The sequence below is a fragment of the Lepidochelys olivacea genome (genome assembly GCF_965140295.1).
Source record: "Lepidochelys olivacea isolate rLepOli2 genome assembly, chromosome: 5".
NCBI classification, from domain to species: Eukaryota; Metazoa; Chordata; order Testudines; family Cheloniidae; genus Lepidochelys; species Lepidochelys olivacea.
This window is the reverse complement of record NC_140415.1, coordinates 41,065,950-41,187,881: the sequence shown is the minus strand read 5'-3', so window position 1 is coordinate 41,187,881 and position 121,932 is coordinate 41,065,950. Positions and strand designations below refer to the sequence as shown.

Here is a 121,932-nt window from a genome sequence, read left to right as displayed (position 1 = left end):
TAAGTAATCACTCTGATTGGAGAGAATTTAAGTGGTGCTTAGAAGAAAATAGTTGTCATATGAACACAGATTCCAAAGACCCTTTGTGGATGGATTTATGCTCTCCATAATCCTGATTATCAAATTATTTTTAAAAAAAGAGTAGCATTAGGCAGCTTTCCATAAATAATGACTAATCCTGCAGCCCTTATGAATTCAAAATGCATGTTAAAGTCAGTGGGGATTTTTCCTGAGCAAAGACTGTATGACTTGTCCCTAATTTATGATTAATTGATATTTTTCTATTGAGAATTAAGATATAAATTGGGACACTTGTCTGATACATACGAGGTGGATCATGCATCTAATATCATCAGAGAAGGAAGAAACTAAAGCAGATCCATCCTCAGTGAACAAAGATAAGCAATTGAATTGAAAATGTAAAAAAAAAAAAAAAAGTTAGCAAAAGTAATATGTACAAATTGAAACTGCTCCTAGGCAGCCGTTATTTATACAACAGTCACTCATGCAGGAGACAACTCAAGTTCCCATAGAAAACAGAGCTAATACAAGGATACTGTGATGGTAAGAGTGAACTGTTTGGGAACAATTTGTGAACTGATGCAACAAAAACTGTCTGTCATCCAAATCAAGCATGCAGCCCTGGAGGTTGTACCTCCTGAAGTGGTGATCAGTGTTGTGAGAGGCTCGCTGTCATGATGCAGTGTGGCAAATATTCCAGTGACTGTCCCACTTATCAGCTGTCAAATATTTTCATGTTCATAGATACACGTATTTTCACAATTGTCCACACACCTTAGCATAATCATGGATTTCAATTCACTTTCCTGTGTCTCATGAAGCTTTCTTCATCCCCATCCCTATAAAAATAGGGCAGAGAATGTCCAGGTTCCGATGAAGTGAGCTGTAGCTCACGAAAGCTTATGCTCAAATAAATTTGTTAGTCTCTAAAGTGCCACAAGTACTCCTTTTCTTTTTGCGAATACAGACTAACACGGCTGCTACTCTGAAACCAGGTTTAAAACGTTATTACCATTGCTTTAGTAAGCGCTAAAGAATAACTGAGAGGCAACTGCATACTAGAGAGACCCTGCAGGGTGCCTTTCTGTCAACTGATTTTTCAACCTCTTCTTCTTACCTCCACACAGCTAACACAGAAGCCTGGACAATATCCAAGTGAGCCAGATCCTCAGCTGATGTAAACTGACATAACTCAGTGGAAATCAGTGTTAATTTTCTACCCTTTCTTATGTAACAGAGGATATTCTTGTTATTTATAGACATGTTTAATTCCTTTTTGAATCCCAGTAAGCCTTTGAATCTTGGTCTCTGTTATAGCTTGTGGCAATGAGTTCCACAGGTTAATTATGTGTTTGACTTCAGTGGGGCAGTGCTGATTTACATCAGCTGAGGATCTGGTCCCATACATTTAAAGGGTTAACTCTAACCATTTCTCAAGCTCCTTAATTCAGTCTTTAGGATTTGCTGTTAGAACCCTGCTATTTCATCTGAAAGTTAACAATTAATCAGATAATGTATTCAGAGTTAGTAAGATGGTCAGCATTATCACCAATAAGAAATGGTTAGGAAGCCTGCTGTGTATTTAAAAGTTGGAGAGAAATGTGTTGGAGAAACTGAAAGTTGCACATAACCTAGTAAGGATTAAAACTTGACTACACATGCCTTGGGTAGCCTACTGCAAGGAGCGAGAAACCTTGCCTACAGAAGCATCTGCCAACATAGTTCTGAAAAGCCAGAACATAATATCAAGTAAATTAGCTGCCCAGATGTCATGCACAGGTATATGAAAATTTCACACTTATTCCTGTTTATCGTCAAAAGGGAAGGACTTAACCCTGTAGCCTTATTCACAAATTTACTGCTTCTGGGGATGGAACTTTTGAGCATTGCAACAAAAAACATGGCAGCAAGTGGGATGTTCAGAAGAAGAGCTTGGAAGGATGGAAAGATTTCCATGTGAAGACAGAGTGAAAAGACTGGGATTATTTAATTTAGAGAGGAGATGAACAAAAAGGGGCATGAGAGAGATATATAAAATTATCGTTATTGTATAGAAGATCATTCCGATAGGATAAATAGGAGTTTCTCATAGGAGAAGAACAAGAAGCTATCCAATTAAATTTAAGATGTAACAAATTTAAAACTCATAGAGGAAATAACTTTTTAAATTATTTTTTACACAACACATAATTAATCTGTGGAACTCACTGACAAATCTAGCACTGATGGCAAGAGCACAGGAGGGTTCCAAAAAGAGTAAGAGATTTATATCACTAAGAAGAACGCTCTCAGTTGTATTAGCTAGAATAAGAAAGTATATAAGGGATCTCAATCTAAACCCTCCTGCTTCAAAACATACATCAATCTCAGATTGCCCGGAATTAGGATATAGCCCATAGATATTTTAGTACATACTTGTCTGTTACACCTTTCTCTGAAACTTCTGGTGCTGGCCATTGTCATATAAAGATGGACCATTGGTTTTAACTGGTAGGGCATTTCCTAAGTGCAGATAGAAAACCCCCTGTGTGCTTGTGAGCCTCTGAATAGCCATTGGGCCAAATCCTTCTGTCAGTTACACAGGCGCAACCCTCTTGATTTCAAGAATTTCAAGCCAATTGATTTGCCTCATTGTAGTTGAGAGGAAAATTTGGCTCAGTGTTTGGAGGCTGCTGGTGTGATGCCCTTGCCACATTCCACTCAGAGCAGAGTTTTTTGGTTAACTTCAGTGGGGCCAGGATTTCACCCCTGATATTTTTCAGAACCTGCTTTATCTAACTGTCATTCTAACTAATTTGTGATTAGACTGAACAAAGGTATTTTAACCACTGTTTAGAGGCTATAAATCCCAAAGTCAACAGAAAATTCCTCTAGCCTTTGAGCTATACAAGCAAGATCATAGATTCTGTTTTTCCAGAACCCAGTTCTATGTGGTTTGATTATTTTCCTTGGATCATATTATCACCAGAATAGTGACCTATAAATATCTTCTTCCTTATCCCTCCTTGTCCAGTAATAATTGGATGCAACATAATTTATCCCTAAAATGGCAATTTTGCTTTGACATTGAGGTAAACAAAACCAGATTTATTTGGGTGTTTGTGCAAAAAACACCATCTCACTCCTAATCTTTTTTCCCCAAGAAGCCTTAGCTGGCATATTAACTTATAAATTGTACCAGAAAGGTCCACAGAAACAGAAAATGGAAAGCAAATAAAATGTAGCTGCAAAGAGCCTGAATTCAAAGACACACTATTGACCTCTTCCTAAAAAGGAAGAGGAACTGGAACAGGAGTGATAGAAGTGGATAGACATGCAAAATTTCTATATGGTTGTAGCATTAATTCCAACTAACTGTATTTAGAAAAGTCCATGAAGAATTTTTGTTAAGTTTTTGGTTAAACTGAATTCAGATTGTGGTCTGATTTACGTGGTTAAATGGGGACTAATGGGGAATAAGCTGGTCTTTATGCCCCTGCATGGCTTCCATTCATATCTGCTGCAGGGCTTGGGAGGAAAGCAGGGGCTGCATGCCTGGTACTTCTCCCCCCTGAAGGGCAGTAGTGGAAAGAGATTCTGTGTCCACCCGCATTGTGGTGACCAGCATAGTGGAGCTAATCCTAGGGTGGAAGGTAATTAATCAACTACTGGTAAAGGCTAGTAGCTTACTACTATTCCCTGAAAGCAGGGAAGGGATTGTTCCCCTTAGATGCACAATTCCTTCCTTCCCTGGGCGGTTCTGAGGCCATACAGTTATGTGCCACCCCTTACCCTGGGGTAGAGGGAAAAAGGACTGGCTAGCCCCAAATGATTAACATGAAACATACATTAGCTAGAAAAACAGTTTGTTTGAAATGAAAATGGAAGATCTTGAAATGAGTAGATTGTGTACACTCCATTTTGATGATCTAATATGAATGGCCACAAACTATGACTTCTAAAAATATTGAGTGAAGACCTGGCTAACGGGCTATTTCAAACCCTAGTTGTTCAGAACGTTCTCACCAGCACGTTTGAAATGCTTTTATTTTGTGAACAGATTAAAAGTGCAGGCTCTTTTTATAGGAGGCATCAAGCAAGACCAAGAAGTGCATACAGTTGCTTTGTACTAATTCCCAGGACATATTATGTTGCACAAAGCAATTACATGGCATTCACGACATAGCTACTTCCAGCAGTTTCAAGTGATCTCAGGGATTCAACCAGCTGTTTGTGTCCCATGAGAGAAATACAAAGGGTTCACTGAAAAGATGAAGATAGACACACAAATATTTGATTTTACAAACCTAAGCATGATTTTGTTTTAATTTCATAACTGTGTTGCACTTGTAAGTATGGAAAGAGTGAGCATTAACCTCTACTGTAAAGAGCAGTAAGTGAAATAAGAATTCCCTGGGCTGTTTTAATTGCTTGAGTTGTCATTTCTTGGAGCTAAAAGAGAATCATGGACATAAGACTTGATGGATAATTGAAGGGAAAATTGCTTTCTAACTATTTTTTTCAATAATGTAGGTACTTTTAATTTATAAGTACCTCAAGTGTGAGGTTTCTGACAGTATGAACGTATGAACCGTTGGACTAGAACAACTTTTAGAGTAATACCATTTGATGGTCTTGCCAGATGTCATCAGAAAAGTAATTTTCCCTATATTTGCAGTAAGTTTTGGAATTTCACCCATGTCCTCACTGTAATTAGACATTAATGACATTTGGACATAAAATAAATGATTTGTTTTATATACACTTGCAAGAACTTTATTCAATTAACAGGATAAATTCAGTCAGTAGAGCTCATTCCTTTCTAAAATTTAAATTATATATACTTTTCTTCTAATAGGCTTTTCTACCATTACACATTCAGTATAGTCTGTGATTGTTTTAGTAGACTATACACAGATTTGGTTTAAAATAGTATTTCTATTTGTAGCTAAGTAAGATATTGCACAGCAAAGTTTCACAAACTGACACAAACCTTTGTTTGGGGAAAAAAGCCACACACTTGACTTACTAAGTCATTGAACTCCTTTGGGAAAATCCTATGTGACACATGGAATAATACAGTCTCTTTCCCGCAAAAACAATGCTGCAGAACACTGGAACAGACATTTTTATTTATTAAGGAGAGAAAAGATCCTACATAACTCATCTTTAATCTTCCATGTTGCATAAAGCCCTGACATGACAGCAGCTGGACGCCACCAGTAACATCTAACCTTGGGTGATTTAACTCAAGAACATTAATTTTTTTAATTTCTGATAAAATGATAAACAGGTTTACTGTTTTATTACATCCCTAAAGCTGAGACCTATAAAAACATAGCCAGGGAAATGATGAACTGTCATTGCACTCTGAAACACTTACACTTCTTTTTCTATTACTTTCGCTCCTTTGAATGCTGCTATACATCTCCTACTTTCAGCAATGGCAATTCCTATTGACTTCTTCACAAATCATTATCTAGAAGCCAATATTTATTCAAAGTCCTTTTCATGTCATTTGAATAAAGGTCCCACTTGCATAGAGTACAGGCTATTCTATTTTTTAGGAGGGAAATAAGTCTCTTGCAATTTATCCAAAAAAGTGGGAGGGGGAGTGGAAAGCTGAAAAATTAAAAGTGAAGTGAATAAAAATAAAAATAAATATACATTTAAGGCTGAGAACATCCTTATAAACCCTGGAATGAATTGTTAATACTCATTTTAGCAATTGTCCAGCTACAGGTTAATTGCCAAATTACTGGAATCTGAGGTATACATTCAACTATAGAAAAATGAATAATTTTAATAATAAACCGGTTTTATGGCTTGCTCTTAAAAGATGAACGTAAATGTTTACTGAGAAGTAGATGCAATCATCTTAATTAGCAGCTAGTAAAAGACTGATTCAACCAAGCAGTTGTGTTATTGTCGTCAGCCATTCCAGAATTATGTAACAGTAAGCTCTTATTATAAAGATTTATTTGGTTAATGTCAGATGAGAAAAATGACCTGGAAGAGTATTTTTGTCTAAGGCAATTACAAGCATAACACTGTATCTTTTAAAATCAGTGGGTTACATTCTGGCCCTTTAAGGCTGCCTCAGACCATTCAGGTGGTACAAAGCTCCCATGCTGTTGGTTTCACCGACTGCATGGGTATTTCCCCGACAAAGGGAAAAGGAGTACTTGTGGCAGCTTAGCGACTAACAAATTTATCTGAGCATAAGCTTTCGTGAGCTACAGATCACTTCATCGGATGCATTCAGTGCATTCCCACTGAATGCATCCGATGAAGTGAGCTGGAGCTCACGAAAGCTTATGCTCAGATAAATTGGTTAGTCTCTAAGGTGCCACAAGTACTCCTTTTCTTTTTGTGAATACAGACTAACATGGCTGCTGCTCTGATCCCCGACAAAGGGTAATCCCAGAATACCAGATCCTAAACCCAGGCACAGGTGGTGTGATTAGGAAAACAGGCATGTGGCTAGAACTCTGCAGCACTCTGATGATCTCTGGTTTCCACAATGCTCGTCTGAATATCATTGCAGTTGACACAACTAAGGCTTTTCTTGCTCTGTGATACCAGACCTATGCTCAACAGTGTGAAGATGAGGAAAGTGTAGGGATGGTTTATGACACTTTTGTAGCCCTTTTCCCCACCAGAGCTGCATCAGGTGCAGAAGGGCTGGTCCTGAGGATCTGGCCTAATGTTTATCATGCAATTTTCAATCACTAAAGTGAGAGACCCAGATCCAGTGCAAGGAGGCGTAAATTGACCTCACTCAGGGTTAAGCTATAACTTTAGTTTCTCCTGAGAGCTCCTGACATAAAGGAAACTCACCCTATGGCCTATGAACACTGACAACATTTTTGATTGTGCACCAATAATAATTTAGGACTGCAAGTGAAAAAAAAAGTAGCTAACTGCAACCTGCTAGTATTCAAGTACAAAATTCAAATCAATGTGTGACACCATCATCAGTAGCATAATAACCAGGAATGGTGCAACTAGAGACAGTCTGTTCCCTTCTCTATATTGAGCAACTGAAATCAATTTTCTGAAGTACAGAATAATCTTTGAAATGAAATAAATAATCACATTCATGCTCATCCAGGGCACCAGTCCCCAACATTCAAGGGCTAAGCAAGAAATGCCTTTGGTAGTGTTCTGTGGGAGCTGGAGTGGCTGAAGGGGGAAGGAAGCAGCATCTCTGCAGGGTTGTTACTCTGAGGGTGGGGAAGTGGCATGTCAGGAGTAGGGCAGGGACAGATCTGGGGAGCATGCTATGTGACATGCTTCTCTTAGGACCTGATGGAAGCCTGAGTGGAAATCCATGTGGGATAATGTACTAGTAACTGAATTAACTCTCACTGTACCCTGTGCCCTCCCTCCAGAGCAGGGATTATGGTTCAGGTGGAGACTGCCATGGGCAGCAGAGTCCTTTAAGGACTCATCTTGCCAAGGTTGGGGGGAACAGTAGAGGAGCTAGGCCTGGGGAGCCCTCATTTGGACTGTTCAGTCATTTACATGCTTAGTAATATTTGAGACTTAATATTTAATATGTTAAAGTGCTTAGGCCATCACACCACTAAGGAGTGCTTAGGCCATCACACCCTTTGCCTGCACCACTTCTCCCTCTCATGGAGGTGGCTCCCTCTACTGGCCACGATTTAGCTCAGCTCCCTCCCTCCCACCCCAACACACCCATTTTACAGATGTAACTGTAAGACAGATGAAGACTAGAGCTGACTGAAAAGTTTCAAATTTAAAAAAGAGGTTGTGTAAAAATGTTCCCATTGTTTGACCTGCTCTAGATAAGACACCCATTTTCAGAAACGGCCATTGCTTTTGCTACCCCCTCCCACAACAATCAATTGGAGTCTGCAGGCCTCTGAAAAAACAAACCCTAATTGCCTCATTGTGGGGCAGCCCAGAACTGAAGCACCCAGGATCAGAGGACACTTGGCAGTTCTGGCCTATGTTATCTTCCCAAGGCCACACAAGGAGCCTGTGGCAGAATCTGCACTCAAACTCCTGGCTTCTTGCTTCCCAGTTTTGTGCTCCACTCATTTGCCCAGGCTGGCTCAAAATTACCTCTTAGCCAGAGGCACTGGGTTGTTGTTGTTGTTGTTGTTTTAAACTATATCTAATCCCTTGAAAGCCATTACTGTGCTGTGAATTTCACCTGGTATTAGCAGGGAAATAATGTCTGAGCCGTGTTGTGTTCAGGAGTAAGACATACCTGAGTATCAATCATTGACATGTCCTATTTCCCCTCACCTTGCATACAAGGGAGCATAGAGTATGCCCGTGCATTTAATCAGAAAGCATTGCAGGCTCCTGCTATGCCTGTCCATCAGCTCAAGGGGTTTCAAGCAGGAAAGCTTGAAAGCCTGAAAGTGAAGTTCTGCAGTAGCATCACCTCTCTTCTAAGTAATAAGTCACACCCGAACTAAAGAGTTTATCCAAACCTGATGAAGTTCTGGACCCAGCGGTATCTTTGGGGTCCACTCCTAAGTACAGATTAACAAGTATGAGTGTGTGTACCTGGGTCATTGGGCCTAATTATAAATGTAGTTTATTTGGAAATTGTCAGAAATCTTGCTGTCAAGACATTTGCAGGGCAGCAACGCAAAATAATTGGAAAGATCCTTTCAGGTCATTCAGGGTGACAAGAGGATAAAAACCATACCAAGTAATCGTCCCAGTAATGTCACCTTCCAAGTAAAGCAGAAGTTAAACCTGTCATTCATGAAACTTTGTATGTGATCCCTGATCAGAAGCCGCCTCCTACTCTTCTGACTGTTTGGAATGTTTACTGTATATTAATCTATTTATTTGTGATACCTCAACCTGATACTATCTTCATTTAAGATTGTTCCCAGCGATATTTTTCTCATTTCATTCTCTCTTTCAGACCCAGCCTTCCCCACTTTTATCAAGCGCAACTGTATGTTATTTTTTTATCTTCTGAGGCTCCTGATTGCAATAGGTTGTTGCATTGTAATTTCCTGTGATGCAACTTGAAGAAAGCTAGCTCGGCGCTGCTGTGTTTGGAGGGAAACAGCACGTGGCCCTCAGATTTCAGAGCCACCAAGGCTCCGGGGACACAGACTCGCCTCTTGGTTTCAGGGCATTAGCTGAAATGACAGGAATCACCAGGAATGTTTTTTTTTTCTTTTTTCCCCATTACTACAGAGCTTTGAAATGATTGAGTGGGAACCGTGCCCGGCACTGCATTGTAAAACAATACATCTCAGGACACCCACACCACACTACTGGATAGCGACCTATCTTGATTTTTTTTTTAAGTTGCTTTATTGATTGCTCTGCTACCCAGCTAACAGCCCAGGAGTTTCATGATCACGGATGACAGAACTATCATTTGACACAGTGTAAGAGGAATTACCGGTAGCGTGTGTCTGTACCTACCTATACACACTTCATGGCTATTTAGGTCCCATACTTGGTAGTATGGGACATACTTTGCATTTACTTTGATTTTAAAACACACTACTCAATAAAATGAGAGCGTTACTTGTATTTTGAAGATTCAAGGCATGCATATTTCCCCACGCCACTCACCATATTGGCATACATTTGTTTTCGTTTGTAATTCAGACAGCTACTCCTTTGTTCCTTTCATCCAAGCAATTATAAAAACCCATTGCCATCTAACAGAGGAGCCAAATAATTGTAACCTCATTTCGGAGTGATAAACTGCAATGTGGGGATTTTTTAAATGGATTGTGATCTCTGGGTGGCATGCTAATAAAGCGCAGAATTTCCCCAAGTATATGATACAAAAAGTACGTGTTTGGGCTGGTTCTGCTTAGCTCCCAACGAACCGCCTGGGCATCGCTTGCTGCGCGGCTTGCAAGGGTCCCGGGGAAGGGCCGCTGGATGTAAAGCTTTCCCCCGGAGAAGCGAAGCCGCGCGCCCCAGCCACTGAAGTGCTGTCGAGAGAGAATGACTTCTGCGGAGAAGTCACCTCCAGCTGCCTTGGGTGAGCTCTTCCCCGAGGGTGTGCCGGACCCCTGTCAGCCTCAGGTATGGGAGAGCCGCGATCCCTGGCACGCCGTGTACCTGCAGGTGGCGACAAACGCCCTTGGAGTTCGGAGCTGTCCCGGGCGCTGCAGGCGGACACAGCCGGCCCACGGCAGCGGCCGAAGAGTTTCACCGGAGTTGAGTCTCGGGAAAAGCGTCTGCACCGCCGGCTGCTCTCGCTACGGCCGGGGATCGCTCCCAAGCGCTTCCACACGGCTCACAGAGCGACTCCCGCCGGGGCAGGAGTTTGCATTGAAAAGCGAACCGCGAAGGAAAGGGCCGAAGCTGCGCGGGGAGGGGAACAGGAGGCAGCCACGCACTCCGTGAGGTGCATCATCCACTTCAGCCTGCACATGTCCCCCCGATTCCCCAGCCCTGGCATGTGGCCACAGCGAGCATCGCTCCGGGCATGGCACCGCAGAACCACGCCGCGCCCCGCTCCCCCCGCCAGCCTGCCGGGCTGCTGGCCACAGGGCAGGGGAGGATGCAAGCCCACGACACCGCCCGGGCACCCAAGCTCGGGTCCTCGGGGCTGACTGGTGTATTGACTGGGAGACGCTGGAGGTAGTTTGGAAGCCGCACAGAGTGGCGGCACCAGGTAGCTCCAAACGGGTTGCCGGGGCTTTCCTCGGTGAGGGAGGGGGCGGATCGCGTCGCTGGATGTTGCCCCAGCGGGTGCAGAGGATGCTCCGCCCGCGCGGTTGATGAAAGGGGCCGGAGTACAATGGCAGCCCGGCAGCCAGAGCCACCCCAGAGGAGAGGGGGCGGGGGAAGAGAGCGAAAGCAGGGACAGGGGCGGGGGGAGAGGGAGAGCAGATCAAACAGGGAGCGAGCGGGAGGGGAGCGGAGGGGGAGCAGGAGCAGCCAGGGGCACAGCGCGAGACAGAGGGAGTGAAGGGGAGAAGCCGCCAGCGCCAGCGAGGCTGCTCCGCGCCAGCCCCTCGGAGCCCGGCGGGTTCCTGCGGGGAGAGGAGGGCCGGGGCCGCCGGGCGCTCAGCCGCACTTCGCCCCGGAGATCGGCCCGGACAGGCACCGCCACTCCGCGCCGCCTGACGTCGTGTGAACCGCGCGCTCCTGGATGCCCGCAGCCGCTCCCGCCCATGGCTCTCCGGCGTGGCCAGGCGCACTGGCGGCGCGGCGCGCCCGGGGGCCCGAGGCGATGACTCGCGGCAGGAGAGCGGAGCACTCGCCACCGGCCCGCCGGAGCGCGGAGGAGTGACCGCGCCGCGCTCTGCCCATGAGCTCCTAGCTGCCCCGGCATGGATGTGGCCAACAACACTACCTCCCCCACCGACCAGTCCTCCGCGAGGGGCGCGGGCGCCGCGGTGACCCTCAGCTACCAGCTCCTCACCTCCCTCTTCCTGGGCGCCCTCATCCTCTGCGCCCTGCTGGGCAACGCCTGCGTGATCGCGGCCATAGCCCTGGAGCGCTCCCTGCAGAACGTGGCCAACTATCTCATCGGCTCCCTAGCCGTCACCGATCTGATGGTCTCGGTGCTGGTGCTCCCCATGGCCGCCCTCTACCAGGTGCTGAACAAGTGGACGCTGGGGCAGGTCACCTGCGATATCTTCATCTCCCTGGACGTGCTGTGCTGCACCTCCTCCATCCTCCACCTGTGCGCCATCGCCCTGGACAGGTACTGGGCCATCACCGACCCCATCGACTATGTCAACAAGCGGACTCCCAGGCGAGCGGCTGTGCTCATCAGCCTGACCTGGCTCATCGGCTTCTTGATCTCCATCCCGCCCATGCTGGGCTGGCGGACGCCGGAGGACAGGTCGGACCCCGACGCCTGCACCATCAGCAAGGATCACGGCTACACCATCTACTCCACCTTCGGCGCCTTCTACATCCCCCTGCTGCTGATGCTGGTGCTCTACGGGCGGATCTTCAGGGCGGCCCGGTTCCGGATCCGCAAGACCGTCAAGAAAGCGGAGAAGAAGAAGATCGCGGACACCTGCCTGACGGTCTCCCCGGCCACCCTGCAGAAGAAAAGCAACGGGGAGCCCAGCAAGAGCTGGAAGCGGACGGTGGAGCCCAAGCCCAGCGCGTGTGTCAACGGGGCCGTGAGACACGGGGAGGAGGGAGCCGCTCTGGAGGTCATCGAGGTCCAGCATTATCACAACTCCTCCAGAACTCACCTGCCCCTGCCCAGCGAGCCCTGCAGCACCCCGCTGGCCCCATCCTTCGAGAAGAAGAACGAGAGGAGCACCGAGGCCAAGAGGAAGATGGCTCTGGCCAGGGAAAGGAAAACGGTCAAAACCCTGGGCATCATCATGGGCACGTTCATCCTCTGCTGGCTGCCCTTCTTCATCGTGGCCCTGGTCTTGCCCTTTTGTGACAGTGAGTGCAACATGCCGGACTGGCTGGGGGCAGTCATCAACTGGCTGGGCTATTCCAACTCCCTCCTCAACCCCGTCATCTACGCCTATTTCAACAAAGATTTCCAAAGTGCTTTTAAGAAAATTATCAAGTGCAAGTTTTGCAGGCAGTGAAGGACACTCCCTTCTCGGGAGCTCCCTGCGGTTGCTTCATCAAACTCCACATCTCTTCTCCTACTACATTGTCTGCTTGTTGCCCCTTGTACACCCCCACCGGTGACCACTCTCCCCAGGACTGCGGCAGGGGCAGCTCCACTTTACCGCGCAGCACCGGAGTGTCTCCTCATCGTTACAACGCTCAGCGTGCTGCAAATCCAATAGTTCAGACTCCGGTGCAGCGTCTGCCATTGTTCCACGGGGAGACAATGCCGCTCCGGATTCCAATCCCTCGCCTCCCAAAGCGTCACAAACTGAGTCAGCCCCTTTCTGAACTACTGCAAATTTAGCACTTGCAATTCAGCGCTTTGGAAAACGGACTGGCACGTGTTCCCCAGCTAACCGGAGCGCCGTCTGCTCCTCTGAGTTTACACAGTACTCAGACCGTTTAATAAAAAGAAAAGGAGTACTTGTGGCACCTTAGAGACTAACAAATTTAATGACCGTTTAATGACACCCTATTTCGCCACTTGTATTTATTTTGGGTAGACCTTGGGTTTGCAGATCGTTGCTTGTGGTCCCTGTTAACCACCTTGTCTGCTCGAGTAGCATCGGTTAAATAAACCATCCTATGCATAAAACCTTCTTGTCTTTCTTTCTTGGATTAAAAGAAGATTGCAGAGCGCTCTGAGTCTAACCTAGATCTGGTCGAATAAGTACGAGTTTGAAGCAGTTCTTTCCACAGTGGAGGAAGGGGCTTAAAAAGTTACGTCGCTGGCAGCGAGATGGAAAAGTGAATTTCGTTTTGGGGGGAAAATATAATTTTATAACCTTTCAAGGTACTTCTGATCTCATTACTAACTGCTATGTCTGTATCATGTATTTATAATAGCCCGCTACCTTTCAGTGCATGGGAGTTACGTTGTTTACATGAGAGAGATTTTGCTAAACATGAAGTCATTACAATTCACCTAATTATAAACAGATTTTTAAAAAACAGCCTAATCGAACGAGGATTTCTCATTAAGAAAGCACACGGAACCCATCTGCGTGACTACCAAGCGCAAATACATATATTGTTTAAAAATTCTTGAAAATAAGACGCAAGTTTTCATTTTGAAAAGCACCCTAAAAGTATGACTAGGAATCACACTGCTCGTTTGGGAAACAAGTAGCCTTTTACTGAAGTTTGAAACGATTTGCTAGGTGCTGCTTTCTCTCTCTTGCCCTCTCTCTCCTCCTCCCCAGCTAAACCAGGGTAATCACATTTTGATGCTGTGCGGTGAAAAGGGCAATAAATCAATGAGTCTCTCTCCCGGCACAGGTGATTAGCTACGGTATTGTTGCTGAACAAACACTCACCCTATAGCAAGGAATAAAGAGAGTGTAGTACTAGTCACACTTCACTTGCAAAGTGTGGAAAAGTAAACAAATACTGTCAGCTCTGACTTCTTGGCAGTTCAACAAAACTTTCCTGAATACTTCGCCCAATGCCAATTTCCTCCTTTGAAACAAAACCCCCCACCTTTGACTCAAGAAAGTTGCAGAGGTGGGTTTTTTTTAAATAATACTTTGCTTTTGATGAGAGTGAAGAAATAACCTGATTTGTATTGAAAGGTATCACTAACAGCTCTTTCTAAAGTCAGAAATTGGGGTAGCTTAAACTGTGATTTCAACTGAATTGCCAGAATGTCTATTTTGTATAGTGCCTCTTAGTTTCACACAGGGTATGCATCGTGATCTGTTATTCCGTTCAGATCTGACAGGGTTGCATATTATTTTGCACTATTAAACGGATTGAATTCTTTGTATTTGGGAAGGTAGTTAGAGATCGAATGCTTGAGCCAAAAATACATATTTCTCTTCTTTAGTTTGTCATAATCTGTACTACCTATAGGTAAATGGGAATGTTAATTCTGTGCTTCACGTGAATGTAAATGTCAAGTCGTTTATGAATTTAAACAGCTTCCAAAGTTAAATGATAGCAATGCTTTGAATATGTTCAGATAGTCTAATTTCTGATAAGAAAATTTATTTGACCTCATTTTCTCAATTAAAGTGAACTTTGATCTTATTTTCCCCTTTCTCTCTGATCACTCCTAACTCCGTGTATATTCTGGATTTTCTTTATTTTAAAACGAAGTTGTATTTTTAAGTGCACAAGATTCCAAGGAAAATTAATGTACAGTCATTTATGAAGGAGTTGAAAATTTAGCCTACCACTTAAGTTGAAGATCTTGTGACTTGAGTTCAAAGAACCAGCAAGTGCGTTTTAAGTGAATGGTTTTAATTTTGTTGAACCTATAGGAATCTATCTATCATCTATTTATCTGTCTCCACATACACGTATCCAGTAGGCGGGCATGCGTTTGAAACAATGATACAATCACACGTGCGTTTGTGTAGGTGTGAGAGTGAGTGGGTTGATGGTTTTATGTACATCTCGTTTATATTTCAAATTTAAACCTGCTTAAATTTCATCTGAACGGTGCATTTTAGCCCCCCTCCCCGTTTTTTACTTGCACTGAATCTCCAAGACATTTCAGAAACATTTAAAAAAACTTGCTAAAGCTGGAAACTTTTATCGCAGCCAACCGATGGATGCTTCCCTTTCATCCCCCCCCCCCCCTTCAAAGAGAAGCGATAGCCCCAGCGTAGGTGGTCCTCCTGTCCCAACGCCTACACGCTTTGCACTAGGGATGGAAGGACAGAAGCCGAGGAAGTGTTTGCAGGAGGGAGCCATCTCTCAGGTCACTCGCCTGATCTGGCCAGCGGGTCGGGGTCGAGAGTGGAAGGGCTGGACCTGCCATCAGCGCAGCTTGCCCTAGTGTAATTCCATTCTCCGCTTCGCTAGAGCCCGGCTGCACGGAGACCCAGGTCTTAATTAAAGGGCCTCCCCCGTGCGCGCTGGGCCCCAGAGCAGGAGGCCGGCGGAGGCCGCCAGTGGCCAGCTGACAGAAAACACCCCTCATTAGCATTGGCTCACGAGCGCTGACTTGTTTTGCTTGTGACAGCTTAGGCATGACGTCAGCCAAAGGGACAGCAAGGGGCTCTAACGACTGGCCCAGACCAAGCCCTAGCCCAGAGGAACTGGTTTTAAAGGGAGAGTAGCACGTTTCAGCCCGGAATCTATTTCCCCTCCCTAGCCCCTCTTTTTGTAGTCACCAGGGTGCCTCACCTGCCCCTGGGAGGGGCCTTTCGCGTGGGGGAGGGGGTATATTTCCCCTGTCTCTCGGGTACTTACAGAGCAGCTCCAAGGCGCAGTAGCAAGGCGCGGATTGCAGCCCGCTGCTAAAACCATGAGTGTCTGTCATTGGCCCCTCATCTGCCGCCCCCGCAATCTCCACTTCAAAGAGAGGGGCCGCAGCTGGCGGAGGGGAAGGGAGCAGCCTCACCTCTCCCACTAATGGCAGGCTCAGCGCACTGGCGTAGGGCTGGAGCGGTTTCCTTTTCCTTCTGGGTCGGGAAACTTATTTCCAGGCTGATCACTGGAGTTGAAGCCCCAGCACCTCTCACTCGAGACTTACCCCGGTGGGATTCTGCTCTCTTGCACCCAGACTCCGGAGAGTCCCTGCAAGCAAAACTCTGTGCCTCGCTCGAAAACCTCCCCCAGGAGAACTAGTGAGAGAAATCCAGTTTAATGCAGATGCTGTGATTTGTCTATGAGATGGTAGCTACCAGCTTGACAGCGCTCTGGCCTCTTTAGCAGTCTGTCCACGCTAATTGACCATGGTAACTGGGTGCTCTAAAGGAGGATTAAAATGCTAAAAGAAAGGAGCACTCGTTCCTAGTAAAGCCTGTATTAGCACTACAGGGAGAGGTAATAATACTCACTCCAATATGTATGTTAAAGAAACTGGGTGTAACTGCTGTGGTAGATATATAATGTGGGGAGGGGGTTTCTAATGTAAGACCAGAGCACGTTAGTGTAGATTTTTCCACTGGTTTCACAAAAAGGTGAAAAAAATACTCTCAGCAATCCACTTTTGCTTATTCTATCCCTGTGAATTTTTTTTAACTTAAAGTGTGCATGTATAACTGCTCTCCCCCTCTTCCACATCATCAACAATGGTGACACTAATCCCAGGGCCGGGTTGGAAAAAGAGTTCTGAGAGTATTAACTACATTTAAAAACACATAGGCATAAAGTACTGACATTTTATTTCCAAGTTTCCAGGCTGTTCCTAAAAACTATCAACTTAATTTTCTTTTGCGTGGCAAAAAGTAGTGAACACACTAGAAATACAGAAAAGAGCAGATTAACCCCCCATCAATAAAATAAAAGAGGAGCAGGGGAAAGTCACATGTAGGTGAAGGAGACAAACAGTCATTTTGCTGAAAAAACTCAGTTGGTGGGATCTGTACCTGTGAAGTGAATAAATGCTGCTGGGGAATGTTAAAACTTGGATCACAGCAGGAAAACACAAAATCAGGGTTGGGTTTTGTTGTCAGCTGAGACAAGGGACTGTCATAGTCACTAAGCATGGAGCAAAGCAGAGTGCCTGTTTATGGAAAGGCTTCTAGAAAGATGGTATTATCTACACCGAGTCACTTTTGAACTTAGTATGATAATTCAGAGAAATCCAAGATCTCAAAGTCAGAGGCACAGGGCAAAACCAAGTTCTGAAAAGCTCCCCAGGGCATAATGCCAAAGAAATAATAGGGCCTAAAGAAGAAATAAGTAGCACCTTTATGCAGCAACAGGGCACTGGTATTGGGGGAGAAGATAAACCACCTGGAAATAAAACCCATATAATTTAGAGAAGTTTCCTTCCCACTCTAGAATAAAAAGATTCAGTGATGCAAGCTACTGTTTATAGAATCATGGAATTATAGGACTGGAAGGGACCTCTAGAGGTCATCTAGTACAGTCCCCTGCACTCATGGCAGGACTGAGTATTATCTAGACTATTCCTGACAAGTGTTTGTGTAACCTGCTCTTAAAAATCTCCAATGATGGAGATTCCACAACCTCCTTAGGCATAACAATGAAGGATGGAAACAAAATATATGGGAAAGGAGGGTTTTCACACACAAGCCCCTGACACAAGAACTCACTTGAAAACGTATCATGCTCCAGTGGGAGAGAAGGAGCTGTACAGTGTACAGCCAATCAGCAGGCCGATTGCAGTAGGAAGGGAGTGGAGAAATGATGGATACAGGAGAAAAAAAAAATCACAGTCCACAACGGGCCCCTCTTTGAGCGATATCACTTCCGTTATCCCTCACTTGCTTTGGCGGGGTGAGCAACAGGATACACAAGAGTATTCAGACCAAACAGCCTGATGCTGATGCCTTCAGATGTGTTGAATACTACCTCACTCTGAAAATAGTCCCACTGAAATCAGCAGGAGAACTCACAGAGTTCGGCACTACTCAGCACATGCAGGGACATCAGGATCTACCCTAAAGACTAATTAGCTGCCAGGCAGTATGCTCAGCCCTTAAATAAAAAACTCTAGAGAGAGCAAGTAGAAAAAAAGGCAGAAATCCCAAGGAGAATCTACCTTTCTGCTAAGCAACAACGGTTTGAGAGAATTTGAGGTGAAGACTATTGGTCTGACTTCTAATCAGCTCTCTTACCACATATGTATAGCAGCTGGTGGGGAACTTTCTTTTTCAGTATCTTGATGTTATACAATTAGAATTAATTTGAGTAAACCTTAAGAGACAATGTTGTGCAGACAAATGGGTCAGCTATGTGCTTTCACCAACTGATGTAATTTCCTGAATTATATTTAGCTTTATTAGAATTCAACTTCTGATCAACTGTCAGCCTTTGCCCTGCTGCAAGTGACGTTCTTTATAGGTGGTTTTGAAAAATGTCACTATGCAGAAAATGTTGCATAGAAGTGGTATATAATAAACATGAAGGCTGATATCCTGGCACCATTGAAGTCAATGGCAAAATTCCCATTCTCTTGCCTTGAGTTTATCATTTCTGATACAGAATAAATAGCCTGCTTTCGAGGATGGGACATCTTAGTGTGAAAACTACAGCACACAAACATCTTAATTTGATTTCCCAATACGATTAAAAAAAGGACTTTCTGTTTTCAAAAGAAGAATCAAATCAATATTTGTGCTTGGTTGCAGTATTAGATTTGCTTCACTAACAAGCAACTTCCTCACAGTTCAGAAAGCGTTATTTTCTTTTTAAGATGGTTGTTTAAGCCCAGGCAATGAATACAGAGACATTCTAAATGGAAAGCAAAAACTTTTAAGTCTGAAATTAGGCTGGAGGGAAGTGATCCTCAACAAATGTAGTCAATTACAAGTGATTCCCTATAGCAGCTATTGAGGCTGTAAGTTATTTTTCATTTTAATATGTTTCTTTGGGGTTCTGCAAAACTAAAGGAAAGATTGTAAAAAGTCAACAATGGCAGAAGGAATTTTTTGTACTGTGTGGGATCGATCCAATTTCCACTCAAGTTAATGAGAACCTTTCTACTGATTTCAATGGTGTTGAGCCAGGGCCTGAGACCTAGTCTACAGTAGAAAAGGCTTGCTGGCATAGCTATGCTGGCAAAACCCTCCTGGTGTAGAGGCAGGTTATACCAGCAAATGAGTGCTTTTGCCAGTATAGATTGCACCAGTTCTCCAAACAAAATGAGGGACAGCAGCAAAAGCACTTTTATGCTTGTGTAACTGCATCCACTGCACTATGGTTTTGGTCAGTACAAAAAGGTTATATTAAAAAAAGAATCTCAATCCTAACCAAGGTTACTATACTGGGAAAAGTTTCTAGCGTAGACCCGGCTGAGAAAGGAGTCCTAATAGTCAAGTTTCAAGCTTGAAAACTGAGTTTCAAAATGCTTCTCCAAACATTGCTCCAAGAAACATCCTGAAACTCACCTTTAGAACTGAGCTCACCAGGGAACCACTTTTCATAGGGAAGATGGTGACCGGGAGAGAGATTTTGCAGCCCCTTATGCTTGCTCAGAGAAACATTTTTAACAATTCAAGTGAACTTTTTAAAGCTTCAAATATGTCTGTGGGAAAATCCAAAATGGTTGTGCTGCTGCAGAGTGCTGGAATGGGCAAAAATCTTGTCATTATCCGGCTAGCAGCATGCTGTCTAAGTGAAAGTGTTATGTGTAAACCTTCTGTGCTCTGAACTGTCACTTTGGGACGGGCTTTTAGATTTGTATGTGGTGGAAGTGGCAAAAGCCAATGCAATTCCAAAGAAGCCAATTATTCCTACATCACAACTAATGTTGCCTAATTATAGGAGAGTTGGTAACAAAATGGTGGTATCCTAAATGCAGGAACAGAAGAGGGCTACCAAACATGACTGCAATGGATTGTCTTAGGTGCCCATTCCCAAATGTACACTCTCTGTGATTTCTTACTGTTAGTAACTGAAGAATTGGTCTTTCTACACCAAGAATGGTAAAGGGGTAATGGTCCATTAAATTAACACCTTTTCTCTATGGGCTATACTTTGAACATGTAGTTTAAACACTAATCAAAGTCAGTCACAGATGCAGAAAGAGGGCTGGACACTCACCCCTTTCCAGAGCCAATCTTTCAGGATGGTAAGGCTCCTGGCCATGTTTCCTACCCCCAGTTTGGTAGACCTAGAAATACCTTAACTTTCTCTAAAATACCTGAAAAGTTCCTAACCCTTTTTCTGGCAAAAATATTCTAGAGCATTAATTGCAAGACCTGAAAGTTTGTCACCGTTTTTCCCCCTACAATACCCAGAGCCTTTGGGATCAGGAAACCCAAACAGTTCCCTGTTTTGGGGAGGATCCTAGACCAGTCCATAGTTATGGGGTACAAGATTGCTCAGCTTGCTACAAATGGTACTTGGGCTGGTGCAACCTCCTTTCTAGCCAGCCACCTCCAGCTGAACTAATTTCCTGACTGAGCGGTCAGAGTTACCTCTGACCACAAGGAGAGGCTACCATGAGATGTATTGTGGCTTGCTGGGAGCAAGGGACTCCTCCCACATTCTATCGAGCTCTCACAACGACTTCATCTCTGGCTAGTTGGTAAATGATTTACAAACCCTCTGTGTAAAATGGGCAGAGTTCACCTACCTTACAAGGTGGTTGTGTGGAGTATCTTTAAACCTCTCTATGAAGTGCTCTATTCACCAGAACAAACACTAAATGCCCACGCAGATGGAGGCCTTGTGGCTTCCAACTCTCTTGCAAAACATTATTCATGCTGGTGGCTGCACACAGACCCCAGTGTGAGCAGCAGGAGGCTGCTGGTGAAAATTTCCAACCACTAAAATGTGACAAAGTTTGGGACAGATGCCCTAAATCATCTACTAGTTAATCCCCCTTCCACCCACCTGCTCAGTAGTCAAGCTGTCCCACTAAATACCAGTGTGAGGATTGCTAAAAGGAGCCGGTTACACATTCAGGGACTTGAGAATGAAAAATTGTTTCATAGATTCTGAACCTGCCTTATGGGGCTGTTTTTGGCAACTTAAATAGACTTGCTCGCACTATATATAACTTGTCTACACCCCTTTACATGTGGAGCTATCATGCAGGGATAATTATCACAGAGCTGCCTCTGTAATGGTGGAGCCTGGATGGAAGCCTAGCAGCAGCATCTAAACTAAGAGAAAGAAGCTGGGTATTAGAGACTTATTGAAGACAGCATGTGAAATCAGAGGGAAAATTTCACCCCAAACTAGCTGTGCAATACTGACATTCCTTAAAAAGAAAAAGGAAACTAACAAGATGCACAAACTGCACCTTCGGACATGAATGCATTGAGGACTCAGAACCATAATCACATGGCTTGTGGCCTCTGTCCTTCTGGTTAGTTAACAATGCACTTTTGAGTGTAAGGTAGGAGACTCCCAGGTTCAAAGTCTTGAACATTATAGGCATATGCCTAGTGCAGATACACCTTGAGGATCAAATTGTTTGGCATGTCTTGCTCTCAGACTAATGGATATTTCCATCTGAAGTGGGCGGTAAAATACCTTTATGTATGCAGTGATATACCCAAATTGGGCTAAAACCGCTCCCCAGAAATTTGGTTGGCTTTTATGAATAAAAGTAAAATGACTAGTGCCTTGTGATTTTTCTGTGGGTTTGGGTAATTATTTCTGTATTATTTTTCTTAGTACTCGTGTGTGATGCATTTTAGAAATCATTAATTCATGCTCCCTGTGAAGTATTGGTGATATGTACTCATCCCCATTTTATAGATGGGGAAACTGAGGCAGAGAAGTGACAATACTTGCCCAATACAAAAGATGTCAGTGGCAAAAGCAGGCTTAGAACTCAGGAGTCCCTGGATCTTGAGCCTGTGCTCAAACCATGTTTCTTTCACAGGCAATTCCATAGCCTTACTGTTTTCTCAATATAACAATATCTTTCACCAATACATGTCAATAATACAGGTAAATCGGTTCACAGTATTGCCACCTTGAAAACCATATTCAAATTGGCTAAAGATGGTGTGTGAGAGGTGATTGGAGAGTTGAGAGAGGGCTACTAGCTTAAGCACTTAGCTAAGAAAGGAAAGGTTAGCACTTTGATTTGGCAAATGCTAACCCTATGAAATCATTTCTTAACCTCTCATAATTTAGAATAGTTTTGTTAATAGTATTGTATAAGTGACATACTATGGTACATTCAAATGCATCAAGTTACCTATTGCAGGATGTAGTTTTCATTCAAAATTGAAGACAATGGAACGTCTTCTGTAAGGATTGCTAGATCTGGTCAGTAAAAAGCTAAACAACTTCAACCAAAGTTTAAATTAACATGAACACTATAGGCAATTTACTGTCCAATTACATTACCATTGTTTTGTTGGATTATAGATGCTTGTACAAGCAAACAGTATTCCTGAGCAATGTACTCTACCTTAGATGTGTTGGACTTTTTTTGAAGTGGCTGAAAGTGTGTATGGGGGTGGGGGGGATGTGAGAACCTGGATTTATGCAGGAAATAGCCCAGCTTGATTGTCATGCACATTGTGTAAAGAGTTGTCACTTTGGATGGGCTATCACCAGCAGGAGAGTGAATTTGTGTGGGGGGGTGGAGGGTGAGAAAACCTGGATTTGTGCTGGAAATCACTTTAGATAAGCTATTACCAGCAGGACAGTGGGGTGGGAATAGGTATTGTTTCATATTCTCTGTGTATATATAAAGCCTGCTGCAGTTTCCACGATATGCATCTGAGGAAGTGAGCTGTAGCTCACGAAAGCTTATGCTCTTAATAAATTGGTTAGTCTCTAAGGTGCCACAAGTCCTCCTTTTCTTTTTGCGAATACAGACTAACACGGCTGCTACTCTGAAACAATGTATTATCTGTATCATAAAAGTTAGTATCTACACGATCATGCACATTTGCTTAGTGAAAGAGCTTGTCATTTGATCTGGTCAATTCATTCAAAACTTGGTGTAACTTCGTTCACGCTACATGTAGGGTGACCAGACAGCAAGTGTGAAAAATTGGGACGGGGGTGGTGGGTAGTAGGAGCCTATACAAGAAAAAGGCCCAAATATTGGGACTGTCCCTATAAAATCAGGACATCTGGTCAACCTATCTACACTGTTCCTCCTTGTGGCCTGTAGGCTCCCAGTGGTTGGGGGCTGCCCCTCACAAGTCTTGTGTGGTGGTGCCTTAGCCCTGCAACTTCCCAGGCCTTCTAAATCCTGGTGAGGGAGGACCTGAGTGACATTTTTCAGGATGTTGACTCCCCTAGCTCTGGTCCCAGGGGATCTCTTTCTGGATGTTGCTGCAGTTGTCCTAGCTGCCATATAGTTCTCCATTAACTGGATAGCTTCAGCCATTGTCTCAGGCTGGTGGCATAATACCCAATCCCTTCCCCTAGTGGGGAATATCTGAGTAAATTGTTCAAGCAGAATTGTTTCTGCTACTTGAATTCCTGTCCTTGCCATAGGTCTGAGCCATCACCAAACACCAGTCTCAGTGTTTCTGTGCCATCATGTGGGAACAGGTACCTGGAGGAAATCGTTCATCCCCAAATCACTGGCAGAACGTGTCCTCTGAGATGTCCAACAAATCCAAAATGGCTGCCTTCACCATGCATAATCCCGTGCTGTTGTTGGGTCTTACCCATGATAGGTAGCTTCCACCATCCATTAAGATGAGGCCAGACTGCCTATTGGTACATTGCCCACTTTACTGCTGCTGCCACCTGATCAAATGTGTCAAGACAGGCCTCTGGACCATCTTCAAGTCCCACCTTTGTCAGCCTGATGGGTACTGGGGACCTGCTGGGTACATGCCAGATGGCACAGTTGTTGCAGGAAGCTGCAATGTGGTCATGAGCAGCTGTACCAGCTGTTGTTTTTGCTGTGGCTGCTGAGTAGCTAAATCTCAGATCAGCGGCTGCTGCTGGGTGGCCATCTCTGCAAGAGTTGCTGGTATCAGGAGTCAATCTGTTCTGCCATCTATTTCAATAGTTGTTCCATGTTCATGCTACTGGGGAGGTTTAAGTCCTGACTTGCTCCCTTCCACAGGGACTAGATCCATGCCTACAAATTTGCAAGTTGCCTAGGTGGTGCCCTCTTAGTGTCCCATCAGGGCAAGACTCACCCAGCTGTGAGTCCTCCAGGATTGGGTGCCACCCCTCATGGGTCCAGTGTCATGGTGCCTTAGCCCTCTGGCTGTAGCACACTTGAATCCCACCCTTTCCAGGGTATGAGAGTCCAAAATAAAAGGAAAACAGTGAACTCAAAATCAGGGTTGTCCAAAGATTCATCAGCAGAACCTTGCTCTTCGATTCAGGCCTTGTCTCCATGTGGCCAAGACTTCTTTTCAGTTTTCCTCGGCCCAGTTGTCTATCCCCCAGGAGGTTCATGCAGAGCAAGCTGCCTCAGACTTTTGGCTGGAAGCAGGCTTCCCTTGTTGACGAAGAAGCGGAGCTCTGCTTTCTTGCATGGTCAGTCCTTAACTGAGCTGGGCCTCTTCTTCCTAAGTCATTTCTGCACTCTTGAGATCTACTGCTGATGTATCAGAGGGGGGCAATTGTGTCCACAGGCCCTCATTAACCCCCTCTCTGCCAGTATGGGGCCTATCTGACCCATCAAAGCTTGTTTTTCTGCATTTATAGCTCAAAGAATGTTTATCCTTCCATGGGATTACTCAAGCGAAGGTTGCAGGACTGAACCCTATATTTGTATGGTTAACCTGGGATCGCCAAAGAAGCCCAAATGAGGCAGAGGTTCTAATCTCATTGTGTAACTCTCTTAGGACCTTTTGAAAATCCCAAACTTTGTTTTTTTTTTCTGTATTTCAATTCTAAGACCATTAAAAAAACAAAAACCAATGACAAATTAGGATCTGGGAGATTTTGACAAAGTCCTAATCCTGCAAGTATGCTTTACCCAGCTCCCACTGAAGCCAACAGGAATTTGGAGCGGAAGCACTTTCAGGATTAGACCCCTTAGAAGAAATGAGATGTGTTGCAAATGGGCAGAGAATTAGTTATGTGCATTAAATGTCTATGGCTTTCAGCCTTTAAATTGTTTTAAGCTGAGGCCCAACCCTGCAGGTCCCTCAGTGTGGCGCTGTCATGCTGAGTTCCTGTGTGGGTAAGAGCCATTTACAAATACAGAGTATTTACATGTTTCAACATATAAGTGTAACATTATCAACACAAACATTTATACAAATTAGGGGTAGGTTTTGCTTAGCCTTAATGTGGGAGAATGGGCGGGGGGGGAGGGGCAGGAGCCTTCCTTTTTCTTGCCCTCTTTCACAAGGGCTTGGGTCAAGTTCAGGCCCTGCAAGTGCTCCCAGGAATATCAGACACTCACAAAGTGTGTAATTAATTTGCAGTGGCCATGACCCAGGCATCCAGCTATAGTGCAGAAGGCAGAATCCCTCCATGTACCAGGGAGCTCCAAAAGGGGCCTGCCTTCTAAGGCACACTATCTCCTGGAGTTTCCTGGGGACCATGAGTTTCTGCACTGCCTCTTACTCAGTGCTTTGCCTCAATGGGCAGGATGGAGCACTTAGAAAAAAAATTGAGAAAAGGGCACCATTCTCACTTAAAAGGAAAAGTCTTACAGAGATGACATGTCTAGTCATGTATGTAAAGAAAGTGTGTGAGAGGTAGCACCTGTCAATCATATACAAGGCAACAACCAATCTAACCTACAAATGCTAAAAAGTGAAGAAAATCTGAGTCTAAAAAGGTGTGATTCTTAATGGCTCAAGTGCAGTGCACTGCATCAGTAACAGTGACCACAATAATACACACTGGCATGGAACAGCTCCAAGTTTAATAAAGATTCACTTAAATACGTATTGCTTTTGCACGGACATAAGAGATTTGGAGCAAGTCTGTGACAGGAAATTCAATTTGAAGTTGTAGCCTCATTTCTTTTTTTTCCAAAGACACTGGCCATAATCATTATTTTCATCTCACAAGCAGCTACTTTGCGTCAGTCGATTACTAAGAGTATTGGTAATATAAGCTGCCAATGTAAAGAACTGGTGGGTGGCGCAGACAAGTGATTACATAGTAGATCTGAACAGCAGCAACCAGAGAAAAAGAACTTTTGTGGCATCATAATACAGCACATATGCATCCTACTACTTTGTTTAGATACTGAAAGCCTTAATCATGATACATTACTCCAACTTTCATTTTCCAAACTGGAGAGAATATTTTCACTTTCAGTAGCTATACTTTGTTAATAATAAGAGTTAATGAAATATATTCCAGAGAGAGAAAATATCATATTTCATCCAGAGGATTTACTTCAGACTCCAGTAAATAAAGAAACAAAAAGGAATGAAGTAATTTCACTCAGAACATAAAGAACTCTTCTTGCACTACATTAACAAGAAAGAATTTGATGATCAGAGCTCAGTTTATGAAAAGCTTACTTTTCACTGAGCAGTTGGAATTCTCCTTTTCCTTCCTTGGCAGATAAATATTTGTTTTGTATGTAAAAGGTAACAGCAGTAATACAGTAGTATTTGTCTTCATGAACTTACTAGAAACCACCTATTACTATGTGGGTGTAGTGATATTTTTCTGTCATTTGTCCAGGAAATAGCTTTGTTTATTACAAGAGCAGGTTATGGCAGATTGCAAACCATTCCACATATGGCAGCTGTGAGGGAAGCCTTTTTCAACTGGTATAAAAGGTATGTATGTGGGTGTGTTTTTTTCTTTTGTAGATTTGTGAGATTTTAACATTTCAGTCTTAGCGCACAGTTTATACTGTTGTCAATTTCCACATGACATCCACTTCTGTGTTGTGGTAATAGTAGCCCTAGTTACTTGTTGAAAATATGTCTCAAAAGCAAGCTATTGTAATTATTATTCTGGAGGGTTGTCAGTTTTGGCATGGAATCCATATCTTCTTATGAATAGAAACAGTAGTAATAGTGAAAAAAGATATGACAGCAAAATTATATGGTGGCTCCATACTGAAAATGTGTTGGTCCCTTGCCGGATGTCGTATCAGATCTGTTTGAGGGTGTTTGAACATATCTGCCTCTACTGACTGACATTCCAACAGGATGTAACCAAACCCTAGTCCTATTGCAGCCAAGAGAGAGAATGTTAATTCAAGTGGTCTGTGTTTTGACGCTAAATCCCCTGGGTTCTATCCCACATACCATACATGGACAATACAGCAGATCAGCATTAGCCAGATATGTAATCCTGCTCCTGTGGACGTCATTGGCAAAATGCTTATTGAGTTCAACGACAGCAGGCTGTCACTTTCCTGTAAAGCTGATTTTTCAGGCATTGTGACAAATGCCGTACTGAAGGCCATTCTGATTGGAACACTGTCTGGGTGATGATGGTTTAAACTTTTGACTGGGAAAGGCTAAATTCTACTATAATAGAGACAAGCCAATGTGTGAGAGAGATGGGGGAACAAAAAAATAAAACCTGTTCTCCTCCCCCACTCTCTTTCTCTTCTAGGTCTTTCTCCCCTTGTCCAGTGGAAAAAAGGGGGAGGGGTAAAAGAGGAAAAGGGAACGCTGCCCCCAAAAGTGAAACTTGAAAACAAAAATTTTATTCTGTTTTTGAATCCTGAAACAAAAACAAAAATTTCAAATTGAATTAGAACAAAAAATTTCCACTTAATTTGACTTTTTTGTTGGAAAAAACCCGCAAAAGTTGTAGAAACACAGTTTTGATTTTCCAACCAATTCTAATTGCCGTGGTGCTCCAGAGTGTTGCTAGCCTCATTCCTGTCAAATGTACTTGGCTGTGCTGAGGGGTTGAGATTAGAAACTAGTATAGAAGACAGCCAGAAGGGGTGAGGAATTAGGCCACAAGGCAATTACAATGGAAAGCAACAGCTAATTTAAAGCTCAAGTGGAAACCTAAAGGATCGGTGTAAATGGCTTTGCTCCTCATGCTCAGCAATCCACCAAAACTAACTAATAAACCATGTCAGATTACTAGTCTATGAGATTCTCCTTCTCTTTCCACTGCCCTTGGAACCAAAAGCATGAGCCATAGTAAACACACTATTTTTAGTCCATTTATTGCCAACAATGGCAATAGCAGGCCACATAGAATTTTTTTTTTTAAAATGAAAGGGGCAAATTAAAAAGGAGCCATGTTCCTGCCGTACTTAGATTACTTGCAGCAAGGGCAGTTGCAGGGCAATATCACCACTTACAAAATCCCCCAAAACATGAGCCTTGATTTAGCATCCTGCCTTTACCCACTGGGCAAAGTTGCAGTCTGTGGAGGAAGGAAGGGAATAGGGCCCATGCACTGTGTGCAGTACTAGCAATTAGATAAAGTTATTAGGCTTGCATTAAGCACCAAACATGCAGCATTTTTCTGTTCAGGTAGGAGCCAGATTAGCTTCAGTGTTTTAATTTTTGGCTTTTGACAGTCTCCTTCATCCACCCAGTATTGTAATATGTTAAAAGGTGGATTTTTCAAAAAGAAGATATTACAATAGCTACCACCATGTGCATTAGCACTGTACTATAATATAGCTAGAGATGATACAGCCAGCAAATATCCGCTCCTCATTGGAACAAGTATTTGTATACAGGTCTCTCTGGTTATCAGGCTGGGAACAGGGCTCAGTGAAACACTGGGGAAAAAAAAATTAGAAATCCCTTCCCTTGAGAAGAAAGTTTTCCCAGCTACTGTTTACTGGCTAATGTTAGCACCAGAAAAACGAAAAAACTATTCATTAGAATGGCTCTTACTAGGTCTCTCGCAGTTACTAGAATATTATTAATACAAAATTTCCAGCCCAATTTTTCAGATGGCAGAGATTCAGATAGCTTAATTAAGCTTTGGATAATATCCAAACTTTTGAATGTTCCTCTGAAGTGAGCCAGGACTCTGCAGCTACTGAGCTTCACCTGTCTCTAACTGTTACATCATCCTGTGATCTCAGAGTTCAGATACTGTTTTTACAGATACTGCTGGGCCATTTCTAGAAGCACTATGTTTTGAGGGGGATATTGTAATGAATGGTGGTAACCAGTAGATATAATGGACTAGAGAACCATTTAACTCTAAGTGATTGGTTCAGATCTGGTCTATTTAATTCGTGATCAGAAGTTTGGTGGTCCATGTGAAATGATTTGGTGGTCTCAGTTTAGCTGCTAGCAGACAAGTGTCTACATACATAACCTACCGTCATGCACTGTTCACCAGCTGTAGTTATTACTATGGATGAAAGCCGACCACACTAATGAGCAGACAGACAGTAAAACCACATAAAATCAAATACGCTCAATATAGCGATGGCTAGACTGGGTGGCTATCTCATAAAGGTTGTCAGACCTGGTGGGCGTAATGAATGTACTATACTGGCCAGTGCTGGAACACTAGGTTATTAGTATCTGTTGCTATAAATCTAAATGGTATGAGTTAGAGCACCAGTCCTAATAAAATCCTGAAGAAGGGCCAACTAAGAGGAACAACTTCCATTGATTATATTGGCCAGAGCACAAGACTCATCCACCTATATTTTAATTATCTGTTGTCTAGTAACTAGCAGGACATTGTTAGAATTATCACTATTATCATTATTGTGCCCGGATTAATATTGATGCATTCATGGCAGCATGTTTTAGAAGTTTAACATTAGTTTAAAATTTTAGTTCCCTTAAATTAAATCTGAAAGCTGGTTAATAATGTGTCATATTTCTACTCTGGGGATTTGTAATGCCATATAATTGAGAACTATTTGTGACTTATAAAAAGGGGATTTGTGAAAGCCAGGTAGCAGCTGGCTACAGGAACTTTTAGTCACATCCACACTCTGTTTAGGAGGCTGCAGTTTTGCAAACAGTTCTGCAAACAAAATTCCAAGGAGGGGACAGTTAAAGGGACTGGCCTCCAGTCATTAAGTTGGCCAGAGCACAGGACTCACTAAGCTGTGTTTTATTTCTTGCAAGCTTTGCAGGATGATGTTCAGAACAGGGTGTTCCATCTGTACATAGACAGCGAGAGTGATGGTAGCTGGGGACCCAGATGAGTTATTGGAGCAGTTACATGCTTCCGTACTTTCACTGTAGACTCAGAGGATAATTCTGGCTGTGTTGCAAAAATTATTGTTTTACTGGGTAGAGCCAGTTGAATGATTAATCGTGAAAACATTACCATACTGAAAATTTTAGCTCTTTTTTCTATTCACAAGCTATTCATCAAGTTACTTGAAATTTACAAATTTAGTGCAAAGGAATCCTAGTGTAAACATAAACATAAGTGTTTGCTGAATATGGGCAAAAGTTTTATCCTATTGGGTGCTCACAAATATCAGCATTGACTCTCGGCTATTCCCTCTTTGTGACGTGTGACTGATCACGCAAGATACATTATATTACTTCTGCTCCCAGATTAGATGAGACGCTTTTCAAATAGCAAAATAAATTGTCCATAGCAAATAAATACCAAGTAACAGTGAAAAACACTTACTTAGTTCTGAATACTCTCCTTGCTCACATGCAATATTGATGTTTGTATGTAGAACCATCATTTCCCAAACAGTCATGCAAAGGTCCTCATTGATACAGATGTTCACAAATAGCTAATTAAAAAGAGCACATGGCTGCAATGAACAGGCATTTGGAATTCATATGGATGTCTGCAAACTCTGTTTTGTTCCCCCCCCCACTGTATTTGACCAGCTCTAGTTCTGTGTTTATGAGGACTGGGATTATGAGTTATTTTAAATATTGTGACAAAACTCTGTCCTTGCCTCCGTGGGTCCTGCGTTTCCTGGCGGATTTCGCTAGCCTCAGAGGCTCACTGTGACCCTCCACATAACCCTGCTCTCTCTAGAGACAAGGGTCACAGTCTACCGAGCCATTTTCATCATAAGCCAGAGAGGGAGGTGAGGAGAAATTATCCTTCTTTGCATAGTCTCTGTTGTCTCCCAGTCTCAGTGATTAATCAGGGGGCAAAAGTGTGTGTGTGTGTGGGGGGGGGGGGCCTGGGCCCACCCTCTACTCCAGGCTCCAGCCCAGGGACCCTAATAGTATCAGCTATGGTAGCTGACCTATTAGAAACATGACATGTACAATTCCCTGGGCTACTTCCCCCCACAGCAGCCCTCACTTCCTCAAGCTCCACTTCACCCTTACCTCAGGGCCTCTTTCCTTATGCCTAATATTGTGCATACTACTCAGCCTCTCCACCAGCACAACATCCTCCCACAGCTCCTGACATACACACCCACCTGACTAACTGGGAGGCTTTTAACTCGTTTCAGCCAGCCCCTGATTGCCTTCAGGTGTCCCAATCAACCCAGCATTCTCCCTGCCTTCTGGAAAGTTCTGAATTGGCCCCAGGTATCTTAATTGACCTGGAGCAGCTGCCATTTCACTTATCCTGGTACCAGGGATTTGTTTAGCCTGGAACTTATATATCTATCTCCCACTACTTTTCCTTAGCCATCTGGCCTTGCCCCGTCACATTACGTTCACTATACATATTAGATATATGCTTAAAATGAATTAAGACTGTCCATGGAAAAACAGCCAGGAAGAGGAAAGTGAAAGAGCTATCAAGATGGCAGCATGAGCTCTGCTGATGACACAGATATAAACTTGTACAAAAATCCATGGCACATTTGCTTTCTATGAACACTCTCACAAATAAAATCTCAATTTGTCAAGTATTAATAAAAGAGTGAATGAAGAGAGCCATGACTCTTGGTCAAGTGAATTAGCAGGTTTTATGCACAGGAAAATATTTTGTATGTCTATTTGCCCAGTGTAACACCGATATCTTTTCTGTTACATTCACTGTTATCGCTCACTGTTTCAATGAATGATTGAGCAGGGGTTTGTTTACAGCATTTCAGTCTACAAAAATAAATTGGAAGATGATACCCTAGGTACAGGTACTGAGTAAACTAAGCAAATTTTTCTTAATCATCTGCATCTTTACTATCTCCACCTCACACTACCAACAACCATACCTGGCATCCTTGTTGGCAGTCTTAACAGAGACACCACAAACTGAATGGCCATGGAGACAAAGTTACCCTTCTGCGCCTGTGGGTGGTCTGCCCAGGTCAGGGAAGTGAGCTAGTGCCAGGAACTTGCAGTGTTTCTCTGCAGTACTATTGCACATGAGCAGTGTGTGAACCTCCCGTTCGGGGAGGCTAACCCCTGGCCCCATGCCTTCTGCCCAAGGCCCCCCTTCCCTCTTCAGCCCCCACCCTGCCGGAGCCCCAAGTCCCCACCACAGCTGGAGAAGCCCCGCCTCAGTTGCCCCGAGTCCAGCCGACTCACCCTGCACAGTGACCTGCCCATCCCAGTCACCCTGAGTACCGGCCCACCAGCCCACCCACCCTAGCCTGCTTCAGAGGAGAGGCTGAGCAAGGGCAGGAGGAGGAGCAGGATGGGAAGGGCCACAGGGAAGAGCGGGATGTGGGAGCGGGGCTTCGGGGCAGAGTGTGGGCGGTGCCACACCTGGGGCGGAATGTGGGAGGCTGGTTGGAAAGGCTTAGCCTCCCTGGCCTATGATACCCACCACCCACGCTATTGTGGTGGTTAGATGATGTCAATCTTCAGGAATGGGCATTTCACCAGAATTAAATTTATTAAAACACCCCCTATCCTGCTCTATCCATAGATTTCTGAATCCTCCCCCCCCAGCACCATATTCAGATGAACATGGCTTTTCCTGAAGAAATTCAGCTTGTTTCTGTCATAATCACTTATTGACACAATGCAATAATTTCTTCTCTATAAAAGAGCAAGGAATGAGAATCTATGGAACTAATGGCAGGGTCGAGTCTAATCTAGCAGTAGAGCCATTCTCAAATGAGAGACAAGAGATCAACATCAGTAGAAGAACGATGAGGCTCAGTTACTGAGCCTGCTCAAGTATTGTTTTATTGGAGGAGGGTTGTGCACTGTGTTAAGGCTGACTGGCTAATTTAAATACAATAATCTATAAAATCAGCAACAAAAAAGGAGAAAAAAACTTCAAGTACAGTGCACAGCCCTGTGCCAAGGCAGTACATTTAATACACCAGCTGCAGTGGGTATCAAACAGCTGGTTCTAAACTTCCTATTGGTTATGAGTAAAAGATTATTTAAAAGTTGTTCAACACAATTAACCTTTTCCCTCCCTTCCATTTTTAGGAAAACCCTATGCTAGAACAACATCATACTGGCTAGGTACATGTGACCGTATCTTCCTCCACTGGCTGAACCAGAGAAGCCTGCGACTATAACCAGCTAGAGGCTATACCTCTAGCTAGAGAGGTAGGTGTGTGTGCTTTCGGTGCTCAAGGTGACATGTGTGGGGCATGGGTCACTTGCAGGTTTAAACTAGTGTAAATGGAGGATTCTCTGGAACTTGAAGTCTTTGACTCATGATTTGAGGACTTCAGTAACTCAGCCAGAGTTTAGGGGTTTATTACTGGAGTGGGTGGGTGAGGTTCTGTGGCCTGCAACATGCAGGAGGTCAAACTAGATCAGCGGTCCCCAAACTTTTGAGGAATGCGCCTCCCACCCCCAAAGCTGGAGCTGGGCATGGGGTCACAGCTCCTGGGGAGGGATACATGGATGGAGTACAGGGGCCTCAGCTGGAGGGGTCTGGGGCCAGGGACTGAGGCTGGGGGTGGGAGCGGAGCAGCAGCAGGGCTGCGGTGGGAGCCAGTAGCTGGGCCCACAGTCAGGTGCAGCTCCATTCCCAACCTTGTCCCCAGGCTGGGAATGGAGCCATAGCTAGTGGCCAAAGCTGGGGGCTGGTGTAGGGCCAAGAGCAGAGCCATGCCAAGGCAGGGGATAGGGCCAGGCATGGGGTCGGAAGCCGGGGACGTGGCTGGGGGCAGGACTGGAGCAAAGCTGCAGGCGGGGAGGGGCTGGGTAGTGCTCCTTCCCTTCCCCTGTGGGGGCTGGCCTGGGCCCCGCTGCACCTCCCAAACATTCCTCCATGTCCCCCTTTGGCGACCTCTGGACTAGATGATCATGATGGTCCCTTCTGGCCTTAAAGTCTATGAGTCTATGCTCTATCCCACCTAATGACCTGTTGTGGGTTAATTGTACTTGATATTGTCAGTCATAGTGAGATGTACAAACTGGATTTCATCATCATGACTTGACAGCTTCACAAAAGCACCATAAATTGAAAAACAAATTAAAAAATGGGAATTTTCTTTTGTTGTGCTTGAAGTAGTTTGTTTTTTTAAAATGAAAAAATGAAATGTGATTGGCTATTACCATGAGAAATTTGGCTTGTCTTTTTTTTCCTCTCTTTTTTTTTGGTAGACAATTAGCTGGTTAGATTGCTGCTCTGAGCTCCATATTCGTCTGCTTGCAGCAAACCAATGTTGTTAATGGGCATTTCAATCCTAGCATAGTGCTTAGTCCTGGCATTTACACTCTTTGAGCCTTGATTCAGCCAACAACCTATCAAGTTTTTGCACTTGCTGCGGAAGTTTAAAAAATAAGATTGGCTTGCATGGCTTTTTGCAGGCTTGTGTGATCCAGACAAGGGACAGATTTTCCTCTCTAGTTTTTGTACTAGTAATTTTTCAGGGAAGATGCTGAACACAACACACTGAACAAATGAACACACCATGTTAGGAGGATCTGCCCAAACTTTGAAATTTAAAGGGACATCACTTAATATTTTTAAAATGTTTTCCTGGCAGTATTTTGTCCCTGTCTCCTGCAATAGTTTCCTTTCTATATAAGAATAAACTTCATCTACTCACCTCATCCCTATTCCCTTTCCTGCTGTCTGAATCTGTGCCCATTTCCCATTGATCTCCTTCTGGCCAAGAGGCCAGGCAAGCATCCAACTCATACTGTGATACATATCATTGCAAAAGCAATCAGTGCCTCTTTTCCCAACTGGAATCCAAGAGTATAGCTTCTCAGAGTCCCAAGTCTCATCCCAATCATGCATTCTGTGCACAGCCAAAATACCCACTGAACTCAATGAGAGCTCTGTATGTGCAAGGAAGGCTGGATCGTGCCATAAATATGCATACCCCCATCTGCCAGTCTGGTAAGCAGAAGTCTAAGCTCCATCAAGATTGCAGATATCTCCCTTAATTTACAATATGTGAGGCTGCAGAGGTAGGAGGTCATATTTTTACCTCTGTCTATTGTGTTTCTTTTTAACAAGTTCCAGCTTTTTAAGAAGGAAGTTCTTAAAATGTTTCCCTCTGAATCTGTACAAATATTTAACTTGTTGAAACATTGTTGTTTAAGCAGCTATGATGCTATGACAACATCTACTGTATTAGCCTTCTGGCAAAGCAGGGATAAAATGTAATTGCAAAGTACAACTAGATAGGAGCAAGTCTTACAATAGGAGTCAAATGCAGGTTGCCCTTGTAAGCGTCTTTGATAAGTTTGATATGCATGTAATTATATGACCATGACTGACACTTCAAATTACATCAGAATCTTGAACACCCACTCATTGTTTTGTATCTTTATATCCATTGAGAAGAGATCTTGACAAACTGCAAACTGTGCAAAAGTCACACAAGGGTTATGAACATAAAAACATGTTACCCAACACAAGCTTCTGATCTCTCCCATTTACAAGACTGAATGACTTCAAGGGAGGAAAGAGTCAGCCAAAAGGGGAAGAAACCAAACAGACATTCCAACACTCTAACATACCGTAGAAATCAGTACAATGCTTTATGAAAATTTGGGACAATTTATGGTTAAAAAAGCCACAATTCCTAAAGGATTAAAGGCACTGATAATTTATGTACACTAGCTTCTGTGCTAAGATTTTAAAAAATTGAAGCACAATGAACATTTCTATATGACCTTTCTTTAAAAAAATCTTGTTCTTAGCAATATACAGTACAGCACATTGCAGATTTAGCATAGACAAGACTATTTTATTGATGCTAAATAAAGTGCAGCTCAGAAGACCAGGGCTAGCTAAGCTGTCAATTCAAGTCCTTCTGCATAAATTAAAGTTATGCATGAAAGAAAAACCTGAAGCCAATTAGGAAAAAATGATAAAATATTTGTAAGTGTGATGAGTATAGATGCAAGAATATTAGACTAACACCACGTTCACACAAAGTGATCCCAACGAAACATGAATTTTTTTTTTTGGCATTTGGAAAAGAGCTAACTTGGTCTAATTTTCATGCATGTATGCATTTCTCAAATCCAGGCAGAGTTCTGATCTGGATGTGAATTCTCAGATCCAACCTGATTCTGCTGCTCCCAGGGAAGTCAGTGGAAAGGCATGGCATTAATTCAGTGAGCCCATAAGCTGCATATAAATGACAAAAAGGTGATGTCATTTGCTAGAATTCAGGGTGGAGATGGTGTCAGTATATATATATATCTATATATATATATATATATGGTGTCAGCAGACAGACAGACATTCTTACCTACAACCCACTGGAGACAGAGCCACAAATTCAGATACCTCCCCCTAGCTATCAGCATCATCTTTTTGCTGCTTAAGAAGCTGTGATGATGCCCTGCATGAAGGGACTGGTTCCAGGAATCTCTCCTAGCACTTATCCAGCATGCTGCAAAGGCAGCTCAGGGAACTCTGTAGTTAATGCCAGTGAAGAAGACATGTCTCCCAAGTGACACCTTTCTGGTTCATCTTTCTGGGCCTCTCCATTTATCTCTATGCTGGTCTCTCTCAGGATTTCCTCAAGCTCTAAATTAGGTCAAATTCCATTTGGAGTTGACTGAGCATTTATGTGATACCATGGGGTATATGGAATTAGGTTCCTTTCCTTCACTATTAAATTCTTTGACCGTTCCATGTTTTCACTGGTGAAATCAAAACCCTGGAACAAATCCTGAGATTTAGGCAGTAGTGCACAAGGATGTACTATCTAACATTTACCATTTTTTCCAGGTAAATCTAGGTGTGACCCACAGACCTCTTGGGGCCAATCGGTAGACGGGACAGTGGATGCACACAGCTTTATAAGGACCCTCCTCAGTCAGGTATATGCATAATAATTCACCAAAGGGTGGCATGTGAGGTCTCCACTGAGAGCCCATTGGTCATCAATCATTTGGAAAAGTATGTATGGATAATATTTAAGGAGTTATGTCTCTATACTGGAAATTATGCTCTCAAAGCCTTGGAGTGAAGACAGGTAAACAGGGGGTGATATGCCTCAGACTGGTTCCTTCCAGACAGGCAGCAATAGATGCATCTCTCTCTGTCTGCGCACTGCTCATCAAGAGAGGAAATGTACAGGAAGAAATAAAACAGCAGGAGGGGATCCTGTTTATGAGTAAAGACAGTATATTGGTGGTGTTTACCTAGGGTCCAGAGGTACCTCCCTGCATTCTTCACTGAGGAGACTGCATGAAGTCTCCTGAAACATGACATTTCTTGAATTAAACACCATATTAATTTTTTTCCTCCTTCACCTACTGTTGTAGTGATAATTTCTGCCACCTCCCAGTGAGAAGGACCTTAGTCATTCTACTTGTAATGGCATAGATTCATTCCTCCAATCACAGGCTATGAAGTACACTTCAGTAGGAAGTTTAAAGTTGCTATGCTTTCTGCAGGTGTTAAGTGCTGCACAGCTAAGAAACCATCTTGCAATGTGACAACAACTTTATTCTGCGCACAAAAATCTTATCAGCACAAAAATCTTATCAACAATACCCTAAACTTATCTGCTCGTAGATGGTGCTCTTTATATCTTGTAACTGTATATGCAGATGTATAACTCTCTAAGACACATAGTAAGTGGTAGTGCTGGAAAAACACAAACTTCAAAAGGCCTATTTTTTATTTCACAAGGCTCAAAATGGACCAATTTCCCCCCGTTTTTTGGGAAAACATGTTTGATATAGTTTTCATTTGGAAACCAAATAATTTTTCTGTATTTTTAAAATTATTTTAAAAAGGCTATTTTCAATTAACCTTTTAATTGAAAATTCCATCCTGGTCTAGTCAGATGCAGAGAGAGAGAGAATACAGTCACGCTAGATTACAGCAGCATCAGTGTTGTGCTTACTAAGTAAAGCTACTCAAAAATTGGAATTTCCCTCCTTTAGGAAAATCCAATATTTCAACATTTGTTTTTGTCCCAAATTGGGAAAAAAGGTGATTTTTTTCCACAGAGTGAAATATTCTGAGAAATTCACAGTACATTTTCAATTGAAACAAAACATTTCTGTGCTTCCCAAATAGAAACATTTCGTTTCAGTTTGTTGATCTGACTCAGTATGCTTAATTAAAAATCACTTTTCATTTCCCTGTTGTGGTGCACTGCCTCAGGGGAGTTGTAGTTTGGGAGCTTGATGCCCCATTCTCTTCTATGTGCCAGGCTCCCAGGCCAGACTACCTCCTTCACAATACTTCCACAATTATGTGACTCCCATGATGCACTGTGCAGCTTGGTCAGAGAGGAGTCTGCATGTCATCATGGGAGATGTAGTCTTCTGGGGAGTCCAGCCCATGAAGAGAACAGGCACTTCAATGACAACTGTGAGGCATTGTGCCACAATAGGGAAATGCAGCTGAATGTTGAACTGAGTTGAAACAAAATGTTTAAGGTCAGTTCAGCAAAGGTCAAATTGACCTCAAACTAAATATTGAATTTAGATTTTTCCTGATGGAAATTTGAAAATTTTCAACAAAATTGTTATTTCTCCTCAGTAAATTTTGATTTTGCGAAAACTACATTTTTCATAGGAAAAATCATCCCAACAGAAAATTCTCAACCAGCTCAATTAATAAATTATTTCTTGTGTTAGTTAAGTTATTTTAAAAGCTGCTTCCATTATTGAAAGACTCCACTGTCTTGTGACTATGCTCATGACTGGCAGAAAGAGACACTGTAATGGAATGACCAAAACAAGGAATTTCATTAGATTAAGACAAACAGGTTTATCCATGAAGTTATTTGGTCTCCCTGATTCACTGTAGACCTTCTGCCCAGAATCTTCCCTAGCCCTGTGGCAGATTTAAAGAAACTGTTCACATCCAAACCACCACCTGCTTTGAGGAATTCGCCTAAGTGGGTAACAAATGAACTATGATAGTTTTTGGATGTAAAGTTGCCCATTATTAAGCAGCAAGAAATTTGCAGGCTACTCAGCTTGTGAGAGCAGTGGGTCTGTTAGCTTGAACACCTTGGCTGATAGCAAAGGTAGAATCACACAGAGAAAGAGGTAGGTTCCGAGTACCTCTTAGGCTAAAACTAATTGCAATAATCTAATATGGCTGTGACAAAAGAATTAATTACTGTGGTGAAATACACAGCTGAATGGAAATGTTCCAACCACCAAGCTAGGCAGAGGCAAGAGACAGCATTTCTGTAAATTTCTGCTAATTCTCCAGAAGCAGGTGTGGATCCAATGCAACCCATAGGTAGCACGTGCCCATCGGATAATGGCACACAGAAATGTTAAGTTAATGCATCTAAATGGCCATTAGCAGGTTAGACAAACACCTGTCAGGGATAGTCTAGATAATACTTAGTCCTGCCGTGAGTGCAGGAGACTGGACTAGATGACCTCTCAAGGCCCCTTCCAGTCTTACGATTTGTATGTGTCAATACATCATTTGCATATGCAATCACAACAATTGTGCATGCAAATTTGACATAATAATTGTATGTACTTTTTAATGTATGCACATTTTGAAAAACAAGGCCTTATCTTTTTGTCTATCTACAGACCAGAAAGGAATGTTTATTTGTTTTGTTTGGTTTTATTTGGGGGGAGGGGGCGGGGGGAGTGCAAGGCATTTGAGTGACTTGGGGGGAAGACAACATGCCTGGTTTGAGAACCATGATGTTGGACTGAAATCATACTAAAAAAGGAGCCTGGTTTTGCTATATTTTCTGAACATTGGGTGGAATAGTAAGTAGACACACTTCCTTTAGAATTTATACAAGCTATTCACACAAGGAGTCATGCATTCTATACAAATCTCCAATCTGGATACAGGTTTTTACAAAGGAAATCCCAGAATCAACAAGGAACAAAAGTTTATTTAAGCACAAACTGGTCCAACAATCTTTTTCAATGCTATTAAATCTAAGATCACTAAATGCTGTATTTTATGAGATGATCATGTAACTGCATTCATAACTTTCTAGTTTCTCTCAAGTGATTGCTTGTTGCACTTCTCTTCAAATTAAATTGCTGACAAGTTGGTTCAATGCTCTTACCAACAATTTGCAGAGAATAGGAGCCTGTCAGAAAGACTTAATTGGCGATTTAAGGGATTGCTTTCTGGAGTCATTCTGAAATGACAGTTAATGTACAGATAGCTTTCCTTGAAAACTCTCCCACAAAATGAAAAGCACTTGATAGCTACATCAAAAGTAAGTTGTAAGTTAACAAAATCTACAACACTGTTCTAAGTATATGAAAATATATATTATATATACATATATATTTCATTTAATTTATTTGCACTCACATGTGCACATCCAGTTAATATGCACAACATATTTTCTTTTAGAAGCCACAACTTCTATTGACTATTGTTACTTGCCAACCTACAGTTACCTTGCATGGTAAAGGAGCATAGAAAAGATATCTACAAATCAAAGAGATTAGTACGGAATATATTACAGGAACAGGAAAAATGTTCAAATAAGCAAAGGGTCTAACTTATACTGATTAAAACAAAGTAAATCAAAGAAAAATCTGAAATGCTACCCTTAATTCATGACATTGCATCCATGTCTTGCAGCAGTCTGAACATAAGATATGAAAGCTTGACCATTAGTTGTAGATCAGTTCAAAACCTAGGCAAAACAGGATGAAATATAATAGAATTAATGCCAAACACTTGACAGCTAAGTCACCTAAATCTTAACCCTGACCTCCTTTATATGGGTATGCACTCACCTGGCTACCAGGTGCTACTTTCTATTTTTATTTAGATAGAGTGAAATTAGTAAATCTATATAGTGAATGTGCCGTTAGAGTGGTTGCTAACAAAACTCCATTTTTTTCCTGCTTTCACAACATCAACCACACCTCAAAAAGCCCTCTAGAAGTCCTACACCAAGCACAGTTTCTATACGTGAAAAAAAGAAGAGCTAGAAACACCAAGAAGTCCAGTAGGGACTTTAGCAATAGCAATCTGTTTTATGTGGAAGGCACTGGAAATAATTATGTGCACCACTACAAAACCACAACATGAAGGGTATAAGATAATAGAATGGCATTGGGGGGAGCGATAGCTCAGTGGTTTGAGCATTGGCCTGCTAAACGCAGGGTTGTGAGTTCAATCCTTGAGGGGGCTGTTTAGGGATCTGGGGCAAAAATTGGGGATTGGTCCTGCTTTGAGCAGGGGATTGGACTAGATGACCTCCTGAGGTCCCTTCCAACCCTGATATTCTATGATTCTACCTTTGATAAAGTGGTGCTGTTTGGTTATGATGAACTTGACTGTACAAGTGGGAAAAGACAGGGGGATCAGGACAGCCTTGTAGGCAAAGGGCAGTCACCCACCAAGGAGACAGCTAAATTAGAACACAAATTTATTCCTTAATAATGCAAAACCAAGTAAGCATCTTAAGCAGCAAGGATCCATAACTTTTTGTATTTGAACATAGTATGCACAAGTCATTTTTAGGAATGGTAAATAAGATTGAATTCCTGGAGTGAAATTTATTCACAGGGCTAAATGCTGCTCTACAGAGGGAAAAGCACTGGAGACCAAATGAAACCAGGGGAGTTTTGACTGAGTAGGGACTGCAGGATTGGGCTGTAGGTGGAAACACTATTCAAATAATACATGCTCTTCGCAGGGACTACATGATGTACTGTATTTACTGCGATTTTGAGATTTAAATTGATGTTTTTATTTGATATCTTGCCTAGAAAGAAGGGGTGCTTTTTAATCTTGTTTTGTTGTTGGCATAGAGAATTTACAGTTAATTAGAGTGTCTTGTTTTCTATGTCATACTCTGTGCTGTTTTAGAGGGTAGTCTGGTTGAGCATTATGCATGTGTGTGTTTGTTTTGGTTTCCCCCACCTTTTGTGGTGGCTAGATATTTCTAACTTCTCTATTAATCTCTCCTCATATTTCTTACCTTACATATTAAGAAGTGTCAGTGTGTAACCTATCTACACGCAAACTTGCTTCCCAATACACATAGCCTAAGTTGCCTCACTTGCCCCTCTGAAGACTCTGTTGTATGGGTTTAAAGTAGAGCAGGTTACAACAGACCTGGCATGACAAACTTGTAAATCTCTGAATTGTCGTAACCCCTCTGAAGTAGGCAAGTACTATTCCCATTTCACAATGCGAGAACTGAGACACAGAGGGGTGAAAGTCAAAATGAAAGTTAAGGACCTGAAGCCACACCTCTGGATTTGTGTGTTTGAAAACGTTGGCCTACTAGTTAATAAATGCTAGAGGAGGATTTAGTGTCAGAGCTTGGATTTGCCCCTCTCTCTCTCAGGCCAGGTCTACACTACAGACCTATACTGGTATAGCTATGCCACTTGGGGTGGGAAAAAAAACACATCCCTGAGTGACGTAGTTAGGCCAACCTAACCCCCAATGTGGGCAGAACTACGTTGATGGAAAGCTGTCCCATTGGTGTAGCAGCATCTTCACTAAAGCGCTACAGCAGCATAGCTGCAGCGCTGTCCGTGACGACAAGCCCTCAGTCCCTTGTTCAGTCCACAGGACCACTCTGCATCTCATGCTACTGAGCTGCTCCTCCTTGTGACTAGAGCGCGTAGCAGAGGAACTGGCTCAACCACAGGCAGCTGGGTGGTAAGAGTGCAGCAGCCTTAAACTATACCCACATTCAGTTACAGACCTGTGGCTAGCCCCTGTCAGCTGACTCGGGCTCGTGGGGTTCAGGCTAAATGGCCGTTGAATTGCGGTGTAGATGTTCCGGCTCATGTTGCAGCCCAAACTCTGGGACCCTCCCATCTCATGGGGTCCTAGAGCCTCGGCGCGAACCTGAGCCGGAACATCTACATCCTAATTAAACAGCCCCTTAGCCTGAGCCCGAGTCAGCTGGCATGGGCCAATCACAGGTTTTTAATTGTAGTGTAGACATACCCTTAGTGCTGTCAGCAGTAACCTGGCCATCACTGCCAGATGTTCCCAAAGAATGGTTTTTCCAAAGCCTGGAGCCCAGCTCTGCCCCACTGTGAGGTAACGACGTGTGTAATCAGCACTCTTTGTGAGCCAGCTTGGAAAGATTAGCTTTTTAATCAGTAAATGTTGGTAATGTTGATTTCACTGTACACACACACTAACTGACAACAAAATATTTCCATCAGTGATCACTGAAATTTATGGATTGGCAAAGTAAGAAAACACCACTTGAGGACAGAGTGTGTTTTAAAGATATTTACAGTCGTGCATTTTGACATGTGACAATTTGTGTTTTAGTGGCTATAAAGCTTTAACTTTTTGAATCTCAACATCTACTGTCATTAAATAATTACTGTTTGACACAAATCCCCCGAATTCTCCACAACTGTGATCATTTAAATAAAAATGAAAAAAAATGCTTAAAAAACACAAACCTCAATATTATCCAAAGACATTTTTAAAAAAATAAATCAAATTCCGCCAAGCCCGTTTTTGAAGAATCAGTGAGGCGCTTTCAAACTTAGCGCTTGGTTTACATGTTCAAGGCTATCTTTGGTCTAAAAAAATGTCCTTTTTAATGAAACCCGAGAGTCTCCTTTATGTTTCTTATTTCCCCCAAATCAGGGAGGGAGCAAAGCCCAGCTCTGGACTTGATGCAATGTGCTCATATTTACTGCTTTTTTATTTTAGTTGCATTTGTAGGAGATGAAAATGTTGTCCTTTTTCTTCCAATATTGGCGCTCTTCAAACCAAAAGCAAAACAGAAAAAGGTGTGAAAGATCCTGCCTTTGCTAATGTTAGAGGATTTCTAGGATAGCCTTTGTGCGGAGGTTGGGGAAATAATCAAATATGCAGCACTGATTGCAAATTTCTATTTTAAATGCTCAATTTTAACTTTCAAATTGCTTCCATCATGTGCTGCATCCCATTTTGCTTAGTAAATGAGAAGTGCTTCAAGCTACAACTGAAGTGCTTTTTCTCAGCAAGCTAAATGCATTTTGCTGATGATTGAGAAGGTCTATTTCAACCTCTGACAGAAAATGACCAGGACTGTCAGGTCAGACTGGGAGAAAAGAATGAAAGCCTCCTCATATTCAATCAGCTCCCAATTACAGTTTATCAGCAGGAGAGCAGACCAGAAATGAGTTTCTTTTCAATTCAAACTCTCTGCATACAGCTTTGTGAGCCGGGATACTTCAAAACTAATAACTAACCCATTGTATTTAGTTCTCATTAAATAGTTTATCTATTTGATTTATCTGTTTCTTGATAGAATCACAGGGTTTTTAAATGTGAAAAATATCAAAATTTGCTGTCAATGAGAAATCTCTTTTTGTTGCTCAAAAATATAAACAATCATGGCCTTATTCTTTTACCATTATTTAAGGATTTGCCAGGCTTATTTCTCTTGACAGACCATAGTTTAGTTTCTGATGAACTCATCATATTGTGAAAGCTAAACTTATCTGGAGACTGCGAAAGCTATGAAACTTGACACAGCAAGTCTCTTCTCATGAATAAATTGCGATTCAGATCTTGTGAAATATCCACCATGCTGGATATTTGTGATAAAACATTGTTTACTAGACTTTACTATGGGTAAAGTTAAAGTAAATTTTCCAAAGGAATTTCAAGGGAAAGAGGTTCTATTGTATGAAAACAGTTTACCTCTTTATAGAATTTAGGCACTGCTCAGTCAGGGACTATATGGTTCTACACCACCATAGTAGGAGCCCCAGGATTAAAACAACTGCTTCCAGGCACACCCACTGGCTGCATGTCCACTGCTGCATTCTTTATTTAACGGTCTTACGATGGTAGGACCTAGAGGCCTTCACCTCTCTACTGAATCCCTTTTTGCGTGCAGCATACTACTTCCCACTGGCTGGCCAGCACATTTTTGGGGGGCAGAGCCCTTTCTCTATTTCCTATTCATGCCTCTTTGGGGCATCGTGCACCCCACAAAAGACATAAGAATTGCCTGGCCTTTATACAGACTTCACAGGGGAGGGGTAGCCTGCTAATATACTTTCTCCTTCACAGCATAGCAATGTAAAGGCCGTTCATATCCTGCTCTACAGTGATTTGCTGTAACACTGGGGGTGGGGGAGTGCTGTGTGTTTGCTTTTCTTGCTAAAGATGAAGCCAGCAGTGAGTACACATCCTATACACTGACATTCTGCTCTGGCAGTGTGGGTAAGTGGCTAGATGCTAGTCTCTGTGCTGACTCAGCACAAAGGGAATGGTTTAGTTCCTACCTTTGATATGTTGTGCAACCCTGAAGAAGGCAGAGTCAGCTGAAATGTTGGCCACTCATCTCTTTTTACCTTTTGATTTATTAACGTGGTGACGGACAAACATGAGTTGTTATTTTCACTGAAATACTCTGGGACAGCAGGACTCCTTTACAGATACTAAATCCTGACTTCAGCTAGCTTTGAGCACAAAAGAGGAAGAGTGAGTAATTCCTGTAAACTGTAAAGGGAATTGGGGCTATCAAAAGGTGCCCTTAATGGAATTGGGACATCTGAATCCTATAGGCATCTTTCAATATCTCAGCCTAACTGCTGAATTTTCGAGTGCTACGTTTCCCTCTTAAACTGTACATTTGTCTTTTGATCCATCACCGGTAATTAGCACCAGATTTGCTGGCATCCGTGATTTAATTTTGCTGTTTGTTTCTGTCCTAAATGACATCCTGCTTTTCAATTCGTCATGCATTTTAGTGCAAGGTTCCCAGGGCTTGAGAGCAGTAGAGAGCAGATTCACAGAGAACGGAGATTTTAGAGGGTTTCTCAGGTTTTTGCAACGCTAGTTAAATGAAAGCTGACCCTACACCACAATACTTCCCTTGTCCACAGTCCAACAGTAATATTTTGTTGATTTATTTTCAAAGAAGAATGACAAGGAACAGTTGGATAAGTTAGGCTTGATGCTTGTGGCATTATTGATTTAAGGAAACTGTTCACCAAAAGTATAGAACAGACTTGAAATTTCACAATTCCTCACCTGAGAAGACAAGAACGCATTCATACCTGTTGTTGCATGGACGGATAAAATGCACCTCCCTGAACCAGCCTGGGCAGCTGTGACCAGAGGATTCTCAGATGAGGGGGTGGACAGCTTCTCATACTGCTGCCTATGCTCTGGGAGTGGGAGATTCTGCAGAGGATTTTCAGAGGTGCTGAAAATCTCCCCCAGACTTCATCTGGAATTGCAGGTGCTCAGCACTTCTGAAAATCAGGCCCTTTGTCTCTGCTGAGAGCTCCATAGAAGCCCCACCAGCAGAGGCTTCTCAGTATACTAAATCACCACATCTCTGTGGCACCTTTTACCTTGCCCTATCCCCAGCCATTGTGCCCATGCTCTGGGCTCAGTGGATCAATTGCAAACACTCCCACCTGGAGAGAAGCTGGATAAGCTACAAATACCACAATTTGACAAGCTCAGCACAGCAGATTTTCTGCAAAAGGTAGTGTGAACCAGGGATGAATTTGTCCCACACCACAGTTTCCATATCAAAGTAATATAATAGATGAGCTTAACATTAATACTCCCAGCTAAACCCCAGTAACAAAAAAGGATCCCTTTTACTGTCAGGCTGCATTAATCCATTAATTTTTATCACTGTGGGACCCTGTAGTTTTACTTTGAAAATGTCCTATAGACTTTACATCTCCATATATTGAGCCATATTCTGTCTGACCCATTTACTCCAGTGTAAATCCAGAGTAACTCTATTCAAACTATTGAGTTTTTGAAGATTTACACTGAGGTAACTAAAGTCAGAATCTGGCCCATGACTTTGTGGGTGATTGGTTTCCCTCAAGCAACAACACAGTAGCACAAAAGACAATTGCCTAAATCCCCTGGTGCACAGTTCAGCTGTGCCTTTCACTGTGTTTCTGCTTCACCTGACATAAAATCTGTCCACTCTTGTTTCCCTTAGACTGAAAATATTAATTTGTGAAATGGCAAAAAAAAAGTCAGTCCAGAAAGTACAGAAATGCGAGTCTAATATGCAATTATTTAAGCTTAAGGTTTGTCATATGACTAGAGACACTCTGTTAAAATACAAAAATGCCAAATGAGCTTCTGGTCTGAGTCCAGTCACTAAACGACCCTCACAATTAGCATTAATCGGCAACCTTGTCAGCAGGCACTGTAGAGTGGCCAGGGATGAGCCTGAAGAGTGAAGTACCCTCGGGGGGCTGGCAGTACTTCATTTTTCAGTAGCACAATGTTGAATTATTTCATTTTTACAATTGTGTAAATTAGAACAAATATCAAGAAATATAAAACATTTCAAACTTATTTTTATTTTTGGAAATGGCACTAAACAATACCACCCTGGTGAGAGTGTTCCTATTGGGCCAGATCGTGATAGTTAAATACTCCCCCACATAGTGGGCTGTGCAGAGCTCACGGAGGTGTCATACATGAGGGAAGACGCACCTAGTGTGCCACTCCTTAGAAAGATTCAGAATCTATTCCTTTCCTCAGCCAGGCAGCTCTGCTTCTTGTCACAGAAAGGAGGCAGCTGCAGTATGGGCCATAGTGGGGTTATGTCACAGCCAAATAGTATATAAAGGGTGCATAATACTATGCCATACTTAAGATGGCCATTTCTAAATTAATAAGGTTTAGTCTTGTATACTAACAAGTATGCAAAACCTATGCAAACTGGCAATATGCATTTAATGCTGCCTGGAAGTTACAGTGACATATAAGCAGAAATGAGTGACCCTAAGAAGGTTCAGAGATTTGTTGGGTTTTGTTTACCACAACTTATTCAAACCCCTTGGTTGAGGAGCCAGGTAAGAGATCTCAGTAGCCCATAATCCCTCACAAAACTCTTTCATTTATTCTCTATTCACTTTGTTGCCCTCCCACTTTAAGGAGCTGCATGAAAGAGACACTAAACTGAGAACAGCCCCTCTTGCTCCTCCATTTCCTCTTTCAATACCCACTTCTTTCCTGCACCCTTCTAGCCCTCGTGCGACCATGCCGCACTGTGCTTGCCTGTCTGGTATCTGTGGTGATGGCTTGTTTTATATTGCATTACACCCAGTTATGTCTGAAGATTATAAGTTCTTCAGGGCCTGAACTCAATCTTTGGTCTGCTATATTTCACCTGCAATAAATGTATGGACACTAAGCATCATAAGATTTCAAGTATTCCAATTTCACCCTGGTCAGAAATACTGCAAGGGGAGCTTTTCTCTCAGATTTTTAGCTTTTGTTTTTTTAAATTTCAACTTCCAGTTCCAGACGAATAGCTGAAGTTTTGTGCGAGGCACCAAATACTCTAGTGCGATGCTTTCCGAAATTCCTGGGGCACCCAGGTTGGAAGGCACCTCACTCCCATCTGTCCTCAGCATGAGGAAGCCATGTCTGAACCTGATGTGGGTCAGCTTCCTGACTCCACCGGCCATGGGCAATGCAAGCACTTCGCAACCTCTGAAATCCCTCTGAACGTTTGTGATAGGCATGATCCAACCCTTGAGCGCTGTAAGCCTCTCTGGAGCATCCAGCCCCTGGTTCACTAGACACACATGATATTCACATTTGTTGCTCCTGAAGAAGCAGTTCTCCCCAGCTTACCAGTCCCACCTCTGCTCTCCACTCCTCTTCACATACAGCACTCAGATGTATTTATAGTGAACTCCAACAAAGTTTTATTTAACAAAGAGAATAGATTCAAATGATAGCACATAAAAATAGTGGAAACAAATGTTTACATATATAAGAAAATCATAACATGCATTCTAAAACCTAGACCTCACACCAAGGTCCTTCCAGAGTTTTTCAAACCAGGGCTGGCTGCGATCCTTTTTTCCTCAGGTGGCCACACTAGCAGCTTTAAACTTCCTGCTGAAGTGCACTTCATAGTCTGCGCTAGGAGAAATGAAGCTATGCCTTTACAAGTAGAATGACTAGGGTCCTTCTCACTGGGAGGTGGAGAAAATTATTACTACAACAATAGGTGAAGGAGGAAAAAAATTAATATGGTGTTTGCTTCAAAGAGCATTCTTAAGAGAATGCTTCAGAACTGGGTCTCCATCGGGGAAAAAAAAAAGTGACAAAAGAAGAAGAGGTAGCTACCATGTTTCACCCTGGGCCATAAATTCCTAATACTGCAGCTGACCAAAATAAACTCAGTTGTTGAAGAAACATCAGGCAGGTTTTCCTTAGAAAACAAGTGCTTACCCATATCTATATCTCATTGCTCCATAAAGTGTAAGGCACATTTTTCATAGGACTATGAAGTGTTCTATAAACATGCTCCTGCTATACAGTATATGCATATGTAGTTTGTTCTGAGGAAATATAATTTATTCCATGCTGAAAGCTAGCATGAGAAAGCTTAAAATGTCTTTATTTTCTGGATTTCCTGCACATAAATATTTTAGTTTTTGTTTCACCCTTTCTCCTACTTTTAAAATGAGTTTAATATTAATCAAGCTATACCAGATTGAAAACTTTTGATGTTAAAGCCCTCTCTAACTTTAGAACAGATGTTGCATGGATATTGTTGGTGCAAACTTCCTCACACTGTCGAGTGTGTATCAAACTGGAGTTGGCAGTACTACCTCTACAGCTGATAGCCTATTCCATTCTTGTTCTCTCTCCTGTGACCATGACCACTTGTGCCTGGTATGATGTCCATCAGAAACTGGATTCCAATCACCAATTCACTTAATATAGGCAACAAAAAGCCATCAGATAGTAGAAGCAACTGGCTACTGCTGACCTGGACCAGATGAGGACTGGCAAAGATCTAGTTTTGAAAGGCTCTGAAACTCACTGTCAATTCCTGGCACCATGTAGCAAAAAGAGAGGCTCTTAGACTGTGGTTAATGCATCTCTAGTGGTCTATGGGGAGCCAGTTGGTTATATGGTGTTGACTCTCTCTTTTCCACTTCTTAAGTTGCACTACAAAGAGTTAAAATACATTAATATTAGTTTTCCATGAATGCAAGTGCTGCAGCCGTCACAGGGATATTATATAATTACAAATGGGAAGTGAGGTGGTCTCTGAGACCATCTCTATTGAAACACGTTGTTCACATGGGACATGACTCAGGAGCAAGCTGCAACTGTAATCGCTCCGTTAGGCACTCCCTGCAAACAAAACGCCTTGACCTGCACACTTTCCAGAGTGGAACTTTGCAGTTCATCCCAGTTCAGACTGGATCACCAGGGTACAAGACCCCCAACCCAATGGCTCTACCATGGTTACAGAGGCAAGCAGTGCTCATGTATGCCCTTACAGTCTTGCACGGGTGCACTCCCTCAGGTCACAAGTTCTGCTACCTTCACCTCTCTCCAGGTGGAACCCTGTGGTTGTGTCACTTGTAAACTGAATCCTAAAGAGGCAGCCCCCCTTTCTCAATCATGTTAACACCACAGAACCTGTAGAACCTGCAGGACACTCCTGTTCGGGTGCCTGTGACCAGTGGTGGACTCAGAACGGCTTCTTCCACACCGACATATTGTCCATTCACTCCAGCGTACACAGCAAACAGGGAGGAAGAGTTGACCGCACTACAGGCCTGCAAGCCTGAGGCTTGCCTGCAGCTCATTTCCTCTCTCAAGCCTTGTGAGCCCTTGTGTGTCCAGCACATCCTGCAGGAGTCCCTGCCTTAGTTCCACAGCCCTGCCGCTTGCTCTGCCGATATGAATGTCTTTCCCTGAGAAGCTGCTGCCTGCACCCCCTTCCTTTTCCCCCTGAAAACAACTTACTGTCCTTTTGATCTTAGTTTGTGGCTGGGGGGGGGGGGGGGAAGACCTGTCACTTTCCCTTGACAGGCAGGTAGGGATTTTCCCAATAACTCACTTACCCTTAAGGACCCGTGGTATTTTCCCTGGAAATACCTCTCTGTCATGGTTTCATTTCCTGCTACTCCTCCCTCACAGCCTCCTTTGATTTAATGCTGTGCAGTCAGGCAGAACAATATCAAGCAGATAAACTTTTTCAAAGCATGGTGTGGAAATCTATATTTTTGTATGACTATTATGGGTGCCTCAGTTTGAGGACTGAATTTGGCCAAAACTTTCAAACTTGGGAGCAGTGAGTTCTCTGGACCTCAAAACCAGGCCACGTTTGCTTAGCTGCCTAATCACGGATTTTAGGTACCAAATTTTGTAAAATGTGGCCCATGTCTCCATTTCGCCAAGCTTTTTAACCTTGGCTCAGCTGGTCAGAGAGCCTCATTGCTAGGAATGAGCTGTAAACTAGAAAAACCCAGCTACAGGCACAAACTTAGTAGTATTCCACAGCATGAAGAGGAGCATATAGTCACCAATGGCTACGTTCTGTACCACGATCTTATCTTTTTGTTTATAAGCTAATATCCTATTATGCTGATGCAAAATCCATAAGGGATTCATGTTCAGTCGTAGCATGGGTCACAAGGCAATGCTCCCACCAGGGTACTCTGCAATCTTTGTTCTGCTGTGATTCTCTTGTTTTATTATTGATTTGATATTTTCTCCCGGACTCATGTAAACGCAGGAAAAGCAAGTCAGAAGAACCACCACTTAGGGCTCCTCCCCTCATGGGTTTAGCCATGGAAAGACACTGTCTGGGTTAAGGTCACACTCTGGAGGAAGCCCATTAGAACAAGGAACACCTTATTTTCTGTCTTGTAAAAGACAAAGCAAATTGCCGGTGCTTAGTAAGTTAAACACTAATATACTATTTTACACTATGATCCCATGAAAATTCAATACTATTTTATATCCTGTCACTATGGCCGTTCTTATGTTCCAGCAAGTCATGTACAGGTAATTCAGGCAAGGCATTTGGGAAAATAAAGGGAGTGCTGCAAAGAGAGAAGTGGGTATATACCCGCTATACAGTTTAAGTTATATGTTCTAAGGAGTTTAGCACACATGACCAGAACCAACCTTCCATCTCCCATATTTCCTTCCCATTGCTAATGTTTTAAATACAAAATGAATTCCCAATTCAGATAAGGTGAATCTGATTCTAATAGCTTTCCTATATAACAAAAATGGCTTAATAGACAAAGTATTCTGAGAAGCCAATGTGGATTTGGATGGATATCCATATCCTGCAAAACCATTTCTGTCTGATGGGATTGAGAAGGACGGAGATTAAGGACCTGATTCTGCTTATATGAAAACTGTAGCAACCCCCTACCCCATGGACTTTAGTGGAAACAAAATTGGGTTAAAAAAAAATCATGAATGCGGTAGTATATAATGGAATTATTTCAGAACCAGAGATAATGTGGCATGGGACAGAACTGTGACCATGCAGACTTGTGTGTGTTTTGTGGCCCCAGCTCTGATAAAAATTTCCCCCCAAGTAGTTTATATGAAGCTCACAATGTTTGTGCTGGGAAAAATATGGCTTACACTGTCCTGTGTGGTTAGCCTTCCTTTTCTCTGAAGTGCTAAATAACACTTTTCAATTGTGCCTTGCTGGGGCTGTATAGCATTTCAAAGATGGAAGAGGCAGATGAAAACAGCATCTTCCAAGCTTTAAACCCTGAAGTACACACTGTTCCATGTATTTCCTTAAACTGAAACGGTGACATCATTACTCTATCCCCAGGGCTGCATTAAGTCACACACAACCAGTTACAGGAACTGACATATCCTTACTTAAGAATTATCCTTACAGTACCTCTGACAGTGGATACAAATGTGCTGAGCTACAGTGAGCCATATGCTAGAGATGGGATTCCTGGCATACAGTTCTCCAGGCTTACTTAAAATGCTTGTGGACTCACGCAATTGGCTGTGGATGAAAAACAATCCTGCAAGATGCCTGGTTTTCTGTATCTGATTCAATGGTTCATCTGAGAGTCAAGCTTCTTAAGGAAAAGAAGATAGAGATAGAGACTTTGTGTACCTGGAATAAAAGCACCCCATTTAACAGCTCTGTTTCTGAGTTCCTCTAGTTGCTTTTCTCTTGAGACTCGAGCAATGTTTTAAAGTCCCCATCTCCCTACCAAAATAAGTCATCTGGTGGTCACAGCATTATCTAATCTGAACCATGTACAGAGCAAAATCCCAATGGAAGGAGCAGATACAACTGACTTTCAGAAAGCTGAAAGGGAAACAATTTCCCAAAGGGACCTTGTTTAAAATATTTTAAAAAAATACTTTAAAAGATAGTTAGGGGAAAACAGTGTACCTAGAGACAGAAAACGAATAAATCAATTGATTAGATAGGGTTTTTTTTTTTTTTTTTTTACAAGTTTCAATATACAGAAACTAGCTCATCCACATTTCATGACATCCCAAAGGAATTTTGATTGGAATCCTTTAAAGCACAGGTGAACTCTACTACAAAACACATTGGGAGAGTTTTCAGAAATCACTGGAGAGACTGCAATTGAAATTCAGCCCCTTTGAATTTAACCAAGTGTAAGTGGGGGGGGAATAGTCCTGCTCTTGTGGGGAATTTTCCTGGCTTCTGCACTACCCCAGTGAAGTGGGCTAGTGAAAGGATCCGAGTCCTCGCTCCCACTGCCTTTACCCAGTGGCCTCCCTGACCTTGAGGACTCCCCTTCCACTCTCCTGTCTGGCACAGTCCTCGTAATCCCAACAAGGCTGGGCCCAGGATTCCTGGGGGGCTCGACCCCCAACCCTGCTGCGATCACCTAGGACAGGGGCTAGGGTGTCCCCACTCCAGGGTACTCTCTCTGCACTTCTCTGACCCACTGACCATTACATACAAGGTAAAGTAAGTGCAAGTTATTTAATCAACAATTAATTTTAAAAAGAAGAAGGAAAAATGGGAAAGGTTAAAGGAAACACTTCAACCCGCTCTGTGGCAGGGAACATCACAAACAGTGTCTCTGGAATGTCAGGGCAGTTCACAGTCTGTTCCTTGTAAGTCCCAGGCTGCCTTCTCAGGCCCTGGATGTGCTGTAGGGATGCTGTGGGTTGGACACTCGCTCTGGTGGTGGCCACATGCTCTCAAGCTCTAAGTGGTACTTCTTCCCAGTATCGCCCCTGCCCTGTCGGGGTTATGATCCAAGCCTGGCCTGCAGAGCCTCTTGGCTGAGGCGTCTCCCTGTGCTGGGCCCGCTGCCCAGGGTCCCCATCGGTCTCCCCAGCTCCAGACTGTTCCAGCCCCAGCTTCACCACTCTGTCTCTGCACTGCAGCTGCTGCTCTGCCTCCAGCTCCCTGGGCTGCTTCTTTGGCCCCTCTGGCTCTGGTTGTTGCAGCTCGGCTACCAGGACAGGTCTGCTCTGCAGGCTGCTTCTGTGACTCTGCTCCCAGCACTGACCTGCTTCCTGGGCTGCTTTTCTGGCCTCTCTGGCTCTGGTTGCTGCAGCTCTCCTCCCAGGGCAAGTCTGCTCTCTCTGAGCTTTGCCTCTGGCTTTGGGACTGCAGCTCTGCTCCCAGGACAGGGTCTGCTCTCTCTGGGCTGCTTTTCTGGTCCCTCTGGATCTGGCACAGCTCTGCTCCCCAGATTAGCTTGGGCCCCTGCTTTCTCCTTAGCTCAGCCCCACTCTGTCTGACCCAGGCAATTCCAGCTCACAGAGGATGGGACCTCCCTGGCCTCCTGACTCCCTGATTAGCCTGCTCACCCTGTCATTCAGGCTGACCTGGAGCATTGGCCTCTCCCCATTGTACCTGGGGGCTGTCAGTCTCAGGGTCCTGATTCCCCATCGACCCTTCCCCCTTTTAGTACTGGGAGCTAGCCAACCAAAACACCCCTACTGAATGTTAGTAAGGGGGCAACAGTCCCCTTACACAAGGAAGAGAGCTACAAGGGTCAATGACCATGGCTCAGTAGGGATGGACAAGTAGGGAAAGTGGTAAGCAGATTTTTTTTTTTAAACAAACAAGATGGTAAAGAGGATGAGGACATCTATAACCATATCTAGCATCGAAACAAGTTAAAAGGGATGTTAGAAGTGCAAAAACCCAACTACTTAGTTTCTTTGTGTACATTATCACTAAATGATGAATGAAAGGGAAAACTGATCAACTACAAACAGTGAGACAACTAGTAGATTATAGTCTCTCTCTCTTTGCAGTGGAGTGACCACAGTACTGCTGAAATAATATCTTGTTTCCTGATATGGTGGGGCTGACGTTTTTTGTAAAAAGATTGTATACACTTAACGTACACGCATATGTATGATACACTGCAAAGTATCAAGAGAAATGAGCAAACTGTTGACATTGTTTTGCACATTCAGAATTTCTGATGTATTCTTTTCTTAGGCTGTGGGATTTGCCCATGCCCATTCCAACAAGTGGGCAGAGGTTCAGCCTCCCAAACTAACGAGATCTCTAATGATCTGTTTTGCTCTCTGGAGATCTACTAACTTTGGATTTCTACACTGCCTCCTTGTTTCCCCCCTTCAGCAGCATGGTCACTGCCCTGGAGATAGAGTATTTCACATCATAGAGGATGAAAGTTATATGGAATTGGTCAAAGTCCAATACTGTGGAGAACAGACATTCTCCCCAAGCTCTGCCTAGCCCTCCTCCTTCCTTTCTCTTTTTTAGATCTGTAGCATTCAATTCCCAGCTAGAGGCATTTCCAGGAAATCAGAGGAAAGGGGAATGATGTATCAGAGGTGGCAATCCTCATGTCTTTCTGTAACTTCCCTGCCTGGATTTGCAAGGTTTGTGTCCCATGTGCTCAAATTCCTTCATCTATTATAAATGCAACAATAGTTTAACAATGTTTTGGTATAGTTTCAGATTAATAAAAGTGTGGATGGGGAAGTATGAAATCTGGCTTTCATAATTTTGTAAGCATTGACTGTTCATTCAGAGCTTTCTACAAATGTGGCAAGATGGCCGATTTTAGTCTGGTGGGTCCCACGCTTTTCTTGGCAGGGAGCTAAGATGCTACCCTTTGCCCCTTCTCTTCAGTGCTGAGGGCCCTGCTACTAGCCCGGGACAGTGGTAGAGGAGGGAAGCTGGGGAGGCAGTCTGGGTTTGCTCCTCGCTCTGAGTCCTAGCCCCTCTCAACCTCCGTGGGTTTCTTACCCTCATCCCCCTTAGGTGGGGTTACCCTCGGTCCTTAGATGCTGGGGGGAAGGGAGTTTCCCTTACTCCAATTCTTTGGTCTTCCAAATCTCTCAACACACCTCCAAGCTCCAGTCCTTCCTCCTCCTTCCCTGTCTGCTTGACACAGGGGGTTTTAATAGGTTCCTAACAGGGCCTTAATTGACTGCAGGTGCTCCAATTAACCTGCAGCCACCTTCCCTAGTCTACAGGGAACCACACCTTAATTAGCCTGGAGCTTATATATTTCCGCTCTAGCACTCTCCCACTGCTCCCTGGCCTTCCTGTATCACAATGTGTATAACTTTAATTAGTCAGATTTATTTTATATGCATTTCTATGGCACTCATCGCTATAGTATCTGAGAACCTAACAATACTCTTGAAAAATAGAGATGTATCAGCATTCCAATTTTACAGTTTTACAAAATCCATCATATTAAATTGAGTAAATACCTAAATTTTTAGCCTAAAAATGACTTCTAAATCTCTCTGAAAAAATTTCATTTCTCAGCATAGATGAGGGTCATAGATAAAAGAAGCCACCTTTCTCTTCCATACAGCTCAAAGACAGACTGGAATTTAGTTCCTCTATATTAGAAACACTAATATAACTTTATATCCATCATAGTACATTTTATACAGCAATTTCAGTAGCTGTAATTTAAATTCACATCCTGCACTGTTTTAGAACTTCCATCAATTTAACATATTTGTTTGCAGTATAAGATTTTCCTGATCAGCCTCCTAAACTGTTTTTAGGTAGGATAGTTAGCATAGCAGGTCATACAAAGAGCCCTTTTGCCTAATGATCTTTGAAATCCCATTTTCTTTAATGCAGGAGTCAATTCAGCCTCTGGACCCTCCAGAGGAGCCATAATAGATTTTTATTTGTAACTTGTGAAAATGACAAGTCTGCAAACTGTAGATATTGTCAGCAAATATTAGAGTACTGTTTTCTAGCTCTTCTTGGCTGATGGATTCTCTTAACACCCATTTTAATTGAAAATGATGGTTTTATCATGTAGACAAATAAAATAAACCTGGAGCAATCAACTAGAACAAACTGTGGAACAATCGTGCCACATATTGACCAAGAAAGGAAATTATGAGTTGCTCTGAAATCAAAACCCCAGTGACTTTAGTGCTGCGTGTTATGCCTGTACAAAGAGAATGAATGCCCGATTCTGATCTCACTTATGCCTATGTGAAAATAAGTAATAATGCCTTTGAAGTCAATAAAAAGAAAAGGAGGACTTGTGGCACCTTAGAGACTAACAAATTTATTAGAGCATAAGCTTTTGTGAGCTACAACTGTAATCTGAAGTCAATGACATTCAAATGTAAAATCTGAGGTGAGATCACAGTCACGTTCAGACAGATATCAACAGCAGGACAAAAAGTGAAAGAAAGTCATAAGGTCAGTGATTTGCACATCTGAAAACCATGATCACCTTTTCATAGGAAAACTATTTAATTCTCTGATTTACTCTATTAACTGTACTTTTTTTTTTTTTTTTTAATATTTGTTAACCCCATTTCTGCTCTGTAGGTTTACCGGATAACGTGCTACCTGAACTGTGTAGGCAGTGTTAATGTACTACCATTTTAGAGACTATTTCCAATATGGGAATCAGAACCATTCCCTGTGGCAGCTTATCTACAAATCATCCTCAAACCAGGTATTGGAGTCAGAGGGGTTGCATTATGATTATGGTAACAGGACTACGAAATGGTAATTTGCTCCCTAGCTATCATGACATATTGAACTTGTGTGTTCTGTGTGTTATTTGAATTGTTCTGACTGAAGGCATCTCAGTATTGCGAACACTAAGTTCTCAAAAACTATGAGGAAGCCTCTCCCTCACCCCCCGCCACTTAATAGGCTAGTGGCTTAAAAATCAATGTGAGCAAATTTGGGGTTCTTTTTATTTTCCTTCTGAATTTTGAGCCTTTAGAAGAGTTCATATTTTCAAGCTTTTCTCTGAAACCAATAAGGCTGACAATTTTTTATTTAAATGGAAGCAATACTCTCACATAACATGACTCCAGCAGCAAGGGCTTTAAGAAAAACACCAGATATGAAAATTACCAATGCTACTATCTAGGTAGCTGTGAGAAATGTGTTGATCTCTAACACAAGATAAACAAACATATTATCACTATTAATATTTTAGACACTCTTTTGGGTAAACCTATTGTGACAGAACCTTTTGTGACAGAACAAACTGACATAGGAGATGCAAAAAATTCAAGAGTTACAGCTACTAAATTTTATAAAAACCCTTTCCAAGGAAACCACATACAGTATAAAGCCCCACAAAGGAGAACCCTAACTACAGAGACCAACTGTAGAGGTGGCTTCTTCCTTTCTTACCTCAGATGGGTATCTTTTTGCCTGGTCTGAATTTTCCCTGGAACCAGAAGGCAGCTATGCTTTCTAGTGGAATCCATTTTAAGCTATGGCTTGTGAGTATTGCTATTAATACCCTCACACAGCACCATCTGGTAGTAAAAATGTTGCCTTGCACCTTGCTGTTGAGTGGGGGTGGAAAGATAGTTATTATTGGCTCAAATTCTTGTTGATCCTTTTGTCTGTGCAAAGGGATATAGCGTTGTTGGCCCATTACTACTTCTTGTCCAGGGGAAGCTAAGGTAATAAAATTGTTGTTAATGACTAAATCAAGTCAAGGGGGAGGTTTTTTGGGAGAAGTGGGGCAGGAGGGTTTTGTGGAGGGAATCATAGAATCATAGAATATCAGGGTTGGAAGGGACCCCAGAAGGTCATCTAGTCCAACCCCCTGCTCAAAGCAGGACCAATTCCCAGTTAAATAATCCCAGCCAGGGCTTTGTCAAGCCTGACCTTAAAAACCTCTAAGGAAGGAGATTCTACCACCTCCCTAGGTAACGCATTCCAGTGTTTCACCACCCTCTTAGTGAAAAAGTTTTTCCTAATATCCAACCTAAACCTCCCCCACTGCAACTTGAGACCATTACTCCTCGTTCTGTCATCTGCTACCATTGAGAACAGTCTAGAGCCATCCTCTTTGGAACCCCCTTTCAGGTAGTTGAAAGCAGCTATCAAATCCCCCCTCATTCTTCTCTTCTGTAGGCTAAACAATCCCAGCTCCCTCAGCCTCTCCTCATAACTCATGTGTTCCAGTCCCCTAATCATTTTTGTTGCCCTTCGCTGGACTCTCTCCAATTTATCCACATCCTTCTTGAAGTGTGGGGCCCAAAACTGGACACAGTACTCCAGATGAGGCCTCACCAATGTCGAATAGAGGGGAACGATCACGTCCCTCGATCTGCTCGCTATGCCCCTACTTATACATCCCAAAATGCCATTGGCCTTCTTGGCAACAAGGGCACACTGCTGGGAAAGATGGGTGATCCCGTCTTGGAAAGGAATAAAAGCTGATTGAGAGGTGGAGCTAAGTCTCCTGACTTCTTTTTGCCTTTTGCTTGTCACGGACTGTATGACCCAGAGCTGTATTGTGACACCCTTATAAAAGGTTTCTCAAATGAACAAGTTTCCTTAATTTGCATTTTCTTTCTGGATTAAAAATTGGGGGCTAAATGCATCCTTTGTCGCTCCTTTGTCACAAAAATAAGGCACATTAAGACATTCTTGGAGGGAATGCCCTGAAGTCCAACCCTCTAGACTCCAGGATCTAGCTGACACAAACTTTTCAATAGTTAATCTGGGGTTTACTAATCAACTGGGGAGCATGCTCATTTTCCAAAGGGGGGGCAAAACAGAGGAAATATTAATTGTAAGGGCATTGAGCCTATTACCACGGTTTTTGATACAAGCATTTACACAATACCCTCCTAGTTCAACAGGAATGACAAGGATTCTTAGGAATCATTATGCATTTTCCCAAATTCCTGTTACAAATGTACATTATAACTATCCCACTATGAAAGTTACTACAGAAAAATCAGTGCCTGTTGGAAAAATATTCATAAACACAAGCTGTTTGCATTATTTTGATCACAACAAACTAGTTAAAATGACCGTTGAACCTCACAAAATGGTATGGGCCTGTTTTTATTACAGGATCATGATTCATATACTCTTGCTTCCAGAACAGTGACTAAAACTGAAATAAAAAACATTCTGAAATAGAGAAGGATGCTTGCTATAATATTTGGTTGTGAAAGATGTCATTAATAAATAGCCTGGATAATATCCTCCACCCACCCCAAATATGTGCACAGAGAGTCTTCTGCTTCTGTGTTGTAGGGAGGTTCAGAAGGGACCAAGTGCACTAGCGGATTTAGGTAGACCACCACCCCACCTGTCTTACAATCATGTCCAGTTAATGTTGGATATTGAAGGATGTGCATATGTTAGTTACCATGACAATATAAGGATTATTGTAGTTAAATGGCAATATCCCACTAGTAATACACATCTGTTTTAAATATGGTAGCAGACACCATTGCTGGGTGTTGCAATGGTGCACCAGGCCCTTCTAGCGGTCTGGCAGAATGCTCTGTGTACCACAAGCCCAGGCACAAGCTGTATTCATTCCAAATACTAGGCTCTGGCCTTCACTAAGTTCCTGTTAAAAACACATACGTTTTGAGTAATAAAAGATTATTTGACTGAGGCTGCCAGAAGATATAAGGTACAAATAGTCGAGGCCTAATTACTTTAGCAGCTCCTAACATCCTCTGGAGCAGTCCAGTACAGCACTATAAAGGTAACTGTACTCTTTGGAGGCCTAGTGCCATGGACTATCCCTTGGGTCCATCTCTCCACAAGAAGCAATCAAACCCTGTCTTGCAGATACCACAGGCTAGAGGCCAGGTCTTTTGTTTGTGGTCTCAGTGGGCTCATCGGGCTAGTGTCCTGTCATCCGTATGGGGAGTGAATCCACAGCTCCTGCCTGCAGACCATGGAGTTGCCTCCTTCTGCCTTAGCTACTGGCAGCCCCAACTCCTTCCCTGTTAGGCTTTTCTCTTTCCTGTCTCCACTCTCTTGTTGCCTACTCACCAGTATTCCCTCACAGTCACTTGCCAGGCTGCTGCCTTTGGCCTGCTGCTATTGCTCCAATACTGGATCAAACTCCGCACTTAGCTTGCTTTTCTGGGCCCCTGACCTCAGGCTATTGCTTTCTTTTCCAGCATTCTAGGATGCCTTCTACTGGCTAGATATTGAACATGGTAGTGCTCTCTATTGACTAGAACAGGGGTCTCAAACACGCGGCCCACAGGGTTATTTTCTGCGGCCTGCCAGCTCCCTGTGGCCCCCCCACTCCCCCAGCGTTTACCTAGAGCGGCTCCGGCCCGGCCTGGCGAGCACCAGGGGCAGGGCAGGCTCCCTGCCTGCCTGCCCTGCCCCCATGCCACTCCGGGAAGCGGCCAGGACTGGGGGGGGGGGGGGGGGGAGGAGAGGGGCCACAGGGGTCTGTGTTGCCCTGGCTGTGCCTCCAGGTACCTCCCCTGAAGCTCCCATTGGCCGCGGTTCTCCATTCCCAGCCAATGGGAGCTGAGGGGGGCAGTGCCTGGAGGCACGGCCAGGGCAACACACAGACCCCTTTGCCCCCCCCCATCCCCCCCCAGGCTCCAGCCACTTCCCAGAGCGGTGGCAGGCGGATGGCTGGGTGGGCAGCCTGCCCTGCCCCCGGTGCTCGCTGGGCCGGAGCCCACCCCCCAAACTCCCTGTTGCCCCCCGCACCCCAAGCTCCTTCCACACCCCACACCCTTCCTGCACCCCAACCCCCTGCCCTGAGCCCCCTACTGCACCCCACATCCCTCCTGCACCCGGATCCCCTGCCCTGAGCTTCCTGCCGCACCCCGCATCCCTCCTGCACCCGGATCCCCTGCCCTGAGCCCCCTGCCGCACCCCAACAGCCTGCCACGCCCCATACCCCTCCTGCACCCCGACGCCCTGCCTTGAGCCCCCTGTCGCCCGAGCCCCCTGTTCCACCCCTCTTGTACCCGGACTCCCTGCCCTGAGCCCCCTGCTGCACCCCGCACCTCTCCTGCATGCCGATGCCCTGCCCTGCCCTGCGCCCCCACCGCACCCCTCCTGCACCCCAACCCCCTGAGTGCAGGGAGGGGGCTGGAAAGATGTGGGGCAGGGGCAGGGCCTCATGGAGGGAGTGGAGTGGGGGCGGGGGCTGTCAGTGATGCCGCCCTCAGTACTAGTCCTCAGGGGGCCCTCATGGTCATTTGAGTTTGAGACTTCTGGACTAGAACCTATCCTTTCTCTACTTTCTACCTATCCTTTCTGTACTTTCCCTGTATCCTGAATGAACTCAGTAATGCACCTTGGCTCAACAATGTAATAAGTTACATGGCAATATTGTATACAGACTCCAAGTGGTGTTAGTGTATGTCCTGTAACTTAAATGAAATCAAGCACCCAACTTGGATACCTCTGGAATATGTTATGAGAAAGAACGATCAGAACAAGTGTAACTTTCCCTTCATGGAAAGCTCTGAAATACATTCTAATAACCAAGCAAATGATTTGCAATGAATAACTTATCTAACAATTCAGCATCTTTGTCTGCCGGCAGAACAGTTATGCGCAAATATCAGGTACCTCAACTTTATTCATTGTTTGAATTTCAGCAGTTTTTAAAAACTTATAGATTGCTCACAAGCAATTTGCTGTGACTATTTGATGTTTGACATTTGAACTGTGTTGCTGAGATGCAAGTGGTCAGGTAGCTGAAGTGGTATCGTTTGTTCTAAAACACATTGGGTGGGATTTTCAAAAGTGCTCATCTGGTCCCATTGACTTCAATAGGAGCAGTTAGGAGAAATGCTGAGCTTTTTCGAAAATCCAACCCTTTAAGTATTTGCAGGACCGGCTCTAGGCACCAGCAAAGGAAGTATGTGATTGGGGCGGCACAATTCCAGCCATCCTTTTTTTTGCTTGGGCAGTTGTGCTCTCCGACCTTGGGCAGCAAATTTTTTGCTTGGCTGAGTCTTTGCCTGAATTACAAACTGTTAAAAACTAGCCTCACACAGTATGCTTACTATGCATGAGTCAGGGAAAATGTACCCAAAATACCAGAAATACTGTGGCTTAATAGACTGAGATTTGATGTCACAACCATACATAAAAGTTACCGAGATACTTCAGAACATTGCTGCTTCCAGGTGTACATTTATTTAAAGACCAGCTTGTGATCCTGCCAGGTGGGCCCCGGGATCCACATGGAGTCCCACTGAACCAATGGGGCTCCGTTCATTCAGAGCACCTTGCTGGATTATGGCCTTCTTTATCCTAAGGAAAAAGCCACAAATACAAACCACTGGATTCAGCGTCACTCCCTGGGTACAGGGGTTTGCAAGTGAATTGCATTGCTGCACTGAATGTGTAAAAAAAAATCACATATTTTCACTGGAAAGAAAATTGCTACTTCAGCACTTAATTTGGTAAAGTCAGCCTTGAAAAGTATGAATCTGATTCTCAAAAATGCCAGTGTTTTCTTTTCTTTGTCCCCCTGGGGCATATTAGAATACCTGGCTTGAATTTATTACATACAAAGATAAAGATTTCTCTATCACCAACACTCAAAAAGATAATTAAGAGTGTTCAACAAAGTTCCTCTCTTATTATTCCATTAACAGTTACTAAATTTCAGATAGCCAGGAGACACATCAACCGATACTGGCCAATTACATGGACTATCCAATATTGCTTCCAAAAAATTCAATAAAGAAATAAATCTATAGTACCCACTGCTCCCTTTTTTAATTGTATTGAGTAATGATTAACAGCTCTACATTTACTTTCTAGCATTTCCAATTTATTTTAACAGTACTTTTTGAAATAGGGTATTAGTTATTTAACTCAGATTTTCCTATTTTCCTTGAGACAAAGAAATTCTTTTAAAGTGACCAGACAACAACTAGACTTTTTGATACTTCTGGTATCCAACACTATCCAGCTTTGCCTCCCTGTGACGGGGTTAGGACTCACCACCGCTGGTGCCTCCTGCTGGTTGCTCTGGGAATTAGCTCTGTCCAGTCATGGAGCACCTTTTTCGTGTGGTGCCTTGCCCTTTGTCTGCTCTGCTGCTTTGGGGACCCTCATTGCTCCCCGCTTGGCAGTGTTCTCTTCAGGACACTTCCCTCCGGCAGTGCCCACTGCTCCGGTCTCACCCCCTTCCGGGGGTTTGGTGTTATCAGCAGTCCACGATCTGCACCTGTTGTAGTGGCTGGCTGCAGCCTCTAAGTCTAGCCCCTTATCGCAGGGCCCCGCCACAGCCTGCATCGGGCCACGCTTCTCTTCAGCCCGGTGTAGCACAAGGGGAAGGGGGGGACCCAGGCCCACCCACTACTCTGGGTTCTGACCCAGGGACCCTCTAGCAGCAGCCTCTCTGCCCTCCTTCTCTCCCCTTGCTCTGCTATTGTCCCTGGGCCACTTCCCCTTCAGCCCTATGCACCTGCCTGGCTTAGGCTGGCAGCCTGGAGTTTGCCTTGGCTGAAGCTCCCCAGCTCCTTCTGGCCTTCCCCAGCACTGCCCTGTCCAAGGTGCTACCTTCCAGCAGAGGAGCCAGTCCTCCTTCCTTGACCACCAGGCAGAAACTCCCCACTCCCTTCCTGGGCAGCCTTTATAGATGGCTGAGTCTGGCTCTGATTGGCCGTCTCTAACTCAGCCTCTGATTGGCCGCCCACCTGTACCGCCTCCCTGGCCTGCTGAAGCCCCATCTAGGATAGGAAGGGGGCAGCCACCCCACTACAGTCCCATTTTTGGTCGGATTATATAAAGTTATTAAAATAATGCCCCATCCTCTGGATTACAAGATCCAGTCTCACTAGATAAACTTGCCTGGAGTGATAGGGAAGCTGACCTCTGAGGCACACCTCTATCTGAGGCTCCCTCCTCAACTTTGCCTGATCCTAGTCTTAGATATTGGTTCATTGCCAGAAGAATCTCACCAATTTACTCTGTTTACCAAATTCTAATGCTAAGACAATAGAAACTCACTACTTCATACTTCTCATAATTCACCTACACTGAAGGACTGGTGGTCTGTATAATCTTTTGGCAAAGATTTAAAAGTAGTGTATTTGAGTGAGGTCATATCTCTGGAAAAAGCAACGGAGTAATACTACAGAATATTCATTATTATATTGTGATATAATTAAAACTAAATGGCACTTATCTAAACAAAGGAACAGGGTGCACTGTGAAGCAATCTCCTTGCATTTGTTCTGTTGCTCTCTTATATACTAATTTCCAAACCTGTACTTTCCAATGAGTCTCCCAGTTGACAGAGTAGGACTGTATTAATTTGCATTGATAAGTGGTTGTGGTAGTGGCCACTATACCTAAAGCTGAGTTCCAACTTGAGTGACAAGCTTCCTCCTTCTGTTGCTGATAGTTTTTCCAAACAGCCTGTTTTGGCTAAACTCATGATAAGTTTGTGTCTAGAGTATATCCTGCTTTTTTAGGGAGATCATTGTAGGGTATCTACAATTTAGGACCTATGAGAGTTCAGATCACTCTGATGAGCTTTCAATAAACAATCAAATTTTGAATGCTTAAGCAAACAACATGTGACTCTACTGAGTTTCTCCATTATTAACAGTTAACTCACTTAAGGGAATAAACAGCAGTAACAAATGAACCGTTAAGAAAAAGAGAACATTTTCAGACAGGTGTACTTAGCAATATACAAGGAAGGCATGCAGGTGCCCTATCCGGGAGTGCCTATTAACCACAACTAGGGTTAATGGGCACATGGTGGTTAATGGGCAGATGGAGGACCCCATCATCCACCCTCTTAACTCAAACAAGCCAATCAACCAACCAAGTCCCACTGTCCAGGCTGAGATCCTTCCGGAGAAGAAAAATCAAATGAACACTGAGGCTCTGCCTTTCCTTAAGAAACTGCCAGGGGACAGTCTGTCCCATTCACACAGAATGGTCAATCAGTCTATTGACAAAGCACTCTTCAAGAAAACCTCTCATTTCACCAATTGCCCAGATTTCTCAGGCCTATTCCCTCTAAGGATGTGTATCCAATTGTTAGGACAGTCATCGCTGAGGCCTGCTTTATCCACCTTTATATAGTGTGTCCTCCCCTTGTTATTAGATGCAGCTGAAGGCTCTCCTTCCCGGCTTGAAGAGTGAGGCTGATTCCAGTCCCCGTCTTCAGGACAGGCCATTAACCACTTCTTGTCCTAGTACAGGGTCAGATTTCTCCACTCTCTTACAGGGGGCAAAGAACGAACATGTACTGTGTAAGATATAAATAGGCATATTTCTAAATAAAATGCATTTCCATGTTTTCTATAAAGTGTCAGGTACTCTTGGAGCAAACCCTGCCCTCACATAACTCCCCTTCTGCATATCTAAAGACAGAATTTATACCTCAGACACAGACCAAGAAAGAGGACTAAAGAATACAATAGCAAAGCAAAGAGGTATGGATGAGATCAACTTAAAGGGGTCCATTTTACAATCCAAGTTACTTTCCTCTAAACAGCAGCAATTCCTGGTGTTCTTTTGTTAAGGGTTGGATGCTGTTCTCTGATGTGGAAATAGGAAAGGGAAGCACCAACCTAAACTTGCCGGGGGTGGGGGGAAAGCGCTCTATTGTATACTGTAGCATGTTTGGTAAAATATAGTCTGTTGGATTCTTTTCTTTGTATCAGTTAATGCATCTTCTTTGGTTTATGTTCCTTATGCTTCCCAAGTGGTACTTTCTTTAATAAGTTGTTCTGCTGACTTTTATAATGATTAATTAGTTTACATGTAATATTAGTTTATTACTTTGTACTTGACTCCTCATAAATAGCACTAAAAATGCTTTGGATGAAATTTCAGCTGCTCATTTTCACCTCCTCCCCTATTACTGTCACCTCAGTAACTACGTAATAAAGACAGAGGCATAAATCCTAAAGATTTATTTTTACTGAGGGGATTTTCTGTTTACCAGGTATTTTTAACTTGCATGCACAGCTGTCATCAGTTTGTACATAGTCATTTTAGCTGATTTCATATACTGTACTACATTTAGAATAACTCCACTGTAACCATGGTAACTATTTTTGCTTAAGCACAGTTGAGCATGTGGGTTCATTTTAATTTAACTGAAGAAGATGGAGAAATGCTCTTGAAAGCTCCTGAAATCATTTAGGTTATTATTGGCTTTCATTTCAGGTTCAACAGAGCTAGAATTGCTCATTGCCTCTTTCTGTCCTTTTCTGTGAATTTTTTTTTTTAAACTTAGCATACGTGGGCTGCAACACATACATAACGAATAAAAGTTTGTGGAGGTTTTCCATAGGCAGGTTTCTTTCCTATAGTTTTCTCTTTATTTCAGATAAGGTCAGTGTCTAATTTGGGGCTTAACCTCACAATTCAGACAGCAAATGTGAAAAATCGGGACTGGGGTGGGGGATAACAGGCACCTATATAAAACAAAGCTCCAAATATCAGGACTGTCTTTATAAAAATCAGGACAACTGATCATGCCAATTTTGGCACCTTTTAGAATGAACTTGGTCTCTTGCAGCGTGGAGGCCTGAGGCTGTAAACTCTTTGGGAAGGATGGTCTCTCTTTTCATGTTTTGTACAATGGTAAACAACACTCAACAAGTGATGCATAACTCTAGGGGGGATTGTGGCCCCCAGATCTGCATGGGGAATCTTCTGCATGGGGCTCTCCTGCATAGATGAGGTGCGCATGTGCCTCTGTGCCCTTCCCTCTTCCCCTAGATCCAGCACTCTGTCAGCATTTTGGGGCTCTGTGCACTGTGGAAATTGGTCCCTTGTCCCCCAACATCTTCCTTAAACTAGACAGAGAAGAGGCCCAGCTGCCTTGGGCGCTAGACCTGCTTGTGCATCTGGCTAGGGCATCAAACCTGAGTTGCCCTGGGAAATGCCACTCACTGAAGTTTAGCCCATCCATCCTTGTCATTAGTCATGATGCGGGGGTGGCTCTGACCACGTCTGGCCTAGCCACAATAGGGTTGCCATCTCAGAGGCAGACAAACTGGCTAATTCTCCTCCCCCACCTGCCTGACCCTCTTCTTCCCCTTTCAGGAACCCCACTATTCCCAGCCTGATCCACTTCTTCTACTCTCAGCCCCCTTCCCACCTTTACAATCAGCCTGACCCTCCTCTTTCCCTCTCAGGCTCCCCCACCAGCCTGAACCTCCTCTTCTGGAGCACCCCATCTAAAGGTGTTGCCTAGTCATTGTGTGACTAATTAGATTTCCACTGCCTTTACTGAGAGGCAGGAAGATGTGGGTACAGAGCACTGGGGGAATGGAAATGGAGGACTACTGAAACTTGAGACCTGTTACCTGCACCTTCCTCACATCCACTCTGGAAAGTGGGCAGGTATAGGGGCAGGCCACAGCTCACCTGAGCACATACCCAGACCCCTTAGGAGAGCTAGCTAGCTGGTCATCTATGCACCCCAAGACACATGCCTCAGGGGTTTCAGCGAGGATGGGGGTTGGGCACAACTGCATGCCTGGACAGGTGTGGAGTTGGTAGTATAGACATACTATGTCGGCCAACACTATGAAGTGACTGTGATGGAAGAATCTAAGATACAGGTTATGCTCATGATCAGCAAAATGGGCATTCAGAGCATGTGCAATTCCCTTTGTTGTACAGAAAAATAAATGTTTTTCTTATTGTTTGGAGGCCCTGGTGAAAGATAATGCACATAATATCTGCTGCCCTGGATGACATCACAGAGCTAAGTAGACAAACACACCTGGCTGCTTTTGACCGTTATGAATGGAACCTGAAAATTCCTCTTGCCAAAGCCCTGTCAGGCATAAGTCCCAAATTGAATATGTTTCTCTTTGATAGTGAGGTGATGCAAAGTTATTAGCATTAGCATAGCTGGCTGAATAATGTTGGGGAATAATTTTTGTCAATAGTTTTTACCCTCCTCACCAATTAACAAATTATATGTAATATTTTTTAAATGATTTGACCACCTCTACAAATGGCCAGACAATATTTGTCAACTTTTCCGGTCTATCAGAAAATAGATTACTTACTAATAGTTTTCTGTCAGCATTCAGACAGCTCATGTTGTTATTCCCAGTGTTATTAGCCACCTCCCTTCTTCCCAAGTCTGCTTTTTGGTGCCAATTGTAAATAGACATCACCATGTGCCATCTTCCACAAGGACCTGATCCTGCACCTTTTAAACCTATGGAAGTTCTAGCATTGACTTCAATGAGAGCAGGATGAAACTTTATATCGGCAGATGTGCAAGTATAACTTTTTTATTATAGTTCGTGGGACTATAACAGAGACGGTGGTTGGTTTTGTTTTTTTTGATGGTTCAAATTCTCTCCCAAATCTCTTCAGCCCTTCCCTGCAATAGTCTCACATGTAATACTGAGTCCTCATAAATAAACAATATACTTTATGCTGGTATAGAATCTCTCACTGGAGAATCTCAAAATACTTTAAATAATTAAAGCCTCATAAAATCCCTATGAGGCAGGTGGTATTAGACTACTTTTACAGATGAGTAGACAGAAGCAGAGAGACTAAGTGAAAAAGTAAGAATCACAGAATATTCTCACCCCTGAGGTTATGATTAGCTGTGGCTCAGACCCCCAAATCTAACCACTAGTCCATAATCTGTCATGCTAATGTGTCCTCCGTGTTTGCTGCACCAATAATAGGTCTCCTTCTTTCCTTTGTAAACTTTGAACAGCTGTTTCCTTGCAGGGGAGAAGGGAGAAATCAATAACTCTGCACTCATCATTTGTGACTAGGTTACTTCTGCATTGACAAGTGATTGATTTGCTTCATCTCCCACTCAAAGGCAGTGACAGCTCCTCTGTTCATGCTGTACAATAGGAAGAGAGAAGTGGAAAGTATTGGGTGAGAAGCAAATTTGAGGGCATATGTCAATCAGAGTTCATCATTGGAATTCCTGCCATTTTAATAAGGGGGACCTAGCAACATAGCCCAGACATTTATCTGAAATGCCAAATAATCACAAATGTGCAAGAACAAGTCTTCCAAAACCGGGCAAAATTTTAAAAATTGTGCATATGGCTCATACATGTAGATCATTGGATTCACTCCATGCTTTGGATTACAAACAAACCGTCAACCAAAACAACAGAATGGACCTTTCCAGAATACATGGAGCCCTGTAAGGAATTTCTCTTAATTAAAACTTATTAGCTGAAAATGCATAAAGCACTCTATGTAGTATACATGCTACATATTGCTCTTCAGTGGAACCTGTTTCATTTAATTATAACAATGTAATGTATCCTCTCTTCTGTGCTTTTCTTTCTGGCTTTGTTTTTTTGAAAACTTCAGTAAAAACACAGGAGAGAGAGACACACACACACAGACACATTTGGGGGGGGGGGGGGGAGAAGGAGAAGAACCTTCCTAGCTGCTGGAACCCAAAAGGAACAAAATGTTTAGCTATATTGGATTGAAGCACTGGGCTGCCAAATCTGGCATTCTGCAATATCAGAGACTATTCACATAATGGGCACCTGTTTTTGAATACTACATTCCTGGCCAACTGTGAAATGTGTATATGGGGGGAGGGGGAAGGGAAGAGGAAGTTAATCCTTCATCTTGGCAGCTGGCCTTTCATGCCTTTAAGATGGATTTCTGATTACCTCAAGATACCAAGACTGAAAAACATAAAAAGGGGATGGAGATAGGAAATTAGCATGAGAACTAACGAATACATATCCCACAAAAACAAAAAAAAAAAAAAAAGAGATTAAGTAAAAAATAATAACCTGGAAATCAAAAGAATTTCCAGAAAGATTCTAAAAAAATCAATATTCGAAAATTCTTAATTTAACTTCCCATCAAAATGCTATTAACATTAGCTAGATCTGGATTAGCTATTCATAATAATTTGATGAAGTCATAATTTCTTTGCTCACAAATTTGTGAACAGATTATGATTCTCACTAAATTAAGTTTTTCAAAACCATACGATTAAAAAGTTTCATGCAAACATTTAATCCTATGGCTTTTCTTGCAGTCTTCCCTGTGACTATTCACTCAATGCGTTTTATTGCAGTAACTCTTTGAAGCCTCAGTCAATGATCAGGGCCTCATTTTGTATTAGATACTGCACATACACAACGAGAATACAGTAATGGCGTCAAAGAGTTTACAATTTAAGTATCCGACAAAAGACAAGTGAACACTGTTTGTTATTTAATAAGAGTGGTGTTTCCTAACTAGAATTTGAACCAACCATTTCAGGATTGAAACTTTGCAAAAACACTTATTTTCACATATTCACCAGACCTCTGCCTTCTGTGAACATTCTTGTGTGACAGCTGCCATCCTGGCTGACAAACTGGGGATTGAATCAGGGAATTTGATCTAAAAACATGAGTCTCTCCTGCTTGAGCAAAAGAGTCTGTCGCTGGGGCTATAACAGACTCACATCCTCTGTAGATTGGACAGAGAGAGGGTCACACAACACACTGAATAGCGGGTTACACTTGTGAACAAAAGTGTGTGCATATTAATGTTTGCAAACAAGAAACAAAACACATCACTGATGAAGTGATTTCACAAGTTTTATTCAAATAGATGTTTGTGAATAGCTTCTTGCATTATTCAGCCAGCTCTGCAGTTTGTGGACAGCTTAACTGGTACAAGCATTGTGGGTTTGCTGCCAAATCCAAAAATCTAAAGCACACATCTCCTCTTCTGTGGTAAAGCCGTCAGGAGGGAACAGGCAGCCGAAGAAGATGCAAAATTAATTTGATGGAGCTTCCCCTGAATGATCTCTTTGTGGAAAAAGGGATTTGAGGGCATGCAGAGAAATTAGGATGGGAAACGCCATGAGCTGCATAACCCCAGAAAACCTTTCTGGTGGTTGCCCTGACACACTGCAAGGGATGGAGAGTGGGGTGGAAACTCAACCACGGATGGGGAAAAACAAAGGGTGATTCACACAGGATGAACCATAACAAATTCCTTAAAGCATATGCAGAGTATTACAGGCCAAGAGAATCTTCCTTTTAGCCTCCATTGAGGCTGCCAAATCCTACCCTAAGGAGTGACTCAGGGTGGTAGAGCACTTCATTAATTCTGAGTGCCTGGATGCAAGCCAGGCACCAAGTGCTGCAAAGAGCTATCATTCTACTTTGCTGAAAAAAGATTATGCTCATTTGAGAAGGCATCTCGAACAGCATGGATCTGCTTCACCTATACCCATCAACCAACAGCCCACCTGCGTTCTCAGAATTCAGTATTCACTCACTCAAGAAGTTCTACACAGCTTAAAGGTCTTGATCCAGGCCCTTCCTGGCTTGTGAAATGGAGTCATGAACAACTGGTGCCATTCTTGACCAAAACAGCCAACTCCTCATTCAGAGAAGGAATCTTGCCTTCCTCCTTCAAATACACAGTAGTCCAAGCATCACTAAAGAAACTCACTCTGTATATTTCAGCCCCGGTGAACCACTTTCCAGTGTCAACCCCCCTTATCCTGAGCAAACTTATAAAGAAGCTAGCCAAAGACCAACTACCAGCTCATCCAATGGAAGCGAACATTCTAGACCTGGCATAATCTGGATTTAGGCCAGGACATGGAATCAGAACTGCCTTTATAGTGCTGATGAATGATCTGTCAGTGGATAGAGGGCAGATATCCATTCTCATCATCCTGGACCTCTCTGCAGCATTCAACACTACTGATTGTGATATTCTGCTGCCTCAGCTGAAATACAGGGGTCCAGGGTAATGTGCTAAAATGGTTGGAGTCCTTCCTGTAGGGACACACCCAACAAGCAGAAACAGAAAACTGCACCTTCATCACTAGACCCCTCAATTGCAGGGGTTCCACAAGAATCAGTTCTCTCTGTGGTCTTTTTTAACATCTACATGCAAGCCACTAGGTTAACTGGTTAAACATGGACTCAAGTGCCAGAAATATGCAGATGATACATTATCCTTCACCACATATGACCACACCACCACGATAGCACAGTACTAGGATGAAGATGACAGAGGTGATACTAGTGGACAGAGGAAAGTGTGCGTGATGGCTATAAGTTCTTCAGAAGTCACCACTGGTTGAAGATGCACATCCACAACTGGTCAGTTCAGTCCATAGTCTAGGAGTACTCTTGGATTCCTTGCTGATGCTGAGCTTTCATATAGCATCATCCATGATTAACACTTCCTACCATCTCTGCTTGGCTAGGAAACTCCATCCCATCCTGGCAGACAAAGACCTGGCCCCAGTTATTCATGCCTGTGTCACCTCTTGGCTGGATTACAGCAATGCAGTATACTTGGGCATGAAGCCTTCAGCATTTAGGAAACTCCAGCTAGCTCAGAATGCTGCAGAGCATCTCCTCAGCCACACAGGCTACTGCACACATATCAAACCTGTCCTCCACTCTCTACAATGGCTTCCATTAGCATTTCAAATCAATTTCAAGGTTGCAGTCCTTATCTTCAAAGCACTTTATCGACTGTTCTGAGGGTATCTAAAAGATGGTCTAAATCTCTGGCATGAAGATTGTGGTCAAATCTCAACAATACGAGTTAAAAACTTATCTGCGTGGGAGAGAACTTTTTCTGGGGGTGGTTCAAGACTGTGGAATAAACTCCTGAGGAATATCAGTCCTCACCACTTTTTCCTCTAAATGCAAGTCACATTTCTTTGACTTTTCCTTCTCTACTAGAGACACATAGCTATATTTATATTTAATGACCTCCCAACAAATTACATAACCTACCAAAACAAGGCAACCCACTGCACATTCTTCTCCATGTGGGGAGAGGATGAGAAAACGAACAGCGCAGCATGTGACAAACGTGTAGTCACATTGCTTAATGAACTCCTGAAATGTGCTCAGATATTGTGTTGATGAGTGGGATATAAGAACCTCTATAGAACAGAAGGGCCAGAGACAATCTGACCTAAGTCTCTGAAAATCTTCTGATATTTCAAATGTGGGTTTAATGGGTATAGCAGTGGCTACTGTGCCAACTTAAATATTTATTTTCTGTTAAGTCTCCAACTGAACTTTTGCTTTTTTTGGTACATTTTACAAAAAGTGGCTAACTATTATTACTCCCATTGGTAATCATCATCATGACAAATTGTGCTGAGTTCTTTAGGTTTTCAAGTGGGTGGAATACATAATTATATAGGAATTCAACTATAATTTAGTATTAATTAATTTGCCCTTATTTTAAAATGTTAGAGTTTTTCATTAGGAAATAAGCTTTTCATTTAAAGTTAGTTTTAGAATTAGCCAAAAAGCAGATTTAAAACTATAAGTAAACTGAATAAAGGCATCTGGGTCTCTCCATCTAGTCTAGTGATTTTGTGTAATCGGAAAGCCATCTCCAGCTAGTCACTTGATACTGTCAGCTTAGGAGAAGATTCAGTATAAAAATATTAGGGGTATTTCCAGGGTTGGCACTGTGGTATAACAGATGTAAGTATAGTGCCTGGCTGTGCTCGTTCTGACCCCAACTTTGGCCAGTGATAGCACCTGCCTGAACAGCCATATTTACAAAATGAAGAAGAGTTTAATAGAGATGAGCTGGAATTAACCATTAACAGCTACTAACTTTGGTTCTTCTCTCAGTTTGTTTGTGCGATAAAACTCCCCGTGAATTCAGTGGGAGCATCAAGTTCCTTGTGTCTGCTGAGTTAAAGCATTGTTTTGGGAAAAAGGCAACCTCCATATTAAATGTCTCCACAGTGAGAGAAGGACACCAACACTAGTTAGTATTGTAGCAAGTAGCTGAATATCCACTCTTAGTAGGTTTGCAGGAAGCCCCCATATTTGAAGCCATCTCAGCCTTGGCCATAGCTCCATGTTCAAGGTGATGCACGGACAGCTAGACATTAAGGCCCCGATCCTGCACCACTGAAAACAGCAGTTTCACCTTTGAATTAAATGGGCACAGGGCCATGTCTTTACTTCAGGCTTTTGTGTAACTGTGTCAGCAATACAAGACCACTTTTTATTTGGGAGTTTGGGCCATTATATAACATTTATATCTTGAGGGGAAAAAAATCTCTCATTCTTATTTAACAAAAAGGGAAGGAGTCTGTATTCTACACAGATATGGTCTCTCCTTTGAGGAGCATGTTGCCTTTGATTTGATGCCAATTTCAACTTCTGTTGATTTACTACAATATTTTTCTCAGGATACAGATTTAACAACTTTATGTTTTAAGTATATAAAGCAAAGTGCATACAAAGTGTGGGTTTTGGAAAATAACACTTATGATTTTTAATAAGTGTTTGATCTGGACATAAACACAAAAAGCGACTAGAGTGCAGATTCCAGAAAAACAGCAACTCAGTTCAGAAGCAGACATGGTGATATTACCAAGGTTAACGCCGACTGGCAGCAGGGAGTGCATTTTCAATTCAAGAGATGGAGAGTAAGCCATGCAATATCCATTAATGCCAGTGGTTAAAGCTTTGTGCATAGTTTGTACCATTAGGTGATGCCTTGGTAATAAAATGCTACTACCCAGATCTAGGAGTTGGCACCTCCCTTACTGCCAGATGAACTGTGGAATCCACCCCACTGAGATCTCTTGTTCTTGAAAGTACACGGCTCTAAGTAGCAGGATTTTTAGCAGTCAGATTCAGTACCAGGAAGAACATTTTCCTGATGCTGAAAATTTTATTCAGGTATGTGCTGTTTCAATAGGGGCAGTAATGTCAGAAACACTGACTAGATCAAAGCTTATGCCTCAGTCAGAAAGGATGGGGATAACAAAAATGCTCTGTCCATGGATTACAAATAGAGGATTGCTCAGACTTTCTTAAACCTTCATGGGAGTGCCCATGGTACCACTAATTGATTCATGATATGAAATATGGAAAGCCCCCATAAGGTTTTTCCTTGTACACACACACAAAACCCCAGTTACGACATAGGAACAGGAATTGCCATACTAGATCAAACCAATGGCCAGTCTAGCTATGCCATCTCCACGAGTGGCTAGTATCAGATATTTCAGAGAAAGATGTAAAAATTCTACCATGAACACATTTGCAATAACATAAGTATGGAGGAAATTTTTTCCTAACCCCAGGCACTTAAGTGGTTGGCTTACATGCTGTGACATGAAAAATGATATCCCTTATACTTTTTAATCTTACATTACTAAATAGCCAGAAACAGACATAGCCTGTTTTTTTTTAAATCACTTTAAAAATTGGGTATAGGTGCAGATAAATGGACTTTTAGCCAGCTATTCCAACATGGCACCAGAAGTCTAATTTTCATAGTCCATGGGAAAATTTTGGTTGCCCTTATCATTAATGCACATGTTAAGGAGGATACTGTCACAGGCTCACCTGCAAGCTCACCTAATCTTACAGCAGTCAAATTAATATTCAACTCAGGACAGCCCACCCGGGCCTTACATCCCACAACGTAAACAAAACAGTCTTTTATTGGCTCAAAAGGGTGCTGGGATGGCCAGGCTTATTGGGTTCAGACAATGGGAGATCCTGCGTATGCTGTCCTAGCTTCACCCAGAACTGACCCCTGGAAGAAGCAGCAAGCCCTTTATATCTTGCCTGTTGGGCCCTAATTGGCTTCTTCCTGTTCCCAGTCCTTTTAGACTCTGGAGGATGGATACTCATCGTGGCTGGCCTTTCTAGGAAGCTCCTGGAGGACTACATTTCATTCTCCTCTTCACCTCCAAGGGACACCTGCTTTGGGCAGGGAGTGCCAAGACAGCAAGGCCTACAGCAAGGGGCAGCAAACACCTGGTACCTCCTCACAAATAACCTGTTCTATTTAAAATTGTTTTACAAGTCCAGCTGCATCAGCACTCAGTATTTTGCAAATAAACAAAAGATTCTTCAATCTTACTATTTTTGGCAAAAATAGTTTTTTTTTTATGGTAAGAAATGCCTTTTTTTAATGGTAAGAAATGGAGCAAAACCAATTTATTTTCAGTACCCAATCTATTGGGCAAAATCATAAAAGCGTATTCACAGACAGGAAACAAAATCATCTGTAGGTTACAGAAATTTCAGGTAACAAATCAAAAATGCTAATCTAGTGTACAAAGAAATCAATAGTGCACTGGTTTTAATTTGGGTGTGAATATTTTCCCTCTCCTCTAGCATGGAGTTTTTCTGCTCAAATTCTGTCCTGACAGACAATGAGATTGTGCCACAGGGACTAGTACTCATGGAATCGTAAACACAGCTGGGTCTCGATAGTTATGACATGACGTATTGTATGTTTATGCCACACGTGTCTCGTTGCCAAATTCAGAGGCAGGTTCTAGGGTACATCTACACTGCAATCAAAGGTGTGGTGCAGCATGTGCAGACATACCCAGATTAGCCTTGATTTATCTAACTTGGTAACAATAGCAGTGAAGCTGCACTACTATTGTTATTTAAGCAAGCTCGATCACAGCTAGCTCGGGTATGTCCACCCCTGCTGCAATCACACCTCTGACTGCGGGGTAGACATACCCTGAGTGAGTCTAAGTTGGTGTCATTTACCCACTAAGGGTGCTAGAAGTTTACGTTACAACAGCTTAGACTGTTAGATTCAGGTATTTGTCCCCTCAGCATAGCTTGGTGAGCAGCACTAAAATCAGCACTGCATTTGGGAGCAGCAGCACCACAGTGGTTTTTAAAGCCTAAGTAAAAGTGGAGCTTTCCCCAGAACTTCCCCACTTCCAGCAACTATTTTCTGAGGAGAAAAAAAGAAAGATTTAGAAGAGAGAGTGTTGGAGCAGATGTACTGGAGAATATCGTTAGTCACACAGCTGATATCTCCGAGTTACAAGCATGTCGAGCATTAAATGGCTTTTCCCATCCCCCTGTCTCTCTCAAAAGCATATTTGTTTGATTTTTACTTTGGACCTTCTGCATGTAGTTGTGCAGCTCTTCACTTGCATTTTAATATATTCTGACATCAGAAAAAAGTCTGCTGTCAACTCCATTGTGGGTTTGACTCATGATAGTCTCATGCATCTTTCTGCAGCTTTGCTCTTCCTAGTTTAAATCCTGTGCTTTTTATTCATATATTCAACTATTGTGGAGAACAACTGTAGAGTAGTCTTTGGTATTAGCTAGCCATGGCGCTAAAAGTGTCTCTGGAACATGAAGCAGAAGTAGCTAACCAGCCTCAATAGACAAACTGAGGTGAGTTAGAGCAGCAGCTTCCCTAGACGGCAAGATGCAGTGTTTAGCCTGCCAGCTTGCAGAAGAGAAAGTAGCTACATTCTTTTTCTCCTACCTCCCTGTCCAACCCTGTAGAACATTCCACTCTTCTACAGGCCAGGTGTGACAGCAGAGGACGCTCTGGCCTGGTTGTATGATTGGTATCTCTTCTCCTCAGGGCAGATTCAGCAGAACTAAGGGAGGGGGGAGCATGAGACAGCAGCCAGCCCAACCACTACGTTACTAATCTGAGCCTGGGAGCTACAGAACAAGAAGGGGCTGCCATCTGTCTGTGCTGCTCTCTGCACTCCATGCAACCATAAAAAAGCATCACTAAGTCACATGATGCAGAGGCCAACCTGGCCAGAATAGCAAAAAGGAAAGGCCATAAACAAGTGGCAAAGGAAGAGGAAGAAGCGCTCCCAGGACACTATGTAAGGATGGGCAATGGTATGGAGAGGAGGAAGTTTCCCTGGTGCTGAAAGGAGGGTAGAACAGTAGAGGAGCAGGAAGGGCCTTCTGACTCTGCGTGGGCCTGTCATGGCAGATGGGGAGGCTCTGGGGAAGAAGAGCCCTCAGGGCAATGTGTAAAGGGAAGTGACCTGAGCAAGTCCCCTCAGAAGCATTAGGTAGGCTACTGGAGGATGAGAAGGAGACAGACAAAGGGGTCTCTTGGCTGGTGGGTGAGGCAGTGGCGAAGGAGGAGGAAAAGGAAAGTTGGGGCTTCTGGGAGGCCAGTGGAAGAGGAGAATGGATTTAATTTAAAATAATTTGACTGATGATTTTGAGGCATCAAGATGCTGAAAGAGGACATTAACATCCTCCCTCCCCCCAATCACCTCTGCAGTCTTATTCACTGTATGTAGACTTTTAATAATTAACATGTATTTAAACAAAAGTTATTACAGCCCCTTCCCCTAAGATATTTGGCAGAACATAACTTATATAAAAGACTTTTTCCCCTCTAGTAAAACCACAGTAGGACACATCTGGAAAGAACTCGTTTGAGTCACAGATGGAGCTGAGCAAATAGTTCACAATGAATAATTTGTTCAGACAAAATTTAACGTTGCCAGTTTGTTCTTGAACAGATCATGAAATTGTGTTATTCAAAATTATTCATGGATATGTTCATCAAATGTCTGCAACTGATGAACAAACAGTTTCTTCAAATATTTGCAATTTGCATTTCATTCTGTGTTGGTGAGTTTCATAAAACACTTGGTATCCTTTCCATTCCTGATTGGACGGTATAGCCACTTAACCAACACATAGCAAATTATGACCCTATATGTCCTAGTGGGGAAATGTCTAGGAGAACAATTAGCAGTGGAAACTAGCTGGGCATGATGTCAAAGAAAAAACGGAAGAGAATCTAGAGCGCACGGGGTGAGACAATTTACTGAAATGCTGGATGAAGATGAACAAGACAGTTGTTTTAAAACAGATAGGTACTTATTATGCACCATGCAAGAAAAATCAATACCCCAAGAGTCACTTAAAAATTAACACAAACTAGCCGACTTCATAGTTGAGTCAGGAGAATCAATTAATAAAATGGATTATCTCAATTTCAAGAAAATAGCAGATAGCTTTTTGTAAGGTATACATTAGACCGAATTCCATGTAAAGGTTTATTTCAAAGTGTGAATTCCAGAAAAGAGAAAGAGGGTGTATATTTAAAATGCAATGTTCTGAGTCACTGAGTACAATCATGGTAATCTATTAGGCTACAAGACAGTGTGGCAGTTAGGCCTCATAAATGCGTGGCACAAATGGATGCAACCACATACATTACAAAAAGAAATAAATACACACAATTGAAGCACTTGTTCAGGAAATCAGGAATATAATGATCTTTTTCATAGGTAAATAGAAAGACAGGGACAACCAAGCCACAGATGCTATAAAAAAGCAGTATTTCCAGTAATACAAACCCAGGCCATTCACGGAAGAGAAATTAGCACAACCAAATGAAGCAAAATATTCTCAGATGGTATCTGGACCTATCCTCTAGGATTTTATCACCCTTACTGGTTGTATTCTACTTAAGTCACACAGTGGGTTAGATTGCCCTGCTAGCAAAGGGAAATACAAATTACATGCCCCCTGTAGGGGTCTGTCTTCACTGCCAAGTTAATTTGGGCTCTTTCTTAGGTGTTACTTCTAACCCGGCTGTCGTCCACCCACCCACCCACCCACACCCCTCTCCTGCGTGTGGTGGTGCTGCTATACCTGTGCTACAGGCTTTATACCTGCAGCTATAAGCTAAAGCCCAAGTATTGCTCATGCTCAGGCTGGTAACCTACCCATTCTGCCGTGTTGACTCAGGCTATCCAACCTGAGTGCTGATAGTCTTCCAATGCCTTCCCATAATTCCCTCCCTCTCCCATGTGCCCAGACAAGTTCTGCCATAGTTCACTGGGAAGAATCATAGTGTGGCTCAGCTCAATGCAGTGCTAAGACCTAAAGGATATGATCCCAGAAATCCTAGTGCCTCACTCATGTAAGTACAGCACCAGCATGGATATAGTTGAGTGGAGACAAGTATGACTTTGCAGTGTAGCCACTCAGATGTTGTTGCTCATCTGAGTTAACTCTACAGGGAAGACATACCCAAAACAACTCTTGTGGCCACAGGAGAAGGCAGCTTTAGTTTCCATCATGGGATCAATAGGTGCCTTCCTGGCAGATGCTGCAATAAGGAGAAGTTGAATCAGTTTAGGCAGAGTGGATCTTGAAGCAGTTTTCCACACTGCAACTCCCCTCCTCTCTTCCCCAGCTGCAAGAGGCAGTATGAAACTGATCAAGCAATGATAAAAAAATCAAGATATATTTCAACATGGGAAGTGCAAAATAATCTATAAAAGGAGAAGGACATAGCACTCAAAATTGATTACACATATATATGGTACATGGTGCCCAATTGGTTTCAAAAGTGAATCTTAACGAACCTAGAGCTATGAGAGGATTCCAGATCAATAACTATCTTCTCAAGTCACATTAGTGATATAAAAGATTACCATTTGGAACCTGCTCTGCAGCAGAACCTCTCCAAGACAGACAGGCAATGCACTTAATTTGTGTGTTATTTTGGCACGTGGCAAATGAACAGAAGAGCACAACAGAACCCTGTCAGGACTACGTGACCATTATATTAAAGCCATACACTAATTCTGAACAATGGGTTAGGGAGGAGAAATTGCTATTCTTTGGGTATCTATTTTTTTCCACTGAGGAATTTTTTTCAAAACTATAAATGTGGGGAAAATTGATTATGTAGACAGATCTAGCTCTCCTTCTGATAGGCACTAATTTCTGGGTATGGTGAGTTAGTGAGAGATCTATAAGAACTATTCTTCTAAGTACACCTTTGAGAAACATAACTAAAAGAAAGACAGATTAGAGAATGTGAGAAGCATTGCAGAACACTTCAGCTGAGTGAATCTGCAACGGTCTTATTTTGACCCAACATCAGAAACAAATAGAGTAAATGCCAGATGGGCAAGGAGCAATCTGAAGGCAGAAAACAAGCAATTCCAATCACAAAATGCTAGTCCCTGCATAAATGAGATGGAGCAGAAATAATGGCAAGTAGCTAAAAGAGCATTAGCTGTATTTGAAGGAAAGAACACTTATATTTTCCTTAAGGGAGTTCATTTCTTAGTACTTACAAACTGTCAGGCTATTGTTTCTTCATTTGGAAGGCCAAGACTAAACAGCCAACAAGAACAGGAATATAGGGATTGAAATGTCAAGAGTATGATAGTACACAAACGTATAGAAATGATAATACTGCTGCAAATTTTTGTAGACACTCACTGTTGTGTAACAACTAGCCCTTGCATGACAAGGGGATAGTTTATATCAACAACACTGACTCAAATGTTGGGCCTAGGAACCTAAGGGTCAAATTCTACCATTCTTTCTTAGTGCTCACAGACTGAGTTATTACATATTCTATCATTGAAACCCATCAGGTCTACTTATAGACTAAGGGCCTGAACTCACTGACTTCAACAGGGTTTGGATCAGGTCCTGACACACTATTCAGTGTGAGCAAGAGAGGCAGAATACACCTCAACATTTACAGAAGAGTAAACAGGCAACTAAGGACCAGAACCTGCTCCCAGTGAAACCAATGACAGACTCCTATCAGCTTCAGTGGGAGCAGGATTGGGCCCAACAGGAAAGTGGGTGTTTAATTTCATTCAGAATTTTAAACATACAAATGATGGCATTCCTAACAAGAATTCTATAGCACATGCCACAGCAGACAATTTTTTTCACGTATTCATAAGGTGTTCTAAAATATACTGGTTGTAGCACACGTCAGTCATCTGGGCAGAATGAAGCCCAAGCAATGATTGAGAGAAAAGGTGTGATTTCCTTAAAGGGACAGAGATATAGAGGAAGTAACAAAATCTTGTAGATTTTGCCTGCTGGTTAACCTACAAATAAGATGAGAGGCATTACAGATGTTAATTTTACCAACTACTGTGTTGGAGGAAGGGTAAAAATTTCATGGACCAGTCAAATGTGATCAGAGTATGTTGATAGAAAGAGAAGTATTCCAGAATTCCTGTGTTACAGATAGGAAATTCACTTACATCTGGAAATTCAGTTCTTCCCATACTGGATAATCTATTCATAACATGTGGGATTATCTCTCCATTCAAATCAGACAATTATTCTCTTTTTTATAGTCAAGACAGCTAAATTTTCAAAAGAAAATGGTGTTTAGAAACACAAAAATTCCACTACAAAAGCACTAGACTTTGTACCCATGAAGCCCATTAGGATCAATGTTTTGCAATGCAGGCTATCTGAACTGAACACACAAAAGGGTGGTATGCACATGCAGAGTGCATTTGGATAGATAGTACTGGTGATTTGTGATACAGGATTCCTCTATCAGAGGCTTTTGAAATTACTTTTCTCTCCAGTTAATCCTTTGTTATGTGAAAATATATTTTATTATTATTATAATAGAAACTCAGCATCTCATTAATTTGAATGATGGTCATTCTTCCAACCTGATAAACAACAAGAGTAAAGAAAAAATACTGAACATTTAATTTGCTTAAAAGTGAAAAGACCATTAAAGACCTTATTAAACTCGGATATTAATCTTCAAATATTTCATATCCTTTATAGTCTATTTACATTTAAAATGATTCCTTCTTCTTTCTTTAACTCCCCAGTCATGACTCCAAACTAGCAGAGTCTTTCCATATGACATAGTCCAACACTGAGTTTACATTGTGTCAGAATTTCAGGATTTGCCTTCACAGCTAAGATTAGTGATCTATTGCCATACGGTACCTGAGGTTTCAGAGGAAGGTAAAACAATTGTGCATAGTGTCCCTAGCCAGATAGGCAATGCTGTAGACAGGCAAAAAATCCTTTCTGACCTCAATTAGTAAAATGATAAAAATTATCCAGCCCTTTAAGCCCACCACTGTTAGCACATAAGTCTCTGCATCTCCTAGTAGATATGGAAATTAAATCAAATTTTGACCATACAACCATCATGTAATCTACACTTCATTTGCTACACATAAAGGGAAAATCCCTGGCCTCACTAAAGTCAATGGGAATCTTGCCATTTTACTTCAGTAGAGCCAAAAGGCTTTGACCTTTGATTTGAACAGTGGCCGCTGGCAATAGCGCACTCTGGTCACTTCTCTTCCCTGCCTCAGACATGGAACTGAGGAGGGTAATGTAGGAACTGGCTGGACAGGCTCTGTTGAAGACTCCTCCACTCTGGGAAAAGTGCAAATGGTGAAGAACATGGCAGAGGATAGGTCCCACTGTGTGGAACACTCCCTGCCTGCAATGTGCAGGATCAAGCCCAAACTCTGTTGGGTGTTGATTGATTTTGTGGGCTCAGTTCTCCAGTCGGCCTGAGTGTGACTTTCAGGGATTTGGTTCTCAGTAGTTTCTGAAGTCAGGTTCTTCTAAAGTGTCTCAAGTTGGGCACCCAAGAAGTGAGGAATTCCAAATCACTTATTGCTTTTGAAAGATCTTCCCTTAAGTCTTCCAGACCTCTCATAATCAGGGCCTAAAAAGTCTCTCTCAGCACTGAATGTTATGATTTTAGGGTTAGTAGTTTCCTTTCCTTCTGTACTGAGTAGTTTAGAAAGAAAAAAATATTTCATAGGCCTCAATTCCACATGGGCGGACTCTTACCACCACAGTGGAGCATCCCTGACTTGCCCCATTGTGCATTTAATTGCAGGAGTGAGTCACGGATGTTTATCAGAGCTGGCATGAGAGACCATAGTACTTTGAAAGAGCTGTTGTTCATCATATAGAATATGCATTTATGTTTGGTGCTCTATGATATAGGCAGATTTTACACTCATCTTGCCTCATTGTTTTCTCATCCTAATGGGAATCAGAAGTTAATCCACTTAAGTCCATGAAGTAGTGTAAATAAGATCCCAATCAGGTTCATCATATGTAGCGAGGTGGCCAAATTTGCTGACCCTTCAAGCCTCATACAACAATCTTCAGAATTTCAAAAGCCGGGGTGCGTCTCCTGGGGCTCAGGACTTCTGAAGCCCCAAGCCCTGGCAGGAGTGCCCCATGGGGCTGAAGCCCTGAGACCCCCTCCCCACTGGCAGAAGCCCTGACCCTACTACCCTGCTGCAAGGCAGAAGTCCTGAGCTCTCTCTCCCCTCCCCCAGTCTGGTAGGTGGAGAATGGGAGGTGGGACTTGGGGGCATTACAAGCAGCACTTTAACTGTAAAAGAGCCACATGTGGCTCATGAGCCACAGTTTGGCCACCCCTGATATATAGCACAAGCTTCCACAAAGTTCAAAGGCCATCATCTTTTCAACTGTGGTAGCTTGCTTGGATTTTTAAGTGTGAAATCAAAATATTTACTATGTGGCCACTTTTATTTGTCATTTCTAATTCCCTACCACCCTTCCTATAGTTTCCATTTTTACTGAACATTTTATTTGGTATTATAATTTTTGTTCTTGATTATATGACCATATACATTAAATATTCATCATATAAGTGAAATTAAAATGTATAATCCCCAGAAGATGTTTATAACAATTTAAACTACTCTGAACTTAATTAAGGGAGTTAGAGGATTAAAGGCTTAAAAGAAAGTTTTAAGGGGTGGCCAATGGGATAAATTCATGTGAACAAAATTATATTTGAGTTTTTATAGGTTTTAGACCAAGAGGAAAAAGGGATTGATAAAAGAAATGAAGAGCGTATAGCTAAAAGTAAAGTCCAGGGTTAAACACCAATTATACTTACCTTTAGCATGAGTAATTTATGTTAGTCTTTGGAAGACCCGTTATACATGAGCCTGATCGTATATCCACTCAAGTCAATGGGAATGTTGTCATTGACTTCAATAGGCTTTAGATCAAGCACCATGAGCACCTTCTGTTTAATGCACAGGGCCAAATCCCAGACCCACTGAATTCAAAGCCCAAACTAGTACAGAAACCATTTGGACTTACATTATTCTTTTTAGGATACAGATTGTCTAATTCTATTGTGAAAACCGTAAGTGTTATACTAAAAACTTTCATTGTGATGCAGATGTTAGAAATCCATGAATCAAACTCATGGACGTGACCTCAGTAGGTCATCTAGTCCAGTCCCCTGCTCTCAAGGCAGGACTATGTAATAACTAGACCACTCCTGACAGATGTTTGTCTAAACTGTTCTTAAAAATCTCCAATGAAGGAGATTCCACAATGTCCCTAGGTAATTTGTTTCAGTGCTTAACCACGCTGACAGTTAGGAAGGTTTTCCTAATGTCCAACCTAAACCTCCCTTGCTGCAATTTAAGCCTATTGCTTCTTATCCCATCTTCAGAGGTGAGCGAGAACAATTTCTCTCCCTCCCCCTTGTAACAACCTTTTATGTACTTGAAAAAGTATGTCCCCCCTCAGTCCTCTTTTCTCCACACTAAACAGACCCAATTTTTTAAACCTTTCCTCACAGGTCAAGGTCTAGATTTTCAATCATTTTTGTTGCTCTCTTCTAACTTTCTGAAATTTGTTCACATCTTTCCTGAAATGTAGTGCCCAGAACTGTACTTAATACTCTATTCTTTACTGATAAGGCCTCATCTTGAGCAGAAGAATTACTTCTTGTGTCTTGCTTACAACACTCCTGCTAATACATCCCAGAATGATGTTTGCTTTTTTTGCAATAGTGTTTCATTATTGACTCCTATTTAGCTTGTGGTCCACTGTAAGCCCAACTCAGTGTTCCTTCCTAAGCTGAGTACTTTGCATTTGTCCTTATTGAATTCCATCCAATTTACTTCCAACTATTTCTCCAATTTGTCCAGATCATTTTGAATTCTAATCCTATCTTCCAAAGCACTTGCAACCCCTCCCAGCTTGGTATCATCTGCAAACTTTATAAGTATATCCGATGCCATTATAAATCATTGATCAAGATATTGAACAGAACTGGACCCAGGACCAATCCCTGCAGGACCCCACTCAATATGCCCTTCCAGCTGGACTGTGAACCACTGATAACTACTCTCTGGGAACGGTTTTCCAAACAGTTATCCACCCACCTTATAGTAGCTCCATCTAGGAATGTGCACTTTTGTACAGAGAAGACGCACCGGGGGTATGTCTACACTGCCATGTAAGTCTGGGCTCAGACTCAGGCTTGAGCCCAAACCCCTACTTCTGTCTATACACATACCTGTCAGATTTGGGCTCAGATGTAGGGTCCCTGGTTGCTATTGGGGGTGGAGGGTCCAAACCTGAGTCAAGCTGGGATCCAGGGTTCAAGCCTTATTGCTTTGCATTGTAGATGTAGTGTCCACCCCTGCAAAGTCAGATACTGGGAGTTTGCCAAAAGTATCCCACAATCCCACGGGCCAACTTCTTTTAGTCTCTCTATCCCAAGAATCTCCCATTGACTTCAGTAAAAATGGAAGCAACCCCACCCGCAGTGTACTGCAGCAGCTCAGGGAGTCAGCATTAATCCTTCCATTTCTTCTGACCACCGAGTTGCGAACACACCACCAGAGAGCCATCTGTGTTTGCAACAGAGACTGAACAGAAGCAGCCTTTTGCAAGGCATGCTGCTTCATGGTCACAGGAGTACAGCCAGATATTGTTAAATCTCTTGTGAGGCCAGCAAAACAGTGGACTTTAAAAAGAGTACCAGGAATGATCATGCATCCTACAAATAGCAAAGCAGCTGGAAGCACTGCAAATTTACTGGACAGGTGACCAGAGCAGGGAGCAAATTAAGGGTATGTCTACGCTACGAAATTAGGTCGAATTTATAGAAGTCGGTTTTTTTGAAATCGGTTTTATATATTCGAGTGTGTGTGTCCCCACAGAAAATGCTCTAAGTGCATTAAGTGCATTAACTCGGCGGAGCGCTTCCACAGTACCGAGGCAAGCGTCGACTTCCGGAGCGTTGCACTGTGGGTAGCTATCCCACAGTTCCCGCAGTCTCCGCTGCCCATTGGAATTCTGGGTTGATATCCCAATGCCTGATGGGGCTAAAACATTGTCGCGGGTGGTTCTGGGTACATATCGTCAGGACCCCGTTCCCACCCTCCCTCCCCCCCTGAAAGCAAGGGCAGACAATCATTTCGCGCCTTTTTTGTCTGCTGCTAGCCAAAGATGTAAAGGATAGATGGAGTGGGTCAGAACAAGAAATAGACCAGATTTGTTTTGTACTCATTTTCTTCCTCCCCTGTCTAGATCACACTGCAGTCAGTCACAGAGAAGGCGCAGCGAGGTTAATCTAGCCATGTATCAATCAGAGGCCAGGCTAACCTCCTTGTTCCAATAACAACGATAACTTTCGTGCACCATTTCTTATTGGAACCCTCCGTGCAGTCCTGCCTGAAATACTCCTTGATGTACAGGCACCCCCTTTGTTGATTTTAGCTCCCTGAAGCCAACCCTGTAAGCCGTGTCGTCAGTCGCCCCTCCCTCCGTCAGAGCAACGGCAGACAATCATTCCGCGCCTTTTTTCTGTGCGGACGCCATACCAAGGCAAGCATGGAGGCCGCTCAGCTCATTTTGGCAATTAGGAGCACATCAACCACCACACGCATTATCCAGCAGTATATGCAGCACCAGAACATGGCAACGCGATACCGGGCGAGGAGGCGACGTCAGTGCGGTCCCGTGAGTGATCAGGACATGGACACAGATTTCTCTGAAAGCATGGGCCCTGCCAATGCATGCATCATGGTGCTAATGGGGCAGGTTCATGCTGTGGAACGCCGATTCTGGGCTCGGGAAACAAGCACAGACTGGTGGGACCGCATAGTGTTGCAGGTCTGGGACGATTCCCAGTGGCTGCGAAACTTTCGCATGCGTAAGGGCACTTTCATGGAACTTTGTGACTTGCTTTCCCCTGCCCTGAAGCGCATGAATACCAGGATGAGAGCAGCCCTCACAGTTGAGAAGCGAGTGGCGATAGCCCTGTGGAAGCTTGCAACGCCAGACAGCTACCGGTCAGTTGGGAATCAATTTGGAGTGGGCAAATCTACTGTGGGGACTGCTGTGATGCAAGTAGCTCACGCAATCAAAGATCTGCTGATATCAAGGGTAGTGACCCTGGGAAATGTGCAGGTCATAGTGGATGGCTTTGCTGCAATGGGATTCCCTAACTGTGGTGGGGCCATAGACGGAACCCATATCCCTATCTTGGCACCGGAGCACCAAGCCGCCGAGTACATAAACCGCAAGGGGTACTTTTCGATAGTGCTGCAAGCTCTGGTGGATCACAAGGGACGTTTCACCAACATCAACGTGGGATGGCCGGGAAAGGTGCATGACGCTCGCATCTTCAGGAACTCTGGTCTGTTTCAAAAGCTGCAGGAAGGGACTTTATTCCCAGACCAGAAAATAACTGTTGGGGATGTTGAAATGCCTATATGTATCCTTGGGGACCCAGCCTACCCCTTAATGCCATGGCTCATGAAGCCATACACAGGCAGCCTGGACAGTGGTCAGGAGCTGTTCAACTACAGGCTGAGCAAGTGCAGAATGGTGGTAGAATGTGCATTTGGACGTTTAAAGGCGCGCTGGCGCAGTTTACTGACTCGCTTAGACCTCAGGGAAACCAATATTCCCACTGTTATTACTGCTTGCTGTGTGCTCCACAATATCTGTGAGAGTAAGGGGGAGACGTTTATGGTGGGGTGGGAGGCTGAGGCAAATCGCCTAGCTGCTGGTTACGCGCAGCCAGACACCAGGGCGGTTAGAAGAGCTCAGGAGGGCGCGGTACGCATCAGAGAAGCTTTGAAAACCAGTTTCATGACTGGCCAGGCTACAGTGTGAAAGTTCTGTTTGTTTCTCCTTGATGAAACCCCCCGCCCCTTGGTTCACTCTACTTCCCTGTAAGCTAACCACCCTCCCCTCCTCCCTTTAATCACCGCTTGCAGAGGCAATAAAGTCATTGCTGCTTCACAGTCATGCATTCGTTATTCATTCATCACACAAATAGGGAGATGACTACCAAGGTATCCCAGGAGGGGTGGTGGAGGAGGGAAGGAAAATGCCACACAGCACTTTAAGCACAGCACTTTAAAAGTTTACAACTTTAAAATTTATTGAATGACAGCCTTCTTTTTTTTGGGCAATCCTCCGTTGTGGAGTGGCTGGTTGGCCGGAGGCCCCCCCACCGCGTTCTTGGGCGTCTGGGTGTGGAGGCTATGGAACTTGGGGAGGAGGGCGGTTGGTTACAGAGGGGCAGCAGTGGCAGTCTGTGCTCCAGCTGCCTTTGCTGCAGCTCAACCATACACTGGAGCATTCTGGTTTGGTCCTGCAGCAGCCTCAGCATTGAATCCTGCCTCCTCTCATCACGCTGCCGCCACATTTGAGCTTCAGCCCTGTCTTCAGCCCGCCACTTACTCTCTTCAGCCCGCCACTTACTCTCTTCAGCCCGCCACCTCTCCTCCCGGTCATTTTGTGCTTTCCTGCACTCTGACATTATTTGCCTCCACGCATTCGTCTGTGCTCTGTCAGTGTGGGAGGACAGCATGAGCTCGGAGAACATTTCATCGCGAGTGCGTTTTTTTTTCTTTCTAAGCTTCACTAGCCTCTGGGAAGGAGAAGATCCTGTGATCATTGAAACACATGCAGCTGGTGGAGAAAAAAAAAGGGACAGCGGTATTTAAAAAGACACATTTTATAAAACAGTCGCTACACTCTTTCAGGGTAAACCTTGCCGTTAACATTACATACATAGCACATGTGCTTTCGTTACAAGGTCGCATTTTGCCTCCTCCCACCGCGTGACTACCCCCTCAACCTTCCCCCCTCCCTGTGGCTAACAGCGGGGAACATTTCTGTTCAGCCACAGGCAAACAGCCCAGCAGGAATGGGCTATACTGAGTGTCCCTGAAGAAAAGCACCCTATTTCAACCAGGTGACCATGAATTATATCTCACTCTCCTGAGGATAACACAGAGAGAGAAAGAACGGATTTTGGTTGAATGCCAGCAAACATACACTGCAATGCTTTGTTCTACAGTGATTCCCGAGTATGTGTTACTGGCCTGGAGTGATAAAAGTGTCCTACCATGAAGGACGAAATAAGGCTGCCCTCCCCAGAAACCTTTTGCAAAGGCTTTAGGACTACATCTAGGAGAACCGCAAATGCCAGGGCAAAGTAATCCTTTCACATGCTTGCTTTTAAACCATGTATAGCATTTTAAAAGGTACACTCACCAGAGGTCCCTTCTCCGCCTGCTGGGTCCAGGAGGCAGCCTTGGGTGGGTTCGGGGGGTACTGGCTCCAGGTCTAGGGTGAGAAACAGTTCCTGGCTGTCGGGAAAACCGGTTTCTCCGCTTGCTTGCTGTGAGCTATCTACAACCTCCTCCTCCTCATCTTCTTCGTCCCCAAAACCTGCTTCCGTATTGCCTCCATCTCCATTGAAGGAGTCAAACAACACGGCTGGGGTAGTGGTGGCTGAACCCCCTAAAATGGCATGCAGCTCATCATAGAAGCGGCATGTTTGGGGCTCTGACCCAGAGCGGCTGTTCGCCTCTCTGGTTTTCTGGTAGGCTTGCCTCAGCTCCTTCAGTTTCACGCGGCACTGCTTCGGGTCCCTGTTATGGCCTCTGTCCTTCATGCCCTGGGAGATTTTCACAAAGGTTTTGGCATTTCGAAAACTGGAACGGAGTTCTGATAGCACGGATTCCTCTCCCCAAACAGCGATCAGATCCCGTACCTCCCGTTCGGTCCATGCTGGAGCTCTTTTGCGATTCTGGGACTCCATCATGGTCACCTGTGCTGATGAGCTCTGCATGGTGACCTGCAGCTTGCCACGCTGGCCAAACAGGAAATGAGATTCAAAAGTTCGCGGTTCTTTTCCTGTCTACCTGGCCAGTGCATCTGAGTTGAGAGTGCTGTCCAGAGCGGTCAGAATGGAGCACTCTGGGATAGCTCCCGGAGGCCAATACCATCGAATTGTGTCCACAGTACCCCAAATTCGAGCTGGGAACGTCGATTTAAGCGCTAATCCACTTGTCAGGGGTGGAGTAAGGAAATCGATTTTAAGAGCCCTTTAAGTCGAAATAAAGGGCTTCACTGTGTGGACGGGTGCAGGTTTAAATCGATTTAACGTTGCTAAATTCGACCTAAAGTCCTAGTGTAGACCAGGGCTAAGCAGCTCAAGATGGAACACACGAAAACCAGGGACCAGAACTGCATCTTGGGCAACTTGCCATCATCATGCTTATTTTATGAGGAGTTTATCCAGCTACTGGACATTGTGCTGAGGGCAGAGCCAATGGTGGTGCATGATGATCTGGTCAGTTGGGATGGCAACCTGCTGGCCCCAGAATCCCACATGGGAACCAGCAGCAGGCACCAAGTTAGGACAGTGAAGTCACTCTGTTAGTGAAGCCAAACCCAGTTTGGCTAATGTACATGGCAGAGGGGCACTGCTGGCACATATCACATTGGTAGATGTGCAGGTGAACGAGCCCCTGATGGTGTGGCTGATGTGATTGGGTCCTATGATGGTGTCCCTTGAATAGATATCTGGACAGAGTTGGCAATGGAGTTTGTTGCAGGTACTGGTTCCTGGGTTAGTGTTTCTGTTTTGTGGTGTGTAGTTGCTGGTGAGTATTTACTTCAGGTTGGGGGGCTGTCTGTAAGTGAGGACTGGCCTGCCTCCCAAGGTCTGGGAGAGTGAGGGATCATCCTTCAGGATAGGTTGTAGATCCTTGATGTGCTGGAGAGGTTTTAGTTGGGGGCTGTAGGTGATGGCCAGTGGTGATTCTTTGGTAAGAAAGGGGGTAGAAACAGATCCATCTGCATTTTAGCAAAAATCATAGAACCTCTTTTCACCCACAGGCTCCTTGTCTGTCCTCACAGTGGGAATGAGCTTTATGTAAGGGTAACCTTCAGGAAAATGCATTTCAAAGCGTGACAATTATAAAATTCAGGGGCAGAAACCCCTCAAGTCCTCACCCTAGGTCTCTTTCATCTAAGATGACAAAAGAAACAGCCCTCAGACTTTGTGAGCAGATCCTGGCCTAAGAATTTTGTCAGCGATGTTACTGGGAATATGTGATAAGGGACTTCACCTTGAACCAAATCTAATCTAGAGAGTGTTACATTTTAGTACCAGGAAATGTTTTATCTTTATTTTTCTTGTGACCATTTCGGATTTTAATGCCGTATACTTCTACTCACTTAATCTTAGTTGAATTAACTTGTTTTATTCTTTAATCAAAACTGTTCCAGTGTTGTGGTTAAGCTGAATTGTGTAGGTAACTCCATTTAAAGAAGCAAATTGTTGGATATTCATCTTCTTGGAGAGCAATATGGACCTTTAATATCTGAACGATACAGGAGAGGATTGGACAAAGCAGAACATGTTTTGGGAGAAAGTTTGTGACTAGGAGCATGTTTGGTTACCCTGCCAGTGGTAACCAAGGCTGGTGGAAACCAGAGTGTGACTGGAGTATGATGGCAGGCTTCAGCTATACACAGACATTCAGCTATACATAGACCTGCATGCTCTTTGTGAGGTGCCCAGGTTGGGAGCTACAACAGCAAAGCATTGCGAGGCCCTCCATGATGTAGGGGCAGCATGACACAGCCCCTCACTGGTCTGGATAGCACCCTGGAATGTCAGACTGTCACGCCATTTATGACCATGTCATTTGGTGAAATAGTGCCCCCACCTGTCGATGAATGTAAACTCCCACTCAGCAAAATCCCCCGACAGCTTTCCCAATGCAGTCCATGTTGACTTTCATAAGTCAACCTCTGTTGACCCTAAGGGCTTGCATAACAATGGTGTTAGATGTTTGGCTGCATATTTTCCCTCTGTGTGCCATCCCAGCTCTGCACAAGTAGCTGTCACAGCAGACCTCGAGTGAACCACTCAATGACCACAAGATCTGTCAAGGTACAAAGGCACCAGGCTTGGTTTATTGTTGATGAAGCATGGTACCGGTATCCCGCAGACTCTACCGGACGACTAATACATGTATGCCTGTAACAATGGGCCAGCTCTGTGAACGGCGGGACTTTCCATTCCTCCCTAGGCCAGACAAAGATACTCCCTTGGAGGCTTCATTTTATACGTCAATACAAGCAAGTTACATATTGCCCCTCTAATGTGGGTTGTTACCTTGTTCATGTTGATTCAATCAAAACATCTCTAGCCATCAACTGTTGTGACCTTATCTTTTGAGGGGGCGGTGGGGGGTCAGTGTGTTCTCGTTATCTTTGGGGAGAAAAGTTTGTACCATACTTGGTATGGGGTGTTCGGTACCATCCTTCTGGAACGTGTTTGAGTGTCCTGTACCTAGCTTTTCTTAGGAATGTTTGTTTTCATACCACCAGTCCTGTTCTTGCCAGGTTCTGTGAGCTTGCAAGCAGGCAAAGCCTGACTTCTGATACAAAGAAAAGAAGCAAAACTATCAGCAAAGCTTGACCACTACTTTGGTTCAGGCCTCAGACCAGACTTCTGATACATGGCCTTATGTATCAGGCTCTCTTCCTACTACAAATGGAATAGTATCCTTTGCAGGTTATGTACTCATATGCTCCTTGAGGAGGGCAAACAAGTCCCATAAATGGTCTTGAAACCCCAGTCTCTCAAAATCAGCAATTACATCAGGAATATCTTTTATGCCTACTGCCTTGGGGTATACTGCACACCTGATTACCTCAGAACCACCTCGCCACCATTTTATCCACAGTTGATTTGCCAAAACACTCAATTGGTAAACAATGGACCAGTAGCAGTCTAGGGTAGCCAGCTTCCAGATAGCTGTAGCAAGCCACTTCTGGACCGACAAGGGCACCCTCATGCATGTATCTTTATGCTGAAGAGTCAGGGAAAGCTGCTCACAAAGCTCTAGAAATGTAGTTTTTTTCATGCTGGTCACTCCCCATCTGTATGACAATGTGACCCCACCAGTCTGTGCTTTTGGCCCTGCTCCAGCAGGGCTAGTGTATGCAGGGGGCATTAGCGGCTGTACTGAGTGTCATGAGCAGCATCAGCCACGGTGAGTCTGCCATGTCCGTGTCCTCCTCTTCTTCCTGGTCCATCATAAGCTCTGTCAGGTGCCTTTGGTGGGGTCAGAAAACACTGCCAAAAATATCCACCGGTGTCTCATGGAAGTTCTGCCCATTTCCTGACATGGGAATGAAAGCATAAGCAAGAGACACTCTTCAAAAGGAGCCTCCTCCATATTGCAGTCTCCAGTGGCTGGGAGCACAGAGACCAAAATGAGTGCTTGGCAGGATGCATTGGAGGACTGTTCAAACTCCCTGTAATCAGTCAAGTTCCCCCCTCCTTCCCCCCCACAGTGCAGCACAGTCAAGGGGCTAGAGTGGCCACATTTCAGGACGATGCTAAGGAGTCTGGGGTATGGCTGATTTGAGTAGAGTCTGTATGCTGCAATGTGGACACTAGAACCCCAGTTTGAGTCAGTGTTAGAAAATTCTTAACGTAGCGTTATCAGTGTCAATACTGACACCCTGCGTTCTCTAACTCAGGATCAGATGATTTGAGTCCCACTAAATTTGGGCTTACATTGCAGTGTAAACATACCCTGGCAGGTATTACATATACTAGCTTTTGCTTGCAGAGTTGCTTAAGAGTAGATAAGGAGAAACTGTCCCCACTGAAGTCAGTGGCAAATCTCCCAATGACTTCAATGGGGCAGGGGTTTCAACCTTAAAGTACTGTTAGAAATATTAGTTTTCATAGCATATGAATACTTACATTTATTACAAAGTAAGGGTGTAGGTTTGTCTTTGACGATGACTGGGAGCTATTAGTAAGACCTAAAATGAATGTTTTGAATAGATTAGATCCCAAGGCCAGAAGGGATCATTGTGATCATCACGTCTCTCCTCCTGTGTAACACGGGCCATAGAATGTCCCCAAAGTCGTTCCTAGAGCATAGCTTTTAGGCAAAGCATCCAATCTTGATTTAAAAATAATCAGCGACGGAGAGTTCAATCACAACTATTGGCAAATTGTTCTAGTGGTTAATTACCCTCATTATTAAAAAAAATTATACTTGATTTCTGGCCTGAATTTGTCCAAGTTCAACTCCAGGCATTGAATCATGTTATAACTTTCTTGGCTAGATTGAAGGGCCCACTCCACAAGCAGATACTTATAGACTAATGAAGTCATTCCTTAACCTTGTTAGGCTCAGGAAGCTCAATCACTATATGGAATTTTCTAATCCTTTTAGCATTCTTGTGGCTCTTCTCTGAACCCTCTCCAACTTAACATCCTTCCTGAATTGTTGCCACCAGAAGTAGATGAAGTATTCCATCAGTGTTTGCACCAGTGCTAAATACAGAGGTAAAATAACAGCTCTACTCCTACTTGAGATACAATAGCCCTGGGTTTTGATTCCACATAAGGCTTTCAGAAAAGCTAGACTGGCTTGTGCTACAATGAAGAGTTAAGCTAATGTAACACTGACAGACCCTGGTCATCGGCAGGTGGGATGCAACCTGGGACCTCTGGAGCTTAGCACATGAGCCCCTACTGCATGCAGTTAAAAGTTAACCAGCTTTTAGCTAAGGCTGTAGAGCAGACTCATTTTTCTCTAAGTGGTCTCGGTGCCACTAGATGGGACAGAACACCACACCTAGTGGTGTGTGGGTTACACTGACACACAGGAAGGGACGTGTAATAGTAGATATACCTAAATTTGCCTCATCATCTCAGTTACATTTAAGTTTTATGTAAGAAATGTGGCTTAGACAGAGTAAGTGATATTGAGATGTGGTCATTACACCTCTGGTGTTTAGGGCAGCAATGAAGCTTCTCCACTTCTGTCTGTTTCTGGCAAATCTTCCAATGGTTCCCCAGCTGTGCCCCAGGTTTTTCAGCTCAGCTTCCACAGCTCTTTGCCATGTTGTTTTTGGGCAGCCTCATTTTCGCTTGCCTTCAGGTGTCCATCTTATTGTTACTTTGGTGATAGAATCCATTTCCATCCGAAGCACATGGCCAATCCATCTCCAATGCCTGCTGGCACTGATGGTGCTCATATTCTCTTGGCTGCACTGTGTCAATAGATCTTGGTTTGAGATTGTTCTAGGCCAAAAGATAGAGGATTTTTCTGAGGCAGTTTCTGTGGCATGAAAACAGTATTAAATGTCCAAACTCTCTCATTCCCCAGCATTCTGCACTATAAAGTAATGTTGAAAGTATGCAGCTCTGAAGTCTTGAGTTAGGTTTTGGTGTTGTATTTTGATGATTTCTAGACTGTATTTAAACTCCTGAAGGTGTTCCTGGCTTTAATGATTTTGTTCCAGATGTCCTGGCTTGTTCCACCATCACTACTTGGGCAGTACCTTCAGCCAGGAATGTTTCTACGTTGGTGAGAACATAATCATCTATCTGTACTGGTGATGGTGAGGCAATATTAAAGGTCATTATCTGTCTTATTGCGGTTGATTTTCATTCCAATTTGCTGGCTGAATGCATTGAGTAGAGTTGTTTTTTCTTGTATATGGTGTTGGGTATGTGATAGGAGAGCGAGATCTGTGAAGTCCAGGTCTTTAAGGGATGAGAAGGATGACTATTTAATGCCTCTTGGCATGTCTTCTGTTGTACGCTGCAGTCGATGGCAATGTTGAAGAGGATAGCAGACATGATACATCCCTGACGTTCTCCTGTTTTGACTTCAAAACGGAGCTTACTGATCAACACTGCATTTAAAGTTGAAAAAAAAGCTTTTGATGATGTTTATTATATGGAGAGGGATTCCATATGCCTGCAGAATGTGCCATAGGCTGGTCCTGTAAATGCTATCAAAAGCCTTCTCAAAGTCTATGACGTTTATGTAGAGTTACCATTGCCATTCTAATCATTGTTCTATTAGGTTTTGTAGAGTGATGATCTGGTCTGTAGATCCGCACTTTTTCTGAAAAACGGCTTGCTCTTTTCTGGGAATGCTATCAACTGCCTCTGGTATACGCTGGACTATGGTCTTACACAATACTTTGTATGGCACAGATAAAAGTGTGATACCACACCAGTTATTACAATAACAGAGTTCCTTTCTTTGGTATCTTCACTATAACCCCCTTGGTCCACTCATCTGGCACTTGAGATGTGGTATAAAGGCTTTATTGGCATGCGTCTGCAATCACCCAAAACTCACAAGTGGAAAAAAACAAACTGTGGTCATCATAAACTCATACATAAAGTATTTTTGAACCACATTAAAATACCAAGAATTGTTTCGCTAATATTGTGTATTTACACACACACACACCCCAACACACGGATATTATGCATTATTTAACCCATGTCTGTTTATAACTTTAAGAATGGATTTTTGTAAGCAATTGCACTAAGTAACTTCCATATAGAAATACATTTTAATATAGGAAACTTGGCCTTGTAACTTCCCCTTTTTGGCTGGATACATGTTTCTAGTCAAGTCCATGGCAAAACTCATGTAATCTAATGAAAGTAGAATTGGGCCCTCACAAGACACACAATTTCATCTAATTCTCTACCGTTGTTGATTACACCTTTCTGCTGCCTGTAAATTTGTAGCATTGCGGCTTCTTCCATTAGCAGCATTCACACACATGATTCAAACTGCTCACACTCTTTAGTGTGAAAATTTACAGACACATTTCCTACCTGACTACAGAATGTGGGCCTTGATTTTTTTCCAAACAAAACTATATGAGTCAAAGGGCAATTTCTGGAACTTAGTACAGTATCAAATGATGGCCTAGCAATTTCCATGCATTCACACTAGTGCTCCCAGACAGGCTCTGAGACAGGAACTCACATTAAGCTGCTTTATTGAAAAACCTCGAGGGGGGTGGGGGAATATACAGCAGACAAAACAGCCACAGGTCTAAGCAAAATGTGTCATAAGCCTCTAAAGACTGTAGCAGGATGTCATCAGTAGACTTTACCTACATTAGGACTTACTGTACAAGCCTAATGACTTTCCAGCTGTGCTAATGCGGCGTCTACTGCCACATCCAGCTGCAGATGTACTTAGAGATCACTAAATACATACTTAAGGAATAATATATTCTGAATACACCCTATATAAAATTGGGTAACACCGGTTTCATGCAATAAAGTAAATTGTTTAAATGAATGCAGCTTCTGGTATTCACATATTTGCACTTTCCCCCCAGTCTATAAATTAATTCTATTTGTCCTAACAGAAAGTTTAAGCAATATCATGGGGTTTTTTTTGATAAAACACATACCCTGTCATATAGAAGATTTTAAAAGTTAGGCTAAAATCATATTATTCAGCTGGGAATTCTAAATCTTTAAGGTAACTGTCAATCGAGATCAGAAAGGAGTAAGGAAAAGTTGTGTCTATCACATACAGTAGGGGTATCGGAGTTAAGGGTCTATTGATCCATCCTCCCTTTACTGCAAGTATGAAATCTCCTGTATATTTGATGGAATTGAATATTCCTTCACCAAGGGAAAACAGTCCCTTTAGAATGTTGCCTTAACATAACTTACAAAGGGCCTGATCCCGCAAAGCATTAAGTATCCTTGATTCCTACTGACTCTAGAAGTCAATGCTCAGTTCGTTGGCTTCAATCAGCTTGAATGAAGGGTGCTCAGGACCTTGCAGCAAGTGCTTAGGCTATTGCATGATCTGGAGCTTTGGGAGAAAGGTTTCTATATTGAGGCTTTGACTATTTTTTCTGGAATGAGAATTTACGTGGGCAGTATGGTTCACAGGTCATGCCCAATTTACTGTTTGTAGTTACGGGATTACCTTAGGAGATTCTACATGTCACCTTTGTTTGTTAAAATGGTTTAACATCCCTCTTTCTTTGTGTTTCTGTTTCTATGGAGAGAGTTTCCAAAAATATTTACACATCACATTTGACCACGATAAAAGCTGTGATGCAAGCCCGTCATCAAATCAAACCAGGAAATTCATAGCTAAGTGTGATCCTATAATTAACTCCCATAGCTGTGAGAAAACAAAATCAACACATTGATCTAAACTATAGTCCTGATTCTATTCCTATCAGCTTCAGAAGGGGCAAGATTGGACCAAAAGGGCCTACTCACAATAATACTATGAATTGGCCAGTCTCACTGAAGTAATAAGCTACTACCAGCAGGAGAGTGGGGTGGGGGGAGGTATTTTTTCATGCTTTGTGTGTATAAAAAGATCTTCTACACTTTCCACAGTATGCATCCGATGAAGTGAGCTGTAGCTCACGAAAGCTTATGCTCAAATAAATTGGTTAGTCTCGAAGGTGCCACAAGTACTCCTTTTCTTTTTACTGAAGTAAATGGGAAACATGGTGCTCACCATCAGGTCTTTTTAATTTTTTTTTTTTTGCGCTAATAATGCTGATTAAAGTAGAATTCAAATTTTAGTGCGACTTTAGCAGGGATTTTTTTCCAGTTTCACACTGGATACAAGTCTTTGTTTTGGCTATTAAAACATTCTGGGCCAACTCCTGTAATCCTTACTCAGTTTCCACCTAGTCTCTATCCAGGGAAAACAACAACTGATTTCACTGGTTGCCTAATAAAGACAGTGTGAAACCTAAGCACCTCAGGATCTGGTTGTGAACCCAGCCAATATTTCAGGTCACTGGTTTCATAATTATAATATAAAGCAATGTTCCTTCATTTTATTCTCTCTAATATATCTTTAGGGCCTGAATCTATATTGCCCTGTACTATGTGTGGTAATTCACCCTTGTACAAAGTGAAGGTACAGTGCTACCATTCTGAGTTGGCAGCTTTTTACACATTTGTACTGATGCAAATAACTAGCATGATGCAGAGCAATAGAGAATCAGGCTTGTAGTTGTTATGAAGAACACACTGGTCATAGAATAGTCTGTCAAAGTTGTTAGAAGTTTCCCCAGCAATGAAATACTTTGGAAATAGTTTTATTTATTTCTCTGCATGGTTGTTCTGTGATTTGATTAATATGGATTTGCCTATGAAAAGGTTTGAGCTAGCTAAAAGAGGTAAAGGATTGTCTGTCAAATGGGTAATATTAGTTATGTCAAATTAAAAGGATTATTTTGACTGTTTTTACTGAAATCAGAACTGATAATTTTCTGTGTACCCTCTTGTTCACTTCCTTTCTGGTTCACTATAAAGTGTATCATCCTTTGGAAGACATGTATATAATTCTGGGCCCACATGTGGGCCTAGTCTACTGGGAGTTATGAGTTTCAGAGAATGCAGCATCAGACCTGTTATAATAATGGGCCCCCCAAATTTACCCTATTTGTAAAAAGCATACAATGTTCATAAGTTTTTACAATAACCTACAACAAGAAATCTTAATGAAAAGTCACTCAAGTTGCTTTCAATAATACATGTTCTAAACAGATGCAAAAAATGTCAGACAAACTAGATTACTCCCAACAAAAAAGGCCACATTAATGTAATTCAAAGACTATTTTGAAATAGTGCTTGGTACAAACAGGAAATACAAAAAATTGGAAAACAAACAAATTGTTATGGCGACTATTAGGCATAATTGGTGGACAGATTAAGGGGAACGGGCTATTCCATCCATGGCTTCCTTTTTGGATCATTTAAAAAGGAAAGGACTTTGTGGGAAATAAAAAAGATTATATATAGGAAAACAAGAGAACAGATGAAGGCTACTAAAGTTACCTTTACCATCATGGCTGCCATGCCTACCATCTCCTAGGACCCCAGGCCATCATCCTAATCCTAAAAAAAAAATCCTAACCAGACTATGCCAAATAGAGGACCTAAATACCACTACTACCTCTACCAGCACCAGCTAAATCCCAAACACAGCCTAAAAGAAATGAGGAAAAAAAAAAAAACAACCTCCGGCAGCAGCAACAGCTTCAGTTTATTTCAACTAATTTCTTTTCCCCAAAAGAACCAACATATGTGAGAGCAGAATCAGGGCCCTTATGTCAAAAATATACTAGACAAATCACAAATGGAAAACATCAGCCTGTTGCAGACTCAAACTCAGGCTCATGCAGTTCAGAGGCCTGCAGATATTTTTGATCAGGTCCTATAGGTTGTTTGTTTGGCATATTGTAACCCACTGTGAGTAATGTGTAACATGTTTTGGATTTTTTGCAAAGATCCTGCATTAATAAAAGCAAATGCCCAGGAAAAAAAGAATACTGCTCCTAAAACTTGAGCACCAGACATTTGAAAAAACATATAAGAATGAATATCAGGCCAAAGTTCCCCTTTCCAGAGGAAGACACTGCACCAGATTCTGCTCCTACATACAGTCCTGTGAGTCTAGAATACCACCATGATTTACAGGAGAACAAAGCTCTGGCCCACAGTGTTCTAGCTTAGAATTTTTTTGGTCTTGTGCGCTGTAACGAACAGACGACCTGACTCTCTTGTTTTATGCCCATATGGTTCCGCTGACTTAAGTGGAGTCAGTCACATTGGCCAAAAACTGATGTAACATGGTGAGAAACAGGCTCACAGAACTGCAACAATTTCAACCACCAAATCTCAGGAAAAGGTAGAGTCTTCACAGACACAATCAGGCTTTTCCTCAATCAAGTATTTCCTCAATTCCTTTGTTTGTCTCAGTCTAGACTCTCCCAGTTTCTGAGTCCTCTCAAGTCTAAACCATAGGTCATTCAGTCACTGTATGGACTCTACATGCAAACCAAAGGGTTGCTGAACTGTCCTCTCTCACAGGTCCTCCTTGGTTCATGCAATTTTTCTTTCAAGCTCATATGAGCTTGAAATGTTCTTTAATTCAGCTCTGTTTAAGTTACATGAATTTTGAAGCAGAGAAAGAACTCAAACCATGTTGGGGGCTCATAAGCCACATATAGCAGTTACATCACAATCATCATAACCTGAAACCACAGCAAAAAGTGTTTCCATGTCTATTAACCCACAGTAACACTACTTCTCATTGTCATCCAGTGACCCAATCTCATAGTCTCTGCTACATTTAATATCAATATCACTTGTGTTATTTTCCATTTATAAAAAAGTAGGGCCAGATTCCACTCCCCCTCCCCCCTTATATGGGTGTACAATAGGGTTGAGGGGAACGTGAAAAGCTTCTTCTTGCATGGCCAACATATGGGCTAGGCAGAATCGCAGTCTGACAATGGGGGCAGGGACTGTGCATGAAGGGGCGGGGCTCCCCATCATGGAGCAGGACCAACATATAGCCAGCAGGCTGCATCTCATGAAGAGAGGTGGCATAGGGCATGTTCTCCTGCATGCTGGGGCATTATGGGGCTACCCCTATTGGAACTGGTCAAAATTTGTTTTTTTCCTGCCAAAAAAGAAGATTGACTTTTCATTGAAAACCAACTATTTCAGCTGAAAACTGCCAATCCTGACCCCCAAATTCCTTTTAGACACAACATTTTTGGTTTTACAAAAAAATCCTGAAAGTTGAGGAAAACAGACCTTCCTGCTAATATTTTTGTTCTGTTACAATCAGTTTTCCCACAAAAAAAAGTTGGTTTGAAAATTGCAGACCAGCCATACCCCTTGCTTCTTAACTAGCACATAATTGTACCATTGGCCACGCAAACATCTTTTTCCCCCCACTTCTGGTTTGTGACATAGTGCTAAGAGTTGCACCAACTAGGGGAAATGATCTCTTCTTATACACCTATGTATAGAGTCCCTTATTTATTCATTGTGCTACGCCATGGGGTGCTCCACTTACCACTGGTCTGGCGCCTCCTCTTGGTTACTCTGGGAATTGTCTCTCAAGGTAGACGCTCCCTTCTGTGGTTTCCATGCTATTGCTCTGACTCTCCCTGTGGTCTGCAGCTCCTCCTTCACTCCAGAACTCTCAGCATCTCGTTCATGACTTAGCCCTCCAGCTAGGTCACTCAGAGTTCCCCTTTCTGGGGTGCAGTCTATCAGCAGTCTTCCCATTCACTGCCTTAGGTCTACACAACACCCTCCGTGCTGGTACAGGAACCCAGGCCCACCCTCTTCTCCAGGTTCCAATCCAGGGACTCTCAGCTCAGCAGTTCTGGACTTCCTCTCTGCTTCTTCCCTGGACTGCTTCCTACCACACCGGTTTCCTTTCTCTCTTTAGAATTACCAGCTCCAAACCCTCTTCTCTGGGAGTGATGACAGCTGCCTCCCTTCCAGCAGCTCCCAAACACACTTCCTTCTTCCAAAGGAGCAATTGCCCTTTCACAGCCACCCAGTCTGTAGCCTGCTATCTGGCATTATAGGCCCCGCTTGTTCCTGTGCAGGTGAACCTCCCTCTAATTAGCTGCCTCCAGCCTAAAGCTCCCCTCTTTGCAATTAGCTGATTGGGGTAAATAGAGCCATATTCTGCTCTCACTTAAACCTGTGCGTTCCAAAGAAGTTGCATAAGGTGTAAATAAGAGCAAAATTTAGCACCTATTGTCTCAAGGAGTAATAGTGAGAGGTGCATCTGAAAAGGGTTACAGCTTCAGAAATTATCCCAAATCTTAAATGCTTTGTGAAAAGACACATGAATATCTTGGGTCTGCAAATGTGAGCTGGAAGTGAGCTGGAAGAGTTGATTGAGTTCAGGATCCTGACACAGGGAAGAAAGGTAAGCAGCAGGATATGGACCCTGGACTTCAGGAAAGCAGACTTCGACTCCCTCAGGGAATGGATGGGTAGGATCCCCTGGGGGGCTAACATGAAGGGGAAAGGAGTCCAGGAGACCTGGCTGTATTTCAAGGAATCTCTGTTGAGGTTACAGGGACAAATCATCTCGATGTGTCGAAAGAATAGTAAATATGGCAGGCGACCAGCTTGGCTTAACAGTGAAATCCTAGCGGATCTTAAACATAAAAAAGAAGCTTACAAGAAGTGGAAGGTTGGACATATGACCAGGGAAGAGTATAAAAATATTGCTTGGGCATGTAGGAATGAAATCAGGAGGGCCAAATCGCACCTGGAGCTGCAGCTAGCGAGAGATGTAAGAGTAACAAGAAAGGTTTCTTCAGGTATGTTGGCAACAAGAAGAAAGCCAAGGAAAGTGTGGGCCCCTTACTGAATGAGGGAGGCAACCTAGTGACAGAGGATGTGGAAAAAGCTAATGTACTCAATGCTTTTTTTGCCTCTGTCTTCACGAACAAGGTCAGCTCCCAGACTGCTGCACTGGGCATCACAACATGGGGAATAGATGGCCAGCCCTCTGTGGAGAAAGAAGTGGTTCGGGACTATTTAGAAAAGCTGGACGTGCACAAGTCCATGGGGCCGGACGAGTTGCATCTGAGAGTGCTAAAGGAACTGGCGGCTGTGATTGCAGAGCCATTGGCCATTATCTTTGAAAACTCGTGGCGAATGGGGGAAGTCCCGGATGACTGGAAAAAGGCTAATGTAGTGCCAATCTTTAAAAAAGGGAAGGAGGAGGATCCTGGGAACTACAGGCCAGTCAGCCTCACTTCAGTCCCTGGAAAAATCATGGAGCAGGTCCTCAAAGAATCAATCCTGAAGCACTTAGAGGAGAGGAAAGTGATCAGGAACAGTCAGCATGGATTCACCAAGGGAAGGTCATGCCTGACTAATCTAATCACCTTCTATGATGAGATTACTGGTTCTGTGGATGAAGGGAAAGCAGTGGATGTATTGTTTCTTGACTTTAGCAAAGCTTTTGACACTGTCTCCCACAGTATTCTTGTCAGCAAGTTAAAGAAGTACAGGCTGGATGAATGCATTATAAGGTGGGTAGAAAGTTGGCTAGATTGTCGGGCTCAACGGGTAGTGATCAATGGCTCCATGTCTAGTTGGCAGCCGGTGTCAAGTGGAGTGCCCCAGGGGTCGGTCCTGGGCCGGTTTTGTTCAATATCTTCATAAATGATCTGGAGGATGTTGTAGATTGCACTCTCAGCAAATTTGCGGATGATACTAAACTGGGAGGAGTGGTAGATATGCTGGAGGGCAGCGATAGGATACAGAGGGACCTAGACAAATTGGAGGATTGGGCCAAAAGAAATCTGATGAGGTTCAATAAGGAGAAGTGCAGGGTCCTGCACTTAGGACGGAAGAACCCAATGCACAGTTACAGACTAGGGACCGAATGGCTAGGCAGCAGTTCTGCGGAAAAGGACCTAGGGGTGACAGTGGACGAGAAGCTGGATATGAGTCAGCAGTGTGCCCTTGTTGCCAAGAAGGCCAATGGCATTTTGGGATGTATATGTAGGGGCATAGCGAGCAGATCGAGGGACGTGATCGTCCCCCTCTATTCGACATTGGTGAGGCCTCATCTGGAGTACTGTGTCCAGTTTTGGGCCCCACACTACAAGAAGGATGTGGATAAATTGGAAAGAGTCCAGCGAAGGGCAACAAAAATGATTAGGGGTCTGGAACACATGACTTATGAGGAGAGGCTGAGGGAACTGGGATTGTTTAGTCTGCAGAAGAGAAGAATGAGGGGGGATTTGATAGCTGCTTTCAACTACCTGAGAGGTGGTTCCAGAGAGGATGGTTCTAGACTATTCTCAGTGGTAGAAGAGGACAGGACAAGGAGTAATGGTCTCAAGTTGCAGTGGGGGAGGTTTACGTTGGCTATTAGGAAAAACTTTTTCACTAAGAGGGTGGTGAAACACTGGAATGCGTTGCCTAGGGAGGTGGTGGAATCTCCTTCCTTAGAAGTTTTTAAGGTCAGGCTTGACAAAGCCCTGGCTGGGATGATTTAATTGGGGATTGGTCCTGCTTTTGAGCAGGGGGTTGGACTAGATGACCTCCTGAGGTCCCTTCCAACCCTGATATTCTATGATTCTATGAATGTTTGCTGTGGGTCTAGATGACTTATTTATCTCCACTGCTGATGGAAGCCATAGTTCCTGGTGTAAATCTAGAATGCATATTTGTACGTGTCAAATTCTGCTAGGTTATAAGAAGACAATTTGAGTTGATTAAGTAAACAATTTGCAAAACCTGTGAATTGGTACAGGTCAATGCAGTTCCAGTAATTATTCTAGTTCTGCGCATCACCACGAGTGCCTTTGGATTTTAATATATACGCTAAAAAGCACCCCCAGAGGAAAGAACACTGCTGCTTATCCAAAACAAAACTTTAGCAATTCTGGTTATGCTCCTGGAAGATCTTAATGCAATTAAAGCTCCTTCATTCTCAGTAATGTAATGGCCTGCAGTTTGGAAAGCAGCTGCTTGTTCTGAATGAAGGAGTGTGGCAGACATTCATCAAAAAGTCAGACTTTAGTGAATGATACAGAGCCAGATTCCATTTTCAAGATTTGTTTGACTGGGCGCAGAGGGTGCTTAGTACCATTCAGGATCAGGCCCTAGATCAGCTCAGGTTATGTAATTTTCCTGCTATGTTTTCAGTCTCTTACAGATGGTTGACAGACTGGCCAAGAAAACCCCAACAACAAAAAAACAAATAAAAAAAACCCCTGAGCTGGTGTTTTCATTGGAGCTATTGAGTAACAGATGCACATTTGTCAGCAAACTTCTGAATAATTTCTAAACATTAAAACAGTGACACTGAAAAATAAAAAACAACTCAGCCCCTACATAGCTTAAGCCTGCTCTAAAATAGATGAAAAAGCCCTTCGTTGGGCTTCAGTGTAGCAACAGTGCAGTTGAGACCAACATTGTCAAATCTGGGGCTGGGATTTTCAAAGGACCCTAAGGAAGTTAGACACCCAACCCCCATTACATTTGTGTGTTTTGGACTAACTCCCTTATTGCCTTTGAAAATCCCAGCTCGGGCGCCGAACATCAGGCTCCTAAATCCTTAGACATTTAGAGTAGGGTTACCATATCTCAAGTTCCCAAATAGAGGACCCTGCCAGCGGGAGGGGGAGCCGCAGGAAGAGGGGGGTACAGTTTCCATGGCAATACTATACCACGTCACCCATACATCCTCACTGCTGGTGGCAGTGATGCTGCTCTCACAGTTGGGTGCCTGGCCAGCGGCCACCGCTCTCCAGCCACCCAGCTCTGAAGGCAAGGAAAAAGAAAGAGCAAGGAAAAAAATCACGGACATGTCTTTGAATTTCAAAAATCCACCCGACGGAGATCGGAGCACCAAAAGGAGGTCAAGACCCAGATATATGGGAACCCTAACTTAGAGGACTGACCTGAGTTTTAAGACACATGGATCACAACCCCCTTCCCTGTGGAAATCTCTGGGAGCTACAGGTGCTCAGTACCTTTTGGAAAAATCACCTCTTGTATTTAGGAGTGTGAATATGTATTTAGGAGCTGGATTTTAGTCACCCAAGTTTGAAAATTGGGTGACCTCCCAAAATGTTTACACTTTACCTTTTGTGAAGTGATTAGACTGAAGTCTCTGAAAGCACTCTCCATCACTCCATTTCATCCATCTCCTGCTCAGCCGTGCTGCCTACCCTTCATAACCCTACACTATCACAAGGGTCTTGAGGCTCAAGTAGTCTCCCTGTGGCCACAGTGGTGGTGCACAACCCACCTGCCTTTTGCCTCCACTTCTGGGCAAACTGTAACATGCGATGTAGTAAGAATCATACTGTCTGGGATGAACACAGGAGGACTACAGACAGCTTTACACAATTGCTTGTGTTGCTGGCTATGTTTTGTTAGCAACTGCTGCATCCTTTGCTGCCTTTAGGGAATCTCGTGGATATCAAGCATTAAACCAGGCCCGGTCTCCCTTCATTTGAATCTCCTGAAGTGAACTGAACACTGGGAATTGCAAAATTCAGTCCTTTTCTTTCCCACCCAGCAGAACATTGTTTCAGGCTCCATATTTAAATGCATAAAACTGTTGTAACCAAACCCTTTGTACACATCACTCAAAGGTCAGTGCCTCTTTATGTGAGCATTATTGTGTTTACTAGCCCTTGCATAACAATGTCAGTTTCTGAGGGTTGGTAAATAGAGAAATCAGGCAGTAGGTTGTCAGGTTCTTCTGCACTGCTGCACACCTTAACGTGGTATTCTTATTCCTCTCCCATTTTCCCCATAAGCTACTGTCTGTTTACAAACCTCTATCTCCTCCTAATTTACCTGCTTTCTCTGTCTGCCTCATTCAGTGATGTCCTAATCCAGCACCATTGCTAGCACAATCATTTCTGGGTTAGTCGATGTCACAGACACAGTATTGAAGGCACCAAGGAGGAGAAATCATCAAAAGCAAAAGGAAAGGTATGCCTCTATATGCTAACAGCTTAAGAAAGTAAGTCTATAAAGGTCATTTCAGGCCAGATTTCCAGGATCGATAGGGCATAAAAAGGTGTGTGCGCATGCGTGCGACACTAATGTCATACAACTACTGCACTTCCACATGCAAGTTAGGCATCTAAGCGCACACACAATTATGTAAAAAGAAAAGGGGTACTTGTGGCACCTTAGAGACTAACCAATTTATTTGAGCATATTCGTGAGCTGCTCACGAAAGCTTATGCTCAAATAAATTGGTTAGTCTCTAAGGTGCCACAAGTACTCCTTTTCTTTTTGCGGATACAGACTAACACGGCTGCTGCTCTGAAACACAATTATGTGTGCACTCTTGTGAAGATCTAACCCTATACGACATGTTATTGATGTGTTAGGACAATGATATAGTGTCACGTGAGCATGGAAGGTGCTTTGTAACTCATGGCTTCGTGAGCACTGGTAAATGATTCCTGTACCATCAGCCTAGGGAGTTCCATGTTTCCTGACCTTATGCAAAAGAGGCACCTTACTCCCAGCATTTGTACACCAAGAGAACAGGCCCTCTAAGCCTTATTGTAAATATCCATGTAAATATTGTAATTGGCTTCAGAAATGCCCTTCACCACTTGTTTGCCTCTTGGAACTGCTTGGAAAGTAACGTTGTCAGAGATCAGCATGTTGACTGAGCTGACAATGCCTTTAATCTAGACTTGCCGCACAGATCTGCCAAGTGGTAAAGGCAGCCAATATTGACAGATGAAAGATTCACTGTCCTCAGCCTCAAGAGTACTGAATCATTTCCCCCCACCATTACTGCAGCATTGTCTGAGATGAAGGCTGCAAGGTTGCTCAACTTGTATGTCAGTTGTATTCAGTAAGTCCATCAAGGAATCAAGAATAGCTTTCACTGCTCCAATAGACTTTGGGGTATTTCCAGGAAATACATCCATGGCTCTTTCTTCATGAGGGAAAAAAATCTGCTTCCACAAAACTTGCAATATAATTCATAAATATGAGGCTACTTCTTGGTAATGTGACTTGCATGGGTAATGCTGCATTTCAGTGAAGTCTGTCCATCGTGGCGTAATGTAAAATCTTTGGCACAACACTAATAATTTACAAGACATATGCTTTTCATCTAGAAAATCCCAAAGGTTTAAATGCCACAACCTTCATATCCATGGCACTGACCTTCTCTGCTTCAGCTATAGTCGTGAAGTAGTAGACAGTTATCTATTATGACCAACCCACAGAAGGAGAGAGGACACACACTTTGCCCTGGTCTACACTGGGGCCGGGGGGGGAAATTGATCTAAGTTACTCAACTTCAGCTACGTGAATAACGTCGCTGAAGTTGACGTACTTAGATCTACTCACCGCGGTGTCTTCACTGCAGTGAGTCGACTGCTGCTACTCCCCCGTCGACTTCGCCTGCACCTCTCGCAGAGCTGGAGTACAGGAGTCGATGGGAGAGCGCTTGGGGGTCCATTTATCGTGTCTAGACTAGACAAATCGATCCCCGCTGGATCGATTGCTGCCTGCTGATACCCTTTGTTAGCTGGTTACGTAACTATTTGTGGAAATACCCTGGAATATTGGGTATCAGGATTCCTGAGTCTAGCAGCTGAGAGGAGGATAATGGTTAGAGACAACATAGCCAAGATTGCATCCGATGAAGTGAGCTGTAGCTCATGAAAGCTTATGCTCAAATAAATTGGTTAGTCTCTAAGGTGCCACAAGTCCTCCTTTTCTTTTTGCAAATACAGACTAACACGGCTGCTACTCTGAAACATAGCCAAGATTAACATCCCCACTTCCCAATCGGTGGAGAATGAATTTGACACCTCTGGATCTAAAAGCATGAGCCCCTACAACTTTAGCTAAGGACCAGGTCCATTGGTATGTACACATTGGCAGACTCAAATCTCTATACGTGGAGTGCTGCCTAACATAGCAACCTGCACCTTCTCTGTTACCTTATCTGTAAGACCGGTGAATGACAGTTACCTCCTGTTTAGGCAGGGGTGTGAGGCCTGGATTAATAAAGCGTTGTAAAGTGCACAAAAGTGAAGTCAGTAAAAGGACTGGGACTACAACTGACAGTCTATGGGCTTATAGCTCAGTGAGCATTCCCCTAGGCAGGGTAGCTTGTGGTGGTAGAGACTGTCTCTGACATTTCACCAGGTCTGCAGGAACAATTGCCTGCCCTGTGAGATGCACAATGCTTGGCAATTCTGAGTAGAATTACTGGTTTTGTGTTATTAGCTACGAGAATAGAATTACTGGTTGAAAACACTTAAATTGGTCCAGTAGTAGCTATTTGTGCCCACAAAAACCCCCCAACAAAAACAACCCTTGATACGTTCACTCAGTAAAGATGGTGACAATAGTTGCTTATTATTAAGGCTACAATTTAGTCATGGGTATTTTTAGTAAAAGTCATGGACAGGTCATGGGCAATGAACAAAAATTCATGGCCTGTGACCTGTCCATGACTTGTACTTATAAATACCCCTGACTACATTTTAGCTGGGGGGCTGCTGCTGCTCTGAGGGAGACCCCTGGGCCAGCAGCACCAGCTGCCGGGGGCTGCTGAGCAGCAGCTTCTCCAGCCACCCCTGGGGCCGCCAACTTGTAGCTGTCCCAGGTGGTCCTGGGGCCAGCCACTGCTCCATGTGGTCCCTGGAACCAGGTGCCCGGGGCTGCCCGAGCAGAAGCAAGTGAGACTGGCCCCAGGATTGCTTCAGCAGCAGCCAGTGCAGCTGGCTGAGGAGCTGCTCCAGCAGTGGCTGGTGTGGCTGGCCCTGTGGCCAGCTGCATGGGCGATCCTGGGGTCAGCCACACTGACTGCTGCAGAATTCACAAAGGTTGTGGAAAGTCATGGAATCCATGACTTCCGCGACCTCCATGACAGACACAGAGCCCTAATTATTATTATAGGAAGAAGTACAGATAGCCCAGCGTTGTTCCTGGGGCTGGTTTTATTCAATATCTTAATTAATGATCCGGAGGATGGCGTGGATTGCACCCTCAGCAAGTTTGCAGATGACACTAAACTGGGAGGAGTGGTAGATATGCTGGAGGGTAGGGATAGGATACAGAGGGACCTAGACAAATTAGAGGATTGGGCTAAAAGAAATCTGATGAAGTTCAACAAAGACAAGTGCAGAGTCCTGCACTTAGGACAGAAGAATCCCATGCACTGCTATAGACCAGGAACCAGGGACTAGGCAGTAGTTCTGCAGAAAAGGACCTAGGGGTTACAGTGGACAAGAAGCTGGATATGAGTCAATAGCGTGCCCTTGTTGCCAAGAAGACCAACGGCATTTTGGGCTGTATATGTAGGGGCATTGCCAGCAGATCGAGGGACGTGATCGTTCCCCTCTGTTTGACATTGGTGAGTCCTCATCTAGAGTACTGTGTCCAGTTTTGGGCTCCCCACTACAAGAAGGATGTGAAAAAACTGGAAAGTGTCCAGCGGAGGGCAACAAAAATGATTAGGGAACTGGAATACATGACTTATGAGGAGAGGCTGAGGGAACTGGGATTGTTTAGTCTGTGGAAGAGAAGAATGAGGGGGGATTTGATAGCTGCTTTCAACTACCTGAAAGGGGGTTCCAAAGAGGATGGATCTAGACTGTTCTCAGTGGTAGCACATGACAGAACAAGGAGTAATAATCTCAAGTTGCAGTGGGGGAGGGTTAGGTTGGATATTAGGAAAAACTTTTAAAAAGGTGGCTGGGAGGGTGGTGAAGCACTGGAATGTGTTAACTAGGGAGGTGGTGGAATCTCCTTCCTTTGAGGTTTTTAAGGTCAGGCTTGACACAGCCGTGGCTGGGATGATTTAGTTGGGGATTGGTCCTGCTTTGAGCAGGGGGTTGGACTAGATGACTTCCTGAGATCCCTTCCAACCCTGATATTCTATGATTCTATAAATTTTTAGGAGCCCCTCTTTTTAACAACATACTGCCTGTAAACGATATTGATGAAAATAAAGAAAAAGGAAGTTGCAGTATTGAAGACTGAAGTTTGTTCCAAAAGTGAAGACAAATAACAAGGAACAATGTGACTAAACTGGCAGAGATGTGTGTTTCTTAGGGACATATGTCAGTGATTGGAAATAAAATTCAATATTGCCAAATAAGTCTGAAAATGGACTAAAGACCTAGATCCAATTGAAGTCAATAGAAGTTTTTCCTTTGGGAAAAAGGGGCGTTGGATCAGGTCCTAAGAGATCAAACTTAATAAATGCAGTGTTTGTGCAGATTGATAAGGGAAAATACACAGGGGTTAAAATTAGGGCTGTCAAACAATTAAAAAAATTAATCGTGATTAATTGGGAGATTAAATAAATTAATTGTGATGAATTGCACAATTAATTGCGCTGTTAACAATAATAGAATATCATTCATAAATATTTTGGATGTTTTCTGTATTTTCAAATATATTTATTTCAATTACAACACAGAATACAAAATGCACAGTGCTCACTTTACATTATTTTTATTACAAATATTTGCACTGTAAAAAACAAAAAGGAATTGTATTTTTCAGTTCACCTAATGTAAGTACTGTAGTGCAATCTCTTTATCATGAAAGCTGAACTTACAAATGTAGAATTATGTATAAAAAATAACTGCATTCAAAAATAAAACAATGTAAAACTTTAGAGCCTACAAGTCCCTAGGTCCTACTTCTTGTTCAGCCTATCCCTCAGGCAAAGAAGTTTATTTACATTTGCAGGAGATAATGCTGCCCGCTTCTTGTTTACAATGTCACCTGAAAGTGAGAACAGGTATTCTCATGGCACTGTTGTAGCCAGGGTCACAACATATTTACATGACAGATGTGCTAAAGATTCATATGTCCCTTCATGCTTCAACCACCATTCCAGAGAACATGCATCCATGCTGATGATGGGTTCTGCTCAGTAACGATCCAAAGCAGAGTGGACTGACGCATGTTCATTTTCATCATCTGAGTCAGCTGCCACCAGCAGAAGGTTGATTTTCTTTTTTGGTTGTTCAGGTTCTATAGTTTCCGCATCAGAGTGCTGCTCCTTTAAGACTTCTGAAAGCATGCTCATCACCTCATCCCTCTCAGATTTTGGAAGGCACTTCAGATTGTTAAACCTTGGGTCAGGGACTGTAGCTATCTTTCAACATCTCACATTGGTACCTTCTTTGTGTTTTGTCTAATCTGCAGTGAAAGTGTTCTTGAAATGATCAACATCTGGGTCATCATCTGAGACTGCCGTAACATGAAATATATGGCAGAATGTGGGTAAAACAGAGCAGGGGACATACAATTCTCTCCCAAGGAGTTCAGTCACAAATTTAATTAATGCATTTTTTTTTAATGAGCGTCATTAGCTTGGAAGCATATCCTCTGGAATGGTGGTTGAAGCATGAAGGAAGATAAAAATGTTTAGCATATCTGGCATGTAAATACCTTGCAACGCCAGCTACAAAAATGACATGCGAATGCCTGTTCTCACTTTCTGGTGACACTGTAAATAAGAAGCGGGCAGCGTTATGTCCCGTAAATGTAAACAAACTTGTCTTAGCAATTGGCTGAACAAGAAGCAGGATTGAATGGACTTGTAGGCTCTAAAGTTTTACATGGTTACATAACTGCACTTAAAAACAAAACAAAATTCTACATTTGTAAATTGCACTTTCACAATAAAGAGATTGCACTACAGTTCTTGTATGAGGTGAATTGAAAAATACTATTTCTTTTGTTTATAATTTTTACAGTGCAAATCTTTATAATAAAAATAATATAATATGAACCCTGTACACTTGATATTCTATGTTGTAATTGAAATCAATATATTTAAAAATGTAGATAAACAATAATAGAATACCAATTGAAATTTAACAGTGTGATTAAGACTGCGATTAATTGCTATACAATTTTTTAATTGTGATTTAATTTTTTTAGTTAATTAATTGCATGAGTTAAGTGTGATTAATCTACAGCCCTAGTTAAAATGGAAAGATCATTATTAGGCTACAGAGATAAGAGTCAAAAGGATACTGATTGAGATCAATAAAAAAAAGGAATATAACAAAATCAAACATGATTTTTTACTTTACAAGGTTCTGCTTAAACATAATGTAGAATACTATGATTATTCTTGTTGATCTTTGTACAGGAAGGTTATTATTAAACACTATTAGAACAATTCTCGGCTTTAAGAATACCTGTTAGAAAGAAAGGATAAACACAGTACACATTGGGCATATTATCCTTAGGGAATGAAGAAAATACTTTGAGTGATCTAAGCAAGATTAAAGTCAGGTTAAAATAAAAAACAACAATGTAATCATGGTGGCAACTATCCTACTCAGATCAACTCCCAGTTCCATTGAAGATAATGAAAGTTTCATAGAATCATAGCTGAAGATCAGAAAGGACTCTCTGATAGATCTATTCGGAACACCTGCATAACATAGGTCAGCGAATTTCACTCAGTACTCATGCAGGGGAGGGGATTGTCCTTCCCTACGATGTAATTTAACACTATCAAATCCAGTAATTTGTGGTTGAATTACAGCATATCTTTTAGAAGGCTATTCAGGCTCATTTTTAAAAAGTGATCATAAATAAACCACTTCCCTTATATTCCAATGGATAATTACCCTCACTGTTAAAAAGTTGGATCATTTCAATCTGAATTTTTTCTAACTTAAACTTCCAGCCGTTGGCTCTTGCTCTGCCTTTGTCTGCATGCTTAAAGACCGCTCGAAAAAAACCAAATACTATATTCTCCCTGTGTGGGTACTTGCAGACCATGATCAAGTTGCCTCTTAACTTACTCTTTGATAAGCTAAATTGACTGAACTCCTGAAGTTTTGCCATCAGTTTCAACAGGAATGGGATATGGCACTGTGTGCATTCTGAATCATATCTGTTTGCTGAAAAAGTATGTTTCTTTACAAATCATTCCTGTTAGCATGGCCAACAAAGCTATGAGAGAGATGGACTCTATTTTGACATCTCCACAGAACTGTTAATCAAATTCTGATGCCTTAATTACTGGGGATGAGCAATACACAAAGCATGGGATCTGAACGTCAAGCTGTGTCACGAGTTTGTAGGTTGGGAGTTGAAATTTTACTAGTAAAGTGATCAAATTTGATCTGGAACCCGGCAATGTTAGTTTGAGAAGCTGACTGTAAAACTACCACCACCAAGTGGGAAATGGGTTCATGCTATTTCATTCAAAGACTTTAATATTAGAGTTGACAAATAGTTAGAAATATTTGTCTTACAATTCAGGAGTGATTTTTTATTCAACCATGCTCATGAACATTTTATGTCCAGTTTGAGAACATTTGTCTGCTTAAGCTTTACGAGTGCAAATACTTGCAAAAAGCAAATTTTAAAGATTAAATGCCTTAATATTTGCTGAAAGCAAATTCTGACTTGTATATTTGATTGTGGCATTTTTAAGTCATAATGTGCTGGTTAATTATACAAGTCTTCTGGACAAACTTTCGCAAAAACACTGCATTATTTATAGACAGTTGAACCTCAATTTGACAAAACCAATATTACAAATGACCAGTTATATGAAACATTCCCCCCACGGGGGTGAGGGGGGGAGAAATCACATAAAAGAGTATTGATGAAGAACAAGTGAACATCCCTTCAGATGCTGATGCCTTCGGTGTATTAAAAATTGCTTTGCAGTGGTTTGAAAGATAATAAAGCAGTGCAGAGCACCCTACCTACTGTAATCTTGAGATGCATCATACCTACTGTAATCTTGAGATGTTAAATTTTAGGAACTTTTTAATTTTTTGAACTCCTCAATTCCCAATTATTTAATAAAATAGGGTTTATACTGTAACAAACTCATGCAGGACAAACTGTGTATTGCAATTCTGTATTACAATACACTGCAATTGTAAAGTATAATTTAATATAAAATTCAAAAATGCCTCTGTATTACTTCCAAAAGTCACATGGTAAAATTGTGCTCCCTGTGTGCATGACAAAAATCAACTCTCACAATGGAAATTGTGACTAGTATGGCTGAGCTACAAACCAAGGTTTACTCTTTGGTTAAAGACAGGTTTCAAAGTAACAGCCGTGTTAGTCTGTATTCACAAAAAGAAAAGGAGTACTTGTGGCACCTTAGAGACTAACCAATTTATTAGAGCATAAGGTTTCGTGAGCTACAGCTCACTTCCTCAGATGCATATCATGGAAACTGCAGCAGGCTTTATATATACACAGAGAATATGAAACAATACCAGCAGGACAGTGGGGTGGGAGTAGGTAATAGCTTATCTAAAGTGATCATCAGGTGGGCCATTTCCAGCACAAATCCAGGTTTTCTCACCCTCCACCCCCCCACACAAATTCACTCTCCTGCTGGTGATAGCCCATCCAAAGTGACAACTCTTTACACAATGTGCATGACAATCAAGTTGGGCTATTTCCTGCACAAATCGAGGTTCTCTCACATCCCCCCCACCCCCATACACACACAAACTCACTCTCCTGCTGGTAATAGCTCATCCAAACTGACCACTCTTCAAGTTTAAATCCAAGTGGCTATTACCAGCAGGACAGTGGGGTGGGAATAGATATTGTTTCATATTCTCTGTGTATATATAAAGCCTGCTGCAGTTTCCACGATATGCATCTGAGGAAGTGAGCTGTAGCTCACGAAAGCTTATGCTCTAATAAATTGGTTAGTCTCTAAGGTGCCACAAGTACTCCTTTTCTTTTTGCGAATACAGACTAACACGGCTGTTACTCTGAAACCTGTCATTATGCAAGGTAGCCTGTTTCCTCTTGTTTTTTCCTACCCCCCCCCCCCAAGATGTTCTGGTTTAACTTGGATTTAAACTTGAAGAGTGGTCAGTTTGGATGAGCTATTACCAGCAGGAGAGTGAGTTTGTGTGTGTATGGGGGTGGGGGGGATGTGAGAAAACCTGGATTTGTGCAGGAAATAGCTCAACTTGATTGTCATGCACATTGTGTAAAGAGTTGCCACTTTGGATGGGCTATCACCAGCAGGAGAGTGAATTTGTGTGGGGGGGTGGAGGGTGAGAAAACCTGGATTTGTGCTGGAAATGGCCCACCTGATGATCACTTTAGATAAGCTATTACCAGCAGGACAGTGGGGTGGGAGTAGGTATTGTTTCATATTCTCTGTGTATATATAAAGCCTGCTGCAGTTTCCATGATATGCATCTGAGGAAGTGAGCTGTAGCTCACGAAACCTTATGCTCTAATAAATTGGTTAGTCTCTAAGGTACCACAAGTACTCCTTTTCTCTTTGGTTAAATTATTTGCAAACTTCTTCAATGATTTTTCTCCGTTATTTGTTCATCTCTAGTAAAGCTATAGATGAAGTGAAAAAAAAAGCCATCAAAGCATAAACTCATGTTATTCATAAATATGTGGTAAGGGATAGCTATGAATAGTGTGAATGGACTGAATTTGTACCCCATCATCAGAGCACAAGATCCTAAGTTGGCATCCCATGCACTGCTACAGGCTGGGGACTGACTGGCTAAGCGGCAGCTCTGCACAAAAGGACCTGGGGATTAGTGTGGACGAGAAGCTGAGTGTGAGTCAGTGTGCCCTTGCTGCCAAGAAGGCTAATGGCATATTGGGCTGCATAAGTAGGAGCATTGCCAGCAGATCAAGGGAAGCGATTATTCCCCTCTATTCAGCACTGGTGAGGCCACATCTGGAGTATTACGTCCAGTTTTGTGGGCCCCAGTACAGAAAGGATGTGGACAAATTAGAGAGAGTCCAGCAAAGGGCAATGAAAATGATTAGGGGACTGGGGCACATGACTTATGAGGAGAGGCTGAGGGAACTGGGGTTATTTAGGCTGCAGAAGAGAAGAGTGAGGGGGGATTTGATAGCAGCCTTCAACTATCTGAAAGGGGGTTCCAAAGAGGATGGAGCTAGGTTGTTCTCAGTGGTGGCAGATGAGACCATTGCTCCTTGTTCCAAGTTGCAGTGTGTGAGGTCTAGGTTGGATATTAGGAAAAACTATTTCATTAGAACAGTGGTGAAGCACTGGAATGGGTTACCTAGGGAGGTGGTGGAATCTCCATCTTTAGAGATTTTTAAGGCCAGGCTTGACAAAGCCCTGACTGGGATGATTTAGTTGGGGTTGGTCCTGCTTTGAGCAGGGGATTGCACTAGATGACCTCCCAAGGTCTCTTCCAACCCTAATCTTCCATGATTCTATGATCTTCAGACAGTAATACAGCTCAGAAAACCCTGCTCGTGTATTCTTTTTTGGAGCTAAGGTGCCATAATGGCAGACACTTGATGGCAGGAGAAAAATCTCTACAAGTACAATGGAGAGAATTAAAATAATGTCTTTTGTTCCATCTGCTCCATGGACATTATTTTTTATCTTAAGGGAAAAGAATTCTCTCTTGCCAATCAGGCAACCTTGGAAAACTCAACTGCCTCTCTCAGCTGTGGAAGACAGAAAATAAATGTTACAGATGGCTTACATAAAGCTATATTTTCCCAGTAGACAAGCTGAAAAGAGTCATCAGGCTACACAAAATATTTTTTTCTAGAGCTCAGGACAGCCTGACCTAGTCAGATGCTGCAGTTAATCAAAACATATATTTTATTCAGTGAGATAAGTTAAATCTGAAGGAAACAGAATTTTATTTAGGGAGCTCCAAGTGGTAATATTTCTCACCAATGCCAATGGCATTATGAGGACTGTTTTGTATTTTATAGATATTATAAAAACATAATTGCAATTCATGCAACAGATAATATGTAATCTAAAGAAAGTTTCAGGGCCACATTTAAAAGAATTGGAGGCCTGAAGTGCTTGGCCAAAATACAGGCATAAAAGCAGACCCACAACAATTCATTCCATTGCTACGACTGAGCACAAAAATTGAGCAATTGTGCCTGCAATCATGCATGCAATTTTGTTGCATAACCTCCATCTTAAAGCATCTATACATAAAGTGTGACAAAAGAGTGGGAACAAGCCATTTTATCTATGCATCACGAGTCTAATCCTTCAGGATGCTGAGTGCCCTCAACTCCCACTTTATATCAACAGAACAGCAGCCACTCAGCATCTTAGGATCCAGTCCAAATATCAGGGCCAAATTTTCAGTAGGGCCTCAGAGGAACTTCCACTTGTTTACAGGCCCAAGTGACTTGCTGGCACCAGTTTTGTGCATTATTACTTGACAGACAAGTGACAGGATTTGTTTACACATGCAAACATAGTTTGTGCTCAATTTACCTGTGCAAATAGGTTCTGTGCATGACAATGATTTTATATGTACAGTACTAGTAGCTGCACGCACAAATTTGCACATCACAAGTTATATAATATATTTATTTGTAGGTAGAAAAGTTACCCCATTTTCAAAGGCTACAAGAGTCATGGAGAGAACATATACCCTCACATTACTGCTTTGGCTGTACTGACCATCTGTTACACATCTAATAGGAAGATACAGTAACAGCAGTTGTTGCCAGGTGGGACACTTACACATAGTATTCCAAGTTTTTTCTTAGTGTTGTCAGTGAATTGTCAGTTTGGCATGACATGTAGCGTGTTGGTGTTACATTAAAAAAAACCCTAAGATCCTGAAACAGAAAGTTGTGCGAGCCGCAGGAGAGTTTGCTCTTTTGCTTGATTGGGATCAATTCTTGAGGCAGAGATGCTCTGTGGGAAGCAGGCATTGGTGTTGGGCTGAGATTCCTGAAAGGAGGGATTGGTCTATATGCTGTTTGACCATTTCTGTTCCAGGACTGATGTATTTGTATGAATAAAGCAAATGATACCCACATCCATGGCAGGGTCTCTGTGCTCCCCCCATTCTCTCCTCCCCATCTCCATGTTCCCCCACTCTGGATCCCTGACCCCTCTCCAGTCCTCCCACAACTGGCTCCCCACTTACCCCTCCACCCAGGACCATACTTTCACCGCCTCATTACCAGTCCCTTCACTCCAGGGCCCTGCTTACGCACTCACCGCACCCAGTTCCCCTACTTTTCCTCCTTCCTTCACTTTCCACCACCAGCCTCCATTCCTATCTGGGTCTCTGCTTCACCCACTAATATTGCCCCATCCAGTCCCTGCTATGCCCCCATCCTCTGGGTGTCCACTGCCCCCCCTACAAACACTCCCTGTCAGACTATTTCTGTTGGAGTCCAGGCTATAGCCAATGTCCCCTCACAGCATATAGCTAGTATCAGAGAGGTTCCTCTGCCTGAAGCACCAGGCAGCCTGGGAACCCTGACTTTTCTATGAATCAGGCTTTAACAGATTTTGGATTTTCAGAAAACCTTTGATAAGGTCCCTCACCAAAGGCTCTTAAACAAAGTAAGTTGTCATGGGATAAGAAGGAAGGTCTTCTCATGGATTGGTAACTGATTAAAAGATAGGAAACAAAGAGTAGGAATAAATGGACAATCTTCAGAATGGAGAGAGGTAAATAGTGGTGTCCCCTAGGGGGTCTCCGCTGGGACCACTCCTATTCAAAATATTCATATATGATCTGGAAAAAGGGATAAACAGTGAGGTGGCAAAGTTTGCAGATGATACAAAACTACTCATGATAGTTAAGTCCCAGGCAGACTGCGAAGAGCTACAAAAGGATCTCTCAAAACTGGGTGACTGGGCAACAAAATGGAAGATGAAATTCAATGCTGATAAGTGCAAAGCAATGCACATTGGAAAACATAATCCCAACGATACATATAAAATGATGAGGTCTAAATTAGCTGTTACCACTCAAGAAAGAACTATCACTGTGGATAGTTCTCTGAAAATATCTACTCAATGTGCAGCGGCAGTCAAAAAAGGGAACAGAATGTTGGAAATCATTAAGAAAGTGATAGATAATAAGAAAGAAAATATCATATTGCCTCTGTAAATCCATGGTACACCCACATCTTGAATACTGCATGCTGGTGTGGTCATTCTATCTCAAAAAAGATATACTGGGATTGGAAAATATTCAGAAAAGGGCAACAAAAATTATTAGGGGTATGGAACGGCTTCCATATGAGGAGAGATTAATAAGACTGGACTTTTCAGCTTGGAAAAAGAAATGACTAAGGGGAAATATGATCGAGGTCTACAAAATCATGACTGCTGTGGAGAAAAATAAATAAGGAAGTGTTATTTA

General features: G+C 43.0%; 1 protein-coding gene and 1 long non-coding RNA gene across 2 annotated transcripts; both read left to right on the top strand.

The window, feature by feature from the left end:
* The first annotated feature begins 10,900 nt into the window (after positions 1-10,900).
* HTR1A (5-hydroxytryptamine receptor 1A) lies at positions 10,901-14,495 on the top strand. The gene has a single exon (XM_084628067.1). It carries the CDS (start codon positions 11,307-11,309, stop codon positions 12,540-12,542), a length of 1,236 nt encoding a protein of 411 aa, XP_084484193.1. The 5' UTR covers positions 10,901-11,306; the 3' UTR covers positions 12,543-14,495.
* A 1,488-nt stretch (positions 14,496-15,983) lies between these two features.
* LOC311521227 lies at positions 15,984-76,782 on the top strand. The gene is made up of 4 exons (XR_014711827.1): positions 15,984-16,344; positions 33,084-33,206; positions 36,811-36,902; positions 76,590-76,782. It is a non-coding gene; the product is annotated as an uncharacterized lncRNA (long non-coding RNA).
* Positions 76,783-121,932: the final 45,150 nt, after the last annotated feature.

What these genes read in the sequence shown, in the direction of transcription:
- HTR1A (XM_084628067.1), top strand. Translation starts at nt 11,307, where the DNA reads ATGGATGTGGCCAACAACACTACCTCCCCCACCGACCAGTCCTCCGCG.